The sequence below is a fragment of the Cibotium barometz genome, chromosome 13 (genome assembly GCF_041138505.1).
Source record: "Cibotium barometz isolate CiBa-2024 chromosome 13, ASM4113850v1, whole genome shotgun sequence".
Taxonomy (NCBI): domain Eukaryota; kingdom Viridiplantae; phylum Streptophyta; class Polypodiopsida; order Cyatheales; family Cibotiaceae; genus Cibotium; species Cibotium barometz.
In genome coordinates, this window is record NC_141058.1 from 37,229,032 (window position 1) to 37,351,303 (window position 122,272).

A 122,272-nucleotide genomic window follows, 5' to 3' on the forward strand; every position below is an offset into this window, starting at 1 on the left:
TGATGGAATCCTTGGAATGGATTGGCTCCAAAAGAATCAAGGTGACATTCATTATCACAAAGGAACCATCTCTTGCCTTGACCTTCACAGGAGTAAAGTTCAAGGAATTGGAATTTCCGAATCCCCAGTGCTACAATTAGTCAAGGCTTCCAAATTATTAAAAGGGCTCAGAAAGAGGCAAGCTATGTATGTCGTTAAAATGAATCCAGTAGACATGAAATGCAAGGCTAAAGAACTAGAGTGGTTAAGTGAGTATGCAGATGTGTTTCCTGAAGAGCTCACTGAGATGCCTCCATCTCGTGAAGTAGATCATGAGATCGAATTAACCCCTGGAGCTCAGCCAATAGCCCAGCGTGCATACAAAATGCCAGTCCCTGAAGCCATAGAACTTAAGGAACAGTTAAGACAACTGTTAGAACAAGGATTCGTCAGACCCAGTGTCTCACCTTGGGGTGCGCCCGTTCTCTTTCAAAAGAAGAAAGATGGAACGTTAAGACTCTGTATTGACTACAAAGGACTGAATCAATTAACAATTAAGAATAAGTATCCTATTCCTAGGATTGATGAACTTCTGATGGTTAAGTGGGACCCAAATGTTCACAAAGATAGATCTCGAATCCGAGTACTACCAGATCAGAATCAAGGAGCAGGACATCCCAAAGACAACATTCAATACTCGCTATGGGCATTATGAGTTCACAGTCATGCCGTTTGGATTGACTAATGCCCCGACGACATTCAATCATCTTATGCAAGATATTCTCAGAGAATACTTGGATGATTTTGTTCTTGTCTTCTTTGATGATATCCTAGTATACTCAAAGAATGCTGCAAACCATGAAGATCATGTGCGCAAGGTCCTAGAAATCCTAAGGAAACACCAACTCTTTGCAAAGAAGAGCAAATGTTCTTTCTCTATTGACCAGGTGGAATACTTGGGATTCACGAGTGCCTTTAACATGCTAAAGACAGCCTTAGTAACCAATTCTGTCCTTAAATTGCCAGATTTTACCAAACCCTTTGAGGTAGTTACTGATGCCAGTGGGTTTGCCTTAGGTGGTGCTCTGATGCAGGAAGGTCATGCAGTGGCCTATGAATCCAAAAAACTCAGAACACATGAGAGAAATTATGACGTCCAACATGACTTGGAGTTACTCTCAGTAGTGTATGCTCTGAAGTTGTGGAGACATTATCTTTTGGGACAAAGGTTCACCTTGATGACAGATCATCAAAGTCTAAAGGGAATCTTCACCCAAAGGGATCTCAACATGCGTCAAAAGAGATGGATGCAAACCCTGTAGGAATTTGATTTTGAAATAAAGTATCGGTCGGGGAAAGAAAATGTGGTTGCAGATGCGCTCAGCAGAAAAGCCTTCTTGCTTGCAATAACAGTGGTGTCAAATCCATTGATCAATGAAGCAAAGGAGAAAATCTTGCAGGACAAATTCTTTGCCCCTATTGCTACCCTTCCGATGCAGGAAAACAAGACTCCTCAGGAAATGAGTCGAGTTCTTGGATACAAACTAGATGAAGGATGCATGTATTATAATAATCGGCTATGTATCCCCAATGATGAGGGAATAAAGGGAAGAATTCTGAGAGAAGCCCATGATAGCTTGATAGTTGGACATCCACGGTTTATAAAAACCTATATATCTGTGAAGAAAAGCATCTTCTGGGGCGAGGACTCAAAAAGGATGTACTTGATCATGTGCGGAAATGCTTGACGTGCCAAAGAGTCAAGGCAGAGAGAGTTAAGATGCCAGGGAAACTGCAGCCTCTAGACATTCCACATATGCAGTGGAAATGCATCAGTATGGACTTTGTCACTGGATTACCTTCAGTGCAATCAGGTTACAACTCCATTTTTTGTGGTAGTTGACGGGCTAACCAAAGTTACCCATCTGATTCCAGTGAAAGAAACATACTCTGCAGGGATGTTGCCAGATTTTTCCTTAAGGAGATCTTCAAATTGCATGGTTTACCCAGGAGGATAGTAAGTGGCAGAGATCCCAAATTCACATTGAAATTCTGGACTGCGTTCTTTGAAGCAGTATAAACTTTCTTGGATCTCAGCACAACCTATCACCCCGAAACAGATGGCCAGACGGAAAGGGTGAATCAGGTAATAGAAGATATCCTTCGATCATGCTACGACAGGGAACCCAAGAAGTGGTTAAGTCATCTGCATTTGGTCAAATTTGCTTACAATGCTTCTTATCATTGGAGCATTGGGATGAGTCCTTTCAAAGCTTTGTATGGACAAGATTGCCTTACACCGTTGACTTGGTCTGACCCATTGATCAGAGTAGAAATGTCCAGACAAATGCTTGATGATATGGACCAGCAGATGCAATCAATTTGTAAAGATATAAAGGCAGCCCAAGACAGACAAAAGCATTATGGAGATAAAAAGAGGTCAAAGAGAGAGTTTGAAGAGTCAGATATGTTCTTCATTCGAGTACGACCAAAAAGAAGTTCCTTATCCTTAGGGAAGTACAAGAAGCTCTCTCCCAGATATTGTGGGCCGTATGCTGTCATAAAGAAAGTGGGCGATCTAGCCTACAAAATTCTTCTGCCTCCCCATCTCAAGGTACATGATGTATTCCATGTTAGTTTGCTTAAGAAGTATGTACCTAGCCCGAGTCACATGCTTGATGATGAACAATTGATCTCTTCGATGGTACTTCAACCTGAGGAAATCCTTGACGTTCGGGAGAAGATTCTCAGGAGCAGAGTCCTCAGAGAATTCTTAGTAAAGTGGAATTTCTTCCCTCTAGAAGACACCACCTGGGAGAGAGAGAAGAAGAGTTGGCGAAGGATTACCCCCACTTTGCGAGATGAGGACGTCTCGCATTTTTCAAGTGGGAGAGGATGTAAGATTCCTCCTCAGCCGCCCTAATAACAATTAAGCCTCTACTTCAATCCCTTGTAATCATTCTATGTTTCTGAATGCAAGAAAATATTATTTTTCCTTGTTTGGCCTAGTGAGATAAATTTTTTTAGAATATTACTAAATTTTATGCTTTCAGATTATTGAGAATTATCAGTAATAGCAGCGGAGCTAGGGGGCAGGGACCTCACACAATAGGTGTGGGTATGGAGGCATATGTAGAAAGATTTAGACAATCATAAGCACATAAGGAAGAGCTTAGATATGCCTAAGCAACTCCATATTTGAAGTTTAAAAGCCTATGTTGGGTACTCTACCACCTTGAAAGGTAAAGGTTATAAACTTTTCAAGTGAGTTCAATCCATGTCAAATTTTGCACCACATGTTTATGCTAATCTTTTTCACTATATGCACTTTTTGTTCAAGTGGAGGTCATCATTTGAGGTAGGAAGGTTGATAGTTATCATTTACAAGATATTTGCCTGAACAAAGTGCATGTATCAAGATTTGATTAATAGCTTTTGCAAATGTTTAATGTTTGTGAATGATGAAAGGCATACTTGTAAACCAAGCTTGAATTGTGACATATTTCTAGTTATAATGCTTGAAGTCACCTAGGGAGACAAATAGCACTAAAAGTAAACTTTATATAAGCCATACTAATAAGGTGTCCATAGATCAACACTAAGTCTCACATTGTCATCCTTATGATCCACCTTTAGCTTATCACCAAGTTAAACTAAATTGATATTTTTGTTTCTCTCATGATGAAACCTTGTGCAAATACTCTCTCTCTCTCTCTCTCTCATATATATATATATATATATATATATATATATATATATATATATATGTTGTATCTTTTTAAGGTGTATTTATAGAAATGTATAGAGTTGAAGAAATTACACTTTAGCACAACAACCATTGAATTTTTGTAAAAGATCTTTACAATCATTCCTCTTCCTCCCTCACCTTCATTTATAGGGGCAAAGGCCCTATCATATTCATCCCTCTTTCCCCCATCTTTATTTATAGGGGTAAAGGCCCTATAAATGGTCTTCACAATCATCCCTCTTTCCACCCACCTTTTATTATAGGCGTAAAGGCCTCTATATTCATTGAAATACAAGGTGTACCATTACATAGCATGTAAAATCATCAACCCAACTTGTTTTCTCATCAAGCACCGCGTGCATAATTGTTAGTCAAAGTACTGATGGGTTTCTTTCGTTGAGGTGTTACTTAAGGTAAACACGAAGAAACCTCTTGGATTCAATACAACATGCATTCAATCCTTTGGCATCGTAAATACATAGTAATTACACTCTCTCATCCATAACAATGATTATATTTGATGATCAAGAACGAAGAACCATGCCAAAACATAAAAGTGTCCTACCTGTCAATCAAATCACAATGGTAATTTGGTTGATCCAAACACTAATATCAAGGGAAAGGGTGGCCTACTGCCCTTTATGTTATACAGATAGATGGATAAGTACATGAAGTGACAAATTAGAGGGGCCAAGGCTCAAGCACACTTGCTTTTGCAAATTGTAGTAACATTGCATAGGGTCTTTCTTTTCACTCTTGATAGGCTAAAGTCATTAGCACGCATGGGCAAGTACTGTGGACGTACAAGTCTTGGGTTTGAGCCCGACACTAAGCCATAATAATAATAATCAAACTTTTAATAAAAATATTGTGAGCTTATGGGTGTTACGTGCGTAGTGGTCCATAGAATTGGGCGGGTAGGGGCTGTGTTCTCGATGACTCTAATAGAAAAAAATAAAGTGTCCAAGTAGAATAATGCCATCATAATCATCCATATCATTATATATATTTGGACACACAAGTATACATACATACATATACTTATATATGTGTATACATGTGTGTGTATGTATGTATGTGTATTTGTACTAATTATATTTTTCTTTGGGCAAGATCAGTGCAATGGTTAAAGTGTGTATGAGCAGTGTATATATTATGTGGAGATGTGGACAAACTAAAAAAAAGAAGGCAAAGGTTAAAAGAATTGCATTGGTTATTTATTTAGCTTACTAGTAGAGTCATGCGATCTATAAAGCCTCCTTATTAGGTGGAGAAAGGCAGTGAGGGCAGAAGCCAAAAGCAATGATGTTTGTGCGCAGACCCAACAACACTCCTTCTGTGGGGAAATTCCTCTCCTTTTTTGCTTTTTTTGGTCCATCTTAACTGGGGCATCCCGCATTTTGCAGTTTGTTTTTGTTTTGATTTTGATTTGAGCATGCAGAAGGGCCAGGGCCTGTTGCAGGGGGGAAAAGCAGCAGCAGATGCAGCAGGAGCAGCTATTGGGTCATCCCCATCATTATCCCATAACCACCCTGCCCCAGCTGCACTTTCCCCAACACCAGTCCCCTCCTCAGGGGTAGGAGCTGCCCCCCCTCCATCATCATCAGGCTACAGAAACCCTACCTCTTCCCCTCGTACCTCTTCATCTTCCCCTTCACCTTCCCCCCGAAACCCTAACCCTAACCCTAATTCTTACCCTCATCCTAATCCTAACCTTAAATCTTATCCCAACCCTATCCCTTCCATTACCGCCTCCGCATCGCCCGATTTCCATCAATTCCATCATCATCCGCCCCAACAAAAGCCGCAGCAGCCCTCTCTTGGCCTGCATTTTGCAAACGCTCAGCAGCAGCAGCAATGGCAGCTGCAATTGCAACAGCTACAACAACAGCAGCAAGCGCAGCAGCAGCATCTCCATCAGCAACAGCAGGCGCAGCATCATCATCTCCAACAACAGCAACAACATCAGCAGCAAGGGCAGCAGCAACCCTCTCATCATCCCCAGGTGTCGGCCTTGCCCTTGCCTTTGCCTTTGCTTGGTTTGATCCATTTATTCTTTAATGTCAAAAAATAAAACCACCGCCGATTTTAAGAAAATTTACATTTGTAATTCGATTTTTGACCTTGTGCGACAATATTTCTGTGTGGCAATTAGAGTTTTCTGTGGAAATCTGTAGAAATCAGGGTTTTTAAAGGTGCCGACAGATCTTCAATTTCAAAGATGCACATAATTGCAGATATTTCCCTCTAATTTTCAATCAAAAAGAAATTCCTGACCTCGTTGATTTCATATGTGCAGCAATATCGCAAGGGCATGTTGAGTGAACAATTTCCTGCTTATCAAGGACCTGTCTTTCAAGGTGCTGGAGGTAGTGGCAGTGGCAATGGAACTGCTGCCCCCCCACAATCCCTTTTCCGCCCACCTAGAGTGTATACAGATGCAAGCCAGCAGCAGTTGCCGCCGCAGGTTGTGTCGGAGGCCACCCAGGCTGTGAATCAACAACAAGTCCAAGCCCAGGTCTATGCACAGCAGGCACATTTGGCAGCCCAGAAAAAAGCACAAGCAAATGCACAGCAAAGCAAAGCTGCCATTGTTGCTGATCAAGGAGGGTCTCAGTCAGCGGAGGATGTAAATACTAGCCTCCAGAACCATAGGCAGCTCCAGGCACGGCAAGGGCACGTTCCGATAAGTAAAGCAGCTGGCCAATATTTATCGGCGGATCAGCAGATGGAGCAAGCTCACGAGCTCAAAAATGATGCCACCACTGCACGGGTTCAGCCTGGTTATGCCACATCCATGCCGAATACCATGAGGCCACCAGCAGCAGGGACTCTTCAAAACCAACAGCAATTATTAATGAATGGGCAAACTCATGTGGGGATGCCTCCGATGCCACATCTTCAGTCACACCATCTCGATCCGAATACAGGATCCCTTCTCCCATCGACACAGTTCATGCATCCGCAGCTGCTAGCACAACTCGCAGCAATGCAAAAAAATGCTCCCGACACAGGTACAGGCCTTCAGCATCTACATCATATGGCTTCAAAAAGCCAAGATGTAGGCATAAGAAACTTTGGTCCTCCTAATGCACAGCAACACGGCGGTGTGATCACTGAGGGACATGCCAGTCCGAGCACGATAATTGGAAAAGGCCATCAAAACATGTCAAGTGGGCTTGTGTCCAACCCAAACCTCAGACAGCAGTCGCAACACCAATCGAGCGATTACTCAATTGAAAGGGGTGTTTTAAGCCTGAATAGACCAGCTGGTAATGCGCCCATTCCATCTGTTCCAGTCCTGGTCAATAAGAGTCCAATGGTAGCACCTTTGCCTGCTCGAGCAGATAAGGCCCCTGGAGGTACAACTGTGTCTTCTCCAGATGATACAGAGCTGCAGTATTTGAGGCAAACGCAGCTGCAAGCATCGATGTCTATGAGCCAAGTTCCCAATGCATTGATTCAGCAGGGAAATTTTCATCCTCAGCTGCAACAGCAACAGGATGTGGAGCATCCGCAGGTGATGCCACTTCAGCAGCAGCAGCATCAGCTTTATCAACAAGGTGGTCTTCAGCATTTCCAACAGCAGCAGCTGAAGCAGCCGCAGCTGCAGCCAGAGCCACAGCCAGAGCCAGAGCCACAGCCGCCGCCACAGTCACAGCCACAGCCGCCACAGTCACAGCCACAGCCGCCACCACCACAGCAGACACAGCAGCCGCCACAGCCGCAGCCGCACATGTGCTTCACGAGGCAGCAACTAATGGTTCTTAAGTCTCAGATTCTAGCTTTTCGCCGTCTCAAGGTAAGCCTTTTTGTTCAAGCTGCTGCACCGAGTGTGGAGTGTTATTCATATAGGTAGTTACTGCCTGTGGGTATGCTTGTTATAGTTTACTTGTGTGGAGCTCAATTGTTCAAGTATAATTATCTCCCTTGGAGAGAGTGGTGCTTGTGCGAACGCGATGCCAATACACTCTCCTCTTGTGTGCCAAGCCCGGAGGGTGTATTTGCTGCGGAACTCGAGCCAAGGGCTGAGCACACTTGGCTGTTGTTAGTGCAGATGCTCTCATGTGTACGCGAGGAATGGCAGGTTTTCATTGCATACAGGGTCATCTGGAAGTGTTGCCTTCGTGTCTTGACAGCCCTCAACAAATCGGTTAGAGAAGTGGAAAGGTCGGAGAATTCGCCTATTTGGGATTAATAGGCATGACGAAATACTTTGTCATAAGCGGTGAATGGTATGTCCTGATCGAGTTTGGGATCCAAGCAAATGCCCTAATGAGCTAATTATGTATCCAAGGCAGTGGGTCTTGGTCATAAAGAACTCAGACTGTGTGTCAATGATGTACAACTCATTGTCCTTGAAGAATCGGAGGACCTTTTTGCATATCCCGCTCATGTTACTCCTCCGTAGCTTACAAAACTAGCATGCCATCCAAAAAGATGAATACACACAACTTGATCAATGATTTGAAGGTGCACATCGACACATGCTTAACTGTTGCTTGTGCGTTGGTCAAATTGAAGGACTTGCCCACGAACTCCTAGTGGTCACGTCTTGTCTAGAAGGCAATCTTTGGGATCTCTGCCCCCTCCACAATTGATCCTTGTGGTACCCACTCTTAACATTAAATTTGAAAGATTGGGAAGCTACCTTTGAGCTGGACTATGCACGGTGTGTTCTATGTCAATCGGCTAAAACCATATACAGGTCCGATCCCTTCAGAAGTGAAAGACGAAGCGGTACCAGATATAGTTGATGAAGCTGAAGTGATGGTTCCAGAATAGATCATAGGAAGCATTTGGCCACTCCGGAAACATAGGTTGGTCATTAATGGCAAGAAGAGTGAGTTCTTCTTGGCAGAGATACACTTCTTGGGGCATATCGTGTCTAAAGATGGAGTCCGTATAGATCCTTCGAAAGTGGAAGCAATTCTCAATTGGCTAGATTTGAGGACCGTGCATGATGTACGCAGCTTTTTGAGTTTGTGTTCCTATTATAGGTGGTACATACGGTATTTTGCTGAGATTGCTTCGCCCCTTCATGCTTTAACAAAGAAGGGAACTCCGTTTCGATGGGCTGATCGGGAAATTGTAGCCTTTAAAAAGCTGAAAGAAAAGCTTACTTCGGATCCCGTATTGGTATTACCAGATCTCCGAAAGGCTTTTATTGTCTAGTGTGATGCATGTGGGAACAACATTGGGGCAGTTCTCATGTAGGAAGGACATGTGATAGCCTATGAGAGTTGTATATTACAGAATGCCGAGAAGCATTTATAGGTTTATGAGAAAGAGATGTTGGCTGTAATTCATGCTCTTTCTACATGGAAACACTATTTGCTTGGGGTTGATTTCATTGTGTAGAGAGATTATCAGACCTTGCGTTATTTCCTCACATAAACTAAACTTTTTGAGAAGCATATGAGATGGGCCAACTTTTTGTCTATGTTCCACTTTCAGATTGTACATGTGGAAGGCAAAAAGAATGTTGTGGCAGATACTTTGTCACGCAAGCCACAGGTCTCAACAGTTTCACTTGCTTATCATCATGAGCTTGATGAGATGAAAGAGCAGTATGCCCAGGATGAGGATTTTGGAAGGGTCTATGATCAGATGTCTGAGGGTCAGCGGCATGATCATTATACTCTCAGGGATGGCTTTTTGTTGATGCATGGTAGACCGTGTTACCAGGCAGTTACGACTCAAGGTTATGATTGAAAGTCATGCTCCGCCGTATGCAGGTCATAGAGGTATTGACGCCATGGTAAAGGCAGTTGAGGCTTTCTTTTATTGCCCGACCTTGAGAAGAGATGTTGATGCTTTTGTTAGGCAATGCATCGTATGTTAGAAGGTGAAGACACCAGGGTTACTTCAGCCTTTACCTATTCCAGATAGACCATGGGAGAGCATTGCCATGGATTTTATATTTGATCTTCCGAGGACACAAACGGAGAATGATGGCATTTGGACTATCATATGTAGGTTCAGTAAGCAGGCTCATTTCATTTCCGTGCGTAAGAAGATCAAAGTTGATCACATGGTGAAGTTGTTCGTGGCGAACATCTTCAAGTATCATTGCATGCCTTCGTCTATCATTAGTGACCATGATCCACGGATGACGAGTTTATTTTGGAGAGGTTGTTTGACAACATGGGTACAACTCTCAAGTTTTCATCACCTTTTATCCACAGACAGATGGGCAGTTGGAAGAGGCTAATTCCACAGTGTTAGATCTTCTCAAGTGTTATGTGTCAGAGTACAAGCAACAATGGGAAAAGTATCTTCCTTTGGTGGAGTTTGCTTATAACAACACCATCCATACCTTGACGGGCAAGGCGCCTTTTGAGATTGTGGAAGGAGGGAAGAAGGTACCACCCATTTTGCACACAAAGGATAAGATCTTTGAGGCTGACCAGTATGTGGAGAACATGGATGAAGCTTATAGGGGAGAGTTAAGTTGGCACTCCAAAAGACACAGCAATAGCAAAAGAAGGCAGTAGACCGTCACAGACGTGCATTAGAGTTTGCATTGGGTGATTGGGTTCTTTTGCGATTTGAGAAAGCTAGGCTCAAAAAGATGGAGGGTAAAGAGCGCTTATTCCCTAAGTTGAGCATGCGCTATTATGGACCTTTTCAGGTATTAGAAAAGATTGGTGAGGTGGCCTATCGTTTGAAGCTACCAGATCACTAGAGGATTCACAATGCATTTCATGTGAGTCTACTTAGACCTTTCCGTGGGGATGTGCCTAAGGATGTATCAGATGAGGCTCAGCCGGAAGTTGAGGAACTTGATGAGGTTCTTTTTCTAGAGAAGATACTGGCACATAAGAAAAGAAAGGTACGAGGTAAAGTTTCTCGTCGTTATCTTATGAAGTTCAAGAACTATTCACCGATGGATGCGAAGTGGATGGAGGAGGGTGACTTAGCAGATTCACCTCAGGTATTGCAGCTTTATCTCGATGCCTTGAGTTGGAGCTGACTCTTGCTACGGCTCATTCAAGTTCTCCAGAGCATGGGTCTGAAGCATCGCTTGATGCTCAAGAGGGGGGTAGCACCTCCACTCCCTTGATATAGACAGGCTCAGATGACATCTAGAGGTCGCTTCGTGTAGCTTTTGTCTCACTCAAAGGTACTGAGAACTGATAGTACATCTGCTTATGGGACTTCTATGATATATGTGTACTAGCCACATTGGATGTTGTGGTTGTGTATGGTTCACAGTGGTATACAACTTGGACTATTACTACACCATTGGTTTGCAGTGAATGTTGTTACATATGTCATGTGCATCATAGATGCCATGGACATTCTCAGGGCTAGATCCAGAAAAGGCAACCAGATAAAGAGTATGAAGACCAGGATGATGGAGCACAGAGCACAGAGCACAGAGCACCTTTTGCAGTGTAGACTGAAGCAAGGCTTGGAGAAGAACCAAAAGGATGCTGTCGGCTGCTCACAGAACTAGGCGGCTGAAAACGCATCAGAAGATGGTGAAGGCACCAGTCGGCTGCAGGCGCTAGTGTGTGTGTGGACTGGAGTCCAGTCGGGCAGTAGCATGCGTATCATGAGCTCGGAGTAGATCCAGTCGGATGCGCTAAAAAGAGCATTAAAAGAATTCAGAACTGGCCGACCAGCAGTCGGCCAGCTCCTACATTGTCCAAGGGACCTATAAATAGGCCCAAGTGCTCATCATTGAACTCATTCACTCCCATTAGGGTGTGAGTCATTAGGGGTTCCATAGGGGACAGATTTTGGTGTGTTACGACCTTTTATGTAAGGCAGCCCATGGCTGCAGATTTAGGTACCTTTTTGTACCATAGAATATACTGAATTTCCAGCACTTCTCTCTCTCTCTCTCTCTCTCTCTCTACTCTCTCTCTATATCTGTCAAATCCCCACGGATCTCCTCGTGATCGTTCTTGGTACGAGACTCGAATCTTGCAAACAAACAAGGGGGTGCAGGCCCGACTCACCTCCCAACCATGACAGCCGTGGGCAAGCCCACAGTCTTGGCTGTCCCCACCGAGCCACGAGCTGAGCTAACTAGGTTGACGTACCGACCAATCTCCTCCTCGCGACGTCCCATACCGCCATGAAGCTACCCTCGTGGGCCTCGAGATTGCTGCCGACCTCGGTTGCGTAAAGCAGGTGCACGTCTGCACTAGATCCAGGCTCCAAGACCATAGAGCTCTCACGAACTCGCGAGACTCTCTATATCCCAATAACTAACCTTGGCCATCCTTTTATAGGCTCTTGGCCGGTCATCGGGCGTCCACACTTGGGCGCCCGCCCGTCCATACCTGGGTGCCCGCCCGTTAGTATATCCCTAACTCAGCTCGTCAATCAGCCTGCCTAGTTCCAAGCTTCCCCAAGCCTCGAAACTAGTCTTGCGTGCGTGTAGCACACGGTAGATACATACTGTGCACATGACATACTCCCCTTCCTCTAAGAGCTCACTCCTGAGCTCACTAAAAAGCCAGGGTAATCTCTCTGAAGAGTAGTCAATGTCTCGCATGTAGCGTCCTCCTCAACACGATCCTTCCACTTGATCTTGTATTGTCAGCTTGTAGGATAACGGTTCTTAATGGTCAGCTTGTTCAATCTCTTGTAATCTATACACATTCTCCAGGTTCTGTCCTTCTTTCTCCTAAGCAACACAGGTGCATCCCAAGGTGATTTACTTGGATGGATCTGGCCCATCCTCAAATAATCTTCGAGTTGTTTAGCCAACTCATCTTCCTCAGCTTGGCTTATCCTGTAAGGTGGAATACTGATAGGATGAGCACCAGGGATCAAGTCAATACGATGATCTACTGCCCGTTGAGGTGATAAACCCGATTGCAGTTCCTTAGGAAATACATCTCGAAACGAGTCAAGTATCTTTTGTAATTCTTTGCTTTCAAACACACTTAATTCATTTACATCCAAGGAAGGGATGAGAAAAGAAGAAAGTGGAATCAATACACAATGGAATGCGGTATACAAAGAAGAATCCATTATATTTCCAAAATCAATTGTATTTACAAGAGGTCCCTGAGAGGGATGAATACAATCACCTAAAATACTATACTTGGTGTCCCTATGCTGAAAAGAAAAAATATGACTAGACCAATCTATCTAGACTTCAAGAGTCTTAAACCACTCAATCCCTAATAACAAGTCTACATTTTCTGGATGCATAACATAGCATTCCAGAGTGTCTTTGTAGTCCTGAATCTGGATTGGAAGCATCTCCACCTTGCGATCCCAAACTTGCCTTCTCGCAGGTAGACGTACCTCATAGGTATGGTCGCTGAGTGTCGTATCAAGACGCAATTTCTGCACAAGTTTGTAGTTAACAAAGTTATGTGAACTGCCAGGGTCTAAAAGAATGTGAATCTTATGGCCATTCACTTCTCCATAAACTTGGAGAAGATCATGCAAGCCAAATACCTTAGAATTGAACAGACAATCAGAACAAGTACTAGGGCGAGAAAGTACAGTAATTGACGTACCTGTCAAAGACAACTGGTTAGCTGCCTTTGGCTTGGATCCTGCGTTTGTCTTGGTACCCTTTTGCTTTGGTCACTCGTTACGCATGTGTCCTTTTTCTTCGCAGATAAAACAACGTCCTTCCTTCTTGAGCTTTAAAGCTCTAAGGAGTCGTTTCTTCTTCGCTGGTGTCGAACTTGAATTCTTCGAAGATTGGTCCGAAGACTTTCCTTCTGTCGTGTTAGCCATAGGCGTGGAGAACTTTCGTTTATGCTTGTTCTCCTGCTCGGTAACGGGTTTCGACTTGGAAGAGACCATTGTATCATCATAGATACGAGCTGAATGAATGGCCTCGTCCAATGTTGTGCATTTGTTATTTTTAACCTGTAAACAGTATGAGTCTGGTAAACCAGCTATGAAAAATCCCAAAAGAGTAGTGGGATCCATCTTTGTAGCTTTCATCAGCAAGTCGCGAAACTTCTGGAGGTAGACCTCATAAGTGAGGTGTTGCGAGGTCATGGTCGAAGCTGAAAACCGGGCAACAACATCATAATCATCCTCTTTCTTGAGGAATTCTTTTTTGAAGACGTCTTCAAATTGTGCCCAAGTTGTTGGCTTAGGGTTGAGTTCCTTCCACCAAAGCAAAGCTTTGCCGGACAGGAAACCTGCTGCTAACTGGATCTTCTTCCCATCATCATATGGATGAAACTGAAAGTGAACTTGCCACTTATGTAGCCACGTGTCCACGATCTCCTTGGTGCGCTGCTTCTGCTCGCCCCCGAACGGTTCCGGAGTAATGTTGGGGCCTAAAGGAGAGGCCAAGGTATCCATACTCGAGAAAGTAGAGAGGGTAGTGGTCAAGAGAGCGATGGAGTTCTGCAAAGCTTGCATTTGGGTTGCGATTTGTGCCTGACGTTCCGTTGAAGAAGCTTCGAGAGCTACTTTGAACTCTTGGAAATCAGATTTTGACACAAAATCGTCACTGCCCTCTGTTGACCAGTCGCCTGTTGTAGCAGCTTCTGTTCCTCAGCTCGTCGCCGCCTGCAGCAACAGTGCAACAGTCGTACAGAGGTGTACGGCTGTTGTACAGCCTTCTTCAACACTCAGTTTTCAGAAAAACAGGAGCAAGCACACATGTACAGCAACCGCCTGCCTTCTCTTGAGCTTTTCCACGCTTGTCAACATGCGCATCAAGAACTCCTCCACTTTTACTCCACGACTCCCAAAAAGGGAAGAGAGAGAGAGAGAGGAGAGAGAAACACTCCTCCCCCAAATTAATCCCTAGGGCCCCAAACTTTAATAAGTTCCTAGGGCCACTAAGGCCTAGGGGCAAACTCCAATAAACATTAAAACTTAATGTTTCTAGTTCCCCCCCTCACACCTAGGGATGTCCACACATCTTAAACTCTGTCCGGGCACCCCCCATGTGAATCATAAAATATTCTGACTCTGCAACCACCATGCCCACACTTGTCCTGCTCCATTTTCACAGGGCCATGACATACCCCCCTCTTGAAAAATGGCAAGCGTCCTCGATTGCATTCTGGTGATGCATCAAAATATCCAAAGTGAAATATACAATATGGCAAGATCAGTGTCCCAATCTCTCTGAGCCATACACATGTATCAATATTCACTGCAAACCAATGGCATAGTAATAGTCCAAGTTGTATACCACTGTGAACCATACATATCCACAAAAATCTCCATGTGACTAGTACACATATATCATAGAAGTCCCATAAACAGATGTACTGTCAGCCTCAGTACCTTCGGGTGAGATAAGATCTGCACCAAGCGACCTCTAGATGTCATCTGAGCCTGTCTGTATCAAGGGAGTGGAGGTGCTACCCCCCTCTTGAGCATCAGGTAATGCTCCAGACCCATGCTCTGCTGAACCTGAATGAGCCACAATAAGAGTCGGCTCTAACTCAAAGGCATCGAGATAAAGCTGCAAAACCTGAGGTGAATCTGTTAAGTCACCTTGCTCCATCCACTTCGCATCCATCGGTGAATAGTTCTTGAACTTCACAAGATAGCGACGGGAAACTTTACCTCGTACCTTCCTTTCTTTATGTGCCAGTATCTGCTCTGGAATCAGAACCTCATCAAGTTCCTCAACTTCCGGCTGAGCCTCATCTGATACATCCTCAGGCACATCCCCACGGAAAGGTCTAAGAAGACTCACGTGAAAAGCATTGTGAATCCTCCAGTGATCTGGTAACTTCAAACGATAGGTTACCTCACCAATCTTTTCCAAAACCTGAAAAGGCCCATAATATCGCATGCTCAACTTAGGGAATAAGCGCTCTTTACCCTTCATCTTCTTGAGTCTAGCCTTTTCAAAGCGCAAAAGAACCCAATCACCCAATGCAAACTGTAAATCACGTCTGTGACGGTCTGCGGCTTTCTTTTGCTTCTGCTGAGTTTTCTGGAGGGCCAACTTAACTCTCCGATAAGCTTCATCCAAGCTCTCCACATACTGATCAGCCTCAAAGATCTTATCCTTTGTATGCAAAATGGGTGGAACCTTCTTCCCTCCTTCTACAATCTCAAAAGGTGCCTTGCCTGTCGAGCTATGTACAGTGTTGTTATATGCAAACTCCACCAAAGGAAGATACTTTTCCCATTGTTGCTTGTGCTCTGACACATAACACTTGAGAAGATCCAACACTGTAGAGTTAGCCTCTTCTGACTGACCATCTGTCTGTGGATGAAATGACGATGAAAACTTGAGAGTTGTACCCATGTTGTCAAACAACCCTCTCCAAAACAAACTCGTCATCCGTGGATCACGGTCACTAATGATAGACGTAGGCAAGCCATGATACTTGAAGATGTTCGCCATGAACAACTTCACCATATGATCCACTTTGATTGTCTTCCGCACGGGAATGAAATGAGCCTGCTTACTGAACCTGCATATGATAGTCCAGATGCCATCATTTCCCGTTTGTGTCCGTGGAAGATCAAATACAAAATCCATGGCAATGCTCTCCCAAGGTCTATCCGGAATAGGTAAAGGCTGTAATAACCCTGGTGTCTTCTGACGGTCAAACTTTACCTTCTGACATACGATGACATGCATACGGTGGAGCATGACTTTCAATCATAACCTTGAGTCGCAATGGCCTGGTAACACACAGTCTGCCATGCATCAATAAAAACCCATCTCTGAGAGTGTAATGCTCATGCCGCTGACCCTCAGACATCTGATCATACAACTTTTCAAAATCCTCATCATGGGCATACTGCTCTTTCATTTCATCAAGCTCACGATGATAAGCAAGTGAAACTGCAGAGACCTGTGTGGCTTGCGTGACAAAGCATCTGCCACTACATTCTTTTTGCCTTCCACATGCACAATCTGAAAGTGAAACATTGACAAAAAGTTTGCCCAACGCATATGCTTCTCTGAAAGCTTAGTCTTCGTGAGGAAATATCGCAAGGTCTGATGATCTGTCTGCTCAGTGAAATCAGCCCCAAGCAAGTAGTGTTTCCATGTAGAAAGAGCGTGAATTACAGCCAACATCTCTTTCTCATACACTTGTAAATGCTTCTCGGCATCTTGCAAAACTCTACTCTCATAGGCTATCACATGTCCCTCTTGCATGAGAACTGCACCAATGCTACTTCCACATGCATCACATTGGACAACAAAAGCCTTTCGGAGGTCCGGTAACACCAATACTGGGTCCGAAGTAAGCTTTTCTTTGAGCTTTTTGAATGCTGTAATTTCTCGATCAGCCCATCTAAACGGAGTTGCTTTCTTCGTCAAAGCATGAAGAGGCGAAGCAATTTCAGCAAAGTGCCGTATGTAACGCCTGTAATAGGAACACAATCCTAGAAAACTGCGTACATCATGCACGGTCCTCAAAGCTAGCCAATTAAGTATTGCTTCCACCTTTGCTGGATCCATACGGACTCCATGACCAGACACAATATGCCCCAAGAAATGTATCTCCTGCAAAAAGAACTCACTCTTCTTGCCATTAACCACCAACCTATGGTTTCTGAGTTCTGCAAACACAATGGCCAAATGCCTTCTATGCTCTTCCTCAGTTTGTGAATGCACAATCATATCATCAAAGAATGTGCCCACAAACTCTCTATGAGGCCTGAAAATCCTGTCCATCATTCTGTTAAATGTGGCAGGCGCATTTGTCAAACCAAAGGGCATAACCAAGAACTCATACAATCCAAACGTGGTTCGGAATGCTGTCTTATGCACATCCTCGGGTCTAATGCGTATCTGATGATACCCGCTTTTCAAGTCAATACGACTAAAAACTGTGGAGCCCTGTAAGCGGTCCAAGATGTCATCGATCCTCGGTATGGGGAATCGATTCTTGATGGTATTCTTGTTCAGCGCCCTGTAATCAATACACATGCGCCAAGAACCATCCTTCTTCTGCACTAAGAGTACAGGTGAGCAAAAGGGTGATGAGCTAGGCTGAATCAACCCCTTATTCACTAGCTCCTGCACCTGACTCATAATCTCTTCCTGTTGGGCTGCACTAACACGGTACGGCGGTCTATTCGGTGGAGTACTACCAGGAATCAGATCTATGGCATGATCTTCTGGCCTCTCAGGAGGTAATTCTCCTGGCAATGACTCGGAAAAACAGTCTTGAAACCCACTTAAGAAATCAGCCCTGTCTTTATCTAACATTGACAAATTAGACTTAGACTCATCATCCTGTGCATCCTTTACATAAATCAAGTACGCGGAAAGATGCTTTTTCATTACTGATGAAATCGCCGAAGCGGATACAATAGGAACAGATTCCCCTTTGAGTTTTACATCCAATACACGCTCTTTTCCCTCTATGAGTCAGAGTAATTTTCCTTTTGTAAGTATCCACCACCGCATGTACCCTGTGGCACCATGGCATCCCCAACAAAACATCGCAGCCATCCAAAGGCACGATGAAGAACTCCTCGCTGTCCACATAACCCTGCAAATGAAGCCGAAGCTTCCCAATGATAGGAGTAACGGGTTCTGCATACCCTGGACAAGCCATATTTGCCTCATGTAACGGCCCCATCTCCTCTGCGCGAATCCCCAATCGGCCAGCCAAATCTGGTGAAATGAAGTTGGCTCTAGCACCTGTGTCAAAGAAGATCGATCTCTCACTTTGCCCCATGCCCTGCACAACTCTGTAGCTTCACCACCTAGTTGCTCCCCCACAAGATCAGGAACTAAGCCTGCAGAAGGCTTTGGTTTCTTTGGCTTGGGCTCTCCTTTATTGTCAGGATCCTTTTTGGACGTTCTCTTGGGACAATTGAATGACATATGCCCCTCTTCAGTACAGTAAAAACACTTTTGAGCATCTCTCAAAGCCTGTCTTTCCTCAGAAGTCCTTTTGGGCATTGGCAACTTCTTATACTTTGTCTCTGAAGACCCTTTAGTATCACGAGAAGCATGCCCAAATTTTTCAGCTTTCTTGCCCAATTTCTTACTGCCTTTAAATCCAGATGAACCACCTGTGAGTAACGCATTAGCTGTCATAGCATTTTCAATCATCTGTGACATGTTCGTTACTCTTGTCTTTATACAATAATCTCGTACCTCCTTTGGCAGCCCACAACAATACTTCTCTACCTGCTCAGATAATGGCACGGCACGATAAGAAGTCATTGGGAGTAGAGCTTCCCAAAACTTCTTGTTATAATCCTCCAAACTATCACACTTTGAAGCATCCAGCTTGTGCCATGCGGTCATAACATCCACCTCAAATGTAGATGTGAGCCATACGGAAGAGAAAACCTGTTTGAATTGGACCCATGTGGTGGGTGCTATGCCCTGCAAAAGAAGAGTAGACCACCACTGCAAAGCATTGCCCTTGAGAAAAGTGGCAGCTTTCCTCACCTTTGAGGACTCTGTGTAATTCCCACCAGAAAAAGCAGCATCAAACTGCTGTAAAAAGGTAAGTGCCTTCAATTTATCCTTGGCCCCACTGAAAGTGTCAAACTTCACTGCAGCTCCCCCTTCCTTGTAATCCTTCGTCTTTCCCATAGGCGTTAGATTATCATATGGAAGTGGTTTCGTGAGATTGCTGCCCCCAACATTCATACCCATTATTGGGTCAACATTTCCCATTCCCATGCCAGGCATACCATACATTCCAGCCATGTTTCCATACATTCCACTATGCATACCTGGCTGCATGCCACCAAACATATTGCCTTGCATCCCAGGTTGCATGCCTGCAAACATATTTCCAGCCAAGGCCAGGCCAGCGTCTCATGTGAAGAGGCCAGTATTTTGCTCACATGGACGGGAGCCAGACTGGTGCCACCCGTGTGTTAGCAGGATGGTGTCGTATGGACGGGAGCCAGACCAGTGCCACCCGTGTATGACCTGGACTGTGTTCGACCCATGGGATTGTCACGCCATGGAAGAGCCAGTATTCGTGCCGTGTTTTGCCTATGGGACTGTCACACCATAGGGAAACTCGTGCCTGGAACTGTGTCTTACCTATGGGACTGTCACTCCATAGGAAGACCAGGTTTTTATGTTTTTATGTCGTGCCAGTTTTGTGCCGACAGATATTTTGTACTTGTTCCATGAACGGGAGATATGTCCATGTTACTATTTGCACATGCCCACATATTTTGCATGTTTGAAACTGTTTTCGCATGACATGTATTTGTGTGTTTGCCTGCTTGACGTGTTACTTACTGAGCGGGGACGCCTGCCAGTGAGTCGTGAAGTCTGCTGTGTATTCTGACGAGTTTTGGTGCATGTGAACAGGTGGTAAGTATGTTGCACATGTTGTTTTAATGTTTTATATTTTAACCCTTTATTTTATAAGGTTAGGTGTTCACATTTATTTAAAAGTGGGCAAACCCTTTGGGCACCCACTTTGGGGCCAAGGTGGGGAGCCCCACTTTTAAGTGAGTGTGGGGGTGGGCATGGTCACCTACCCCCACTAGTTCCCCCACATGCATGCGTGGGTATCACCAAAGTAAAACTCCACATTAATTTATTAAAAAGGACTCCCTCCTTCAAGCGTAGAAAATCATCATCGCTTCTATCTGGCGTGTATTCATCAACCGGCGACCATCTCTCCCTGGCGCATGTTCTTCATGAAGGCGACTGCTGCAGTACCCTCTGCTGCTGGCTGCGCCTGCCTCTCTACAGGTGGCTGAATACTGTGGCAGGTGGCTGTTTACTCTACGGCTGTTTACTCCACGCTGCTCTTTCTCCCAGGCGGCTGGCTGTAACTGCATTACAGCGTGCTGTCTCTGCTCCCATAGGCGACTGAACACCAGCAAGAGGCGCTGTCCTTTCCTCTGCGTGAGTTCTCCTGCAGGCTGCACGTTACTTCCACAGGCGGCTGCTCCTACAGGCTGCGCTGCCCTTCTCCACTGCTCTCAGACGTGGGCCACCTCCACAAGGCACTGTTGTGGCTGCTCTCACAGGCGGCTACTGACAGGCTGCCCTTTATACTACCCTCAGGCGACTGCATCTCCTTCCTTCTACGCAGCCCACCAAAGCAACTGGCTGCGTGTGTCCAACACCTGCAGGCTGCGTGTGCATCACCAACCATTGGCATCTTGCTTCCAGGCCATTGTCCACCACCAGTAAGTTGTGCTCCTTCTCTCACAGCAGGCGGCTGTGGTCTTTTGTGGTGATGCTTGTCTTGATAGTTCTACACGAGGCAACTCTTTCTTCAACAAGGGTGGTTTCATCTTCAGCATACCACAAGTATTGGTTTTCTATCAACCATCTACAAGTAAGTGATTTTCAGATTTGAGTAAGGTATTATATGTTTAAATCTGATAAAGGATTCATCCCGCTCGGCCAACACCCGTTCGGTGCCGGGTTGTCCAAGCTATATTGGCAAACCTCGGTCCAAAGGTGCTGAGATCGGGAGAGCCAGGCGTTAGTACGAGAGCGCCTGTTTGTGCGTGGTCTCGGAACACCAGTGAGGCGCTCTCCGCGGAGTCCAGTGAAAGCACAGGACCGTAGCGATTGGACCACACTAGTGGTCATTCTGCTTCGAGCTTCTACATCGAAATTCGAGCCTACTTGTTTAGTACTGTTTTCATATGTACATGGACATTATCTGGTTCTTGGAACCCATGGAGCATTGTATTCATTAAATACTCCCAATAAATATATCATATATTGAGGGGGGGGGTCGGCCCGTTCCGGCCCCAGTGCTGGTGTCCATTTTTTCCATTTCATTTCATTTAATTTCAAGTTGTATTAAGTTGTCCATTTCAAATTTGTGGTTTTAAAGTTGTGCTATTAAGCGTGTGGGTGTCCAACGGAGTCTTTCCCACTTGACGGGATCGGTTTCATTGGTATCAGAGCACGGTTGTTTCCCTCTTCCTAGTGGGGAAACGAACCCGTGTACTGGACATCCCGCTTTTAGCAAACTTAAAACACAATGGACAGCCAAGGCAACCCTTTGGAAGTGCCTAATTCGAGGGGTCCATCTAGTGCTTCTCGTGGGTCTGATGCCCTGCGAGGTAGACACAAGCCCCTTGAAAGGGTTATGGATAGTGAATCCAAGGGTCAACTGTCTCCAGGAAAGACAGTTATGCTTGAACAAGAGCCTGATGCTATGAGGGCTGAAATGGAACATATGAGAAAACTTTTGCAGGCTCAAGAGCAAGAGTTAAAGTTTTTACATGAAGATCCCCATCTACAAAGTGCTATTGAAGCCAGGAAGGCTGATGCTATGGTAGATGTAACTTTTGAATCAATGGCTCGCGAAGTGGGCAAGAAACCAAGGGAGTTGGCACTTGCCTATCTCCTTCGCAAAGGTGATATCAAAGAGGGGGATGACGGAGAGCTGAAATTCAGAAATCCACCTCGTTTGAAGCATGGAGATCCCGCATCCCCAGAGGCTGAAATCTTTTATGCAAAAGGAAGAGGTGACTGTCACCTCTCGACATGCATCCTCTCCCCAAGGCACTAAGCCTGACAGATATATGTATGCCAGTGCTCATGGAGGACATGAAAGTCACATGCATGCAAGACATGTTTCTCATGGTGACAGGTCTACTTCCAGAAAACTTTTGCCTTCTGAGTTGTCTCATGGAGAGACAATGCCATATGCAGGTAAGTCACATGCATCTGAGTTTCGAGTTCGTGGAGCACATGCCACCGTGCCCCATGAAGCTTCTATGACGGCCCATGGAGCCCATGCAGACAGGGCTACCCCGTTGGATAAGGGGAAAAGAAAAAGAGAAGACCATGAGCCTCATGCCAGGAAGCTCAAGGAATTCAAAGCAGGTGACAAATCTGTCAAATTTGATGTCTTTCATGGTGAACATGATGCTTCCAAGGTGTTAGCATTTGTGGCACAGTTCGACATTGCTTTTAGCGATGAGGACTTTACAGAAAAGTCAAAGGTGCGCCATGCTAGCATGTTTTTGAAAGGGACTGCTGCTCATTGGTGGATCACTGAAAAGATCACCAAGGATCCCATTTCTACTTGGAAGGAATTCAAGGATAGATTTTATGCTCAGTTCTTGCCACCCAATGTAGAGCAAACTCTCACTCAAAAGTGGGACAGGTTGGAACAAAAAGATAATGAGAGTGTGCAACAATATGTTAACAAATTCTGGAAAGTGTTGCTGGAAGTGACTCCCTTCATGCAAATCTCAGAGGATGAAAGAAAGAGGAAGTTTCGTTCTGGATTGCAACCAGCTTATAGATCGGGTATTGAATTGCACCCAAAACATACGTTGCAACAGCTCACAGCTTCTGCTCTTGCTACGGAGCAATTGGTGCTCAAGATCAAGCAAGATCAAGGAGGTTCCAAGGGGAAGGACAAGGCTGTCCCAAATCAGCAAAAGGGTGGACAGCCACCTAAAAAGAACTTCCGGGAGTCCTACAAGGGTGGTAAAGCTGAAAATAACACATCCAAAGAACAGGGCCCAAGAAAGAACAAATTTGGATTAACTCCGGAGCAAAGAGAGCAATATGCTAAGGATGGAAAATGCTTTTCTTGTGGTAGCAAAGACCACATGTTTCGACAATGCCCAGATCGCAAACCAAAGCACGAGGACAAGCACACCAAAGCTAATGTACATGCAGCTCCTGATGTGCAAGGTAATACAGGTCATGATGCAAAAGAGCGTTTGGTTTGCAAGGCTTGGGGGCAAATCAAGGATCAGCCCGCAAATCAAGGATCAGCCCGCACTCTTCATGTTTGATGACTGTGCAACTGACAATTTCATCTCTATGCAAATGGCAGCTGCATTGGGAATTGAGGTTGAAAACATGGGACCTCAGATTGAAGCCGAAGCTGCATTTATTGGTAAAGAGGTGCAGGTTACCCCTTTGATAGGGAAGTTGCGTGTCCATATCCAGGGCTACCTTGACAATGAGCATTTCCTAGTTGCTCCACTGAATGGATGTGATGTATTGTTGGGCAAGCCGTGGCACCATAGGCTTGAGCCCCGCAAAGACTACAAGTCTAATATGATTTCTTTTATGCATAAAGGCCGCATGCATTTTATTGATGCTGGCAAAGAAGGGGATTCCATCCCAGTTGTATCACACATCCAAATTAATAAAGCAATGAAAAAGAGTCTTTCAGCGTACTTGGTTTTTGTGCGTGATAGTCTTGTGCCAAATCATCAAAATGTGGATGCTATGTCTAATGATAGGCTGAATTTTCTTAATGCATTCAAAGACTGTTTTGCTGACTCGTTGCCAGGTGAATTACCTCCCCGAAGGCCCGAAGATCATCGCATAGATCTTGTGCCAGGTAGTTCTCCTCCTAACAAACCCGCATACCGAGTGAGTGCTGCACAACAAGAAGAAATCATGAAGCAGGTTAATGAGCTTTTAGAGAAAGGTTTGGTTCAGCCCAGTTCCTCACCTTACTGCTCTCCTGTGCTTCTTGTTCAAAAGAAGGACGGATCATTCCATATGTGTGTAGACTATAGAGCTTTGAACAAGCTTACCATCAAGAACAGATTCCCAATTCCGCGAATTGATGATATCTTGGATAAGCTTGATGGCTCAGCTTGCTTTAGCAGACTTGATTTGAAGAGTGGTTATCACCAGATACGCGTGGTGCCACAAGATGTCCATAAGACTGCATTCAGGACAGCCTTCGGATTATATGAATTCTTGGTAATGCCTTTTGGTCTAACCAATGCTCCTGCTACTTTTAAATCGAATGATGGATAGGATATTCCGACCCCATCACAAGTTTACAGGAGTCTTCTTTGACGATATCTTGGTTTTCTCCAAGAATGAGCAGGAACATAGAACTCATTTGGTCACAGTGTTCGAAGAGTTGCGGAAGCATAAACTTTTCGTCAATGCCAAGAAAGGTGACTTTTTCCTTTCAGAGATTCATTATTTGGGTCATATTGTATCCAAGGATGGAGTTACAATGGATCCTGCAAAGATAGAGACTATTCGGAATTGGCCCGAATTGCAAAACGTACATCAAGTACGTAGTTTTCTGGGATTATGTTCGTATTACAGGCGTTTCATAAGGCATTTTGCTATGATTGCCACTCCTCTACATGATCTCACGAAGAAGAAAATTGCTTTCAAATGGACTTCAAAGGAACAGGATGCTTTCTTGCAGCTCAAGCATGCGATCATATGTGGTCCAGTATTGATTGTTCCTGACTTTTACAAGTCATTCGTGGTTGAATGTGATGCTTGTGGTGATTGCATAGGAGCTGTCCTAAATCAAGAAGGGCATGCAGTTGCATACGAGAGCCGTCGTTTGCATGATGCTGAGCTTCATATGGATATCTATGAGAAAGAGCTCTTGGCTGTAATTCACGCCTTAAAGATTTGGAAACACTACCTTCTTGGGGCTGAATTTGTAGTCAAGACAGATCATCAAAGCTTGAGATACTTTCTATCTCAAACCAAGCTTTCAGAGAAGCAGATGAGAATGGCAAATTTTCTTTCCATGTTTCATTTTCAGATTGTGCATACTCCAGGAAAGAAAAATGTAGTGGCCGATGCACTATCTAGGAGGCCTTATGTTGCTGCAGTCTCAGTGGCCTCTCATGGAGATCTATCTGCTATGAGAGATTTGTATCATTTGGATGCTGATTTTTGCCATATATGGACTGATTTGATGGCTGGTCATACACATGCCTCTTATGTTATCAATGAGGGTTATCTAATGAAGGATAATTGCCTATGTGTGGTGAAGGATTTGCGTCCAAAGGTTATGGACGAATGTCACGCTCCACCTTATGCTGGTCATAGAGGTATTATGCCTACTACTCGCATGATTCAGAGGTATTTCTTTTGGCCAAGCATGCGTAAAGACATTGAGGCTTATGTGCGTGCATGTATTACTTGCCAAAAGGTAAAATTTGACAAGCAAAAGCCTCCAGGTTTGCTTCAGCCATTGCCTATTTCCTCGCAACCTTGGGAAAGTATCACGATGGATTTTATTATGGATTTGCCTAGATCCCAGCATGGGAATGATGCTATTTGGACTATTGTGGACAGGTTTAGCAAGCAAGCTCACTTCTTGCCCGTCAAGAAAACCATCAAAGCTGATCATAGTAAAGCTTTTTCTTGCTAATATTTTCAAGCATCATGGTATGCCTAAATCCATTGTTGGGGATAGAGATCCCAGGACTACAAGCCTATTTTGGAGGGCTTTGTTTGATAATATGGGTACTAAACTTGAGTTTTCATCAGCTGCCAAAGTGAAGCTGCAAATTCAGCCGTGTTGGATTTATTGAAATGTTATGTGACAGATCAAGAGAGTGCATGGGAGAAGCATCTTCCACTTGTTGAGTTTGCCTACAACAATACGATCCATGCTTCCACAGGAAAGGCTCCGTTTGAGATTATTTATGGCAGAGTGGTCTTGCCACCTATCCTTCGAACAAAGGATGAGATTTTTGCAGCTGATGAATATGTTCGTGACTTGGATGTTGCCTTTGGTCAGGTGCGGACAGCCATTGCAAGATCTCAGGATAAGCATAAAATGGCTGCTAACAAGCATAGAAGGGACATGGAAGTCAAAGAAGGTGATTGGGTATTGCTGAAATTTGAGAAGGCTAGGCTTCGGAAGAGGCCAGGACGAGAAGGATCATACCCTAACCTTTCTCCTCGCTATTATGGACCCTTCAAGGCGATTCAGAAGATCAATGAAGTGTCCTACAGGCTTGCTTTACCTAGTCATTGGAAGATTCACAATGCTTTTCATGTGAGTCTATTTCGGAAATATGTGGGGCCAGATCCTGATGAGCCTGTCACAGAAGATCCGCCAGAGATTGAAGAGCTTGAGGAGATCCTCCAGCCAGAACAGATTGTTTTTCACAAGGAGCGAAAGCTACCTGCACGAAAGCTTTCCAGGAGATACCTTGTGAAGTTTAAGAATTATTTGCCTATTGATGCCAAGTGGGTAAATGAGGATTATTTTGCAGATTATCCACAATTGTTGCAGGCATATCTTGAGGCTTTTCAGTTGAGGTCAACTCTTTAGAAGCCCGGGGGGATGTCACCAATTGGCCGACCATTTGGTCCATCTCCAGTTTTTGCGTCTCGTTCACTTGAGGCCAGGCCAGTGTCTCATGTGAAGAGGCCAGTATTTTGCTGACATGGACGGGAGCCAGACTGGTGCCACCCGTGTGTTAGCAGGATGGTGTCGTATGGACGGGAGCCAGACCAGTGCCACCCGTGTATGACCTGGACTGTGTTCGACCCATGGGATTGTCACGCCATGGAAGAGCCAGTATTCGTGCCGTGTTTTGCCTATGGGACTGTCACACCATAGGGAAACTCGTGCCTGGAACTGTGTCTTACCCATGGGACTGTCACTCCATAGGAAGACCAGGCTTTTATGTTTTTATGTCGTGCCAATTTTGTGCTGACAGATATTTTGTACTTGTTCCATGAACGGGAGATATGTCCATGTTACTATTTGCACATGCACACATATTTTGCATGTTTGAAACTGTTTTCGCATGACATGTATTTGTGTGTTTGCCTGCTTGACGTGTTACTTACTGAGCGGGGACGCCTGCCAGTGAGTCGTGAAGTCTGCTGTGTATTCTGACGAGTTTTGGTGCATGTGAACAGGTGGTAAGTATGTTGCACATGTTGTTTTAAAGGTTAGGTGTTCACATTTATTTAAAAGTGGGCACCCCCTTTGGGCACCCACTTTGGGGCCAAGGTGGGGAGCCCCACTTTTAAGTGAGTGTGGGGGTGGGCATGGTCACCTACCCCCACTAGTTCCCCCACATGCATGCGTGGGTATCACCAAAGTAAAACTCCACATTAATTTATTAAAAAGGACTCCCTCCTTCAAGCGTAGAAAATCATCATCGCTTCTATCTGGCGTGTATTCATCAACCGGCGACCATCTCTCCCTGGCGCATGTTCTTCATGAAGGCGACTGCTGCAGTACCCTCTGCTGCTGGCTGCGCCTGCCTCTCTACAGGTGGCTGAATACTGTGGCAGGTGGCTGTTTACTCTACGGCTGTTTACTCCACACTGCTCTTTCTCCCAGGCGGCTGGCTGTAACTGCATTACAGCGTGCTGTCTCTGCTCCCACAGGTGACTGAACACCAGCAAGAGGCGCTGTCCTTTCCTCTGCGTGAGTTCTCCTGCAGGCTGCACGTTACTTCCACAGGCGGCTGCTCCTACAGGCTGCGTTGCCCTTCTCCACTGCTCTCAGACGTGGGCCACCTCCACAAGGCACTGTTGTGGCTGCTCTCACAGGCGGCTACTGACAGGCTGCCCTTTATACTACCCTCAGGCGACTGCATCTCCTTCCTTCTACGCAGCCCACCAAAGCAACTGGCTGCGTGTGTCCAACACCTGCAGGCTGCGTGTGCATCACCAACCATTGGCATCTTGCTTCCAGGCCATTGTCCACCACCAGTAAGTTGTGCTCCTTCTCTCACAGCAGGCGGCTGTGGTCTTTTGTGGTGATGCTTGTCTTGATAGTTCTACACGAGGCAACTCTTTCTTCAACAAGGGTGGTTTCATCTTCAGCATACCACAAGTATTGGTTTTCTATCAACCATCTACAAGTAAGTGATTTTCAGATTTGAGTAAGGTATTATATGTTTAAATCTGATAAAGGATTCATCCCGCTCGGCCAACACCCGTTCGGTGCCGGGTTGTCCAAGCTATATTGGCAAACCTCGGTCCAAAGGTGCTGAGATCGGGAGAGCCAGGCGTTAGTACGAGAGCGCTTGTTTGTGCGTGGTCTCGGAACACCAGTGAGGCGCTCTCCGTGGAGTCCAGTGAAAGCACAGGACCGTAGCGATTGGACCACACTAGTGGTCATTCTGCTTCGAGCTTCTACATCGAAATTCGAGCCTACTTGTTTGGTACTGTTTTCATATGTACATGGACATTATCTGGTTCTTGGAACCCATGGAGCATTGTATTCATTAAATACTCCCAATAAATATATCATATATTGAGGGGGGGGAGGGGGGTCGGCCCGTTCCGGCCCCAGTGCTGGTGTCCATTTTTTCCATTTCATTTCATTTAATTTCAAGTTGTATTAAGTTGTCCATTTCAAATTTGTGGTTTTAAAGTTGTGCTATTAAGCGTGTGGGTGTCCAACGGAGTCTTTCCCACTTGACGGGATCGGTTTCAATGACAGCCGTGGGCAAGCCCACAGTCTTGGCTGTCCCCACCGAGCCACGAGCTGAGCTAACTAGGTTGACGTACCGACCAATCTCCTCCTCGCGACGTCCCAACCGCCACGAAGCTACCCTCACCCTCCTCGAGATTGCTGCCGGCCTCGGTTGTGTAAAGCAGGTGCACGTCTGCACTAGATCCAGGCTCCAAGACCATAGAGCTCTCACGAACTCGCAAGACTCTCTATATCCCAATAACTAACCTTGGCCACCCTTTTATAGGCTCTTGGCCGGTCATCGGGCGTCCACACTTGGGCGCCCGCCGTCCATACTTGGGTGCCCGCCCGTTAGTATATCCCTAACTCAGCTCGTTAATCAGCCTGCCTAGTTCCAAGCTTCCCCAAGCCTCGAAACCAGTCTTGCGTGCGTGTAGCACACGGTAGATACATACTGTGCACATGACAATATCTGCGTTTTGCATCAGATGGTTTCCAAGAGTGTTTAGGGCTGAAAGAAGACTCCTAGAGCTTCCGCGTGTTACATTGGTGTCAGAGCATCAGGCTCAGCCAGGCTAAACGCTGATTCAGTCCCATATGATGGTGTACAGGTGCAAGGTACAGGAAAGTACACGGATTCAAAGCCCAAGGCAAGAACACAAAACGGGAAGAACTCCCAGGAGGTTTGTTGGTGGTGTTCCACAGTGTGTCAAATCCCCACGGATCCCCTCGTGATCGATCTTGGTTCGAAACTCGAATCCTGCAAACAAACAAACAAACAAACAAGCAAGGGGGTGCAGGCCTGACTCACCTCCCAACCATGACAGCCGTGGGCAAGCCCACAGTCTTGGCTGTCCCCACCGAGCCACGAGCTGAGCTAACTAGGTTGACGTACCGACCAATCTCCTCCTCGCGACGTCCCATACCGCCACGAAGCTGCCCTCGCGGGCCTGGAGATTGCTACCGGCCTCGGCTGCATAAAGCAGGTGCACGTCTGCACTAGATCCAGGCTCCAAGACCATAGAGCTCTCACAAACTCGCGAGACTCTCTATATCTCAATAACTAACCTTGGCCACCCTTTTATAGGCTCTTGGCCGGTCATCGGGCGTCCACACTTGGCCGCCCGCCCGCCCGTACTTGGGTGCCCGCCCGTTAGTATTTCCCTAACTCAGCTCGTCAATCAGCCTGCCTAGTTCCAAGCTTCCCCAAGCCTCGAAACTAGTCTTGCGTGCGTATAGCACACGGTAGATACACACTGTGCACATGACATACTCTCCTTCCTCTAAGAGCTCACTCCTGAGCTCACTAAAAAGCCAGGGTAATCTCTCTGAAGAGTAGTCAATGTCTCCCATGTAGTGTCCTCCTCAACACGATCCTTCCACTTGATCTTGTATTCCGTGATAAGCGTGTTACGCAATCTTCGTTCACGAAATCCAAGAATCTTTTCAGGTTCGTGCGGAACAAATGTCATGTCCTCGATATTTATAATTTCTTGAGGAGTAACTAACTGATCTGCTCCACCCAGTACTTCCTTAAGTCTACTGACATGAAATACAGGATGAACTTTCACATGAGAAGGCAAATCCAATTCATATGCAACTGAACCAATGCGTCGTGTAACACGAAATGGTCCACAGTATTTAGGGGATAATTTCGGAGATCTGCCTGTCCGTAAAGTCTCGGAATCTTTCGGAACTCGCAAATACACCATCGTTCCTTCAGAGAACTCTCTAGGTGAACGATGTCTATTAGAATAAAACCTGTCTCGATCTTGAGCACTTCTAATAGATTCCTTTGCAACTTGTAACATTTCCTGCATATCTTGCAAAAAATTACGTGCTGCATCATACTGAAGTCCTGAGAATCCTATTGTAACAGGTGATCTAGGTTGAAAACCATACATAAGCATGAAAGGACTAAACCGTGTACTCGTATGCTTAGTACTGTTATATGCAAATTCTAACATAGGAAGATAATCCTCCCATGAACTCTGTCTTTTGGATACATATGCTCGAAGCATATCCTCCAAAATCTGATTCACTCTTTCAGTCTGGCCATCAGATTGAGGATGATCTGAGGAACTCAAATTCAAAGTTGTTTCCAACTTCTCAAAAACAAGTTTCCAAAAATCACTCGTAAACTTAGAGTCCCTATCACTGACTATGTCCTGCGGTAACCCGTACAGTCTAAACAATTGCTCGATAAACTGCCGAGCTAATTGCGTAGCTGTAATAGTCTTCCGGGCTGGTAAAAATCTAACCATTTTTGTCAAGCGATCTACCACAACCCAAATAGAATCGTGGCCGTGATGTGTTCTTGGCAATCCGGTAATAAAATCCATGGAAATACTTTCCCATTTATTACCTGGGATTTGCAAAGGATGCAACAACCCAGCCTGTCTAAAGCGTTCAGCTTTATTTACCTGACAAATGTGACACTTGAGAACATAATCTTCTACATACCCTTTTATCTTCGGCCAATAAAAAGTGTGTTTCACTAATGATAGTGTCCTGTGTACCCCAGGGTGTCCAGCAGAAGGGGCGTCGTGACACTCCTTCAGAATCTTGGACCTAATGTCCGGCATCTGTGGTACACAAATTTTGCCATTACGGAACAATAAACCATTCCGAATCATCCACTGGCCTCCTGCAGCCTGAATGGTAGACTGCTCAGTCATCGAGTCTTGGTCAATCAATGAGCTCCCGTCTTGGATCTTCTGCCAAAATGGACCAAAATAACTATCAGTCCTGCAAAGCCCTCTCAATGACTGAAATAAGTCAGTAGAAATCTCGGTGAACGACAAAGCATTCACCTCTCTAATCCGACTAAGCGTATCTGCAATATTATCCATGGACCCTTTCCGATAACGGATCTCAAAATCAAAATCTTGCATTAACTTTGCCCAACGAGCTTTCCTGCCTCTCAAATCATCCGCATCACACACATACTTGATTGACTGATGATCAGTCAATACCACAAACTTGGAGCCATATAAATAATGTCTCCAAACCTTGAGAGCATGAATCACAGCATAAAGCTCCTTCTCAAGGGTTGGCCAACGAGATTGAGTATCGTCTAGCTTTTTACTTTCAAAAGCAACCGGTCTACCATCTTGAAATAGAGCAGCCCCGATAGCATAGTCACTGGCATCAGTTTCAAGAACATAAGGCTGACTAGGATCAGGCAATGCTAAGATAGGTGCTTCCTTGACTTTATCTTTCAAAAGTCTGAAGGCCATATCCAAATCGTTATTCCAAGTGATAGGCTGATTTGACTTACGTCCACGACCTTTCAATAAGTCGGTCATCGGTAGTGTGAGCTGAGAGTACTCCCGTACAGATTTCCGAAGAAAAACAACAAAACCGAGAAAAGAACGAAGTTGTTTCACTGTTCGCGGTATAGGCCAGTCCAGAACCTTCTGAACTCGGTCATAGTCAATGCTCAATCCATCTCTAGTGATCTTGTGTCCCAAGTAAATGATGTCAGTCATAAAGAACTCACATTTACTTAACTTAGCATATAGTCGATTCTGTCTTAAAATAGATAAGACAATCGTGAGGTGTCTGACATGATCCTCAAGAGTACGACTATATATCAAAATATCATCCAGGAACACCACCACAAATTTTCCCAAATGTTCACGAAAAAGATCGTTCATCATTTGCTGGAAAGTGGCTGAAGCATTGGTTAACCCAAAAGGTAATACGAGAAACTCGTAATGGCCATACCTAGTCCGAAAGGCGGTTCTTTCGACATGCCTTTCATGAATACGTTTCTGGTGATAGCCAGTACGTAAATCGATCTTCGTGAAATATTTCGCTCCTGCTAACCGGTCAATCAGGTCATCTGATCTAGGGAGAGGATAACGGTTCTTAATGGTCAGCTTGTTCAATCTCTTGTAATCTATACACATTCTCCAAGTATTGTCCTTCTTTCTCCTAAGCAACACAGGTGCACCCCAAGGTGATTTACTTGGACGGATCTGGCCCATCCTCAAATAATCTTCGAGTTGTTTAGCCAACTCATCTTCCTCAGCTTGGCTCATCCTATAAGGTGGAATACTCACAGGATGAGCACAAGGGATCGAGTCAATACGATGATCTACTGCCCGTTCAGGTGGTAAACCCGATGGCAGTTCCTTAGGAAATACATCTTGAAACGAATCAAGTATCTTCTATAATTCTTTGCTTTCAAACACACTTAATTCATTTACATCCATGGAAGGGATGAGAAAAGAAGAAAGTGAAATCAATACACAATGGAAAGCAGTATACAAAGAAGAATTCATTATATTTCCAAAATCAATTGTATTTACAAGAGGTTCCTGAGAGGGATGAATACAATCACCTTAAACCACTCAATCCCTAATAACAAGTCTACATTTTCTAGATGCATAACATAGCATTCCAGAGTGTCTTTGTAGTCCTGAATCTGGATTGGAAGCATCTCCACCTTGCGATCCCAAACTTGCCTTCCCGCAGGTAGACGTACCTCATAGGTATGGTCGCTGAGTGTCGTATCAAGACTCAATTTCTGCACAAGTTTGTAGTTAACAAAGTTATGCGAACTGCCAGGGTCTAAAAGAATGTGAATCTTATGGCCATTCACTTCTCCATAAACTCGGAGAAGATCATGCAAGCCAAATACCTTAGAATTGAACAGACAATCAGAACAAGTACTAGGGCAAGAAAGTACAATAATTGACTTACCTGTCAAAGACAACTGATTAGCTGTCTTTGGCTTGGGTCCTGCGTTTGACTTGGTACCCTTTTGCTTCGGGCACTCATTACGCATGTGTCCTTTTTCTTCGCAGATAAAACAACGTCCTTCCTTCTTGAGCTTCAAAGCCCTAAGGAGTCGTTTCTTCTTCGCTGGTGTCGAACTGGAACTCTTCGAAGGTTGGTCCGAAGACTTTCCTTCTGTCGTATCAGCCATAGGTGCGGAGAACTTTCTTTTATGCTTGTTCCCCGGCTCGGTAACGGGTTTCGACTTGGAAGAGACCATCGTATCAAATGAATGGCCTCGTCCAATGTTTTACATTTGTTATTTTTAACCTGTAATCGATACGAGTCTGGTAAACCAGCTACGAAAAATCCCAAAAGAGTAGTGGGATCCATCTTTGTAGCTTTCATCTGCAAGTCACGAAACTTCTGGAGGTAGACCTCATAAGTGAGGTGCTGCGAGGTCATGGTCAAAGCTGAAAACCGGGCAACAACATCGTAATCATCCTCTTTCTTGAGGAATTCTTTCTTGAAAACGTCTTCAAATTGTGCCCAAGTTGGTTGCTTAGGGTTGAGTTCCCTCCACCAAAGCAAAGCTTTGCCGGACAGGAAACCTGCTGCTAACTGGATCTTCTTTCCATCATCATATGGATGAAACTGAAAGTGAACTTGCCACTTATGTAGCCACGTGTCCACGATCTCCTTGGTTCGCTGCTTTTGCTCGCCCCCGAACGGTTCCGGAGTAATGTTGGGGCCTAAAGCTGAAGCCAGGGTATCCATACCCAAGAAAGTAGAGAGGGTAGTGGTCAATAGAGCGATGGAGTTCTGCAAAGCTTGCATCTGGGCTGCGATTTGTGCCTGACGTTCCGTCGAAGAAGCTTCGGCGAGAGCTACTTTGAACTCTTGGAAATCTGATTTTGACACAAAATCGTCAAAAAGATCGGCATCGGTACCTTCCGTAGCCGGCAAGCCTTCGCATTCCACAAGGGACTCCAACTCTGATTCTTGGGTCGACATCGTGAAGAGGGTACGTGGAGAGAAAATTCGATCTTTGCACACAAAAAGTGCGAGTGAACTTGAGAGCTTGAAAACTTGAGAACTTGAGAGACGTGTGGCAAGAAGCCCACTTGAGGGGGTTTATAAAGGTTTCCCAAAAGCCAAAAAATCTCCAAAAGCTAAGCTTAGCTTTTGCTTTTGCTTTTGTGTTTTTTTCCCCTTGAATATATATATATATATATGGATATATATATTCTATTTAAAAAAAATAAAACACCTTGGAAACGGTGGAGGAGGGGTCTTTTAAAACTTTAAAAAAAATTTTAAACTAAAAAAAAAACGAAAGCTTTGAAAAAACGTAAGCTTTCCTTGCTTTTTTTTTTCTCCTCCTGGATTAGCCCGTTCAACGCCTCCTTCTCACACGTGCTCTCTCGCTTGTTCGTTCAATGAAAAGCAACATGCTTTTTCTTTTTTTCCTGTTTCTCTCCCTGCAGTTTATGCGTATGCACAACAAACATGCCTCTTCTTTGCAAAGCAATCAACCCTACTTAGACTACCACCTCCCATCAACATTGATGAAGAAAAAAAACATACTGAATCTGAAAACTGCAGTATGTGCAGAAAAAACAGCAAGCTTTTTAACACATACCGTTCTTCGAGCTCTTCTTCTCTACCTACCGACTTGCTCGTTCACGAGGTATGCTCTGATACCATTGTCAAATCCCCACGGATCCCCTCGTGATCGATCTTGGTTCGAAACTCGAATCCTGCAAACAAACGAACAAACAAACAGGCAAGGGGGTGCAGGCCTGACTCACCTCCCAACCATGACAGCCGTGGGCAAGCCCACAGTCTTGGCTGTCCCCACCGAGCCACGAGCTGAGCTAACTAGGTTGACGTACCGACCAATCTCCTCCTCGCGACGTCCCATACCGCCACGAAGCTGCCCTCGCGGGCCTCGAGATTGCTGCCGGCCTCGGCTGCAAAAAGCAGGTGCACGTCTGCACTAGATCCAGGCTCCAAGACCATAGAGCTCTCACAAACTCGCGAGACTCTATATATCTCAATAACTAACCTTGGCCACCCTTTTATAGGCTCTTGGCCGGTCATCGGGCGTCCACACTTGGGTGCCCGCCCGTCCATACTTGGGTGCCCGCCCGTTAGTATTTCCGTAACTCAGCTCGTCAATCAGCCTGCCTAGTTCCAAGCTTCTCCAAGCCTCGAAACTAGTCTTGCGTGCGTATAGCACACGGTAGATACACACTGTGCACATGACACAGTGCCAGAGGGGATGGCAGTTCCGTGAGCCAGATAGGTTTTCAGGTAACGGTCCCAAGGGAGGTTGATCCTCCAAGGGTGATGTGAGAGTGCCAGACTCAGTTCCCAGGAAAGAAGACCAAGACGGTGTTCAGAGTTAGGGCAGGAATGGATTGTGGACTAGAGGAAAACTAGATGCATAGATCTTTGTCTGAGACGGAGTGGTTTGGAGAACAGGCCGGGTTTTCAGAGAAAACGGTTGCCAGGGATGGATGATGACAGAGGGACTTCGGGACAGGAGTGGGATGATGACAGTCATCCAAGAGCAGGTTGGATTCCCGTCATCAAGTTTAGCAGAGGGGGATGTCATGTGCATCATAGATGCCATGGACATTCTCAGGGCTAGATCTAGAAAAGGCAACCAGATAAACAGTATGAAGACCAGGATGATGGAGCACAGAGCACAGAGCACCTTTTGCAGTGTAGACTGAAGCAAGGCTTGGAGAAGAACCAAAAGGATGCTGTCGGCTGCTCACAGAACCAGGCGGCTGAAAACGCATCAGAAGATGGTTAAGGCACCAGTCGGCTGCAGGCGCTAGTGTGTGTGTGGACTGGAGTCCAGTCGGGCAGTAGCATGCGTATCATGAGCCAGGAGTAGATCCAGTCGGATGCACTAAAAAGAGCATTAAAAGAATTCAGAACTGGCCGACTAGCAGTCGGCCAGCTCCTACATTGTCCAAGGGACCTATAAATAGGCCCAAGTGCTCATCATTGAACTCATTCACTCCCATTAGGGGTGTGAGTCATTAGGGGTCCCATAGGGGACAGATTTTGGTGTGTTACGACCTTTTATGTAAGGCAGCCCATGGCTGCAGATTTAGGTACCTTTTTGTACCATAGAATATACTGAATTTCCAGCACTTCTCTCTCTCTCTACTCTCTCTCTATATCTGCGTTTTGCATCAGATGGTTTCCAAGAGTGTGTAGGGCTGAAAGAAGACTCCTAGAGCTTCCGCGTGTTACAACATATGCATGGCTTAGAGAGATTGGGGCTGATCTTGCCATATTGTACATTTCACTTTTAGTTGGATCACATGGCTGATATCTTACTGTATTGGGCAGCCTTTGTTATCAGTGTGGTTCCGCTATGGATATCTTGCTGTATCACTAGATTGCAATCGAGGACGCTTGCCATTTTTCAAGAGGGGGTTATGTTATGACCCTGTGAAATTGGTACAGCATAAGTGTGAGCATGGTGGTCCGTGAGCAAGATAAATATTTTCAGATTCATATTTGGGGCTAAGGTTTACTGACCCATGTGTGGACAACCCCAAGTGTGAAGGGGACAAAGATAATTAAAGCTAAAAGGTTTTATAACCTTTGGTGCCAAGGGAATTAAGGTTCATAAGGTTTTATAACCTTGGGTGGCCCCTAGGAAGGTTTTAAAAACCTTAAGTGGCCCCTAGGAAGGCTTTAAAAACCTTAAGTGGCCCCTAGGATATTTATGGGGGGGGAGGGGCTACTCTACTTTTGGAGTACACGCCACCCTCTCTCTATCTATCTCTTGCTTTTTGGAGAAGTGAGGGGCTGAAGGGCAGCGCTTGAAGCTGGCGTGGAAAAACAGCTTGTGAAGAGGAGGAATCGGCTGGTGCTACAGGCAGCGCAGATGAGGAGACTTACTGGCCGCAAAAGGCGGGCCTTCGCAGAGATACAGGAGCTAGAGATCTTTCATTTCTTCATGAGTAGAGATAGCCCTATCTCATGGTGGCACTTCAGAGAGCCCCGGACATCGACACCTATTGCAGACCCACAGACATGGCACACATATGCAGAGGGCCTATACCACGCCCCACAGCAGCCACCTATACCTCAGCCACAGGAGACTTGACCTACCACCACAGCTAGCTTCTTTACCCACTCGATGGTAAAGGAAGCTATCCGCCACCGGGCCGCCGACCATATGGGCCTGCAGGGTGAGCATTTCATATATGCATCTCCAGAGAGCAGAGACACTCAGAGCCCGCAGGAGATAGAGGACACCTGGCTTTCGGACACGCCGCCTATACCAGTGAGAGATGACAGAGATCAGAGCTCAGTTTCACAGAGAGGGTGCGGAGCGACTGGCTCGCTTCAGAGCAGGCCTAGGCATGTTCTTCAGGGAGCTGTGGACACCCCCTTCATTGATGTATACCATTTTACACCCCCAGTATGGTACAGGATGGAGCTAGCTAGGTTGCATATCATGATTGTATACTCCATGCATATAGCTTTGCATTCTCCTAGTAGTAGAGCTCCATCCCCTCCCCCACTTATTGTACTTATTGCACACCCAGATTCAGCTTTTTATTTCAGTACTTTTTCATTTTGTTGGGATGACAGAGGATACCCCATACAGGTACACCGATTTGTCTCATAGGCCGAGTTTGGTCTTTTGGAAGACGTTAATAAAATCTTTCTTTCTTTCTCTCTCTCTCTCTCTGGCGACAGTCTTGCTGCAGGAAAAGCATGTGAGGTTGCTCATGGGCTGGACAGAGGAGCAGGGGTGACAGCATACAGGCGGACTGTTTGCAAGCAACGCATAGGAGTCTCACCAAGTAGGAAAGGTTTGTCTGAATTTCTGTAGCTCTTTTGGAAAAGAATAGGAGGAAAATTTTCTCTGTATTTCTTTTGGAGAAAGGAGAAAACTTTTCTCTGTAATCCGTGGTTTAACAACTCATACATTGGGGGAAGTCGTTGTACAACCAAGATAACTGCCCAGAGTAATCTGTCAATGTTTAGGGTTCCCACAGAGTATCAGAATCAGCAGCACATCACCCGAGCTAATGAACAGCCAGCATGTGCATCAGGTACTGTAACTATTTGGTCCTCCATGCTCTTTTTACATGATAGAACTCATGCCGGACACATGGACGTGATGATGGACACATGGAAACAGGGTTCCTAAAGTTGGAATTGGAAAAAGTACCCGTCTTGGTCAAAAAGCAAAAGTCAAACTTTGTTGACCAAAAAGCCGAGGGCACCGTTGGAAAGAGAACATTGAACTGGATCAAAAAGCTAAAAGCCGCTTTTTCAAAAAGCTGCTCTAGGGCCAAAAAGCAAGGCCTTGAAGATTGTAAAAGCATAAATCAAGAACTTTGACTATTATTAAAACAAAAGCAAGGAGGCAAAGCAAAAGCAAGAAAAATAAAACAAAAGAAAAATGTGGCAAAAGCATGGTCCCCCATCAAGTATATAAGGAGCCATTACCCTCTTGGTGGGGCATAGAAGATTTGTGGAGGATCTTAAGGGAGAACTTGTGAAGAGGTTTTAACTTCACCATATTTCCCCTCTTCTTCCTCATGCCAACCAACTCCTCCACTTCAGCCGGTGGCTCCGTCCCTGTAGCGCCCTCCTCAGCTGGCGCTCCGCCCTTGTAGTGCCCTCCTCAACGGGCGTTCCGCCCCTGCAGCGCCCACATCCGCTGCTCCACCGCCCTGTGCCTCTGCTCTATGAAGTCTGCCGCCGCCCGCCAGTTGCTGCCGCCTCTGTCCAGCAGTGCCGTTGCTGCCCGCAGCAGCACCGCCTCTGCTTGCAGCTGCGCCGCCTATTGCCTGGCTGCGCCTCCTCGCCTGTTTTCTGCCCTGTGCACAGCCTGCAGCACCTGTATCATCTATGAGCATCGCTTGTATGCCTGTTGCCCAGACTGCAAACAGCCACTAGCGCCGCTTCTGTCTGCAGTACTGCCCAGACTGCAAACAACCACTTTGACACCATTGTTTGAGCATCGTCTCCTTCTTGAATACTGTTGTATCGCCTCTTTCCAGTATAGAGCTTTTGTATACTTTTTGCTACCTTCTGAAGCCACAATGATCTTTGGAAGCACAAGATCTCTGATACCATGTGATAATATGTGAATATGAAGCGGAAGCAAATAGAGATCACACGAGAGAGTAGACAACCAAGAGAGATCCAACACGTGAGCGAAGAACTGAAAAATATTGATTGAATGAATTATGATGGCACAATGGCCATGCTTATATACATCTCATGTAGAGCAGCCGGCCAATAGCACTGGAGGACAAATGTCCACAATTGATAAAAATGCCTAAGAAATATGGGAACAATTTCTAAAAATATCTGGATAAAATGGGCATAGAATGGAGTAAAAGAGAGCTAGAGATGGCACGTCCAACACTACCTTGGGGGACTTGAGCAAAAGGCAGGTGGAGTAAGGGAGGCAAAGGGAATCTCCAATCCGCACAGCGAAGGGCGACCACTTGCGCATAGCACGAGGGAGCGGTGATGTGCACAGTGGCGGTAGTGAGAGAGGGGCAACATGCATGCCTGTAGCATGAAAGGATCATGAGTGTGTGTGAGAGAGAGAGAGAAAGAAAGAAAGAAAGAAAGCTTTATTAACGTCTACTAGAGGCCCAAGTCGGCCTATGAGACAAAACAATATACAACTGTCAATGTCCTTTCGGTATCCAGATAATAGAAAAAGGTACAAGGTACAAAGCTGAAAAGCTGAAAACCGAAAAGCTAAAAACTGAAAAGCTAAGGATCGATGGGAGAGTGGACCATCAAAACTGACAAGGGATGGATGGAGCTCTATCACTAGGTGCTCAATGTGCAGTACTGTATGCATCGGGTATACAATCATGCTATGCAAATCTAGCTAGCTCCATCTAGTACCATACTGGGGAATCGGGATGTAGGATGGTGTACATCAGTGGGGGAGGGGCAAAGACCTCCTGTAGGATCCTCCCTAGATCTGATCGATGAGAGAGAGAGAGAGAGAGAGAGAGAGAGAGAGAGAGAGAGAGAGCTATATTAAACATCTTCCAAAGACCTAATGGGTCTATGAGACCAAAAGTGATACAATAGTGTTTGTGTAATCTCATCATGGTACAAAAGAAAACAAAGCTCGATTCTTGTCATCTTGAGACATCTTGATGAATGGGAAGTCTAGGTCATACTAGAGTGGTGGGAGGCGATCCATCTTGAGTCCCTGCCTCGTGAACTAGGTGCATACTCGGCTATACCATGAATCGTGCATCTGCTGCTAGCTGCTGGGAGGGCTGTAGAGCAAGCCTTGGGAGTCTCTAGGGGGGCATGGTGAACAGAGCCTAGGCGAATGATACCATGAAAGAATGTGCACAGCGGAAGCAATGAACATGAGAGAGAGAAAGATTGCAAGCAAGAACCGAGCTTTATTAGCTTGAGGTTACAGAGTACAAGAGCCAGCAAATAGGGCAATGAATGATATGATTGAATGAATAAAGGGAGCAACTCTTATATACTTGTGCATGAAGCAATCGGCTGTAGGAAACAGGCCGACAGCTCCATGACAGCATAAATAGAAAAAGATGCAATATTTTAGCATTTCCGGGCCTGTAGGACTCTCGGCATGCATGTTTTCCTGTGTTCTATCTGCATCCTTGTAAGGTCGTCATCCAAACAGATGGGATCTCACTGTAATCCTCGTAGAATCGTGCATCGGCTATACCATGAATCGTGCATCTGCTGCTAGCTGCTGGGAGGGCTGTAGAGCAAGCCTCGGGAGTCTCTAGGGGGGCATGGTGAACAGAGCCTAGGCGAATGATACCATGAAAGAATGTGCACAGCGGAAGCAATGAACATGAGAGAGAGAAAGATTGCAAGCAAGAACCGAGCTCTATTAGCTTGAGGTTACAGAGTACAAGAGCCAGCAAATAGGGCAATGAATGATATGATTGAATGAATAAAGGGAGCAACTCTTATATACTTGTGCATGAAGCAATCGGCTGTAGGAAACAGGCCGACAGCTCCATGACAGCATAAATAGAAAAAGATGCAATATTTTAGCATTTCCGGGCCTGTAGGACTCTCGGCATGCATGTTTTCCTGTGTTCTATCTGCATCCTTGTAAGGTCGTCATCCAAACAGATGGGATCTCACTGTAATCCTCGTAGAATCACTCTCTTCCTCATGAAGGTGACCCTCTCCGTCTCTCCTGCAAACTAAAGGATGAGGGCTCGCTTGCGTGTTAAGTCTTTCCCGGGTCTCCATGCTTTGGTGAAGGGGAGAGGGTCCTCTTCCCTGTAGCGGAGCTTCGTGCATAGAAGCTTTCCATCTTTCTCGGGAGTGGAGTCGGGTGTCTCGGCTGTACCTGTGACTTGAATGTTGAGGCAGCGGGCCTGCCTCATCTTCTCCTCCTCAATGGTGGTCCCTCTCCTCCCTCACTTCTTTACAGATGTTCTTCTTCACCACTTCAACCCATCGTGACTGCTTGGCTTCGAGGTTTCCCTCCATGTCCTTTGTGATCTCCTTGGAGATCTCTTCTTTGATGGCCGTGAGAGTGTTGTCATTGATCTCCCCTTATTCCTTCTCGGTGTTCTTGACGGCTACCAGTTCCACTTTCAATGCACTCACCTCCTCCTTGAGTGCCGTGTTCTCTTGTTCAAGGTTCGTGACCCGTGCTTCGAGGGCCATGATGTGCCGGTGTAATTTGTTCTCCACCTCATTGACGTTGGAGTCGGATGTCTTCTTGTTCTCCTTGATTAGTGCCTTCAACGTCGTCTCGAGGGCCTCGAGCTTCTCTTGGAGACTCGGAGCCATTCCTTGAGATCTCTGCAGCGCTTCCCACAGGTAGGGAGGAGAGAGAGAGAGAGAGAGAGAGAGAGAGAGAGATGTTGGGCTAAAGGCATTATGCCCACCCTTATAGTGTGTACTAGCCCATAAGTTTTTTATAGTACATAGTACACTTAGTACTTTTAATGTACTAAGTGCACTATGTGTACTAGTGCAAATATACATGTGTGATAGGGGAGTCACACACTCCAACTTGATGAGTTGACTTATCCCCACATATGTCTCTCTCTCTCTCTCTCCCTTCTCTCTGTGTATGTCTCCCACATGAAACCCTAACTCTCATCTCCCTTCAACTGGTATCAGAGCTCTGGTTTTAGGGTTTTGTTCTCAAGGGTGCAGAGCTTGGAAATCACTGTTCACTGAGACTAGTGCTACTGCTGATTCAGCACGCCTGTGACTACTTCTGATTTGATGACGTGCTGCTACGCTTCCTTGCGCACTGTCTCAACGAATCGATTGCAGATGCTGCTACTCTGCCATGAGGGTAGCAAGCCTTCGCCTACGTGCTTAAGGCCAATCTCCGTCTCCTTCTGCAACAGCAGCCGACTATCCAACGAATTGATTGCTCACCCACGTGCACCTGATTACAGCCCGTAGTATAGATGACCGTGACGACGGAAAGACTGTGCTTCAAAGCTTAGCCTTCGCACTCTCTTTTGCCACCTCAAACTCTGTAGTCGACAATATTGCTCAGCTGTCGGCTTTGCTCCCGAGACTTTACAAAGGCATCCAAATCTGCCCGTCAACACCTAGTCGACCTGCTGACCTCGCCTTTGACTAGTTGCATCGATCTCTTTTACCGCTATGCTGCGCCCTCCTTTGCATCTCATCTCAGCAGCGTTCATCAGCTGTCGGCCATAGCCATCTGCTAGTCGCTTGTCACAATCACTCCCTCCAACAGAGAGATACAAGGCTTCAGACTAACGAGTTTCCCTGAGTGCTGCCCAACAGAAATCAGAAATTTGTACGAGGTATTTGCTTCAATTTTTTTTGGGATTTGCATGTCAATTATCATCAATTGAGCAGGTACAGGTCCAAATTGCTCAGATTTGAGCACAATTGGCAACAATTGGGTGACATTGGTCACATTCCGGGTCAATTTGCAGGAAATTGGATGTCAAAATTTGGGGCTTTTGATGTAATTGTGCCATTGGGCATTCATACATGCTGTATGATGTGAGCAATCTCACATTTGGGGCAAAATTGCAGGAAATTGGAGTGCAGATCAAAGGGCTTTTGTGCCGATTGGGTTGATTTGCATGCAGGCACTGGCATTTGATGCTTTGGGCAATGTGTTGATGCCTGTCAAGCACTCAAATGTGCCTGTAAATCAAGGGGCTTTTATGTATTGGATGTATATGTGGCCAGGGGGAAGCATTGTGAAGACTCTGGATGCCTTCATGTGCATTAATGTACCATTCAGATCAGAAATTGATCTTGAATCAAGGGGCTTTTCAAGATTTTGTGCTTGTTGAGCTTGGCAAAGCAGCAGGGAAGACTTTTATGCCTTAAACCCTCAGTAATCCACTTGCAGTCAAGGGGCTTTTGCTCAATTTCTGTCCGGGACTGTTGTATGCAGTGGTGAGGACTGTCAAGGTCTGATTTTCACTCATTTGGGCAGCCAGGAGAGCATTTATTGTTGCTGTACTTGCTGGTACAGATTTGGTATAACTTTGTACAAGTTTTGGCATGGCTGTACATTGATTTGAGTGAGGAAAAGACTCATTTACAGCTGCTGTACTTGCCGGTACAGATTTGGTACATCATTGGTGAACACTTAGTACTGTTGTACAGTACTTTGGAAGAGGAACATAGCACATCTAAGGTGCTGTCCTAAATCTGCAGCAACCAGATTTTGGTGATTTCATCACATACAGTGGGAGTAGAGTTGCATTCGTGCTTCTGCAGTGGGAGATAAACTTTGGGAGAACAACTGTGAGCACTTTGTGTGCTTTTGGTGCAGTGTTTGCACATCTTGTAGGGAGACAGGCATTGACAAAGGTTGCATATTGCTATGGCAACCACAGGTGAGAGCTCTTCATTGCTTCACATCAAGAAGCTTGAAGGCTCACATAATTATGACATTTGGCAAACCCAGTGCTATAATGTGTTGCTCCAGAAGAAGCAGCACAAGCCCATCAAAGAAAGGGGTGTAATGCCCGCTTCTCTTACTGCTGAAGAATGGGAAGATATGGATGAGCTAGCAAGATCCACTATCATGTTGTCTGTGTCAGACACTTTACTTTTCAGCATACGTGAAGAGAAGACAGCTTGGGGAATGTGGCAAAGATTGCAGGACTTGTATGCCCAACAAAGTGCCTCAAGCAAAGTGTATTGGTTGAAGAAACTCATAGGTCTTCAAATGAAGGAAGGGGCGTCTATGACAGCCCATCTAAATGAGTTTAATGGTGTTGTCAGCCAGGTCATCAATCAAAAGTTGGCAATGGATGATGAGTTCAAAGCCACCTTTCTCTTATGCACTTTGCCAGAGAGTTGGGACACATTCAGGACCGCCACTAGCAATTCAAATGCTATGCTGTCATATGCAGATGTGGAGAGTGCTCTTCTTCAAGAGGAGATGAACAGGAAGAACAACTCTGTTGGAAAGTCCAATGCAATGAATGCACGTGGGAGATCCCAGCAAAGGGGTAAAAGCCAAGAACGGGGAAGGAGCAAGTCCCGCTCCAAAAAGGACTAGGAATGCCATTATTGTGGCAAGAAGGGACACTTCAAAAAGCAATGCTACAATGGAAGAATGATCAAAAGGAAAAGGGCAAAGGAAAAGACAAAGACAAAGATGCAAAGCCAAAGGGCAAAAGTGGAGTCAAGATTGAAGAAGTCAATGTGTCACATGCAGGTGACAGTGAGGATGAAGTCCTATTCACGTCTTCACTTGATGCCCATTCACTTCTTGCAGGAGATGGTCATGGTATGCACTCATGGATCATTGATTCAGGTGCCTTCTTTCATGTCACAGGTTGCAGAGACTTGTTTGTCAGGTATTCTGGCAATGAAGGAGTAGTTTATTTGGGTGACAACCATGCATGCCAGATTCTTGGCAGAGGTGATGTGAGGCTTGTGTTTTCAGATGGCTCACAGCTTATGCTCCATGATGTCAGGCATGTGCCTGAGATCAAGAAGAACCTGCTTTCTACTGGACAGCTTGATGATGCTGATTATGTTATCACATTTGGTCGTGGAAAGTGGAAGATTAGTAAGGGCTCACTGGTTGTTGCCAGAGGCTCTAAGGTGGACACTCTTTACTTCATGCATGCAGGTGTTTGTCACCATGCTAATGTAAATGCAACCGAGCTGCTGGAAATATCTATGTGGCATAGCCGGTTGGGACACATGAGTGTCAAAGGAATGGAGCAATTGTCTCGTTTTGGCTACTTGCCTTCTCTAAAGTTCTCAAGTTTTCAGTTTTGTGAGCATTGTATATATGGCAGGCAACTCCAGTGCCCCCACAAGAAAGCTCTTGGACAGAAAGATACTCAGTTAGAGCTTGTGCATACAGTTGTATGTGAGATGCCTCAGCTTTCTTGGGGTGGGGCAAAATATTTTGTGTCTTTTATTGATGATGCCACACGCAAGGTGTGGGTTTATCCTCTTCGTTTGAAGAGTGATACATTCTCAGTGTTTGAGAAGTTTGTTGCTCATGTTGAGAATCAAACTGGCAAAACACTGAAGACTTTGCGTTCCGACAATGGTGGAGAGTATACGTCCAAACAGTTTTAGGATTTTTGTGATGCTAAAGGCATCAAGAGGCAGCTCTCTACTCCTTATGATCCTCCACAAAACGGGGCAGCAGAGAGGATGAACAGGACCATTCAGGAGAAGGTCCGTTCTATGTTGTCACATGCTGCGTTACCTCATGGTTTTTGGGCTGAAGCTGTTATGACAGCCGTTCATCTTATAAACAGGTCACCTAACACGAGCCTTGGTGGGAAAGTGCCAGAGGAAGTATGGACAGGGAAGCCTCCGTCCTACAAGCACTTGAGAGTGTTTGGTTGTGTTGCGTACGTGCACATACGCGCAGGGAAATACGCACCAAACTTGATCCTAAGTCTCACAAATGCATATTCCTAGGATATGGTGACAGAGGTGAAATGGGGTATAGACTTTGGGATCCAGTGAATAGAAAGATTATACGCAGCAATGATGTCATTTTTGATGAAACATGCATGTATAAGGAGCCTGCAAGGCAACAGGAGCCTGGCAGAGTCATCTTTGATGATGATGGACATCATGGACAACAATAAAGGGCTGTAAATCAGCCATTACAGCATCAAAACCAGCCCTTAAATGGTGCTGAAAATGGTCCAAATGGACAACCAGAGATGGCAGAAGATATCCCTATGGATATCCCACAGTTAGAGGAGATACCGGGCATGATCTTTCAACCTTATGGCATGGAACAGGAGCCACCAATAGGTGATATGCAGGCTGGACAGCAGCCTGCAAATGATGGTCATTGGGTACGGAGGTCCACAAGACACTCCAGACCCCTTGACAGGTTTGTTCCAGGGGTTGACTACTTGATGCTCACTGACTGTGGGGAGCCCTCATGTTATAAGGAGGCTTTACAGAGGGCAGACAAGGCTCTTTGGGAGCGTGCTATGAAGTCAGAGATGGATTCTCTGCACAAAAATGGAACATGGAAGTTGGTGCATTTGCCTACAGGCAAGAAGGTTTTGCCATGCAAGTGGGTTTACAGGCTCAAAGTTGCACCTGATGCAAAGCCAAGATACAAAGCCAGGTTAGTGGCTAAGGGCTTCAAGCAGGAATATGGTGTGGACTTTGATGAGATCTTCTCTCCAGTGGTCAAAATGGCCACACTCAGAGTTGTATTAGCTTTGGTTGCTCATGATGATCTGGATTTGATTCAGATGGATGTGAAGACTGCTTTTCTTCACGGTGATCTCCATGAGGAGATATATATGCAACAGCTAGAGGGTTATGCAGTGAATGGAAAGGAGAAGCTTGCATGCAAGCTGAAAAAGAGTCTTTATGGGCTCAAACAGGCACCAAGGGAATGGTATCATAAATTTGATACATTCATGAAATCCCATGATTTCAAGAGAAGTGACATAGATCACTGCTTATACACCAAGAAAGCTTTGGATGGCAGTCTATTAATCCTCATCTTGTATGTTGATGATATGTTGATTGCCGGGAAATCTCGTAAAGAGATGGATGCCTTGAAGAAGAGGTTGCATCAGACCTTTGACATGAAGGATTTGGGTGATGCAAATCACATTTTGGGTATGCGGATACTTCGGGACAGAAATCAGCATGTATTGTATTTGTTTCAGAAGGAATACATTGGCAAAGTTTTGCAGAGGTTCAATATGGATGGGGGGAAGAAGACTAGTACTCCTTTGCCTCCATATGATTCGGATTATGCCGGTCACCGAGATAACCGGAAGTCTACTACCGGTTATGTGTTTACATTCACAGGAGGTGCTGTGTCATGGATATCCAGGATACAGAAGTGCACTGCCTTATCTACTACAGAGGCCGAGTATATTGCAGCCACAGAGGCTTGCAAGGAGGCATTATGGCTATCTCGGTTAGTGGTTGATTTGGGTTATACAGGGGATATTCCATTGTTGCATTGTGACAGTCAGAGTGCCATCCAGTTGGCAAAGAACCCTGTCTTTCATGCAAAGACGAAGCATGTGGATGTGAAGTATCACTTCATCAGAGAGGTGATAGAGAACAAGCAAATTCAGCTTGTTAAGATTCATACGGATGACAACCCGGCTGATCTGTTGACAAAGAGTTTGCCTCCAGAGCGGTTTGCTCATTGCAGACACTTGATGGGCATTGGATGAGGCCAGTTTCAGCCTTGATATGGCCTTGTATATTATCATGTACATGCTGATTTTTTCTTTTCCTTTACTTAAGGGCACTTTGCCTTTAAGTGGGAGGTGGTTGGGGTAAAGGCATTATGCCCACCCTTATAGTGTGTGCTAGTCCATAAGTTTTTTATAGTACATAGTACACTTAGTACTTTTAATGTACTAAGTGCACTATGTGTACTAGTGCAAATATACACGTGTGATAGGGGAGTCACACACTCACACTTGATGAGTTGACTTATCCCCACATATGTCTCTCTCTCTCTCTCCCTTCTCTCTGTGTATGTCTCCCACATGAAACCCTAACTCTCTTCTCCCTTCAAGAGAGAGAGAGAGAGAGAGAGAGAGAGAGAGAGAGAGAGAGAGAGAGAGTTATGTTGCTGCCTTGGGGGCCTGAGGAAGGGTGGGTGGCAAAAGGACCGCGGAGGGAATAGGGGGCGGGAGGAAGGGTGGGTGGGAAAAGGGCGGCGGAGGGACTAGCGGGTGGGTGGACAGGGAGACCGGCAGTGAGCGGCGTGAGCAAGGGTGCGAAGCGAACAGGTTCACGCCATTAGGGAGGCGAGGCGAAAAGGGAGGCACTAAATGTGTTGTTGCAGAGCGAGGTGAACACATTTCTCCCTAGGATCGCTCGCATCACGGATTGAGCAACGGCGGTGCGGCGCGGCGTGCGAGCAGAGGCTAGGGGCAGAGGGAGAAAGTGCTGAATAGGGTAACGAAGAGGGAGAAGATGGCGAAGAGGAGCCACCTGCGGGAAGCGCGATTAGCAGTGGGGATGAGGGTCACGCCATGGCGCGGTGAGAGAGAGAGAGAGAGAAAGAAAGAAAGAAAGTTATATTAATGTCTACAAAAGGCGAAAATGACCTATGAGACCAAAAGATTACATCATGTCCATGGAATACATCATCATGGGTTCTAAAAATAAAAGAAAGGAACAAGAGCTGAAATGCCAAAGCTGATCCCAATACAAAGAGTGTCAAACACTCACATCACCCTAAAATATCCCGCATAGGGCGTTGCATCAAGGTGTCCAATGTAGTAAAGCTGAGAGTATCTCATCATGGAATGGAAAATAAAACAGAATGAAAACATAAATATAGCTCTCTCACTGGGATGATACAAAACTATCCATGGAAACTCGTCATGGAATACTAAGAACATAAAAACATGGGAGCAACATTAGCTCCGAGTAGATGGTATACCACTCTCCAAAATGTCAAGCATGGGGTTGACGAGTATGGCAAAGGTAGCTCGATGGCGGTGGAGCATGTCCTGGATCTGGAGCTAATGAGGTGATCGTGGCCGATGGGGGGGTCGAGGGCGTCGGGCATGCTGGAGTGCAGAGGCTCGGTCTGAGGTAACTCCTCTCGGGCGAGGTATAGGTCTAGAGCAACTCGTGGAGGGTCCACAAGATCCACTATGTCGGTGTCCTCCACCTCCTGGGTCCGGAAGAAACTGGTGATGGTTGGCTGCCGAGGGAGGGGGTGGGGTGGCTGGGGCCTGTGTCCTTGTGTTTGCGGAGCTCAAGCAGGAAGGGGCCCAGGCAACGCTGGTCCTGGAAGTCAATGATCCTGGAGAATGGACCGAATCCCTCATGAAATAAACAGTGAAACCTCCCGTGGATCTCATAGTATACTGGGCAGCGGCATATGTAATGCTCCTCCGTCTCAACCTCTGTGTGGCATAGTCCACAGATCCTCTCCTCTCTGGGTGTCCGTACGAGCTTCTCGGCTCTGAAGATGCGCTCAGCTTTACCTGTCTCCACTCTGAGGCGGTGGGAAGAAACCTGTATCTGGCCAATCGCAATCCGCATGGCATGGGACATGTGAACACTCAAGTAGCCCGGCTGTTGGATGAATCCATCCTCAGTGAGTGTCAGGAAGTGGTCTTTGTAAAAGTGCATCTTCGTGGGGAGCTCCGGGGGTGTGATCCATGTGCAATGTGTATAGAGGCTAAGAAGATCTGACCGGATAACCCGGTTGGTATCCTCGTGAGATAGCCGGAAAAAAGGGGAGTCCAAACTGGACTGAAGGGGGGGTACATGAGCAGAGAGCTCTCATATCACCCTAATACATCCCTCATGGGCCGCTGTGACATGGTGCTCAAGGTGGTAAAACTGAGCCGGTGCGAGAAGGTCCTGCGATGATGGGAGATGATGGCCCGGATCCTCCTGTGGTGGCGTGGCCGTGGGCGAGGGCCATTGGGTTTGGGGCATCGAGCTCTGCATAACTCAATGGCTATATGAGAGAGAGAGAGAGAGAGAGAGAGAGAGAGAGAGAGAGTTATATTAAACGTCTTCAAAAGACCCAGTGGGTCTATGAGACCAAAAGTGATACAATAGTGTCCATGTAATCTCATCATGGTACAAAAGAAAACAAAGACTAGAACTATGAGCTGACAATGTCAAATCCGAGCCGTATGATACAAAGTGGGACTGGGACCATCATCATACAACCTATGGAGCTAACCCCTCGGTAGGGGGAGGGGGCCTTCAAGGATATCGAGCATGGGGTTAGCCTCTGCAGATCCGCCGGGCGTGGGAAGGTGGCTCTATGCCTCTCCAAGATCTCCTCAAGCTGGGGCTGATGTTTGTGTTGCTGGTGAGGTCTAGGGAGTCGGGGGCGTCGGGCTCGCTGTAATGCTGTGGTGCTCTCTCTCCATGAGAGTGAGAGAAGCATACCCTCGCATCAATCTAGCCTTTGCAGCATGGCTCATTGAGAAGACCAGTCCGGTAAGAGAGAGAGAGAGAGAAATGAAATGTTATATTAACGTCTTCAAAAGGCCAAAGTGACCTATGAGACCAAAGTTACAACCATGTGACATCTGATACATTGTTTTGAAAAGAAAAGAAAGAACTGAAGGTAAGTATCTAGCCCTACAATACATCAGTAGGGAGCATCCGGAAGCAGCACATGAATACATGAATATGGGGGAGTACAAAAGTGACAGTGAGTACAACAGTATATGGCTGGAGTGGTAATCATCCTAGGAGCTCTAGCATGGGTCTCTGCCGGATGGCCTGGATATTTGCCATAGTGAGATGCCTGGTTGGATGAGCCCGATGCCTTGCAATGATGCTCTGAATCCTCCGGTGTAGGCACCATCTCCGATGTGAGGATCCGCGAACCCTCGGGCGTCTGGATCTGCCCAACTGGATAGCTCTCTCAACTAGAGTCCCACGGGGTGCCCACTGCTGGGCTGTCGGCTGTGTGTCCTCCCGGGTAGTCCCTCTAAAGAAGTCAGTAATCTGTCTCTATGTGGACTCCCTGCCAGTCGGGCGTTTGCTCCTGATAATGGACTCTCTAAGCTTGCGGATCTCCAGGAGATAAAGACCCAAGCATTGCTGATCACAATAGTCCATGACTCTAGCCAGTGGTCCAAATCCCTCTCTGAAAAGGCAATGGTAGCGCCCTCGAATCTCATAATATGCTGTGCAGCGACAGATGTAGTGCTCCTCCGTCTCTGGCTCTATCCAACAAATCTGACAAATCCTGTCCCCTGGAGGTATGCCTCTAAATCTGCCTGTCTCTATCTCTAACTGATGTGAAGAGGTGCGGATCTGCCCATGGCGCACCTCAATCCATGAGACAGATGGGTAGAGAGAGAGAGAGAGAGAGAGAGAGAGAGAGAGAGAGAGAGAGATTAAGCGTCTACTAAAGACCCAATGGGCCTATGAGACCAAAGTGATACAATAATGCCCTTGGCATATCTCATCATGGAATGGAAAATAAAACAGAAACAAAACATAAACATATCTATCTCACTTGGGTGATACAAAACTGTCCATGGAAGCTCATCATGGAATGCTAGGAACATAGAAACATGAGAGCAGCATCAGCCCCCAGTAAAAGAGAGAGAGAGAGAGAGAGAGAGAGAGAGAGAGAGAGAGAGAGAGAGAGCACTAAATGTGTTGTTGCAGCGAGGTGAACGCATTCCTCCCGAGGTTCTGAGGTCCATAGCTCCACCACCTCTACCATCACAACAAAGCATTCTAGGAATGACTGCAGCTGAAAGGCCCCCTTTCCCATCAGCCATTGAAGCTTCACCTGCTGCGGGAAAAGATGATACGGAAAAGCACAATGTGGGGCTTGTTCCTAGTAGCGCTGCATCAAAGCCAGAGGGGAAAGCTCAGAAAGCTTCCTTGCAGGTTGAGAGGTCAGGTGTTTCGAATTCTCAGCCATCTCAGGTCAGTAGTACGATGGATCAGTGCAGTCCAGCTATGAAGCAGGAAGATGCTCCAATTGCACCCAGGCCTATTGGTGAATCTACTGGTGGTGGCCAATGCAGTTCCAGTGAGCAGGCTATCAAAGAAGATTCTAGCCTTGTTAGTAATGCCAATATGGCTAGCAGGCCTTGTTCACCAAGTAACGCACCCTCAGGGTCATTAACCAAAAAACCCATGCCAGCTGCTCCCAATCAACAAAAACCCTTGCAACTTTTGAGGCGGTATCGCGGCCCATTGTTTGATTTCCCTCCTATCGGCAGGAAGATTGACAGCCTTTTTCAGAGCAATAACCCTTGGGGGGCCCCAATTGCACTTGGATATGATGTGAGGCAACTCCTGTCGAAAGAGGGCGCCCGAGTGATTGACAGGAAAAAGTCAGAAAAGCTGAAGTTTATAGATGCCTTGCTAGCATCTGGGCTGGACAAAAAATGCATCCCTGCAGAGCTCATTACGAAGCTTAGAATTGAGCAAAAGAAGCTCCGCTTGATGTCTTTGCAGTCAAGAGTACGAGAAGAGGTTGAAGAGCAGCAGCAAGACATAATGACCATGGGTGAGAGGGGCTACCGTAAATTTGTACGATTTTGCGACCGGCAAAGGGCAGACTTAGCCAGACAGGTTGTACAGTTACAGAAGAGCACAAGAGAGAAGCAGCTTAAGAGTCTCTTCTCATGGAGGAAGCGCCTTTTAGAGGCCCATTGGGGTGTACGTGATGCCCGGACCACTCGGAACAGAGGGGTGGCCAAGTATCATGAGAGAATGCTCAGAGAGTTCTCCAAAAGAAGGGATGAAGACCGAAACAAGAGGATGGAAGCTTTGAAGAACAATGATGTGGATACGTATCGGGAAATGCTGAAACAACAGCAGACTAAGCTGCCGGGAGATGCAGGAGAGCGCTTCCAAGTGCTATCTTCTTTTCTCTCTCAGACAGAAGACTATCTTCACAAGCTTGGAGGAAAGATTTCTGCAGTCAAGTATCAGCAAGAAAGAGAGGAAGCAGCCGTGGCAGCAACATTAGCAGCCAAAGCTCAGGTTAATGCTGCATCATCAGATTTTTTTCTGGATTTTTAGCTTTATTAGTGCATCATTCTGATACCTTAGTTGCGGTGGGGGGCGATCTTTCTCTGTGTTTTTCAGGGACTTTCAGAAGAAGAAGTGGAAGCAGCCGCAATACAAGCTCGTGAGGAGGTTGATGCACGTCTTCAATCACCAGACAGGGCCTCTGACTCTGTTAGCAAGTGAGCATTTTGGACCTTTTTTGTATGCCTTTTTTTGACTTATGAGAGTCAAATTTCTCTTAATTGTTTCCTTAAGAGTATTTTATGTTCTTGTGCAGGTACTATAGCCTGGCACACGCAGTCAATGAGCGGATCGTACGGCAGCCCTCAATGCTTCGTGCTGGCATTCTGCGGGACTATCAGCTTGTAGGTCTTATTTTGTCTTTGAATACAGATCACCTCATTGTCTGCAGTTGATTTGCCTAGGGTTCTCAGATACAGAACCCTGCTCATTGGACGTGGGAGATCTTTGGTCTACGAGGCTGGGTTCTGTCTGTAAGGACCCTTAGTGTAGGTAATATGATTTGATAATGTTTGTTGATTCCTTGATATGCAGGTAGGGTTACAGTGGATGCTGTCCCTGTATAACAACCGATTAAATGGAATTTTAGCAGACGAGATGGGTCTGGGCAAGACTGTACAGGTCAGCTCTTTGCTTTACTTCATTAGCCCTTTGGATGAGTTTCTAAAGGTGTTTTTGAAGAAGAATGTTCAGCTTGCAGTATTAAGGGTGCATGCAAGCACCAAATGGAAAAAGTGGAAGCGTCTCTGCATGTTTTTGCTGCACATATCTTGTTGTCTGTTGGGTCTTCACACCTGCCCGCATATTTTTTTGTGGCTGCATCTGCAGAGCCGTGAATAATTCTACTTTTGTGTGACTCCCATGATCCATCATCACAAGGGCCCCAGTTAAAGCATACAGCTTGTAAGGCAGTGGTAGCAAGCGCTGCTGGGCCCTCAAATTAGATGGTTGCTATTGACCTGCTGGCCTGCCGGCATTGTGTAAAAAGCGTCCATGACCTGGCAAACAGTGTGGACCCGCAACGTTCCTCAGACTGGGGGTAAGTTGCCGCCGGACAGTGGAGGTATCTTTTGGACCAATGAGTGCATGCCAAGCCCGTTTTCAGTGGTGTCCTTTGGATGGGTGTGAAGTTCCAGAAAGAGTCTGACGTGCAGGCGCATTGGTTTATAGGGATGGCTTCACAAATGACCACTTTGTTGGGATCCACCTGGAGATTGGGTGGATCTTCCTCATTTCAAGTGGGTAGTGGGTCAGGTGCCATATGATTTGGCACCTTTTTGTGGTCAAAGGGTGGGCAGGCAGCGGCCTCTGTGAAGTGGCCTTAAGTGGCTTCTAGCCTGAATTTTTATCATTTTTAAAGAGAGTATGTGCCAATATTGTGATAAAATGATGCAGGTGATGGCTTTGATTGCATATTTGATGGAGTTCAAGGGCAACTACGGTCCTCACCTCATAATTGTTCCCAATGCAGTTATTGTAAACTGGAAGGTTATTACTACTATGCCGCCCTCGTTTGAAAACCACGTCATTAAACTATGTAAAGTTTATAAACAATGTATAGTATATTTCTTCTAAGCAAACCTCTTTCTTCCCATGTATTTTGACTTTGTTTTGATTATCTTATGCACTGTGTTTGCACAGAGCGAGTTACTGCGATGGATACCCTCTGTTTCATGTATATTTTATGTTGGAAGCAAAGAACAACGCTCAAAGCTGTATTCCCAGGTTTGGATTTAAAAAGACATTTTTGTTGAGGGTTATTGGTAATTAACAGGATGCATATGTATGTGTGTGTGTGTGTGTGCATGCGCACGTGCGTTCATACACATATTTATGCATACATATGCCTTGTGTGTATATGGACCTTGATCCTCTCTCTCTCTCTCTCTCTCTCTCTCTCTACATTGATTTGTCTCATAGGTCGAGTTCGGCCTCTAGTAGACGTTAATACAGCTTTCTTTCTCTCTCTCTCTCTCTCTCTCTCTCTCTCTCCATGTATGTGTGTGTATGTATTTATGTATGCATGCATAAATGAATGTATGTATGTGTGCATGTATGTATGTATGAATGTGGAGGCCTCTTGTGTAGACTTTCTTGAAGGAAAAAGCTCCGAGAGTAACTTAATCTCTGATTGCTACTTTATTACAGGAAGTTTGTGCAATGAAGTTCAATGTGCTGGTTACCACCTATGAATTCATCATGCGCGACCGGTCGAAGCTATCAAAGGTTGAGTGGAAGTATTTGATTATTGATGAGGCGCAGCGCATGAAGGACCGAGAATCCCGGCTTTCACGTGACTTGGACCGTTTCCGCTGTCAGCGACGGCTGCTTTTAACAGGGACTCCTCTGCAGGTAACAGTCTAGTATATTTGGCTTTTATGTCTGAGGGTCTTTACAGACATCACTACTTGAATAAATAATCTAATATCCATTTTATATACTTTATCAAGAATATTAAAAGCATGCACACACACACGACACGCACGCACGCACGTACGTAAAAATATAAATACACGCGTGCGACACACGCACGCACGCACGTGCGTGTAAAAATATAAATATAGATATAACTTCCAGGCAATTTTATTAGACTGTTTACTTGAATGGATTTATTACTGCAGAATGATCTTCGGGAGCTTTGGTCCCTTTTGAATCTGCTTCTACCAGAGGTTTTTGATAACTCAAAATCCTTCCAAGATTGGTTTTCAATGCCATTCCAGAAGGACGGCAGTTCTCTGAGTTTAGAGGACGACTGGTTAGAGACTGAGAAAAAGGTTATTGTTATCCACCGTCTACATCAGATTTTGGAGCCTTTTATGCTTCGACGCCGTGTGGAGGATGTTGAAGGCTCACTTCCAGCAAAGGTGAACACATATTTGTATATATGTGATTCGGTTTTCTTTCGTAGAAGAACATTGTGGGTGGCCAGCAGCCATCGGGCTGATGGTCGGGTGGCTAACGTGTTACTCATGCTACATTGCTACAGGTTCCTATTGTTTTGAGGTCTAAAATGTCTGCCCTGCAAGCTGCAATATATGACTGGATCAAAGCCACAGGAACCATAAGGCTTGATCCTCAAGATGAAGAGGTGAGAGTTGCAGCCAGGAATGGTAAAAGACAGAAGCGAGCTTACGCTCCCCTTCAAAACAAATGCATGGAGCTACGGAAAGTGTGCAACCACCCGCTTCTTAATTATCCCTTCTACAGTGATCGTATGAACGAGTTTTCTGTCCGTTCATGTGGGAAGCTCTGGATATTAGATAGAATATTGATTAAGCTGCAGTATACTGGCCATCGGGTCTTGCTCTTCAGCACCATGACCAAATTGCTGGACATCTTGGAGGAGTATCTTCAATGGCGTGGCCTGATCTACAGAAGAATCGATGGGACTACTCCCCTAGAATCTCGGGAATCTGCCATTGTAGAGTTCAACAGAGTCGGGTCTGATTGCTTCATCTTTCTTTTAAGTATTCGTGCAGCCGGTAGAGGCTTGAACCTTCAAACCGCAGATACAGTCATTATCTATGATCCAGATCCAAACCCAAAAAATGAAGAGCAGGCGGTGGCACGTGCCCACCGAATCGGACAAAAGAGGGAAGTGAGAGTTATCTACATGGAAGCCGTTGTGGAGACCGTCTCCAGCTTTGAAAAAGAAGACGAGATCCGAAGTGGAGGAAGGATTGACATGGAAGACGATGATATGGCAGGAAAGGATCGATACGTGGGCTCAGTGGAGAGCTTGGTGCGCAACACTATTCAACAGCACAAGATTGAGATGGCTGATGAGGTGATCAATGCTGGGCGGTTTGATCAAAGGACAACACAAGAGGAGCGCAGGTTGACGCTTGAAGCACTGCTGCATGATGAAGACAGGTATCAGGAACGCGTCCATGACGTGCCAAGCTTGCAAGAGGTCAATCGGATGATTGCAAGAAGTGATGAGGAGGTGGAGTTCTTTGATCAAATGGATGAAGAGTATGATTGGCCAGGGGAGATGCTGCAGCACCATCAGATCCCCAAATGGCTTTGTGTAGGCTCCCGGGAAGTGAATGCTGCTGTAGGGGCAATGTCGAAACAGGCTTCCAAGAAGGGCACTGTGGAAGGCTTTGGAACAGCTGAGGCAGAAGAGAAGCTACTTTCAGAACCGTTTGACAAGGTATCTAATAAGAAATGGGATAGCATGTTGGAGAAGAAGTACAGTTCACAAAACAGTAGCAGCAAACGAAGAGGATCGACAGTGGCTGGAAAACTTGAGACTGCCATGGAAACAACTAAAGAGGTGCGAAAGGATGTCTTTGATGATGAAGAGGAAGGTGAGATAAGAAAAGAATTTGATGAAGACGAGACAGACGCACAGATGAATACAGAGCCAGAGGAAGGTGAGGTTTCAGAAGAGGAGTTAGACGGTGTAAGACAAGCCAATACTGAATCTTTAGACATGAATCCTGTTGGAAAGGGACCGACTGAAATAGTTGATCGTGCTTCAGAGTCTTCTCAGGATGAGGAAGAAGAAGAGATGTGTAGAAACGAAGGTGGGATTGGCCTAACTCCACCACTGTCTCAGCAAAAGTTTGGATCACTAGCTGCGCTTGATAGCAGACCGACCACCCAAGTCACGGTATACAATTTACTTTTGTAGTCTTTATTAGAAGCTGTTTTTCTGGTTGTCAGCCATGCTTGTTGGGGGTTCTCAAAGCCTGTGCGTTACCAGGATCTCTTTATAGTACTCAATTGTATTAATACTTTGGCAGGTAGAAGAACTTGAAGAAGGGGAGATAGCAGCTTCAGGTGACTCACATTTTGAGGCACAACCTTCAGGAAGCTCGGCACAAGAACAAGAGGATGGGGAAGAGGAGCAAGCTTTGCAACCCCGGACAAAGCGTAAACGAAGTGCCCGTCAACCTCGCAGGCGGCCTCTAGAGAAAGTTGGCACAAGCGGTGGGGGTGGAAAGTTTCCGGAGAGAAAGCCTCTACCTGCATACCCCTTCCCACAGCTTCCTTTCGAGAGGCCACCTCATGAAATTGACAGGCAGTTCTATCCGCCTGTGGAACGACAGATAGACCGACAACTACAAAGGTTTCGTGAGGAGAATGAGGGGGTAATGGAAACCATGTCAAGGAGACCAGATGAGTTGGTGCCTCCTGCCAAAAGGAGACATTTATTTGAGCCAGGGAAAAAGCCAGTAGAAAGCTTCTCCTCACAGCAGCCTCGAATCATACCAAGGCAGAGTAGGGTGCCAGGATTCACTGAGCAATATAATGATGTAGTTGAACCTCTCAAAGAGAGCGCCAAATTGATGGGTCGTCTCAGTAGCCCTCCTAGTGTGGTGGTGGCAGGACGTATGCCTGAGAGCACACAGAAAAAGGTATAAAGTTTTCCCTATTGAGGTGTCAGCTTTCTCTTCTTTTGTTTGCAAGGCTTTCAAAGGGAGATCATGTTTTAGAAGAAGCTAGAGCTCCATGTCATGCTCTGTAGTTGCTACCTGTCACCTGACTACTACTTGAATCCGAGTTTTGCAGTGCAAGGCTGTGCTTCAGAAGCTCAAGGGTGCTGTGGAGAAGGATGGACACCAAGCTACTGTTATCTTTGAGCTACCAAAGCGCATTGAAAGCCCTGGATACTACAAAGTCATTGCCAATCCGGTTGATGCATGGACAATTGAGCAACGTCTTGAGAGATTTGAATATGGAAGTGTAATTGATTTTGCTGCCGATGTTCTATTGATGCTTGATAATGCCGCTCGATTTTGTAAATCACCCGAGGTAAGTTTTTATTAAGAGACATTGCATGTGCTAGTTTTCACATACTAGAATTTGTTCTATGTTTCACATGTCACCCAAGTCTATCTTCACTGGTTATCATGAAAGATCAAGTGGTTCCACCAAGTGGCCCAGCCTCCTTCATTCCTGTCAAATGACCCAACCTTCCCAGCTTGACTGCTGCCCACCTGGTTACGCTTCCATACCTTTGTTGGTTCCCATCTGGGGTTGCTTTTTCTTGTATGCTCTCAGCTCAGCTAGGAGGCCTATCACACCTCACACCCTCCTCTTTGCCAGATAAAATGATAGAATGTTAGATGTATGTGCATGACTTAAAAACATGTGTATGCATGGAAATATTATTGGTGCAGATCATCTGTTTACATTGCCTTATGATCATGCATTTTAAATCTGGGCTCGAAGGAGAACAGTAACAGGCTTGAAAGGTTTCAAAATGGGCAATCTATCCACTGTAACAGGGGGAATGTTTTTTTAATCCTTCTTGGCTTGATTCAAAGGGGACTGGAAAAATTTGTAGACAGTAGCAGCCCATGTAGAACCTGCCTTCATCCAAACTTTGATCATCTTCAAGTTGTCGTCGATATTGATGAAGAACTGATCCTTCCTACCATTCACAACTTTTCTGGTTCATGACACAAACTTTCAGGAGATTGTACTTTTAGAGGTAAGCCTTTACAGGCTTAAACTCATGTGAACAATCACAATGCAAACCCAAGAGCTTGATTGCACCTCTGGGTCAGAATGTATTTCCAATGACTGGTGGATCTAATGGAAGCAATTGAATGGCTTCGCAGTTCGCATCAATAACAAAACTGGGCGATGCTTGAAAAAAGGTCCATCTAGCCATAGATGATACCGCCATAATTAGGCCTTTATGCATAAGGTTTGTGAGTTATTGTCTGGTTAGCTGGCTGGCCTTTAGAAGTGGCTAACTGGTATGGACATGTCCATGTCACACCACTGGAAGGTGTTCACGTGATAGGTTGAGTGCGGCACCAAAAATCAACATAGAAGGCACAATACCCAAGTCACGTAGTAGGGCTCCATTAGGCTTGTAGTGGGTAGGGAGTAAGTGAGATTCAGCTAAAAAGGAAAGCTGAAATAAACAGGTGGATGGCTGCTCTAGATAGCTCATGAGTTGTGGTTGAGAAGAACCTTAAGAATGGGCTTCAAACCATTCTATATTCAAGTGATAACTCTTGCTTTGTAATGATTGTCTTGTCAGGAAACCCTAGCCCAAGGAGTGATTGTTATAAGTGTTAGAACAGGATTAGAAAGAGTGCTGGTAGTTGGTGGGGATATAAGACCAGCTGTAGCTGAAAACGAGAGCTGAAATAAAGAGCTGGAAGGCCCTTAAGAATGGAGCTTCAAACTATTTTGTATTCAAGTGATAACTCTTGCTTTGTAATGATTGGCTTGTGAGGAAACCCTAGCCCAATGATTGGGCTGCAAACAATGAAATGCTATTAACCTCTGATTACTCTTTTTACATTTTAAAGTAAGTTGGTGTAACATGCAGCCGAATTATGCGTAGATGTAGAATCCTGTCACACAGTCGCACACCGCCTTCTTTATCCTGAGTTTGGTGAGGCTTTAGCAATCCACTTTATCACTTCACACTTAGAGATGAGAGAGAGAGATGGAGATTTGTACACCTTATTGGGTCCCAAATTACTCACTGAAGGGCCCCCTCCTATTGCTAGGAGTATTTGCTTTTATTACTTTGAAGAGAATGTAGAAGCACCAATGATGTCCAATCTCAAGGCCAATGCACTCTTCCAAGGGGCTGTAGTAAGGTTGCAAAGTGTGGCCGAGAGATGGGCTGTTTTGGGACTGTTCTAGGCTGTGATTATGCAATATGAATGAATGAACATGATGCGTTTACCGTCACCTTGATGGCTGGAGCAAACGATGAAGTGGATGTATGCTGAAATCTGCTGTAGGGTGAAAAGTTAAAACACAAGGGACTGAAGTGCTTTCTCCTTGGCTGAATGCTGATGATGCGTTTTGCGATGATGAATGCTTATATGCTCCAAGCGATGATGCTCCCAAAGGCTGAGGGCTGAATCGCTTTTGCTTGAATCATGATATGATATGGTATGAAGAAATCGATGCTATTTATATGAGCATGAGGTTGGTCCGCTGGCTATAGAGCTGGCCGATTGCATCAATAAAGCTACATGACTTGAATAATGTGATAAATGCTGAAATAATGTGATAATTGATAAAATAATACTAATAAATATGATAAAAATGTGGAATAATGCTGAATAATATTCTAAGGCTTCTGCAATGGTCTATATGCATATGGGATGAAGGATTCAGCATCCCTGAACATTCAAAAAAGCGGTTTATGGATTTATGGATATCTAGGACACAGTAGGCTCTTGTGCATGTGTCTGCCTATTTATCAGATGTTGTTGACTCTAGATACGGTTGGCTCTTGTGCTTGTATTTGACTTCGGATCGTGGAGCTGGAATTATGGCTTTAATGCTCGACTTATGTAATACTATTGATGGGCAATGGATTTGCTATACTTGAAGGATATTTCAGCGGTATCATGCTTATATAGTTGCGGACAACTGTCTTATACGACAGAGGGGATGTCACCAATTTGGTCCCCTCACCAGTCTTAAACAGTGTTTCAGACACTGTCGGGAACCAAGGTGTGAACGGGGATTTTCCACAAAAGAGAGAATGAGCGGCATGGGATTTATTCACCAAAGTGACTTTTAATATTTATAAGTCGGTGTGTTCACATATCATTAATGATGGGTTGGACATATTATTATTTTTGGGCTTGGACAGGTGGACAAAAGGAGGCGCCTAGATGAAACTTGGGCATCAAGCCAAGAAAAGCATAAAGTTGATATTTTTGGGCCAAAGCTTGGAGTACAAGCCAAGGGAAGCATAAAGTGGATATTTTGGGTTGGTTCGGCCACTTTTAGCCAAAAAGAGGAAAAACACTTCAAAAATAGAGCTAGTCGACTCTATTAAAGCAAGTTTGGGCTGTTTTATCATCATGCGCATCCCTCTTCAGCACATTGGGCGCTTTCTCTCTCTACAGGCCGACCTACTCTATTTCTCCCTCCTGAGTGACTGGCCGTACAATAGCGCAGATCCTCTTCTATATTCTGGCCGTACAGCAGGTACAGTTGCGGGCAGCTCCTTCCTCCTCTTGCGTTGGTCATACTGTGGACAGCAGGCTAGCCAACTCACTCTTGTGCTGGTCGTACTGGCTCACCCTCTCTCTCTTGTGCTGGTACATGCCGTACAACAGCGTGGTACAGCATGGACAACCACCTTCTCCCTCTTCTGGGCGACTAGCGGGCTGCAGTTTGATATTCTCTCTCTCTCTCTCTCTCTCTCTCTCTCTCTCTCTCTCTTGTTTCTGAAGTGCAGACTGTACAGTGGTACATTGGTTGGGCGGATTCTTCTCTCTCTTTTTCTCAGGTTGTACAATGGTACAGCACCTGGGTCATTTCTTCTCCTCTATTCACCACTCCCTCCTGGGCATTGGTTCAGGGGCCGTGTTTGGAGGTATCAGGTAGTGTTTTTGAGAGCTTTTCCGGGATTGTTTTGAGAACCTTTTCAGGGTTTTTTGGCACAGAGTTTGGCGTTGGGTTTGACACCGCATGGGGCTGTTGATTCGTATCGGTTCTTGGAGAGGTTTGCGCTTTGATTCCTATGCAAGTGTTTGCTGAGGAAGCTTTGTGGAAAATCAGGTGCAGTATTGCACCCGCACCTTGGTTTGATTGTAACCCGTTTACTGGAATAAAGCAGTTCCTACGGGGGGCCGGCCGTTCTGGCTCAGTGTTGTGTTTCCTTTAGCATTGTTTATGGTTATTTCCGTTGTGTTTTCATATCTTTGCTTGGCCAATGGCATCTGAAGTGTCTGCATATTGTTGTTCCGGGTTTCCGCTCGGTTTCACCCATGAATCATGACAGGCTCAAGTAAACCTTTATAGAGAATAATAGTGTCTTGCCTCCAATTGGGAATGGGTTCATATTAACCATTGGATTCCTAAGATCATGTCACACCCCAAAAGAGGCGAGCAGAGGAAATCTCGCTGGAATGAGGCCTTTTGAACCTGAAAAGGAAACTGCTGTACCTTGTGAGATACGTGGGTGCAGAGACTAGGTGTAAACTCGTCTACCTCCAAATGATAGGGCACTAAGGTATAGCTCATGTTGGTAGCCAACTTGGGAGAGATGGCGTCCTTAGAACTGCCCATGTGAAACAGGACTACAAACTGGCGGCCCTTGGTAGAGCCATAAGCTCGGATCAAGCTTTTCTGTGTGGCTGCAGCCTCAAGGCTCACCCTCTTGCTTAGTATCAACCACCACATATGGCATGGGATGCATAGAAGGTAAGAGCTGAACCGCATTGGCGATAGCAGGCAGTTCTGGAGGAACGGGAGATACTGTGGGAACTGTGGCAGAAGGCTCTTTGGAGGCTTGCTTCGCTTGCTATTTTCAATAATCCTTCTTACCATGCCCAATGGTATGACAGTTGAAACATCGGTTTTCTGACTGATGCTTCCTTTGCTCCTTTGGAGGAAGATAGCCTCTAGTGATGCTTGCTTTAGTCTTTTCCTCAAGGGTTTTCTTAGGCTTGGATTCCTTACCCCTTGAACTAGAGCTAGAACTGTTGTTTGTTTTAGCGTCTTTAAAAGACGCAGTATCCTTCCCTGGTTGGGTTTTGGTACTAGACTGCGGTTGTTTTGGCTTGCCTCCATTCATCCTCATTTCTTCATTTTGAGCGAGAGTCAAAGCCCGGTCATATGTGTTAGGTTCAAAGTTACGAACTATGAACCGAATGTTAGGATCCAATCCACAAATGAATTGATCCATCTTGGCTCGCCCAGATAATCCTAACTATTGTGCTAAAGTGACAATCTTATTGGAAATTGAAGCATGGGTGACCCGTTCTATTTGAGTCCATAGAACTCATATGCCAGGTTGGTCAAATACTGGGGAGGTAGAAATCTAGTATTTAGGTCATGGACAAAGGTATCCCAATGAAAAGCTGTGACACTTGTGGTCTGGTCTGTGTATAAACTAGACCAATGCTGCCACCAAGTGAATGCCTCACCCGTGAGGTGGGGAGACGCTACGTGGACTTTATCTTGAGGATCTGTTAGCTTTGCCAAAGGAAAATATGCATTAAACTAATGAATAAATTGATTGATAGCTAAATGATCACACTTACTAAAATTTGATTGAGTTCGGATCATAGTCACCAGAAACGTTTCGGGGTTTTTGGGTTTTCGAGGCAAAACGTTTCGATTGTTTTTCTATATAATTTTGCATTGCTAAAGTTCCAAACATTAGGAACTTTTAACATTTTGAGAAACATTTTTTTTTTGAGAAACCAAAAGAATTAGGAGTTTCTGAAACGTTTCGAAATGTTTCTTGTGTTTCGGGGTTTCTCACTCCAGAAACGCGTTTTCATGTGACTATGGTTCGGATGACGGTTGTTGATGTCGCGGGAGTTTAGTTGGTGGCACCTATGGGTGGGGAAATTGAAGAGAGGGTGTGCTGAAATTGCAGATGCATGGCCTCCTGTTCCCTCTTGTGTAACATGTTCGAGTATCATTCGCTCTTGATCGAGCTCTCGTTGGTGCTCCCGAGTGTGAGTTCAGCGTGACGCTAGTCTTCTTCAAGCTTGTGTTGGGCTTTCTCATAGTTCCGTCTGTCGATTTTTTCTTGTTATTTTCTTGCTTCATCTTCAGCTTTTTCTTCCCGCCGTCTGGCCTCATCCTCTCGTCTTTGTTGTTCCATATGAAAGAAGAGGGTGATGAAGTCGGGGGTGGTTGGAGGAGTGGGTTTTCTATGGTTGCCTGCAATAGTTGGAGACGCTCCATGAGATGTTGCTCGGAGTAGAGCTATGGTATCTGTTTTGGGTGGAAGAGCGTGGTCTCCTTTGAGGGAGACGTCTTCCTGTTGATGTGTACTCTCCTCTGTAGGCATTCTACTGAAGTCGGTGGGCGTGCCGGATCGAAGTATGACCATCTAAGGATGCTCTCATGCTAGGACGCGGCGTGTGTGGACAAGATGAATTTGATACCAATGTAACGTGTAGCGGAATCATGCGTAGATGTAGAATCCTGTCACACAAAGTCTCACACCGCCTTCTTTATCCTGAGTTTAGCGAGTCTTTAGCAATCCACTTTATCACTTCACACTTTGGGAGAGAGAGAGAGAGAGAGAGAGAGAGAGAGAGAGAGAGAGATCTGTACACCTTATTGGGTCCCAAACTACCCACTGAAGGGCCCCTCCTATTGCTAGGAGTATTTGCTTTTATTGCTTTGAAGAGAATGACCGTATGACTGACTTGGGACTCTAGATAAGCCAAACACAAGACCTTCGGAAGACCATGAGTCGGGCTGAATTGTACACGGCTATAGAATCACCAATGATGTCCAATCTCAAGGCCAATGCACTCTTCCACGGGGCTATAGGAAGGCTGCAAACTGTGGCTCAAAGATGGGCTGTTTATGTAGCTCGTGCCTGACATATCCTAGACTCTGGATTACAACGGGGCCACGGCATACGACATTTTCATATCCTAAAGGGTTGTATTGCTGTACAATGATGCACTGATGATGAGCCATCTTGTCACCATGCACCACAGTGCAGAGTGCATGTGATAGTTGGGGTCTTGACTTAAAATAAATCCTCAATCTTCATTAGTCGCATAATAAAATTCCCGGGGGTAGTTTTCATCAACCAATTGCTCTCGAGGGACATGACTCATACTCCCTAGCAACCCTTGCATGCTCTCTTATGACTTGCAAGTGGTGTATTAGGCTAATGTACTTAGATGCACACTTGAAGTTGGGCATAATTCAATATCCTTTGGATGACTGGATTTTGGAAACTTTTGTATTGCCATGGCGATGGGGCTTCAATATTCAAGTGCATCAAATTTTGAGTTGCTTTTCTCTGTTTTGTGAGAGCTCAAAAACCAGAAATTTTCATACATTCATATGCATCCAAATTGCTCCAAAATCACAGTAGGGCTTGTACATGGGTTCCCAATACATTCCTCCTTGTCAGATACATGTGTCTTTGCCATATTTACATGTATTTCCACCATACATCAGTGCTTCCAAGCTTTAATGGAAAGCTTTCAAAAAACCAGAATTTTTCTTTGCTTTGAGTTGCTCTAATTTGCTTTGTTTTTGCTTGAATCACTTGCAATACGCTCAAGGATGTTTAGAATACCTTACCCGGTAGGCCAAGCTCTCAGATCTGATAGTAATCGGTGTGCTCCAAGCTTCACAGCATCAATGGCAAGCTTCACAGCTTTTCTTCACAGCTTGATAACTCTTGCTTTGCAATGATTGGCTTGTGAGGAAACCCTAGCCCAATGATTGGACTGCAAACAATGTTTCACACACCGAGTGGAATCAAGGTGTGAACGAGGATTTTTCCATAGAAGAAAGCTGGAGCATTTATTGGCAAAGTTTGGCCTGAAAGATGGGTACAATACATGAGTAACATGGGATTTTATTTGTCAAAGTGACTTATAATGTTTATAAGTGAGTGTGTTCACACATCATTAATGATGGGCTAGACATATTATTATTTTGGGCATGGATAGGTGGACAAAAGGAGGCGCCTACATGAAACTTGGGTTGTAAGTCTGGGAAAAGCATAAAGTTGATATTTTTTGGGCAGAAATGAAAAGCACAGCTATTATAGAGCTGGTTTACTCTATTAAAGCAAGGCATGGAGTGTTTTTATCATCATGCGCTTGCAGCTCATCTGGCCGATTGTAGCTCTTCTCCCTCTCTTTCAGTGCTGGCCGTACAACATCTCTCCATCTCCCCTATACATTGGCTGTACGGCTGGTACAGCAGCCGACAATTTTCTCTCCAGGAGCTGGCCGTATAGTTCTCTCTCTACTTTGTGCGCTGGCCATACAACAGTTAGTGCTAGCCGTACACAGCAGCCACACGTGTGGTTGACATCTGGTCACTCACAGTTGTGGCTTTGTTATGGGAAGATTTGGGGCTGTTTTGGAGGAATCCGGGACAGTTTTTGAGAGCTCTACTGGGGCTGATTTTGATGCAAAGTTCGGGGTTGTATTTGGCTTTGGGGCTGTTTTGATGCAAAGTTCGGGGTTGTATTTGGCTCTGTACCGGGCTGTTTCATTGACTGTTTCTGAGCTAATTCATGGGACTGTTTTGAGATAGTTTTCGGATGGCTTTTGGTGTTGTGCTTTATCTTGGCATTGGATAGTGATCTGGTCAAGAGATTTGCTAATGCTTTGTGGAAAATCCGGTGCTTGGTACACCCGCACCTTGGTTTATCGTAAAAGCTTCTCTCTCAATAAAGAAGTTCCTAGGGGGGCCGGCCGATTTGGCTCATTGCGGTGTTATTATATTGTTTATGGTTCTTCTGCTGTGTTTTCATTCTCTGTGTCTAGTATTTGAAGTGTTGGTATATTGTTCTGGGTCCTCTTTTAGTTACACCATGCATAAACCGCTTTTAGATTCATATTGAAGGATCCAAGACTTGAGAGCCAATCACAACCAAGAATCATGTCGATGGGTCCCATGTCAAGAACAAGCAAATCAGCTTTGCATGTGTATTCTTTTGATAGCTCCAAACTCACATCTTGACTTATTATCCTACAATCCATTGTAGTCCCATTTGCCACTTGAGCTTTATGCAAAGTTGCCAAAGGTATGGACTATAATTTGAGACTGCACAATGACTTCTTATTCACAAAAACTATGCGTACTTCCGTTATCCACCAAAACATGAGCCACTCTACCTTTGACATGGACCTTAAACCTCAACATGTTTGCACCCTTGCATCCCACATAAGAATCATGAGATAAGGTGCACAATGTAGGCTTCATGCTTGCTCGATCAAAAGTACACATAGGTATCCCATCATCATACTCTTGCAAAGTCTCTTGCAATGTACCACCGTAGTCAAAAGGAGACTCCTTGTCTAGTGTATGATCATTATCACCCTCGATGAACTCATGGAAATCACCAAAGGTCTCATGTCTTCCTCATGTTTATCTTCAATGACTTCGGATAAGATCATATTAATAGTGACATTTCTGAATTTGCATGTCTTATTATGCATAATGCTCCTTATGCCACGGCCCACTTCTAACCACATTTATAGCAAAGACCCTTGTTTCTCAACTCATTGATTCGATCTTCCTTCATGACCATTGGGTGGCTTTCCATCCCCACTCGAAGCTTTAGGAGTCGTCGAATGAAATCTGAAATTTGGCTTGGAACCGCCACCATAGACGGTAGGATACCTAGGAATGGTGGGAGTTGATGAGGCATCCCTTGCAAACTTTCCAAGCGTTGAGGCATTTGAATCAACCCTACCTCCACTCTTTGCTTGCCCTCTATATACGTATTTGATCTCGGCATACATAATTGGCTCGTGGAGAGTAGAAGGCCTTTGTGCTCTTACATCCGCCCCAATGTTTGCTTTGAGACCCTTGCTGTACTTTAGCATCTTGAACTTTTCACTAAACCCATCCACATGGAGAATGAGCTTCGAGAACTTTTGTGTGTAGCCCTTGACCTTACTAAAGCCTTGTTCCAAGTCATCCCATTCACCAATCAACTTGCCATTTCTCAACTTGGAAGTAAAGGCATTTTGCATTTCACCCTTAAAAGCATCCCACGTGGTGATCTCATATCCGTTGTCATGTAAGTGTCACCACTAAGTGCTTGCATACCCCTCCATGATGACTCCTTGGGTTCATCTTGAAGTACTCATCATATTCTTCATTGCTTGAACCCTTCCCTTTCAACTTTGAGAAGACCACCTTGTCCTTGATACCCTTGAACTCATCATCATTCTCTTTGGCATTACCATGTGTGGCGTCACGGGTGGAATATCATGATCCCACGACCCATCCACATGTGTAAAATCATTCATCGCTTACACAACAACAGTATTTTATCTATTGAAACCTTACATTGTTTAATTGTTACACTGAGGACATGTAAACCCTTAATTGATTTAGGGAACTTGGGTGGGTTTCTTTGACTATCTCATTCTTGAATCTTGATTTATTCGCAGACGGGATGCCATTATAGCCATTGTTGACTATAGATGGACATATATGAGTCATCCCATCCATGGGATGGCTACATTGCTCCATCCTTTATACAAGACACCTGAGCTATTTTGACAGGCTATCTTGTTGACTATGCGAGATGCATACGTCGACATGATATATTTAGAAGACGAGCAGATGCAGATCGATCAGGAGATGATCAGCTATATGAATAGCTTGGGACTGTCTTTTTCGAGGAAGATTGCTTTGAGAAAGGAGACTTGCAAGTCTCCTCTGACATGGTGATAGAATTATGATTACCATGGACTTCCAAAATTGTGCCACTTAGCTCTTCGTATTGTAATCTTACTAATTTTAGATTTTCGGCTGTGGGTCCCTTTGTAAGTTTGTCCCAAAACGTTAAGTACAATCTAACTTTTATGGTATAAACATTATGCTTGTGCATGTAGGATTGCCCTGCTGGTGCATATGAGTGTAATTGGAGTTCATGCGTGCTCATACACACCAAGATTCGGAATCGTTTGAGTACTTCTCAGCTAGAAAAGTTTGTGTATTGCAGGGCAAACTTAAAGATCGTGCGGAGTCTCCACACGTTGGGGACACCGAAGCAAGTGAGGATACATGGCACATGCACTTTCTTGTTTAACTTATGTGTGTGTTTTATCACACGATACGCACATACTTTTGGTACTAACAACTCAGTATTCAATTATCCATGGGTGGCCCCTAGGCCTAAGTGGCCCGTAGGAAACTTTAATAAACATTAAAGTTTGGGCCCTAGGATATTTTTGGAGAGAGAGAACTCCACTTTTGGAGTTACACGTCTCTCTCTCTCTCTCTCTCTCTCTCTCTCTCTCTCTCGCTTTTGGGGAAGCGTGGAAGCTACAGGCGTGGAGAAGAAAGACTGTCGACTGGTTGCTGCTGTGTGTGTGAGAAGAGCAGGCCGTACAGACAGGCCGTACATCGCTGTGGAGGCTGCCCGTACAGAGCTGTACGACAGCAGGTACAGTGTACGGCTGCTGCAGATTTAGGCGGCGTTGACAGAAACTGAAGGCGGGTACTGTACGTGCTGTAGGTTTTTGCGACGGCTGTGCTGCTGGTACAGGCGCAGTTGACAGGACAGCGCAGACACCTGTACGGACAAGTACAGGCTGACACAGACAACGCAGACCTGTACGGACAGGTGCAGGTTGTCAAGTACTGTTCTGTCCAGCAGGTATAGGTGGCAGCAGTTGCTGCAGGCGCAGAGATTGTACGGACAGGTACAGTAGGGTTTCACTGACCTGTACGGACAGGTACAGCCGGTTTCAGTTCTGTTCAGTCCTGAACAATAGTGGACGGTGCATTTCCAGCTGCAGGCGGTGCTTTATCAGAGTATATTTGGTGCAACAGTCAGGTGGTTGCAGGGGGGAAGAGTATAGACAGTCTTTGTTAAGTACAAACTGGTACGAACTGTCCCACGGGTGCAGAACCACGCATTGAATTGGTAAGCTCTGAACTTGTCCATCTTTCTTTCTTTCCATTGGCTTATGTCTGCTACAGAGTTGTGTTATCTGGCCCCTTGTGAGAGGAGGGGTATGGCAGATTGAAAGGGTGGAAACAGAGATTGGACAGTGGATGTATATGTGTGAACTGAGTTGTGGAACCATGTACATGAGATATGCCAGATGTGTGCTCAAGGCTGCCCTGCTGAATTGTCTTGGTTGATCAGAGGGAAGCACAGAGTGTTGCTTTTGTGGGACATAGATCTGTGTGTGAATCCTCTGTGCTAAGAGGTCTTGTGGGCTGCCAGATTGGACATACAGGTTTATTCTCCTGGCTGGTTTTGTTGTACTCAGGTTTACATCTCATTGAATTTGAATAAAGAAATACCGAAAGGGGCGCCAAGCTTTGGGGCCAACAGGTGTCGATTTCATTTCAGTTTGGGGCATTCTAGCTCCAGCTAAATTTGTTATTTTATTTGGACTACAAGTGGAAGGGTGACTGCTAGTCTACCGCACTTTGGTTTCTACCAGAGGCCGGTTTCAAGGTTCCGTTGCCGGGACCCATCATCATTTTTCTTAAGGGGGTGAGCTCGTGGTTGACTCGAGGAAATTCATCGCTGAAAAATTCAGCAACATGTCTGATACAGAAGACGAATATTTTTATCATGAAGAGGAAGAACAAGAGACCTCTCCTGAGAGAAATGAATCTGAGGATATTCTTGCAGGAGAACAGGCTGCAGATGATGAGCAATATGAGGATGTAACACAGCCAGAAGATATGCCTAGTAAAGAGGAAGATGATGCTCAGTTTAAAAATCGTTTGGCAGGTGTAATGGATGTGTTTATGCAGCTCACACAAAGTGAGAAGTTTGCTGAATTTATGAGATCCTGTTCTGAGCCTGAAAAGAAGAGGAAGAAGGTGCGTTCTAAGAACCTTCCTCAGGGTCATAGTGGTGCCTTCCCACAGGATCCATCTTTTGGACAGTTTCCGAACATGCAACATGCTTTTGGTGCTAACTCACAGAGTTCCTTCTTTGGACAGCCATCTATTCCTCAGCAGACTATGCATCCAGGTTATTGTGGTGGTGGCTCTGTGTTCCAATCCATGACTGGGGGTTATCCTCAGGGAGGCATGGGTATGCCAGGGACTTTTGGAGCTAATTTTCAGCCTGGTATGCAAGGGAATATGTATGGTGGTATGCAGTCCGGAATGCAAGGAAACATGTTTGGGGGCATGCAACCTGGAATGCAAGCAAATATGTATGGGGGCATGCAGCCCGGTATGCATAATGGTATGTTTGGAAACATGGCTGGAATGTATGGCATGCCAGGTGTGGGAATTGGTAATGTTGACCCTATGATGGGCATGAATGCTGGGGGTAGCAATCTTGTGAAGCCACTTCCTTACGATAATCTAACGCCTATGGGAAAGGCGAAGGATTATAAGGAAGGGGGAGCTGCTGTGAAATTTGATACATTCAGTGGGGCCAAAGATAAGTTAAAAGCACTTACCTTTTTACAGCAGTTTGATGCTGCTTTTTCTGGTGGTAATTACACGGAGTCCTCTAAGGTGAGAAAAGCTGCCACTTTTCTCAAGGGCAATGCATTGCAGTGGTGGTCTACTCTTCTTTTGCAGGGCATAGCACCATCTACTTGGGTACAATTTAAACAGGTGTTCTCTTCCGTATGGCTCACATCTACTTTTGAGGTGGATGTAATGACTGCATGGCACAAGTTGGATGCATCAAAGTGTGAAAATCTGGAAGATTATAATAAGAAGTTTTGGGAAGCTTTACTCCCAGTTATTTCTTATCGTGCAGTGCCTTTGTTTGAGCAGGTGGAGAAATATTGTTGTGGGCTGCCCAAGGAAGTGCGTGATTATTGTATAAAGACTGGAGTAACAAATATGTCACAGATGATAGAGAATGCTATGACAGCAAATGCGTTACTCACTGGAGTCTCATCTGGATTTAAAGGCAGTAAGAATTCGAGCAAGAAATCTGAAAAGTCAAGGCATGCTTCGCGTGATGCAAAAGGGTCTACAGAGAAGCGGTATAAGAAGTTGCCAATGCCCAAGAGAACTCCTGAGGAGAGACAGGCTTTGATGGATGCTCGGAAATGTTTTTACTTTACAGAGGAGGGATATATGTCTTTTAATTGTCCCAAGAGAAAGTCCCAAAAGGACTCTGACACCAAAGGAGAGCCCAAGTCAAAGAAACCAAAACCTTCTGGAGGGTTAGTTTCTGATCTTGTTGGGGAACAGCCAGGTGGTGAAGACACTGAGTTGTGCAGGGCATGGGGCAAAGTGAGAGATCAAAATGCCTTGATATTCTTTGACATAGGTGCTAGAGCCAACTTTATTTCACCGGATTTGGCTGGCCGATTGGGGATCCGTGCAGAGGAGATGGGGCCGTTATATGAGGCTAACATGGCTTGTCCTGGGTATGCAGAACCCGTCACTCCTATTATTGGGAAGCTCAGGCTTCATTTGCAGGGTTATGTGGATAGCGAAGAGTTTTTCATCATGCCACTTGATGGATGTGATGTTTTGTTGGGAATGCCATGGTGCCACAGAGTACATGCAGTGGTGGATACATACAATAGGAAGATCACTTTGACTCATAGAGGGAAAGATCATGTTTTGGATGTAAAGTTAAAAGGGGAATCTGTTCCTATTGTATCAGCTTCGGCAATTTCATCAGTAATGAAAAAGCAGCTTTCCGTGTACTTGATTTATGTAAAGGATGCAAAAGATGATGAGTCTAAGTCTAATTTGTCTATGTTAGATAAGGACAGGACTGATTTCTTATGTGGGTTCCAAGATTGTTTTTCCGAGTCATTGCCAGGAGAACTTCCTCCGGAAAGGCCAGAAGATCATGCCATTGATCTAATTCCTGGCAGTACTCCACCAAATAGACCGCCGTACCGTGTTAGTGCAGCCCAACAAGAAGAAATTATGAGTCAGGTATAGGAGCTTTTAAATAAAGGGTTGATACAGCCTAGCTCATCACCCTTTTGCTCACTTGTACTCTTAGTGCAAAAGAAGGATGGTTCTTGGCGCATGTGTATTGGTTACAGAGCGCTGAACAAGAATACCATCAAGAATCGATTCCCCATACCGAGGATCGATGACATTTTGGACCGCTTAATACAGGGCTCCACAGTCTTTAGTCGGATTGACTTGAAAAGCGGGTATCATCAGATACGTATTAGACCCGAGGATGTGCATAAGACAGCATTTCGAACCACTTTTGGGTTGTATGAGTTCTTGGTTATGCCCTTTGGTTTGACAAATGCACCTGCCACATTTAACAGAATGATGGACAGGATTTTCCGGCCTCATAGAGCGTTTGTGGGCACATTCTTTGATGATATGATTGTGCATTCACAAACTGAGGAGGAGCATAGAAGGCATTTGGCCATTGTGTTTGCAGAACTCCGGAACCATAGGCTGGTTATTAATGGCAAGAAGAGTGAGTTTTTCTTGTAAGAGATACATTTCTTGGGGCATATTGTGTCTAAGGATGGAGTCAGTATGGATCCATCGAAGGTGGAAGCAATTCTTAATTGGCCAGATTTGAGGACCGTGCATGATGTACGCAGCTTTTTGGGATTGTGTTCCTATTACAGGCGGTACATACGGTATTTTGCTGAAATTGCTTCCCCCCTTCATGCCTTAACAAAGAAGGCAACTCCGTTTAGATAGGCTGATCAAGAAATTACAGCCTTCAAAAAGCTTAAAGAAAAGCTTACTTCGGATCCAGTATTGGTATTACCGGACCTCCGAAAGGCTTTTGTTGTCCAGTGTGATGCATGTGGAAACAGCCTTGGGGCAGTTCTCATGCAGGAAGGACATGTGATAGCCTATGAGAGTAGAATATTGCAGGATGCCGAGAAGCATTTACAGGTTTATGAGAAAGAGATGTTGGCTGTAATTCATGCTCTTTCTACATGGAAACATTATTTGCTTGGGGCTGATTTCACTGTGCAGACAGATCATCAGACCTTGCGTTATTTCCTCACGCAAACTAAGCTTTCAGAGAAGCATATGCGATGGGCCAACTTTTTGTCTATGTTCCACTTCCAGATTGTGCATGTGGAAGGCAAAAAGAATGTTGTGGCAGATGCTTTGTCACGCAAGCCACAGGTTTCAGCAGTTTCACTTGCTTATCATCATGAGCTTGATGAAATGAAAGAGCATGCCCATGATGATGACTTTGGCAGGTTGTATGATCAGATGTCTGAGGGTCAGCGGCATGACCATTATACTCTCAGAGATGGGTTTTTGTTGATGCATGGTAGACTGTGTGTTACCAGGCAATTGTGCCTCAAGGTTATGATTGAAAGTCATGCTCCACCGTATGTAGGTCATAGAGGTATTGACGCCACGGTAAAAGCAGTGGAGACTTTCTTTTATTGGCCAACCTTGAGAAGAGATGTTGATGCTTTTGTTAGGCAATGCATCGTTTGTCAGAAGGTAAAGTTTGACTGTCAAAAGACACCAGGGTTACTACAGCCTTTACCTATTCCAGATAGACCTTGGGAGAGCATTGCCATGGATTTTATATTTGATCTTCCACGGACACAAACGGGCAATGATGGCATTTGGACTATCATATGCAGGTTCAGTAAGCAGGCTCATTTCATTCCCGTGCGTAAGACGATCAAAGTTGATCATATGGTGAAGTTGTTCATGGCGAACATCTTCAAGTATCATGGCTTGCCTACGTCTATCATTAGTGACCGTGATCCACGGATGACAAGTTTATTCTGGAGAGGGTTGTTTGACAACATGGGTACAACTCTCAAGTTTTCATCTTCATTTCATCCACAAACAGATGGTCAATCGGAAGAGGCTAACTCTACAGTGTTAGATCTTCTTAAATGTTATGTGTCAGAGCACAAGCAACAATGGGAAAAGTATCTTCCTTTGGTGGAGTTTGCATATAACAACACTGTCCATACCTCGACGGGCAAGGCGCCTTTTGAGATTGTGGAAGGAGGGAAGAAGGTACCACCCATTTTGCACACAAAGGATAAGATCTTTGAGACTGATCAGTATGTGGAGAGTATGGATGAAGCTTATCGGAGAGTTAAGTTGGCACTCCAGAAAACTCAGCAGAAGCAAAAGAAAGCAGCAGACCATCACAGACGTGCATTAGAGTTTGCATTGGGTGATTGGGTTCTTTTGCGATTTGAAAAGGCTAGGCTCAAGAAGATGAAGGGTAAAGAGCGCTTATTTCCTAAGTTGAGCATGCGCTATTATGGGCCTTTTCAGGTATTGGAAAAGATTGGTGAGGTGGCCTATCGTTTGAAGCTACCAGATCACTGGAGGATTCACAATGCATTTCACGTGAGTCTCCTTAGATCTTCCGTGGGGATGTGCCTGAGGATGTATCAGATGAGGCTCAGCCGAAAGTTGAGGAACTTGATGAGGTTCTTATTCCAGAGCAGATACTGGCACATAAGGAAAGAAAGGTACAAGGTAAAGTTTCCTGTCGCTATCTTGTGAAGTTCAAGAACTATTCACCGATGGATGCGAAGTGGATGGAGGAAGGTGACTTAACAGATTCACCTCAGGTTTTGCAGCTTTATCTCGATGCCTTTGAGTTGGAGCCGACTCTTGTTATGGCTCATTCAGGTTCAGCAGAGCATGGGTCTGGAGCATTGCCTGATGCTCAAGAGGGGGGTAGCACCTCCACTCCCTTGATATAGACAGGCTCAGATGACATCTAGAGGTCGCTTGGTGCAGTTTTTGTCTCACCCGAAGGTACTGATGGTTGACAGTACATCTGTTTATGGGACTTCTATGATGTATGTGTACTAGTCACATTGGATGTTGTGGTTGTGTATGGTTCACAGTGGTATACAACTTGAACTACTACTACGCCATTGGTTTGCAGTGAATGTTGTTACATATGCATGGCTTAAAGAGATTGGGACGCTGATCTTGCCATACTGTATATATTTCACTTTGGATATTTTGCTATATCACCAGATTGCAATCGAGGACGCTTGCCATTTTTCAAGAGGGGGGTATGTCATGACCCTGTGAAAATGGAACAACACAAGTGTGGGCATGGTGGTTGCTGAGCAAAATAAATATTAAATGATTCATATTTGGGGTGCCCAGACAAATGAGATGAGGTGTGGACATCTTCAAATGTGAAGGGGGACGAGAACATTAATATTTTTAACGTTTTATCCATGGGTGGCCCCTAGGAAACTTTAATAAACATTAAAGTTTGGGCCCTAGGATATTTTTGGAGAGAGAGAACTCCACTTTTGGAGTTACACGTTTCTCTCTCTTTCTCTCTCTCTTGCTTTTGGGGAAGCATGGAAGCTACAGGCGTGGAGAAGAAAGACTGTCGACTGGTTGCTGCTGTGTGTGTGAGAAGAGTAGGCCGTACAGACAGGCCGTACATCGCTGTGGAGGCTGCTCGTACAGAGCTGTACGACAGCAGGTACAGTGTACGGTTGCTGCAGATTCAGGCAGCGTTGACAGAAATTGAAGGCGGGTACTGTACGTGCTGCAGGTTTTGGCGACGGCTGTGCTGCTGGTACAGGCGCAGCTGACAGGACAGCGCAGACACCTGTACGGACAGGTAAAGGCTGACACAGACAGCGCAGACCTGTACGGACAGGTGCAGGCTATCAAGTACTGTTTTGTCCAGCAGGTACAGGTGGCAGCAGCTGCAGGCGCATAAATTGTACGGACAGGTACAATAGGGTTTCACTGACCTGTACGGACAGGTGCAGCCGGTTTCAGTTCTGTTCAGTCCTGAACAATAGTGGACGGTGCATTTCCAGCTGCAGGCGGTGCTTTATCAGAGTATATTTGGTGCAACAGTCAAGTGGTTGCAGGGGGAAGAGTATAGACAGTCTTTGTTAAGTACAAACTGGTACAAACTGTCCCACGGGTGCAGAACCACGCACTGAATTGGTAAGCTCTGAACTTGTCCATCTTTCTTTCTTTCCATTGGCTTATGTCTGCTGCAGAGTTGTGTTATCTGGCTCCTTGTGAGAGGAGGGGTATGGCAGATTGAAAGGGTGGAAACAGAGATTGGACAGTGGATGTATATGTGTGAACTGAGTTGTGGAACCATGTACATGAGATTACCTTCTCGTGTGAATATGGGGAAACTAGGTGCATGTGTTGCACAACCATGGCTACATCTCATAATGTGGGCCGTACAAACATGAGCTAGCTAGTGCTTTAGCAATACAATATGAGTGGAGCATTATCCCTGCTATGTTTCTTTGTGAAGATGTCTCCACAATTCTATGTCGTTGGACAGTATACCAACTCAACCTCCCAAACATGATGAGCTCACGCACAAAGTGATAATGAATCTGTGTTTCATGTGAATAGGAAACACAGGATTCTTTTGAGCAATGGCCATGCAACTTTGGTTGTCACATTGAAGCATTGTAGGCTGCTTTGGCGCCACTTCCATAACGTGTAGAATCGTCATCAGCCACAATGCCTCATATTATGCAAAGCATGCATCTTTGTACTCAGCCTGTGTCGATGACAGTGCAACAATTGGTTGTTTTCTTATTAATCCAAGAAATGCATCTTGAACCAAGAGAAAAACAATACCCTGTTATCGAGCGCCTGATGTCTGAATCACCTGCCGAATCTGAGTCACACAGGCCACTAAGGGTCTTCCATGTAGCGTCGGTGATGCCGTACTCCAGAGTACCTTAGATGTATCGCAACATCCGCAATCTTGCTTTCCAATGATTCTCCCGGGGCTTGTTGGAAAACACCAACAAAAAAACTGATGTCTGGTCTAGTATTACACAAGAAGATAAGACTACCAACTAGCTTTCTGTGTAAGGTCTCATCCACAAGGTCTGAAGTGTCTTCGACGGACAGCTTTAGATTAACTCTATTGGGGTACCAACTGCCTTGCATTCAGAGATGCCAAATGCCTTGAGTATCTCACCTCCTTTGGCTTTTGCCAGACCTTAATTCCCAAACAAGAATGCATGAGCCCAAGGTCTGTCATCTCAAACTTTGCACTAAGCATCTGCTATGTTTGTGAGATCTTTCTCTGGTGATCCTCTATCAAGACGAGGTCATCTACATAGAGAACAATGACCATATACTTTCCTTGCTCACAAAAGGCATACACATTTGCATCTGAAGGGTTGAGTAAAAGACCAATACTCACAAAGTTAGCATCAATCTTGGTGGTACCATGCTTGTGGGGCCTGTTTCATCATGTAGACTGCCTTTCGTAACTTGCAAACTTTGCTTTTGGAATCAGGAACCACGAACCGAGGTGGCTGTTCCACATATGTAAGGTCTTCACTTGGTCGTCCCAAGGATAATCTGACATAGATGATAGAACCATTGTGGATCAGGATGAGGACGTACCTGAGAAACCCTAGCGAGGTTTCCATTGACCCGACGTTGTACACATCGCATGACTGCGATGGATAATGGCTAGCAACTCACCATGCACTGTAGAGTCCTTCGGACTCACCCCCGAGGTTGAGGTCCGGTTGCCGCGAGCCTACCACACACCCATGGCCCCAACCTCGCGTCCCATACCACCAAACCGAATCACCCATGGCCATGAGATCCTGCACGCTCCTTGGTAACCCTAGGCAACTGCGTGGCAACTTGATCTCGTGTCTAATAAGTGACCCCAAGTCAGTGTAGAGTCCTTCGGACTCACCCTCCAGGTTGAGGTCCAGTTACCGCGAGCCTACCACACACCCATGGCCCCAACGTGGCGTCCCATACCACTAAACCGAATCACCCATGGCCATGAGATCCCGCACGCTCCTTGGTAACCCCAGGCAACCGCGTGGCAACTTGATCTCAGGTCTAATAAGTGACCCCAAGTCACTTATATAGTAATAACCTTGCTATAAGTGGCCTGCTTTTATTTATAAAGCTTTCCTGTTTTATTTATAAGCTTTCTTGCTTTATTTATAAGCTTGTAGCCAATATTAGCCCTAGGCTATTATTTATAAGCTCTTAGCCAATCTAGACCTCTTCTTGCTAGCGCTCTTAGCCCACTTATGAACCCTCTAGGTCCCCATGCTCTTGGCAAAGCCGTAACCCTAATCCTAATCTTGGGTTAGTCCACATGTTAATTCCACATGTTCTCTACCCTAGCCCTAGGCCAGTTGGGACGTAACATACTTCCCCCCTTAATTTAATTCGCATCCTCGCGAATGCATAAGGAGAACAAGCTTTTGTAATCAAATCCTTGGATCCGAACATCCATCCATGGTGCCTATGGCTCTGGGAGAGCCGACCCCAGACTCGCGTCCAGGGGGGTTGAGGCGAGTGGGAGCATGGTTGTTAGAGGCGTTTGGTACGAGGCGGGTATGGTACGTGCCTCGAAAGACTCGTATTTTTTAGAGACGTTAGAGGCGTGTTATATATATATATATATAAAGTTGAGAGAGAGAGAGAGAGAGAGAGAGAGAGAGAGAGAGTAGAGTGTGTATGTATGAGCCTTGAGGGAGGGAGAGAGAGGGTGTGTACGAGAAAGGAGAGAGGAGTGTGTGTGAAAGAAAGAAAGCTGTATTAAACATCTGCAAAAGGCCAAAATGACCTATGAGACCAAAATAGTCCATCCTCATCATCTGGATACATCATCAAGATTCAAGGGTACAAAATAAAATGAAATGAACTGGTAGAGTATAGAGATAGCTCCAAAAGTGGGTATAAAAAACATCTTTATCCTAGTGGGTATGAAGAACTTTGAACTTTGGGTCTTGAGAAAGGCTTAAGGGAGGGAGGGAGAGAATGAGAGGGAGAGAGTGTGTGTGAGAGGGGCTGCCTTGGGCCCTTAAAGCCCCCCGTCTAAAGACTCAAACCAGCACTTTTTTTTTTTTGGGTGGATGCCTCGATCAGGCAGTCGAATGCCTCGTACGCCTCGAACTGTTAGAGGCGCGCCTCGTAACAACTATGAGTGGGAGGGGCAGGACCCCTTCAGCCCGGAGAGCCTGACCACCCCCTTTTTCATTACTCAGCGAGGATGGGTCGCAGGATCCAGATTCATGAGATAGCTTCAGGCTGGTTCGGATCGCATGCGTACAACACGAGAGGCCTTCTTGCACACATGTCCCTTTCTCACTGATTGGGCTGGTGAAATTACTTGGCATTACAAGCTGCCGGTTCGGCCTCCTTTCTCCTCCTTTGTATGAGGTAGTTTCCCTCCAAGAGCAGCCCGCCATGGAGGGAACATCCCTCCCCAGTTTGTTTTTTTCCTCCTTTGAGGGCTCTGAGAATGTACATCTAGACCTCGGGCTGCTATTTTTTAAACTTATAGAAGGATCTTATCTTTCCCGGAAAAAAAAAGATGGACATTTTGATAATGCTCCTTAATTTATGAACCAGTGTGGCAATGGAATACTTGTCAGAAGGCTATGGAACATGGAATACCTGAAACTCCTGTGAAGGGTTTCAACCAAAACATTAGTGGGCATTTGGCTAGCCATCTGGCAGGCTGGCATCTTTGTTGGCCTCCCTTGGGTGCCTCAGTGCCATTGCCTCTGTTTGCCTGGCTGGTCTGTTCGACAGAGGATCCTAGGCCTGCGCATTCTAGATCACCATGACAACCACATAATCACTTTAGGTATGGTGTCGTGAGCAATGAAGGCTGGCCCAGCTATCCTGGCACGGATTTGGCTCTTCATCGCTTGCATCAACAAACGACCACCATGGTGGCGGCTCATCAGGTATCGCTCGCCCCTGGCTTTTGACAACTCCCCTGATTCTTGCTGGGAGTTGGCCAGCAGCAGTGTATGGCAGACTTACAGAGCATGATGTCATGAGACCATTGAGGGCTTCACAGCCCCTCCAATAAACTATCTGGATCAATCTCATCCATTGTTTATGCGGCCACTGGAGCCCGGGCTCCTTATCATCCAGTGGTGAGGGTGGCATCTTCCTTCTACCGTCCTTTCTTGTGGTTATAACCTTTTTGAGAGGGTTGTAATCTGATCTTTCAGATTAATTTTCTTCACTAAGATCTCGTTCTCAGGCAAAAGAAGGCATGTCAGCTAAAAATGTCTTGACATTCCTTTTGTTAGTGTTGTGGCCCCATTTGCTTCTTTTCTTATACTTGTTGAGCTCTCAATCAAAATTTAAGCTACTTGATTTTGATGCTCTGAGCTTTGACTCTCTTTATATGGCCTTGTGCAAGCATTTGGTGCCCTTGAAAGATGAAATATTCAGTATGAGATTTTTTTAATTGGATAAATCAATATTGGCAGTTAGTTTTATGTTTTGAAGTTGATTTTAAAATTCAGTAATATAGATGAGTCTACGAGTTACATCAATTTTGATATGTGAAGCTTCTCTTAACAATAGAACTTATGACCTACTTCTCATGTGCAGGTGAAAGTATACATTCGGAGGCTGCAAGCTATATACTTCCAGCGCATGGAGCACAACTTTCCTGACATTGATTTCAGCTCCCTAAAGACAAGGACTCTGGCTACCCTTAGCCAAGCCAGCATCAGTTCTGGGCCTTCTCCCCGACAGCAACTTACTCAAATTGGGACTGGGAGATCCCAAACAGAGCCTTCTGTCTCATTAACAGCTCGGCCGGCCACAAAAACAAATGAGATAAATGAAGAGAGGCCACCTAGCAAAAGCAACCATATTGAGAACAGAAAGTCCCATAAGAAAGGCAAGGTTACTCCGATAGTGCAGAAAACCTCAGAGAGAATAAAGATGAAATTAGAGCATGGAAAAGGTGGTGGTGATTCTGAAGAACCTCGACACCCAGTGGACCTTGTGTTCTGCAGGAAGAAACGAAAAGACAGAGGAAAAGTTTTAAATAAAATAAGAACCATCAATGTGGCAGTACCGGCTGATACCAATCTAGGGAAAAATACAGGTAGTAGTAAGACAGCTATGGATTCTGACAGCCGAATAGGTGTAAAGCTGGTAGGAAAAAAAGTAAGGACAGTAGGGGTTATTACTGGCAGTGACAGCAACAAGCATGCTGGAGTTTTGAAAGTCGGGGCTAGCCCAGTGGGAACACTGCTGCCTGCTGCCCCTGGACAGAGGGCCATCGAGAAGGTTCAAGTTCAGGGATTGAATAGAGGAGCGGTAAGTTTGGGGTCTGATCAGTGGTTGACTCCCGTGAAGAAAATGAGGACAGATGGAGGAAAAAGAAGGCCCAGTTGTGTGTAAGTAATTGTATTTGTGTATCTTCTAATCCATTCATTTTTTCAGGTTACGTCATGCACAAGCTGACCTGCCCCCTCCACATCCTTCTGTATTAAGTCAACAAATTGGTTAACAGGCACAAAAAGGTAATTTATAATTTTTGGAAAATAGCATTTTATGTATAAGGAGTATTAAGTCTTCTGGTTTTCTTCTCTACTAGAGAAGGCTCGCTCTTTCAAGCATCTTCAAGGTTGGTTGATGAATTTTTGCTCCCTTTGGTGGTGGAGGAGTTTTCGGAAGGGGGTGGGGGTTGGGGTTTGTGGGGGTGTGGAGTTATTTTTATATGACTCTGCTCCATTTAAGAAGCCCAAATGAAGTGCTTTCTTTGACCAGGTCATGCACACAACTTTGCTGCTCTCTTTGGGTACTTGGAATGGTTCATACATTGCACATGGGGCACGTGGTTGTTGAATGAGAGGTTCTATAATGAGACCATCTGCCACATCATGGTAGTTGAGAGGGTTGGCATCATTGGCCTGCCGCCTGCGTTGGCAGAATGATTTCAAGACCTCTTTCAGTAGGTTCAAACTTCAAACTGATGCACTTCTTTTTGATTCAGTTGTTTGACCAGCAACGGTGTACGGCGTGCTGTGGACATCTTTCAACTAGAGTGGAGTCATGCATTATTTGCAATAAGCACTCTTTATCTCACATCATAGCTTAAGAGCATATCATCTTAGGAGAGTCTACAGCACTTGTAGGTTCATCATTTCATTGGAAGGACTAAAGAGGGTGCAAAAAGATAACCATGTTTGGCAGTGTCTTCCTCTATCCAATTAGTTGCTCAGTGGTATTGTGTTGGTATTTCGGTATTTCGGTATTTATGGACCACACGTTGGACGGCATCACACGGGCTTTCTGGATATGCACTACCGCCTTTCCAATATGAACAAATCAATCACAAGCTGCCATATTAACCAAACAAGAGCAAAACAGAGTTTTTAGGGTTGAGCTCTGGCACCTTTACATGGGCTCAACGTGTAAATTGAGTCTATATAGAGACCAATTTGTCAAAGAAGAGCATTTATGGACCCAGATTCTTGGGCATTCACCTATCACAGGCACTATGTATTTCTATGGGTGAGCTGTGTGTTTCATAGCATAGGTTCCGTGGGCCAAGAGGTGGAGACGGGAATTTACTTTACTTCATTGTTTGGCATATTATGAGATGCTTAAGCACAACATATTGGCTAGGGCACTTAAATTATTTATTCATCGATCCTGTACGGCATGGAGGAACATCATTTCACTCCCAAAGTAACTTCATTTTATTTGCCAAGTAAGGTATCTTTGAAGAATGTTTGTGAAAGGTTTCAAGGTATCTTTGAAGCGAAATTCAATTTAGTAACACAAATAGCAAAGCATAGGATACACTTTGTCCTCATCCAATGCATGACACAAAGTACTCCCATGGACATCTTATTCATGCTCTGAAAGGCACCGGTCACTCCACGTCATGCACACAAACTTTATGGCATTGTAATAGTAGAACCTCAGCCAACTGTAGAGCCAACGTCGAATAAGTTACACAAGTAGCAAATCATAGGATGTCTTGTATTCATCAAATCTAAGACAAAGCACAAATAGCAAACACAAAAGAACACCCTCATACTACCAAAACAGCTCCTACATACAAGAAGGTACTAACCATTCACAGGCTGATGCACTCACTCTGTTGCATTGTGATACTACTAGAAGGTGCTAACCATTCGTAGGCTGATGCACTCACTCTATTGCATTGTGATACCACTACAAGGTACTAACCATTCATAGGTTGATGCACTCACTCTATTGCATTGTGATACTACATTGGGTATGTTTGCGGTGCTATTGCAATTTTATTTTGGGTTGAAAAGTGGACATGGTTTTTGGGTAATAGCCCATGACCATCAAGAACGCACAGCGCAGGTGCTTTGAAGCCAAGTAAGGGTTTTTCTTCTTCACATAGATAAAATTTGGGACGTTGCAAAATGGCTTTGGTCGTTGCATGATGACTTGTACTCCCCTCCACTTGATACTATGTTCAAGGTCTCTAGGAAGTATAACACATTGACAATGGGAGTGATTTTTCTTCTCTTAATGGCTTTGGCCATTTCTATTATGCATTCCTTTGTAACTTTAAAAGCATTTCTTGTACTTCATTCATTGGTCTTCAAGTTTCATTGGCTTTGTTTTGGCTTCATGTTGTGTCCTGTCTTGCACTCACCAATGACCTCATTAATAAATACAGTTCACCTGTTTCAAGACAAGAAGTGGCAATGAGAAATGCTTGTGTCACTTTTGTACCCTTGCCAAATTGCACGTTAGGAGGAATTGGGTTGATGGTTCCATTTGGTTTGTACTCATACTCTTAACATCTTTGCTGAAGATCTATATGATTTGTTGTTGCAATTATTGTGTTTAAGAAAGAAGACGGCATCAAAGCTCCTCTACTTGAACTCTTGATCAAGCAATTACACTTTCTTTCTTTCATGTGTCATGCCATGCACTTTACTCAACCCTTCTCATCTGTTTTATTCTTAGCTCCAAAAGTTTTGTGCACATCCCTCTCCACAATGATATACCCAGTTGAGAAAGGCACAATATGTGGATGTAAATTGCTCTAGTGCTATCACTTGTAGCAACAAAGTTGATCCTCCTTGCCTGTCGTGTGGCCTTTGTTTTTGTTTTTTTTTTGTGTGCAAGTTTGTGGTTGCCATCTTCTTCCATATCCATTGTGGTGGTGATTTACTTTTGATGTGCTCTCTTTGTCTTTTGCTAAGACCTTTAGTGCATTGAACTTTGAGTACGACCTATAGTATCCTATAGTGTTCTTATTTTGTGTTGATTGAGGAGATTGGGTATGCGTTGTAGTGTCCTATATATTTTGATTGAGGACATTGCTTAGTGGTGGCTCTTCTAACTAGCACCTTAAGATTGGGGCAAACTCTATTATACTTTGCCCGGGAATATCCACGTTGTTTAGTGCTTTGCAATAGTGCATTTGCCAACTTTGTACCCACAAATCGTTGTGTGAGAATCTTTGCATAAATGCCTTGCCTACTACAAGGTAGCTTTTGTTTTTCATATTTGACAATTTGTGGAAGGGCTGTAGGGAAAATCCTCATTCACACAAATCAAGGTTAAATATTACTCATCATCAAATTATTGAACATCATTCTATCAGACATACGACATTGCTATAATCAAGACATTCCATTTCACATTGCTATCAACATGTTGATCCAATGGGCAATCCTTCTCACCACCTAGGACATAAATCCATACATAATAGGTCACATTAGCTTTCATAAATGACTTATCACTCACATAGGGATTGGGGTTTTAAATGCTCATTCTTCACATACACTTTGTTGACCACTCCATAGTATAACAACGTTACACTTGTCCGACCTACTGTAAGGCATTTAGCCATCTTACCGGCTTGAACGAGCACTTATCTTTTAGAAGATGGCGCTAGAACACTTGTGCTTAATGTCGAATAGGGAACGTCTATGAAGAGGTATACCAAACAACGAGCGAGTGGGAACGAGCCAATTAAAGAATGAGCGAATCTCGTCAATACAATTCAAAAAAGGAAAGGTAATGCCATCTACAATGTCTGTTGGAACGAGTAATTCATGGAAGTAGTATAGAGAGGCCTTGGTATATTGGTAGCATGGGAAATATTTTTTAATTGGTGAAGTTAGATTCGGAGAGAATCTAGACAAAAAATAGCAAGAAGAAATTTTAGGCGAAGTCATCATCTATGCAAAAAGAAAAAAAAGAAAAAATATTAGGCCAAGCAAATAAAAAATGCCATCTCCCTTCAAAGCATCTTTCAATCAACCACCAAGCAAATAATGTTGATATATGAATCAGTGGTGGAAAAACAAAAAGCGCTCAAAGGTGTACACAATAAATTAGTACCACTGAACCTAAGACATCCAATATTCCCATGACATTCACGAATCCATACCATGATAATAACTTGATGCCAAATCTCAAGATTAGATGCACGTTAATACCACTCAATCCACCCTAAGACATGCTCTAAAAGAAAAGCACCTAAATTATAATTTGATTCTTTGCACCAAGGTTTCCCATGCAGCAATAAAGAAAAAGATCAATCATACGTTCGTTGGATTCCATAATAAGTAGCCATCCATGATCAGAAAGCGAAGAGGCTACCACTAATATCCCATATTGCACGTGCTCCTCTGTGAAACATCCCATGCAAGTTGAGGTGAAGAACCATAAAGAAATCCACCAAGGGGAAATCAAGAAAAATAAAATATGCTGCCTACCCGATAGGCTGTCCCTTCCTCACACACTCCCTACCTTGAGGCTGATGTCGTGCTCATGAATCTCTGTGTACATGGGATTCTTCTTGTTGTTGCCTAAGAAATCTGCCCCTCTGGCGGCAAAGAAATCACCAACAATGGCTATACACTTATGCTCCATCCCAACAGACAATAAATCCATGCTATGCTTAGGAACATAGACAAAAGTGCTTCTTTTCTTAGAAAGCACTAAACGAGTATTGTCCGCACTCCCTTCCAAACACAAACAACCAAAGAGTCACCTCATTTGAACCAACTACAACAAACCTATATAATAAATAAGATGCTGAAGTAGTAAAAAGAGCAGGGCATAATGTTGAAAGACACGATATATCCAAGTTGTTCATAGAAAGTTGCCTTTCCAATTTTGTCTCGCTGTACTTTCTAGTCAATTCATCCATTTCCTTATTCTCTACCTTTCTCAAGTCTTCCTTAGATAAAGAAAACCTCATTGGTTCCAGCTTCTTATGTAAATCTTTGAAGAACTAAACCTATGGAAACCACATTATACTCTCACCAACATAAAATATCCAATCCAATTCATAGACACTTGATGCTTGTTGCTTGTGCCCTTGTCTTATTGTATATTACAACGTCTTTAAATGATAAAGTTACACATGTTAAAATGTCCTATTAAACATTAAATAACTCACATTATATACCAATCTACCCAAATATCTCTGTGTGAGTGGAAACCAAGGCTCAGCTCCCTTGGTGTACTTCTTCCAAATTTTTACAATGAGCTTGACATCCTCATAGAGCAGGCAACTCGTTCAAATAATCTTCTAGATTTGCCGAACAAATGTTGGATGTGTTCACTAATTCATCCCTCAAAGAGGTGGTGACTAATGCATGCATGTTAAGGCTATATCAATCCAGAAACACCAACACTTTAAAAGTTTTTCATCAACACTTCAATCAAAACATAAAAAAGTACTTCATCAATACTTTAATCAACATAAAAAGAGTAAGCACTCTCAAGTTTAAACAATAAAGAAAGAGGTAAGGAATTGTAAGTTCATTCTTTGTAAGCATAAGAGAAGCACATCTTGCTAACTCGTGAAGGATCAATAATGGTGGATAACACTCGGACATGCTTGTCTCTTTTGTTAGGAAATCTTTCCCGTATTGCCTTCATCAAAGCCACTATTCTATGGTTGCCCTCCCATACATAAAACATACGCCGCCTTGCAAGCATTTAAAGATTAGGTCGGGTTTCTATCTCTTCCTCAAAATCCTATTCATGTCATGCCATATCAGATCCTAACTTGCCATAATCTCCTCACTAACTAAAGCTTTACCTCTGTTACATGTCAACACTGAAACAATGAAGAGATCTTTCTCTGGCACATAACCCTCTCTCCCAAAAGCAATCTTCAAACTAGAAATGTCATCTCTCAAACCTTTGACTTTAGCATATGGAATCATTTGACAAAGCAGAATTGGAGGACATTCGAAGAAACTCACTATTCTAACCTTCTTGAGGATGTCTTCACCTTGGAACATGGAAATGCTACTCTCATCCTTGATTGTATCTTGTTTCAACACCTCCGGACGCAAGATATAGGGCATGATTCGCAATCATTCCTCTTGCTCATTCAAATGCTCCTCGTCTTCGTTGTTCTCTATAGCCTCATCTTCTCCCATGCCCACATCAACTGTTTCATTATTTACAGAGCCTTCCGTGTTATTCTCCTGAGACTTTGAAATCAAATCTACCTTGCTTGGTCTTGGCCCTCTTCTACCCCTCTTTGAAAACTCGGCAGCACGTTTGCTGCAAAAAAAACATCATGGTAATCTAATCAATTAGCAAAACAGAGAGAGTTTAGTGTCATCAAAATGCAAAAGGAGAGGGTTTGCATGGTATGTTAATTTTATTCATTTTCAGCAAAACATAGTGCTATTTCATCAAAATGTAAAAAAGAAATAGTTTAATTCTATCAAAAAGGAAAAAAAGTCTCTTTCATAGCCCGTGCCGGCACTGTCGATATTGGCAATTTTTTAATTTCACCAAACACACACAATAAAATTCAATCAAAATGCCAAACAAAGAGGGTTTAATTCCAAAAAATGTCAAAATATGGTCCCTTTGAAAGCCCATGCCGGCACGGTTTATACTGGCCAAATTAAATTTCAGCAAAACACACAACATAACTTCACCAAAAAGACCAAAAAGAGAGTTTTATTCTATTTTAAAGCAAAAACAAAGTGCCTTTAATAGCCCGTGCCGATACGGTCCATATTGGTAATGATAGTTCTCTTTCATTTCACCAAAATTTCAAAAAAAAAGAAGCCAGAATGGGATGGTTTAATTCCATCAAAATGCGAAAACAAGGTCTCTATTGTAGTCCGTGTCGACGCGGTCTACTTTGGCAGACTTAACACAAACACCCCATCAATGACTAGTAAGTTAGGCCAAATCACCATAATTCCATTAAACTACAAAAAGAGAGGGTTTATTCAATCAAAAAAGAAAAACAAAGTCCTTTGAGAGCCCATGTTGGCATGGTCCATATTGGCCATATTAAATTTCACCAAAACACACAGCAAAATTTCATCAAAAAGACAAAAAAAGAGAGAGTTTAATTCAATTATAAAGAAAAAACAAAGTGCCTTTGATAGCCCATGTTGGCAAGGTTAATTATCTTTCGTTTCACCAAAATTTCATAAAAATGCCAGAATGGGATGGTTTAATTCCATCAAAATGTAAAAACAAAGTCTCTATTGTAGCTGTGCCGATGCGGTCTACTTAAGGAGATATACACAAATACACACACACACACACACACCCTTCAATGACTAAGCAAATGAGGTCAAATCACCGTAATTTCATTAAAATGAAAAAAAAGGGAGGGTTTTATTCAATCAAAAAAGAAAAACAAAGCATTGTCCATATAGGCGAAAAGTAGCCATGATGAGGGGATTGTTTTCAAAGAAGCATACAATTGCCTCTCCTATCTCCACTAGCAAAAAGTAAAATCCAAGAGGTATTTCTATTCCTCTAGCATGTTTCTTGTGTTATTTTCCTAGCATGTTTCTTCTTCTATCCACCCTTGATCTCCCTCAATCTTACTTCATTCAATTCTCTAGATTTCTTACATATTTTATATCAAGCTATTAATCTATGTATAAGACATAGGAGGATATATGCTTAATGATGTATTATGCACAGCTATGCTTAACCATTTGTATGCATGGCTATGCTTAATCATTTGTATTATGTGTAAGTTGTGCTTTTTCTTATGCATATGCCATGGGCATATGCATAAGCTAGGATTTTGGTTATGCTTTTCTAAACATATTGCTATGCATAAGATATGTTTTTGTGCATGCATAAGCTATAGCTTTGCCTATGATTTTTCTATGCATAAGGTAGCTATTCTTTTGCCATACATATTTCTATGCATAAGATATGTTTTTGTGCATGCATAAGCTCTAGCTTTGCCTATGATTTTTCTATGCATAAGGTAGCTATTCTTTTCCTATACATATTTCTATGCATAAGATATGTTTTTGTGCATGCATAAGCTATAGCTTTGCCTATGATTTTTCTATAAGGTAGCTATTCTTTTGCTATACATATTTCTATGCATAAGATATGTTTTTGTGTATGCTTAAGCTATAGTTTTTGCCTATGGGATAACTATTGATATATTGCTACCGCCACTTCCGCCACTCGATCTTCTCTCTCGTCTGTGCAGTGAAGCAATGGAATGCTAGGGTTCGTTGAAAGATATTTTTGAAGGGTTGAAACCATGCAGGTAAAGGGTTTGGGTGCTTGCAAAGTGCTGGGGGCGGACAACCAAAAAATTTAGACTCGGCTCCCAAACTTATTATTTAGATTACCACTACTAAAAAAATTAAAGTGTAAACTTTAGTTTGATTAGATTACCACTACTCAAAAATTTAATATGTATCTCTCTCTCTCTCTCTCTCTCTCTCTCTCTCTCTCTCTCTCTCTCTCTCTCTCTCTCTCTCTCTCTCTCTCTTATGTATCTCTCTCCGTCTCTGTCTCTGTCTATGTGTCTCTCTCACTTTCTATTACTTTACCTCTCTCTGTCTCCTCCTCTTCACTTGGTTCATCACTCACTCTCCCCTCTTCTTCAAAGAATAAATTTCTGGGCCATAAGCCTTTCAAATTTTGTGGTGATAAGCCTTTCAAATTTCTTAAATTTTATTTATTTTGTTACTTTTGTGGTGAGAAGCATTTCAAATTTCTTAAATTTATTTATTTATCAACATCTACATGGTAATCACTCTAACAATAAATTGGGCGTTTGTGATGATTAAAAAAATAGTACTCAAATGCCATCACTCAAAGAATAAATTAGATCATCTAAACAAATTGGACCATACAAGAGTTGCTTTTCTTAAATACAAACCCAACTGCACTTATCTTTTAAAATGTTTTGTGTTGCTCGTCTAGCAAGTTCTTTTGTTTGTGCTTATTTCCTCAATATCGCAATGTTGATGTTGGCATTTTAGGAGTAGAATGGTTCATGCTTGAGATTTGTTTGGATCTTTTGCTTTTCTATGTGTGTCCATATCCAAAAAAGTCAGTAAAACCTTGTTGTGTCACAATATATGTGCCTACCAGAGGAACAAAACTTGTCTTTTGTTCTGATCATCAATATTGCGAGGTATCCCTTTTGGACCTATAAGAGAATTTTGAATTGGGAGAAATCCAAACATTCTCAGTACATCAATTGAAACAAGGTGGTGAGAAAGTAAAGATTGAGGTGCAAACACTCAAATCCTCAGAAGAAGGATATGTTCTAGATGTAGATATGCATTCTTTTTATAAACTCCTCCTTGCATCAAGTCATGTTGTCTCTCCGATAGTTATGGATGATGATGTGGCTATGGAGAACAAAAACCAATGATAAATGAGGAAAAGAGAAAAATTACAAGTGTGTTTAACATGATTAAAGTTCTCCCACTTAATAGTAGCCTACATGTTGCATTTGCTAATGTGCAAGATAGACATGTAGTGTAAGAGCTATCGTCTACATATGATGGTTATATTGCCTTTGAGCTTCCACCGTGCTTGGGGGAATCCTCTCAATGATGGGGATGGAACACAAAAATGATGGCCATGTTTGGGCGGATTATGTAACATGTAGCTTTGATTGCTTTCCAGGTGTTGTGCGATTGAGTAGATGCAGATGTCATTTATTTACGGTGCTACAATTTGGTTTCCCTAACTTGTCATGATGTTCTATTGTGAAGGAAACAAACTGGTTGGGTAAGGCAAGAAAGGTGGGTGAGGTGAAGTATGAATTTGGATCTTTGGTGTGTTCCCATTTGTCGTGTGCAACCAAAATGTGTGAAACAATACCCTACAGTTATGTATTTCTGCATACCTAGAGATCATGTGAATTGCAGTAGATGTGCTGTTCACTTCGGTCACCCATAACCATCCATTTGTTACAGATGGTTCATCTAGAGTACAAAAAGGGTTGTTGAAGAAAAGGTAATGTTCCATACAAGAGGCACTCCTTATGTGACACCGAAGACATGGTTTTGGATTTGTTACTTACAGAATCACAGAATGCATGTGGTGAGTTCAATGATGAGACGGAGATGACTGAACTATTGAAAGTGGTTACTCTTTTGTTTGACAAAGAAGAGGCAAGAAAAGGCTCCACTTATGGGGCCAAGGGACTGGAGGTCTCAAGAACAGAATCAGGTACCAATTCATTCACGACATTCTGTTCTCGGGTTAGTAGGATATAAAACTTCAACCTTATGTTTTCAAGATGTCAACACTTGAATTAGGAAGTGGCTTGGATTTGGTGAATAGGATGAGACCTAGAGGAAATTTGCAAGAAATGTGGGTACACTTTGACCATGTGCATAGAGTACAAGGTGGTCCTATACCTCTATGAGTTGTTGACCTATACCTCTATGAATTGTTGACAATTGCTACTTGTGGGTTTAAAGTTGAGGATAGGTATGCCCAGATAGAATTTTGAAAGATGTTGAATGCTATTGTGAAGACGTGTTGATATGAATTCCTTTAATTTAGAGTATTTATGGTAGATGAGGTGAATGCAAATTGGATTACAGTACGTAAAGTAAACCTCAAAGGGAAAGAAATGCCTGACAAGGAGCGGTCATGTTCATTTCATTGGGTAGAGTATGACACAACACATGAAAAAATGTATTGGGTCTTTTTCTCTCATGAAGAACACAAGGTGCTTTGTAGAAAATGGAAAAACACAACCACGCAGATAACTGCGAAGAATTTCAAACAAGACTTCCAGCATTGGTGAAGACAAGGAAATGCCTTTAAGAGTGAGTTGCCATCCTTTGCAAACATGGATTTCATGGTGGAAAGTGCGTGTGTTCCATTGGAGTGCCTAGTTTTTGAAGTAAGAAGATGATGGGCCTTTTGTCCCTACCACAAATTTAGCAAAGAGAAAACACTCTAGTATGAGAGCAGCTATTGGGTAAAAGAAGCAACTGACATTATTTGAGGCCACATCCATTGACGTCTCGATTGGCAGTCCTTTAAAGTGCACACTACAATTCCTATCTCATTGGTGGGTTTACAAGAATAGGCCCAGGGTTGAAAGAAATCATGGAACGCTTTTACTTTGAAGGGTGGTTTCTCCTCTAGTAAGAAACTGGCAAACTTGACACACTCAACCATGGAGGAGGTTGGTTTTAATAGTCCATAAATGTAGCGTGTTCACTATGAACAAAGAAGTGGTCGACGAAAGCGAAATATATGGGCTAACCCAAGTGCTATAATAGAAAATGATAGTCATAGACCAGAATATGTGATAGTGATTGTGAACTAGACCAAGGCAACACATGCCTAGAGAGGACTCTCAATCACTGGCCAGAGAAAGACGATTGAATTGAAGCTTCTGGGCCATTCATTGGATTTTTCCATGGAGCAAAGCTACATGTTTTGGGCTTTTGGAAGAGATTGATGGGAGATGTGGTGCTTTTATTAACCCCATGGGTGGGTCTGACCAAGAGGGAGTGCCAACCCCTTGTTTTTGGGGATGTATCACTTATTGTGATGGTATCAAGGAGGGATTTTTTTTAAGTTTTGTAGTTCCAACAACACACACTCTTGGAAATTAGACACTACAAATGTCATTGGGCCACTAGGGTCTGGTCCTAGGGTTTGGCATGTGGCCTAGGGAACTAACCTATGATGAAATAGAAAGTTTGCAGTTTGCAAGATTTATATTAGAGGTAGGTGTAGTTTTCCCAATGGCTCCGATAGCTAGGGTGGCCACTACTATGGCACCAAGAGTCTCGGTCTCTTTTTGAGCAAAGTATAGCGATGGCAAGCTAGTATGCAGAAGAAAGCTAACTAAAGAGTTGTATGAGAACATCGAGAAAGGTCGGTTGCAGCTGAGATCCTAAGGGAGGTGATTATCCTTTGTAATGAGACATACATTTTCTATGTCAACACATGGGGTTCAAAGGCGAACGGTGTGAATTACTCAGTCACAATTTCTGAGTTCCGAAGGTGTACATGTGCAAACTTCTAGAAGAGAGAAGATAAGCACTCGATTTACTTGCCTTGCAAGCACCTCTACTATGTATTCTTATAAGTGCTGAACTTGGATGCTATGGCTCATGATTTCATGCATCAACAAGCACTCACAAAAGTTGAATTGTTCCAGGCTTTGTCAGGGCGTCCTTATCCCACAGCTATTGAAGCTGCCTAGCTACTTCCTTGTCAATGCTACATGCCTTTAACTTTTTGGTAGGAGTATCTCCAGATGATAACTTTGGCCATCTCAATTCTGCCTATTTGGCAAACATCTTTTGATGTTTTTATGTAGCTATTTCTAATATTTTGGTGTGGATTTGATATTATCGTGGATTGATGTAGCTACTTCGGATATTGTGTGTCTATAGTTTTCCTCAAATAGGTTGTGCTTATCTTTTTAATAGTCTACTTATATTGCGAGATGAATAGTGTTATATTGATCAAAATTTTTGCAATTTCTTGGTTTTAGTGTCTCGCTCGCTCGTGAAATGACTATCCCGTCTACAAACATTATGTATGTACTTTACTAAGACTAGTAATAAAGGTGGACCATTTTTAAGTTTGGCTAGCTTAGTTTGAAATTCTATTATGACAACGAAGTGAGGATGCGATAGATGAGCTAGTGCACCCACATATTTCACTTGCAGCTCTAAGTCAAGGCTCAGTGATACATGCTTCGGCAAGGCTAAGGTAAGCTCTTGACTTGAATATATATGTTGCCACTATCGGGGACTAGTCTAGGGCTTAGCTCCATCTATCCATCCATTCCAAGTTTTTTGGGATCACCCAATATTGCTTGGTGTTGATTAGGAGGCCATACTCCGAAAAATATCCGGTTTTGGAGTCACTAGATGTGTTTAGTTGTTTTTATTTTGATTTAAAGTTTATTTAGATTAGGGCATTCTATTTTCATATCTTAGAAGGGAAAAACCATGGTTTCTTGGTGTTCTACATGATTTGAAGCCCAAGAGGTTTAGGTTTCATTACATTGAACTAAGGAATAGCTTAGTAATTGTGATAAAGAGTGGAATCCACTCTAAAAACATAAGCATTAAGCTCTATTAGGTGTAGATCAGAGTGGGTAGATAATTTGTGTTTATGCATTTCATATTTTTTCATACATTGTTTGAATTGGTAGGTTAGAAGCATGCAAATCTAATAAATAATAATTAAAAATACTTAATTACTTACATAACATCTATAACTAGGATTAGGACTCTTAATCACCTCTCATCTATTACTAGGATTAGGACTCTTAGTTTGTGAAAGATCCCCGCTCCCTCCGTGCAACAAATTCGCGGGTGCTAGCAGCGAAAGTAGCGCTTCCTGCGTGGGGCAGGGTCCCTCACTCGGAACCTCGCCCACCACCACGGATATCGGGACAAGAGACTAATCCCTCGGTTCTTCCAAAATCGAACTGGGAAAAACTTCCCCCGCCCAAAAAGCATGGGAGATTCCTCCAGGATATTTTTACTCTAACGTAGTCAAGGTCATCACTGACCAAACTAATCCGACCGAACCTGTAAGTCACTTGGTTAGATCAAGGAAGAAACTTGCACTTGGATCATAGAGACCAATGCTTTTTTCCTCATTGAGAGGCACAACCATTGATTCTTTTCCATACAACAATTAATATCCAGGATTTACGTCATCTATCGCACCATAACAGAATTGAGTCTCATTTTAGGGATCCATCAGTCCAGCCTAACCCCATCCAAAAATCCCGTGGGTTAGCCAACCGCCCAACCACTGTAGTGGTGGGATCCATTTAGGATTTTGGTTAGGTTTTGTCCTAGGTATCAGGGAAAAGAGTTCCTAGGCCCCCTAGCTGGTGCTTCATGCAAACTTCAAGATAGTCACACCATTTACACACCCAATATGAAATTGCATGTTTCACAGATTCAGCTGTCTTAAACAATCTTTTAATGAAACCATAGTATCACCGATCATATTCCTCCAAAATATCCAATTGAATTCTCATTTCCAACCATTCCTTCATCGGTGTATCTATGGCATCACTGGTAACCACAACGCTCACCACTTGTCCACTCAGGGGCCTTTTCGATAGTTCCTAGCTCATAGTACCCGACAATATATTCACTTATAAAAATCAAAATGGAATCTCCGTTTGAAGATCAGCAAGACCAACCAACAACAGATCCATATAAAAGAGCCATGGACTCATCCGTTGAGGACCAGCAAGGTCAATCAACCAGATCCATGCCCGGTTTCAGAAAACAACTCTCACTCCTTGTTCCAATATCTTCATCGATGCACGTGTGGGTATCCGAGCACCGTATGGTCAGCACCCTCTAGGATCCTTCGCGGTCACCTAGCGCTTCACTCATAGGCTGCTTCCTTGGTCCCTCATCCACCGTACGGAAAGCTCATCCATCGAACCGAGGCTGGTTAAGATCTCGACCGACCTTGCTATGCGAGACGTCCTCCGTTGACTCTCTGTCAGCTGTTGCAACTTTATCAGTTAGGTCTCCAACGACCTCATTCACAAGATGGTCAAAATGCTTCCCCAGCATTCTTTCCATAAAACAGTCATTTAAAAACAGGTCATAAATACAATTTCTATAACGAACTCTCGTCTTTCCCATATCAATCCACATTACTTAATCCACATCCAATTCATACGTATTCCCATTCTCATCCAATCACATCATTTTCCATCTCATCACATCTTTCCTCGTTTATCCTCATCACATCTCATCCACTCGCATCTACCCATATCCACATCTCATCACATCACATTCATTTATATCTCATCCATTCATATCTACCCTGATCCACATCACATCACATCACATCACATCCATTTCACCTCACATCTCATTCATTCACATCTATCCCGATTCACATCCCATCACATCTCATCCATTCACATCACATCTCATTCATTCACATCTATCCCGTTTCACATCACATCACATTCATTCATATCACATATCATCCATTCACATCTATCCCAATTTACATCACATCTCATCACATCCATTTCACATCACATTTCATTCATTCACATCCCGATTAACATCACATCACATCTCATCCATTCACATCCTATATCATTCATTCACATCCCGATTCACATGACATCACATCTCATTCATTCACATCCTGATTCACATCACATTACATCTCATCCATTCACATCCCATATCACTCATTCACATCCCGATTCACATGACATGACATGACATATCATTCATTGACATCTATCTGATTCACATCACATCCATTCACGTCCATCACATTCATTTACATCACATGCATTTACATCCATCACATCACATTCATTCATATCCATCACATTCATTCTCATCATCATCCCATCACATACATTCTATCCACATTACATCACATCACATCTATCCACATCATATCTCATTCATCCCATCCACATTACATCACATCCACATCATGTCTCATTCATACACATCTCATCCCATTCATCCACATCCATCCAATCGTTCACATGTACGATTACCCACATCTATCCATACATTCATATCTATCACTTCACATCCACATATATTCATGTCACATCACATCTCTTTACATCGCATCACATTCTTTCACACACATCCACATCCATTCTTTCACATATACATCCACATCCATTCTTTCACATACACATCCACATCCATTTTCATCACATTCTTTCACATACACATACACATCCACATCCATTCTTTCACATACACATCCACATATATATCCACATCCATTCTTTCACATACATCCACATCCATTCTTTCACACACATACACATCCATTCTTTCACACACATACACATCCATATCCATTTTTATCACATTCTTTCACATACACATCCACATCCATTTACTTTCCATCTCACCCTTTCACATATCCTCTCATCTCATTCTCATCTCATCATTCACATCCACATCCATTTACTTCACATCTCATCCACATTCATTTTCATTACACCACATCCTATCACATCCCATTTACATCTTATCACATCCATTCACATCCTATCACATCCTATTGCATCCCATTTACATCTTATCACATCCATTCACATCCTATCCCCATTTAGTAGCTTTTTTTACTTCAATACCGATAATGAAACTTTTTCTAAATTTTTGACAATTGCTTGGCTTAGATAAAGGTTCTTTTTCTCGACGACTATTTCCATATTCCTTCTGAATTTCTCAATTGAATTATATTCAATATTCCTCTTTTGAATAAAAAAATTCATGGGATTTACAAAAATCAATTCTACCCATATTTTCACTTTTGATAAATAATCATAAATTGAATTATACTAAAAATTCATCTTCTTCCCATTTAATTTCTTGTATCTCAAATACCATGGGAATTTCTCTTTTTGCATTTAATTATTTGCATTCCAATATCATGGGAATCCCTCTTTTATCATCAAATATTTTTCATAAAATAAATTCATCTAAAATAAAATATCCACTAATTCAATATGCTAGGCATTTCACTTTTCCCATTTAAATAATTGAATTCCAAATGTCATAGAAATTTCTCTTTTATCATTTAAATATTTCTCATAGATAAAATAAATTTATCTAAAATTTATCTTTGAATTTAAATAAAATATCCATTAATTTCAATATGCTAGGAATTTCTCTTTTTCCATTTAAATGATTGAATTTCGAATGTCATAGGAACTCCTCTTTTATCATTTAAATATTTCTCATAGATAAAATAAATTTATCTAAAATTTATCTTTGAATTTAAATAAAATATCCATTAATTCCAATATGCTAGGAATTTCTCTTTTTCCATTGAAATGATTGAATTCCAAATGTCATAGGAATTCCTCTTTTATCATGTAAATATTTCTCATAGATAAAAGAAATTTATCTTTTAATTTAAATAAAATACCCATTAATTTCAATATGCTAGGAATTTCTCTTTTCCCATCTAAATGATTGAATTCCAAATGTTATAGGAATTCCTCTTTCATCATTTAAATAATTCTCATAATTTTCTCTTTTCTTAAAATTTTTAATTACACATAAACCTAAAAATTAGTTTTCCATTGAATGTGACAAAAAACCATTCTTTTAGCCTAGGATATTCAATCCTAGAATATGGTAGGAAGTCCTCTTTTCATATTATGCATGAAATTGATTTATGTGTTAATTTTTTAAAAATTTTACCATAGCTCCGCCTGCTATTACTGATAATGTTCAATTATTTTGAAAGCATAAAGTTTTAGTAATACAATATCATTTGGATCAATATCCAATTATGGACTTGATTCCTAAGTTTTTCATAATTTAAATAGCATAAAAGCATTAAAAGCCACTTCTTTGGCCTCTAATTTGACAAGCATAGAATTTACTTTTTGATTTAAGAATCGCTTCATGAGAAGCATCATTTGAATATAGAATAGGTCATAGGAATGACCATTCTTTGGGGGAGAGAGAGATATGCTTAAAAAAAATTTTAAATTAAGCATAAATGTAAACTTTATGTGTTTAATTACTAAAATGTATTAGAGAGCTTCAATTGCATTAAAGAGCCATTCAATTGAATACTTCTCAAGCTTGAGAGGGTGTTGAGAAGTAAGAAACATTTAGAGATTAAGAAAAAAGACCATAAAATCACACTTTACCTCTTGTTTTTCTTGATTCTTTAGTCATTGGAGAGGCCCCCAACCAATCAATTGGTTTAGTATGTTGATGAAGACTCCAAAGAAGGTTGAAGAGAGAGAGAAGCTCCAATCTCTCCAAATTGTAGAGGATAATAGAAAATATCATTATTTCAGTATAATACTGGCATGGTATAGTTCACATATATTTTTACAAAGGGCTAAGGATTTATTTATAGGTGAGGGAGGCCTCTAACCAAGTCCAACTAGGTTCTATAATTTTCCAGGTTCAGTTTGATTGAATTTGGACAAGATTTGGACCTAGTTTGGCTCCCTTTTGATTTGGTTTGATCCAGGAGAGAGGAGAGATAAAAATATCTTATTATTTTTGAGTTTAAAACTCCTCCACACATGTGAAATAGGCGCCTCCTTGAAGTGCCCCCTTCTCCTTACCAAGGTGTGAAAAATGTATCATTATACCCAAAATTTTTTATTTTTTTAAAAGTAATATTCATAGTTTTTTACTAATAAACCTTGTACTCAATCAACTCTTCATCTTATATGGGAATTTACTCATTTTTGGGTATTTTTCTTTTATAAATTGGATTTATCTCCTCCCTACACTTGGATTGATCCTATTGGCCCATAGGAACCTTAATTGGACCATAATCCAAAAATTTCTGAAAATCTAGACCTAGGCTAAGGTCCTTTATACCTATTTTCAATTAATTCCAATTGCACATTGGAAAGTTCTTTTTGAATTTTTGTTTCAAGGGAAACCATTTTAGACACTAGGAGGATTTTTATATCCAAAAATATCTCAATTTTAGATTACCTCTCTCTAGACATTTTCTCTCTCTAGGCCAAAACAAGGTCAAACAAGATCTTTCTTTTATTTCAGATCCCATTTAAATGATTGAATTCCAAATGTCATAGGAATTCTTCTTTTATCATTTAAATATTTCTCATAGATAAAATAAATTTATCTAAAATTCATCTTTGAATTTAATTAAAATATCCATTAATTCCAATATGCTAGGAATTTCTCTTTTCCCATTTAAATGATTGAATTCCAAATGTCATAGGAATTCCTCTTTGATCATTTAAATATTTCTCATAGATAAATTAAATTTATCTAAAATTTATCTTTTAATTTAAATAAAATACCCATTAATTCCAATATGCTAGGAATTTCTCTTTTCCCATCTAAATGATTGAATTCCAAATGTCATAGGAATTCCTCTTTTATCATTTAAATAATTCTCATAATTTTCTCTTTTCTTAAACTTTTTAATTACACAAACTTAAAAATTAGTTTTCCATTGAATGTGACAAAAAACCATTCTTTTAGCCTAGGATATTCAATCCTAGAATATGGTAGGAAGTCCTCTTTTCATATTATGCATGAAATTGATTTATGTGTTAATTTTTTAGAAATTTTACCATAGTTCCACTGCTATTACTGATAATTTTTAATTATTTTGAAAGCATAAAGTTTTAGTAATACAATATGATAGAATAACTATCATTTGGATTAATATCCAATTATGAACTTGATTCTTAAGTTTTTCATAATTTAAATAGCATAAAAGCATTAAAAAGCCACTTCTTTGGCCTCTAATTTGACAAGCATAGAATTTACTTTTTGATTTAAGAATTGCTTCATGAGAAGCATCATTTGAATATAGAATAGGTCTCAGGAATGACCTTTCTTGGGGGAGAGAGAGATATGCTTAAATTAAGCATAAATGTAAACTTTATGTGTTTAATTACTAAAATTCATTAGAGAGCTTCAATTGCATTAAAAAGCCATTCAATTGAATTAAAGAGCCATTCAATTGAATACTTCCCAAGCTTGAGAGGGGTTGAGAAGTAAGAAACATTTAGAGATTAAGAAAAAGACCATAAAATCACACTTTATCTCTTGTTTTGCTTGATTCTTTAGTCATTGGAGAGGCCCCCAACCAATCAATTGGTTTATTATATTGATGAAGACTCCAAAGAAGGTTGAAGAGAGAGAGAGGCTCCAATCTCTCCAAATCTCCAAATTATAGAGGATTTTTAGAGGATAATAGAAAATATCATTATTTCAGTATAATACTGGCATGGTATATTTCACATATATTTTTACAAAGGGCTAAGGATCTATTTATAGGTGAGGGAGGCCTCTAACCAAGTCCAACTAGGTTCTATAATTTTCCAGGTTCAGTTTGGTTGAATTTGGACAAGACTTGGCTCCCTTTTGATTTGGTTTGATCCAGGAGAGAGGAGAGATAAAAATATCTTATTATTTTTGAGTTTAAAACTCCTCCACATAGTAATATACATAGTTTTTTACTAATAAACCTTGTACTCAGTGAACTCTTCATCTTATGTGGACATTTACTCATTTTTAGGTATTTTTCTTTTATAAATTGGATTTATCTCCTCCCCACACTTGGATTGATCCTATTGGCCCCCCATAGGAACCTTAATTGGACCATAATCTAAAAATTTCTGAAAATCTAGACCCTTAGGCTAAGGTCCTTTATAAATATTTTTAATTAATTCCAATTACACATTGGAAAGTTTATTTTGAATTTCTGTTTGAGGGGAAACCATTTTAGACACTAGGAGAATTTTTATATCCAAAAATATCTCAATTTTGGATTATCTCCCTCTAGACATTTTCTCTCTCCACGCCAAAACAAGGTAAAACAAGATCTTTCTTTTATTTCAGAGAGGGGAATAATTATAAGATGAGAAGGGGAGGTTCTTACACCTATACACCTCAAAAGCTGGAGGGACGAATCTTACAGTTTGGACACATGACCCATGAGCCTAGACATGTGACCCGTGAGCCTTGAGCTGCGAGTCTGGACATGTGACCCGTGAGTTTGGAGATGTGAGTCAACCAGTTATACCTAATATTGTACCAACTAATTATTACTACCTTCTTAAAGACTTGTAAGGACATATCTACTCATATCCTTTAAGGATTTTCTTATCATACAATTTGTGCTAGCGATAATTTTTAAGGAAAATTCTTATCCTTTGTAATTATTGAGACATTAAAGTATAATTATTACTAAGTAATTACACATCAATCATGTTATAGGCCTAGTATATAAAATTGTGTATATCCCAGGTAGGCCTTGTTGAGAAATGTGGTGCCAAAGAGCACAAGGAAAATATGGAGTGAGTGTGAGAAGCCACATCACCAAGTGACAAATATCCCACATGCAAGAGAAAGGCCATGTTGTACTCTCCTCATATAAAAGGAGGACATTTAAAGCATTGGAATACAAGCACAACATCTCAAGTCTTTTTATGAGTACATGTTTTCATCATGTAACCTAATTGAATTTGAGTCTAAACTTAAATAGCACACACCCATCACAATGAGTCTTGTTCATTTTTATCCACCTTAGATTAGTGTTGTTCATTAGTGTAAGATTAGTTTATCATTAGGTAGATGTCTTGTCATTAGGAGAGCTCGATCCATAATTTCAACATGGTATCAGAGCTTAGGTCTATCTCTCCTAGGCTAGGTTCAATTTATTAGAAAGAGATCAGGGAATCCATTAGCATGTGATTAGGACAAAGGATTTCACGTATTTTTTCATTAGGATTAATGTTTTTCTTTCTCCTTGTGGACGTTAGGGCTTCATTACTAAGAGGGGTTTACATTCTGTGTTTTAGTCCTTTAGAGCGAGAGAAAAGGGCAGAGCTTGAGTAGTACAACATATGTGTCACCCCACTACAATAAGCAGTGAAGCCAGGTAGCACGTAACTACTCTACGGCAAGCACCTACAGCACGAGTAGCCTTCAAAGAGCAAGCTCGACAGTAGCACAGAAAGAGACCAAAAGGCAACTAGTGAAATAGCAATACAGCACATCCACGCTAGTAACCGGCCGGCCCTGCACCACGGGCTGCACACCAAAAAATGATATATTATCTTTTTTTTTAACAACAAATCGAATGGTAAAGGTTTCAAGCCTTATCCCTTATTAAAGGTGTGTTCATACTAAAGGTGATTTTCAAGCATAGTTGGCCTATTAACATGGGCATTAGCACCATCAACATGTGTGCCAGCATAAAGGTCACCAATGCAATCTTCATTGATAAAAATTGTTCTCATCAAAATTTTCTAACTCTTGTAAAGGCGGCCAAATGAGCATGCTAGTGCGTGTTAAAAGAAAAAGTAGAATCTTTGTAAAAATGCCATAACCACATGAGTATGCGAGCATGTGTGTGAAAACCATAAATGGGAAATTGCATCTAGTCCACACACATCAAAGAAGCTACCCACCTCACTACCAAAAAATTAGAAATCCTACTTCTTACAAAAAGTGCTTGTAACTAGCCTCTGGGACCGATAATGTACCCAAGCTAGAAATTCATCTCTCACCTAGAGCCAAGAGTAGCATTAAGGGGGAGAAATGCCAAACTAGCACATGGGCCAAAGTTGCTCATAGCACATAGGGGAATGTAGAAAGGAAAATTTCAAACAACATTATGTAATTAACATCCAACCACCTTGAGTAGCCCAAAGATTTGGCACACCAAGGGGGGGTGTTGAGAAATGTGGTGCCAAAGAGCACAAGGAAAATATGGAGTGAGTATGAGAAGACACATCACCAAGTGAGAATCATCCCACATGCAAGAGAAAGGCCATGTTGTACTCTCCTCATATAAAAGGAGGACATTTCAAGCATTGGAATACAAGGACAACATCTCAAGTCTTTTTATGAGTACATGTTTCCATCATGTAACCTAACTGAACTTGAGTCTAAACTTAATTAGCACACACTCATCACAATGAGTCTTGTTCATTTTTAGCCACCTTATATTAGTGTAGGATTAATTTATCATTAGGTAGATGTCTTGTCATTAGGAGAGCTCGATCCATAATTTCAACAGGCCTTTCCTATTTCATAAAATTAAAGTACATGAGCCTATTTCATAAAAATAAAGTACATGAGTCTAGTTCATATAAAAAAATTGGAGCCTCTAGGCTCATCCTAGAGACATGAACCTGAACATGTGAGCTTATAGTAGAGACATGACTATGGAGGCATGAGTTAATAGATGTGAGTCAAGACGTGAATCTAGAAAAAAAAATCAAAAACTAAAAAATTCTTTAAAATCAAAAAGAAAAAAAAAGTATTTTTATAGCATAGGTGGAAGAGGGATCTGAAATTTGTTTCAGACCTACTTCAGGAAAGCACTATCGACGATTGTTCACTAGATTGAAACCCTTGATGCAGACCCGATTTGAACTAATTATTGGAAATGATAATACAACCGACTATAGTGCATCACACTTCCTCAAACTCACCAGCCTTTAGTCCCAACAAAGTGCTCCACTGTTAACAAGCCTAGACTCCTTTGGATCCACTTCAAGTGAGGAGCGTTGGGAAGAAATGAGCCAATGAAACATAGACATGAGTGGAAAAATATCGGCGGAACACCTGGAAATAGGAACCACCATGGTCCTTCAAGCTTTGGATTTACCAACTGGATGTGTATAAATAGTATCATAAATTTTATGAAAAAGACATTGAACCACCCTATCTTTAAGCAAATCTCCAATAAAGACACAAAAGCAGGACGAGAAACCTCAAGGTTCACTCCTCCCAGGATGTGGTCAAACAATAATGGATGCTACAATGTTTCTAACATTTGGTGTCGATCCTGAGCAGGGTTTATCCCAAGTTGTCTACAAATAACTAGTATCCCAAAATTCCAATTATATGAAAATCAAAACATATCTCCTTTGTTGTACCATTAGGAAAAAGCGTTCCTCAAAAACACAACAATAAGCACACAGTGCAAGTAGGAGTCCCACTTTCCACACGAGCTCATGATGATAGAAGCATCTTCACCACAGAACCAAGTTCGATTTCTTCTCCATTTGGATGAGGAAAAATTCGCTCTCCAAGCATTGTCCCAGTCCAGCATAAACTGGATAAAACTGGACATCCTGATCTTGCAATTACCCAAGCGCCATTGGAAAAACCACATAGCTCAACCCCATGGGGTAAGAAATTGGGGTAAGAAATCCCTTACCCTGAAATAGAGGATTTTGGGCAACCACTCCCTTGTTTCACTGCCATGTAAATATGTTGAAGACATGCTTAGGTGCGTTTGAGCCTACAAACATGATACCTAGAGGCTCAAGGCTGGGAAAAACAAGGCCAATCCATATCTCAAGGATGATGAAAAAAAGTAAAGGAACTAGAGATCCCATTCAATACCTAGAGAAGCTTAATCAAATTTGCAAGGTTATGAAACAGATTGGTGATCCCACCAAGATTTGTTTATTCAGAATTTTTCCTTACAGGCAAAGTAGGCTAGTGGTTTAGATCCCTAAATCCCATGAGGTCTTGAGACACTCATTCATTATGGGATTCTTGCCCAGTGGAGCTAGATTGGGACCCATTTAACAAATCTATAACCTCAAGCAAGAGGAGGGAGAAACAATGTGGGATTACATTGCTAGAATTAAGTATCTCAACATGAGATGCAGCCCCCGATGAGAGAATAGATGACTTATCAATCATTGATCTTTTTATGATTGGTCTTAAGAGAAAGAGGATTCATGACTATCTCTATAGGTCTAGACACTACATTTGTGTACGAGGAAATAGATTTATGATTGGTCTCATCATGACCATCTCTACAGGTCTAGACACTACATCTTCAATACGTATTCTTTGCGAGGAAATATACATAGTAGATAATCTCCAAGATAAGGATGTAGAAGTTATCCACCCAAACCAAGAGATAGGAGACATGTCATCCAAAGACTTAATAGCTAAGGGTGTCAAGGAAATGAGCATGGATGAGTTGGTAGAAAATCAGTTTAACCGTTTAGGGGAGTAGTGGCATGGCTAGTCCCAAGGGCAACCTCAAGGCCAGTCGAGCTAGTTCCTCAAGCAAGACTCCCACATTTATTTCCATGGAAATATATGGTTTGGCTCGGAATCTTTTACTCTAAAACCAAACCACACATCATTTCCACACTACTAAGGCCTATACAATAACATTATTGTGCTCATTGCTAGTGCCGTTGGAACCATGATATAACCCATTTTTAGTACTAGGGAAACCCGACACCACAACCTATTCTCCTAGCACCAAAGCAACCACTAATCCTACAACCCATAATAAATGTTTCTCAAGTCACTATGGTGCATAATCTAGTGCCCATTTATCATAACTCTATATGGAGAGGTATGTACAGATTGCTACCAAAGCCATACCCACCTCTGGTATTACCACCACAACCGATTTCATTTGGAACTGCACCAGTACAACAATACTCAATTACTTTGCCAGCAAACCCAATAGGAGAGCTATGAGTCATATTAGCAATATAATTCATATGGATATCTAGAACAACCCCCATCCATTGACTATGCCTACATGTTATGCATGCCACCTCTTTAATGTTTCCATTATAAGGGCCTACACCATGTTGCTGAGTATCCTCATAGAGCTATCACACACACCAAGTACCCCAACTGTATCAGTACCAAATCCCAATGTCATTCCACATGAAGAAACATGTTACAAGTGTGGATTCTCAAACATGTTATGATTTTCCCAACAGAGTGATAATCACCCTAGTGGATAGGAGATTTAGCCACTTCAACAAGCCTTAACTTGTTATTAGTGCATAAGGAGAAATTATTCATATAGTCCCCCTTAATGCTATCAAAAGACTCCAATCCAAGTTGAGGGTGGTTGCAAAGGAAACATAAGAAACATCCAAGGTAGCGAAGAAGAAGAAAGCTCACGCTTCAATATATCTAGCAACCAAGGATCCTAAGGCACACGCCCCAAAGGCTACAATAGCACTTGAAAAGGCTAAAGGACGAGAACCATAGGTCCAAAAGAAGAAAACCTTAAAGAAGACACGAAAATGCAATGCATGATCAATTGTCAAGGGCAATGATGTCATGACCATTGAAAGTGGTTCAGACGATAGCTCCAAAATCTACCTCCCTCGTGGAGACAAGGGGCGAACCAACTCTTTCTTCCAAAGAGAAGAAACCCATTGAATACACAAACCTTCCAAAAGAAACTCAAGAAGTACCCCAACCTTATGATTGAATGAAACAATCCCAAGCATTGGTACAGGTTGAACTAGAGTTAATATAGTATGAACCACTGACCCTACCTGAGAGTATCCTAGATCCTATTCTAGAGTCAATCATGTCATAGAACCAATAAGTAAACTTCAGAGTGTGCCAAATTCTATAGCCGAATCCATGATCATTCTTATGAAGCTGCAAAAGAGCCAATTGTAGAACCTCTTCCCTCTAGAACTAATCTAACTAGATTTTGTGATGCAATGTACTCAATGTGGGAGGTGAAAGTTGGTGGGCCTTTTATCAGTCATTATAGTCACCACAATATTTCCTTTGATGTGATGGGTGACGACTTCATTTTGACCCCATCATAGACACTGCCTCCTAGGGAAGGATGAGTGCACATCCCCTACACATTGGTGGGGTCCAAGCCCACCTCTAATAAGTATGAGCTAAGTGAGCATGAATATCGCACGAGGGACATAGCATGCCTTGCAAAATTCTTATCCTCAAAATTTTGAGTCTCGATAAGTTCTCTTTTATAAGGAGATTCTCAATTTGGAGAGACTTATCTGACTGGATGATGACTGGCTTAAGAGCCCACACTATTGAACCTGAAGAGGAGGATGATAACTGGCGGCTTAAGATCCCACACGCTTGGAGGATGAGACATTTTGACATAGTAAGTGCTCTCATCCCATACCCAAGACTAAAGGACACACAAAATTTTGACACAGTAAGTGCTCTCCTCCCATACCCAAGACTAAAGGACACCCAAAATTTTGACACAGTAAGTGCTCTCCTCCCATACCCAAGACTAAAGGACATTTTGACATAGTAAGTGCTCTCCTCCCATACCCAAGACTAAAGGACATTTTTACATAGTAAGTGCTCTCCTCCCATACCCAAGACTAAAGGACAACCAAAATTTCTCATGAACAAGTTGGGACACTACTTTGAAAGTGATGAAATGAACACGGCATTACCTTGTGCTTAATGTTTAATGGAAAAGTCTAAGGGAATTATGTATATACTTTCTTAAGACTAGAAGCCAGTCCATTTTTAAGTTTGACTGACCTAATGTGAAAACCAACCACTTGTATATGTCGCGTTATGTATGCAAGCGTGACTATAATTTGAAAGGTGGCAAGTCTTAAATGTTTTTAAGAGATCTTCAAATGGAAAATTTCAAAACCCCATGCCTTTTATTGATTCTTATCTCCTTCCATAATCTTCCATATTACTTTTTATTCTAGGATAGCTAGAGTACTTATATACAATTGGCCCTTATTCACACTTGGGCACCCAAAACTTAAAAAGTTACTAAAAATCCTGGACAATATACAATTGTTCTCATAATATTACATTGATTTATAGTGCCATTTTATGACACTTATTGTGCTACTCTCTAATGAGGTGAAGAGTGCCTAGCTAACATCCCCCCTACTTAATGGAGATTTCGTCTTTGGAATCTTTCTAAGGCTTGAAAGTCTTGTCTCTCACTGTATGGCGAGAATGATTGCGGCATCCTTGTGGTCTTCTAGAGTACGCATGAAGTATGGGTATGGCATCTAGAACCCTGTACCCACCATGTCTGTAAAGTTGTATGCATATAAGTGGGAAGACATCGTAGCCTATGGTAGTAATATACCATTATTGCATATAAGAGGGAAGACATCATAGCTTGTGGTAGTAATACATCATTATTTGATCTATGGGGACTTTGTTTATGTCAAAAGTGAGGATATTTGCATCAAAGTTTTTATAATATTCTTTCTTTTGATTTATCAGTACCACGATCAGCTTCAAAAACTTGCAAGTGGCCATCACTACTGGATCTGGATTTCTCCTCCAAGCTTTAATCCACACCAACATTTGTCATTTTTGCTCTTTAATGGTATCAAAATTTCAGGCTGGAAGAATGGAAAGTTGTAACATACAGGAGACTCTTTCCATAGCTGCAGGTTGGTGAGCTTTGTCTCTTTGGCCACATTTTCCCACATGGTGCCTTCTCCTGTCATTGGCATAAGCTCTTGTTAAGATTCTAGAAATGGGATTGATCATGGTGAAGGACAATGATTAAGCAATATAATTAAGGTGGATTAAACCACACTAAAAACTCCATGACTAAAGAGAGAGGGAGATTGCACACTCAACACTATTCCCTTGTATTGCATATCACAATGAACCATACAATGATATAGGCTCTCTAGCCTTATCCCACTTTACACATCATCATCCATGTGGCAACACCTTTTCCACTCTTTTGGTCAACTCTCACACACCATTCAATATTACATGTGGCATTCCTATCTCACCACAATATCTTGCACCTCTAGGGTGCTTTCCCACATACACACATCACCGCGATTACATCTTCCAACACCCCCTCTTAATCGAGGTGTTCCACAACTCACCCATCATCCATCACCCATATCAATGTAGCATTGCACAACCGCAACCGCTACCTTTCAACACTCCCCCTCAATGATACATTGGAGTGTCCATCATCCAAACATGTGTGCGCGTGTCTACCATCTTAGACACCTAGTCCATTTTGAGCCGACTCGCTCAAAATCACAGCAGAACCACTGAGTCTGATTTGAACATGGAAGTTCGGGTGGGAACCAACCCATGCGCATGCACCTCACACGTGCATCGCTCTTGCACATAACATCACAACAACCATTTTGAGCTTCTCGGTGAGCTCAGGCATGGTTACCCTCATACCATGGATGATTACAAAATTTTTTGTTTTGAGCACGCATGCTCCTGGATGTTTGTCCATCATCATGTTTGGGTGAAAAATACAAAATTACAAAGCCTTTTTGGCCAAAGCCGGGCAACGAACCCAAGTGTGTGTGAACTTCTTCTAATTTGGGGTAAGTGTGTGAATACATCCTTATAGCTAGCAAGGGGATAGACCTTATCTTTACAAAAAAACAAACAACTGAATTCTGCCATCAGTTTAAGGTGCACCAAATTTGCATTTATTTTTTATTTTTAATTGAGCGCCAGATATACTGACGGACCCACTGACACCTCTGGTCGTCTTCTTCCTCACACGGCTCTTTCTGACTTTTCCTCGCCAAGCTATGGCGACTTGTTTCTGCTGTAGTTGCAGCTATCATTCCCCAGCAGCTATCATTCCCCAGCGTTGTTGCAGCCGTTGCTCCTTTTGCCGCACGCCACACGCTGTTCTGTTACGCAGTGTCTCCCTTGCTATGGCTCTCTTGCTACTACGCAGTGTCTCTTACTACTACGCAGTGAAGTGTCTTCCTGCTTCTTCATGCTACTCGACTATGGCTCTCTTGTTGCTACGCAGTCTCCCTCTGACTGTGATGGGTACCAGCCACCACTGTCTTCTTTGCCACTGTGACTTGCGCTTTGCTGGCTGCCTGCAAGATGCACTTGCCTGGCTGTTTCTCTGTTGGAGCTCATATTAGCTCCCATGGTGATCGACCTCCTCATGAACTGTTGCTGTTTCTTCTTCAGGACCTGCCCAGTGCGGCTTTGTCTACAGTGTGGTCTCATTGGCGGCGGCTACCTGCTACTTTTAGTAACTAGCATGAGGTACCTCTTGAAAGCGTCCATGCATGCTACCAACGAATTTTCCTTGCATCGGTTATCTCCAAATGGGTTGCCCACAATCTTCTTGCTTAAGTCCAATGCTTGTTTTTGTTCATTTTCTTGATGCTATCCTAAGCAATGGTCTTTTTCCACCTCTATAAGAAGATTGTTTGCCTTCTCTGCGCAGTCCTTTCTTTGACTCATCCTTTGTGATGTGTGCTTTCTTCTTGTTGCAATTAAGTTTGCCTCCTTAACCTCCAAGTTGAGGTTTTCCACATAGCCATTGACATGGCCTCTATGAGCTCCAAAATTGAGCTCTAACATGCATGCTTGTCCTCTACATGCAAATCTTCAAGGGTACTTTTTTGCAAGTTTCTCCCATTTGAGAAACCACTAGGTGCATGACAACAAAGCAAGCCTTCAATGGCTTCCACAACAGTTTGCTTCCCTCCTTGAGCAAACCAATGAGCACCACCCCATTCCAATGTGCTCAACCATGGACTTCTTCCAAGCCCATAACTTCTTGTCCCTTCTTAGACAAGCATTGCACCTCTTACACTCTTTGCCCAAATGCAAAGAACCATGGGATCCACAAATCCCACACATAGCAACCCTTCTCAAATATGAACATTCTTCCATGCTCAAATACCAAATTAGAGGCAAAAACACCAAAATACCTTCACAAATCTCCTTGGCAGCTTCTCCTTGATGAAACCGAAGACTCCATAGTCTTCACACTTGCTGAAATCTCCGTTTTCAGCTTCCTTGATGATGAGAGCTCTCCATGTTGCAAAACTCCATTTGCAACTCTCTTGGGAAGCTCCTATGCAACCTCCTTGTTGCAAATCTCCTCTCAAATCCTCACAAATGCAAATGCAAATGATAATATGAGTGTGCATAATTTTTTTTTCTCATAATAACTAAAAATAATGCTTAATCAAACAAACACACAAACAAGCTAATATACATAATAATCACCATGACCAAGAGCCCACCCAAGCTCTAATACCATGTTAAGATTCTAGAAATGGGATTGATCATGGTGAAGGACAATGATTAAGCAATATAATTAAGGTGGATTAAACCACACTAAAAACTCCATGACTAGAGAGAGAGGGAGATTTCACACTCAACACTATTCCCTTGTATTGCATATCACAATGAACCATACAATGATATAGGCTCTCTAGCCTTATCCCACTTTACATATCATCATCCATGTGGCAACACCTTTTCCACTCTTTTGGTCAACTCTCACACACCATTCAATATTACATGTGGCATTCCTATCTCACCACAATATCTTGCACCTCTAGGGTGCTTTCCCACATACACACATCACTGTGATTACATCTTCCAGCAGCTCTTCCCTTGCTCGCATCTGTGCTTTGATAGGGTACGACATCGAAGGCTACTATGTTGCTACCAATGTGTAAGCCTCTAGGTAAATCCTTGTTGTTGGATTGAATGGCATGATATGCAGTAATGACTTTGTCATCAACTTTAGCTTTAGCACCAGCGCTTTGATCATCTCATCATAATCATGTACAATTCGTTTTTGCAGAAAAGGATTAGTAATTACAAAAATGTGAAGGTGGACCAGTAGGATTTACTTCAATTGATGTCATATATAGTATGGTACAATTTTAAAATGCCATGGGGATGGTAGAGTGTAGCTTCATGCAATTGCAGATGGCAATATGTATCATAGACTTCTAGCCATCCCTAATGCTACCCACCATGAGCTCTGCCATTGTTTTCTCATGTGCTTCCTTGGTTGCATTAAATTTCAATAAATGGAACTTGCGACTGTGTCCTGATTGGGGAGCTTGCTTGTGATGCTTGCAGGAGGGCTGCTCCTGTTTCCAAGGTAGGTAGGTTCTACAATCTCAGTTTCCAATTGGGCTATGTTTGCAGGTTGGTGAGGTGGACTTACTACTATGGATGGATCAGGTAGAGGAAACATGGGAGGATTAACCTTAACAAATTAGGCTGGTAGGGGCTAAATCTCACATGTTCTTGGTGTGAGTGCTTGATGTGTACCACATGTGTGCATGCAATGTGTGAAATGAGTTAGATAGATGCAAGGTGTTGGCAATGTGTGAAATGAGTTAGGTAGATGCAAGGTGTTGGCAAGGTCAGAGATGGTGAGAACAAAATGAGAATGGTATAAAGAAAGATTAGATGAGTTTTAGTGATGCTATGTATGCAGACAATGTGCAAGTACAAGAATCTGTGTAAAGTGATGAAATTTTGCTGCTTGATTTTGGGGGTGAATGTAATATTTCTATTCAAAAGTCTTATTTTGGGAGTTTGCACCTTTTGAATTTTTGGGTAAGAAAATGCAAATAAGTGTTCTTGACTCTGAGAGTATGACAATGAGAGTTTCAAGAAAGGCTAATGTTGCCTATGCCTTTTAGGATAAGTAGTCCCTTTTGAGCATGAATCTAAGTAAGGAGAACTTTTTTGTAAACTCACCACCACAACCACTAGTCTAAATAGCAGTCAAGAAAGGCTAATGTTGCCTTTTAGGATAAGTAGTCCCTCTTGAGCATGCATCTAAGAAAGGAGAACTTTTTTGTAAACTAGTCTAAATAGTAGTCAAGAAAGGCTAATGTTGCGTATGCCTTTTAGGATAAGTATCCCCTCTTGAGCATACATCTAACCAAGGAGAACTTTTTTTGTAAACTCACCATCACAACCACTAGTCTAAATAGCAGTCAAGAAAGCAAAAATGAGGTAAAATGAGAATGCAAGAAAAATACAACCCAAAAATAGTATCATGATGACAATGTATGGCTGACCATTTTTTATTTTTTTTCATTCTCAAGTTACTTAGAAATTATCCCAAATGGTTTAAAGCATTCTAAACTAATCAAATTTCACTTTTTAAAGAGAAACAATATGAAAAGTTTAATTCTAAGAATTTGATTACATATCTAGGATAAAGAAAGGCCAAATTCAAGAATGAAGAGAGGGGGAAAGCCTTTTCAACAAGGCATAACATCATTTTTCATTTTAAAGAAAACAAAAATTAGAAAACCATTAAATGGAATAAAGAAAAAGTAGGATTTCTAGCTTACATGAATTTTTGTGAGCTTTCCTTTGGCTTGATGGTTTGAGGGATCTACTCTTGTTTGCAACAAGAGTGGCCACCAATTCTTTTGAAGAGGAAATGGTCAAAAACTAATGAATTATCAATAAATTCACTGTTTTTGGCTTTGGGGGGAGGAGTAGAGTAACAGTGCATAAAACACTATTAAGCTTCTACAAAGGGGGAGGCTGCTATTTATAGGAAAAAGTGAGCTTCTAACCAAGCAAACTGATTCTAGAACTTCCCAGATCAGTTTGGTCAATTTTTGACCATTTTTGGGTCAGTTTAGTTCACTTTTTGGATCCAGTTTTGAATTAGGAGAGAGGAGAGATGAAATATCTAATTTTATTGATTTGAAATTCAAAAGCAATGATGGGAAAAAGGCGCCTACTTCATGAGGGGGAATCCCCACTCTGAGGTGTCAAAAATTTATTTTTTTAGTATTTCCTTTGGTCCTTAGTCCACTCTTCATCTTATGTGAGTATTTACTCATTTTTGGGGAGATTTTCTTTATTTCTTCAATTTGCCTCCTCCCTACATTTGGATTAATCTTATTGGTCCATAGGAACCTTAATTTAAAATTTTGAGAAAATCTGGACCCTTAAGATAAGGCTTTTTGAACAAATTATAATTTATTTCTAATGCACCCTTCTGAAATTCTTTTTGAGCTTCTGTTTTGGGGGAATTTATTTTAATAAGATGAGATATTTTTCCATCCAAAAATATTTAAAAATTGAATCATCTCTCTCTGAAAGATTTTCTCTCTCTAGGCCAAAACAAGTAGAAACAAGATCTTTTATATTTGTAAAGAGGGATTTGATTACAGGGGAAGATACTGGACTTCTTGAGAGGATGGGGAGGAATCTCACATTCTCTCCCACTCGAAAAATGCGAGATGTCCTCATCTCGCAAACTGAGGGTAATCCCGTAACAGTTCGGCTTCTTTCTCCCAGGTGGCATCTTCAAAAGGATAGAACTTCCATTTAACCAATAATTCTCTCAGAATTCTATTCCTGAGAACCTTCTCTCGAACATCAAGGATTTCTTCAGGTTGTAGTTCCATCTGCCCTTGGGTTGTTGAAGAAGTTAAGATTTCATCATCAAGCACATGATTCGGGCTTGGTACATACTTTTTAAGTAGGCTGAGATGAAATACATTATGTACTTTGAGATGAGGAGGCAAAAGAAGTTCATAGGCTAAGTCACCTACTTTCTTTGTAATCAGATATGGCCCACAATATCTGGGGGATAACTTCTTGTACTTCCCAAGAGATAGAGAACTTCTTTTGGGGCGTACTCGAATGAAGACCATATCTGCTTCTTCGAATTTTATGTCTGTCCTCTTCTTATCTGCATACTGTTTCTGTCTATCCTGGGCAGTTTTTATATCTTTGCGAATTGACTGCATCTGCTACTCCATGTCGTCAAGCATCTGTCTAGACATCTCGACCCTAATCAATGGGTCGGACCAAGTTAATGGAGTTAAGCAATCTTGTCCATACAGAGCTTTGAAATTGCTCATCCCAATACTTCGGTGATAAGAAGCATTGTAGGCAAACTCGACTAGGTGTAGATAACTTAGCCACTTCTTGGGTTCCCTGCCACCACAGCATGACCAAAGTATATCTTCGATTACTTGGTTGTCTGAGTTTAGTCACTATCAAGATAGAGATCTAGTCAGCAGCACCCTCTCTACCTCTTGTTCTAACAGTTGTCTAAGTTGTTCCTTGAGTTTGATGGCTTCAAGAACTAGCATTTTATACGTACGCAAGGCTACTGGCTGAGCTCCGAGGGTCAATTCTATCACATGATCTACTTCTCGAATTGGAGGCATCTCTATTAATTCTACTGGGAATAAATCATCATAATCACTTAACCATTCAGGTTCTTTAGCTTTTAACTTTGAGTCTACTGGATTCATTTTGACAACATAAATAAGCTGCTTCTTTCTAAGTCCTTTTAGTAACTTAGAAGCTTTTACTAATTGTAGACTTGGGGATCCTGAAATTCCGGTTCCTTGAACTTTATTTCCGTGAAGGTCATGGAAGGAAATGGTTCCATTATGACAGTGAATGTCAGCTTGATTCTTGTGGAGCCAATCCATTCTAAGGATCCGGTCGAAAACTCCCAAAGGTATAACTCTGAAACTGACAGTCAATTAAATTCCCATCTAGATTGAACTGAATACGATCTATCTCAAGGTGAGTGAAAAGAATCTTCCCACTCGCCAATTCAACTTGCATAGGTTTCCCTGATTTCTGTTCTAAGACTAGCTTATGCAAGCATCCTAGGGAAATGAAAGAATGAGTACTTCGTGAATCAATCAAAAGCTTAAAAGGCTTACCCTGATACTCAGCTGGAGTATGGATGACTGAGAATTGGCGATTTAGCCCTTGGTTTTCAATTGCAACATAAATCTGTCCTCTTTCCTCTTCCACTACCTCAGCTATAGTGACTGCTCTGGTTGCTGCAGTCTGAGAGGCAGAACTCTTTCTCTTTGGTTGCCCCAGTTCTGGGAAGGAGTTATGAAGCTACTCTGGATAGAGGCAGATGGTTGAGCTGGAGTTCTCCTAGGATTTTTCTGATTTGGGAGAGACGGACCCTGATTTGACTGATACTACGAAGGGATTGGTCTGAGCACTCTGGGTCCTTAACTTCCCGGTCCCCTTGACACGGCAGGAGTCGGGCAGTCTTTCAGTTGGTGACCAAAACCCTGGCATCCAAAACACTGGTTCTCACTTCTGATCTCATTCCTCTGAATCCTTGAAAGAGGTGGGGCTCCTGAGAAAGTGTTTTGGGGGAAGGGTCTTCCTTCACTTCTAAATCTTCCCGCATCCTGATTCTGAATTGGGCCTTGCTGCCTCTTTGGTGGGTGCGAAAAGTTTGAAGTACTTCCCGATGTTTGGAATCTTTTAAAATTAGAGGGTGCAGGCTTCGGCGGGACCTTAACTACAAAGGCTTTGGCAAAGTTCTTTGCCATTCTTACTGCTTCGGCCATTGAGACAGGTTTGGCATTCTTTTACTAAGGTGTCTAATGGCTCATTCATTCCTCGAATGAACCTGGCCATCAACTGCTCTTCATCCAATTGTGGAGAATATTTGAGGAGAAGGGCAAGAGCTTGATGGTACTCTTATCCTGCTTTAGTTCCAAGAACTCATTCATTTTAGTTTCAAGGAAGCCCGGAGGACAAAACCTCTTTCTGAGGTAAGCTTTAAGATCGGTCTAGGTCTGGGTATTCCGGTCGAGACGGTTGGTCTTGCAATGATTCCTCCAAGCGACCCTGGCCGTTTCCACAATCTTTAACCTGGCGAGAGCCATCTTGCTTCTCTCATTGTAGCCAGTTACATCAAAGTATTCTTCCATAGCCTCAATCCACTTTTCCATTGCTTCACCTAACCGCTCCCCTTCACCCTTGAAGGGACCAGGTTGGGATTTGTGCAGTGCTTTTCGAACATCCGGATCTAACTCTTTGTCTCATCGATAGAGGATCCGGATCTAACTCTTCGTCAATCGATAGAGGATCCGGTTGCCTTGCACGGGCCGCACGCCTCATGACTCTGACAAAACGAGATTTTTGTTAGCTTAACTTTGACAATAGATTTATGATTATTTAATTTTTGAGATTTATCTTTAAACAGATAATTATTTCATCATACTTCTTGAACAAGATTAACCATATTCACAATCATGAAAGCAATTTGGATTTTTTTTTTTGCAAAACCTCATTTATTATCAAAAGTTTTTGATATATACATAGAGCATCACGGCTCCAAAGTCACTGCCTCAATCGCGTACGCATAAAGAAGCGAAACTGCGAAGGAGACATGCCATGGTACACACGATTCATTACAGGAAGAGGTACTGTAATTCTACTTCTAGGGATAAAGTGGCTAAGAAGCCTAAAAACTCGGCATGAAATTTTGAAGTTCCTAGGTGAATGATTAAAGAGTTGTACATGTTGAATAAACCCTAGCCTTATCAGAATCATGGCTAAGGAAATATTTTGCCTCAGCCTCTGACGCTGATTGGTACTGATATTAATACATCGTCCTCCAAAGAACCACATATACCGACGTCGCTCTACAGAATCAAGAAAGTAAAGACTCTCAAAATGGCGTGCGAGTCTCACTCTGCTTACTCGGGTCGTAGCAAAGTTGATGAGGTGCTCGAATGCAAAGGCTATCATATCCTGACTCTGGGAGAGTTCAAGAATGCCAGATAGATTCGGGATATCCATCTATAAATTTCCAATTCAATTTATGAGTTTTCAATTTTTGAAGTTCATTCAACATAATATTAACAAGAGAAAACATTATTTCCCAGATTTACTTTAAAATTTTAAGCAATTTCTGTTGCTGTTACGTAAATTTACAACAGCGCTCTGATACCAATTGTGAGATCCCACTACCTCCTCCGGGATTCCCGGTGGGCTGGCAGAGCGGAAGCAGCTCCCTCGTGTGTGGGACAGGGTTTCCCACTTGGGGTCTCGCCCTCGAATGTCTGGGCACGAGACTAAGCTGGTGATCATTCCGAAAACCGAAACCACGAAAATTTTCCATGCCCGGAAAATGGGGATGATTCCACCATTTTTACTTTCTTAACGAATTTTTCTAACAAAGTCAAGATACTGAACTAACCTTCATCTAAATAAACCAGATAGAAGGGAAACTATTACAGACTTAACTTGAAGGGATCAACGCTTTTTTCCTAATTGAATCAGGCACAGTCATTGATCTATTCATTAGAGAAGTCTTCAGGCTTTTATTTAACTACTCGAGTTCTAAGCGTATTCTTATTAATCAATTTTATTATTAAAACTCTACTGATTCCAGCCTAATCCCATCCGGCCCATGGGTTAGCCACCGCCCAACCACTGGAATTGGTAGAACCAGACAAGTACTCACCCACCCATAATTGAATGCCGTTCTTACTCCTCTTTAAACTTTAACTTATAAAACAATCCATTGACAAACAATTATTGGTTTTACAGATATCATAACTCAAAATTTCCATCTAGTTCCTTGTTTCTCAAAAACAGGTATTACTCTGGACTCTCTGTCAGACCAGCTGGTCAGCAATGAGATCCAGAACAGAGTACAATAATTTTTCGTCATCATACATATATATCTTCCACGACATATGCATGGGTGTCCTAAGCACCGCGAGCCCATGTGTAAGATTCCTCCCCCAGCCTTCGAGGTATACAGGAGTAAGAATCTTCCTTTCCGATCTTATAATTATTCCCTCTCTAAAATAAAAGAAAGATTTTGTTATATATATATATATATATAAAAGAAGACCTTTTCCCAGAATACTTTCTCAGGAGTCCCACCTGTTTTAAGGATTCTGAATGATGAGTTCAGAAGTGAGAATCGGTGTTTTGGATACCAAGGTTTTGGTCTTCATTCGAGTACGGCCCAAAAGAAGTTCTTTATCTCTTGGGAAGTATAAGAAGTTATCCCTAGATATTGTGGGCCTTATCTGAATTCAAAGAAAGAAGGTGACTTAGCCTACGAGCTTCTTTTATCTCCTCATCTCAAAGTTCATAATGTATCTCATGTGAGCTTTTATAGAAATATGTGCCAAACCCAAATCATGGAAAGACGGTAAAACTTCAGTGGCAAGATAATCGTTGGCTTCTAGGTTACGCTAGCTCCTTCCTTTAAATAAGTCGTAATTCTTACTTGTCACTCACAGTAATCTTACTTCCATCGATCTCCTTCTTTCTTAATCTCCTTCATGGCTTGGCAGCAGGAATTGGTTTTATCCATGATGATTTCTCACCTTCAAGACGCAAGTGAGTCTCTGAAGAAGGATTTTATAGAACTGTATGAGCGCTCACTTTTCCCTCACTTGGGAACTTCTGTAGCTCAGACCAAATGGCAGACCTATCAAGACATAACTAGGGTAACACCGTGGGGTCAGCAGCACTTTCGTAACAATGTCCGCTTGGCTATGGTTATTGAAGCTTTGGGTTTGGGTCCCCGATACTATTGCATGATGAGATCAAGGCATGTTGGGTTTTCTGAGCGGGTCTTCTTACTGGCATGTTTTCTTCCTCATCAGAAGATATGCCTTTATCCCGTTTTTGGCTTGCCTCTCAGAGGTCCTTTTAATAGGTCACCTCATACCAGTGAGATAGGTGCTGCAATAACCGGCCGAATTATTCCCATAGATGAATTACCTTATACGTGTGCAGCTTGTGAGTGCTGCTTTTGTGACCATATGATGGACGGGCTTATGGAAGTGTAAAAAGTTCTTCTATCTTTACTGTATATGTTCCAAGAATGAATAAAGTTGAAATCTTTGTTCTTGTCTTGAGTCTTGCTCTCTTTGAGACTTTTCTTGGTGGTTAATCTTAATTAAAAATTTTCTCTCAGTCTCATATTCGTGCATCTTACAAAATTACCCCCAGTTTGCGAGATGAGGGCATCTCGCGTTTTTCAAGTGGGAGAGAATGTAAGATTCCTTCCCAGCCTCTCAAGATGTCTAGCATCTTCCCCTGTAGTAGGAATCTTACATTCTCTCCCACTTGAAAAACGCGAGATGCCCTCATCTCGCAAACTGGGGGTAATTTTACAAGATGCACGAATATGAGACTGAGAGAAAATTTTTAATTAAGATTAACCACCAAGAAAAGTCTCAAAGAGAGCAAGACTCAAGACAAGAACAAAGATTTCAACTTTATTCATTCTTGGAACATATACATTAAAGATAGAAGAACTTTTTACACTTCCATAAGCCCGTCCATCATATGGTCACAAAAGCAGCACTCACAAGCTGCACACGTATAAGGTAATTCATCTATGGGAATAATTCGGCCGGTTATTGCAACACCTATCTCACTGGTATGAGGTGACCTATTAAAAGGACCTCTGAGAGGCAAGCCAAAAACGGGATAAAGGCATATCTTCTGATGAGGAAGAAAACATGCCAGTAAGAAGACCCGCTCAGAAAACCCAACATGCCTTGATCTCATCACGCAATAGTATCGGGGACCCAAACCCAAAGCTTCAATAACCATAGCCAAGC

The 122,272-nt window shown here is 43.1% G+C and overlaps 1 protein-coding gene across 4 annotated transcripts; it reads left to right on the plus strand.

The window, feature by feature from the left end:
* Positions 1-5,006: 5,006 nt before the first annotated feature.
* On the plus strand, positions 5,007-84,361 carry LOC147632644 (chromatin remodeling ATPase BRAHMA-like). 4 transcript variants are annotated; one of them, XR_015267216.1, is made up of 16 exons: positions 5,007-5,732; positions 6,027-7,529; positions 52,120-53,454; positions 53,560-53,660; positions 53,759-53,846; positions 54,037-54,123; positions 54,898-54,990; positions 55,144-55,227; positions 55,651-55,854; positions 56,124-56,366; positions 56,489-58,120; positions 58,254-58,868; positions 59,023-59,265; positions 82,213-82,932; positions 83,059-83,138; positions 83,386-84,361. XR_015267216.1 is itself a non-coding variant. In XM_086807456.1 (15 exons), exons 1-15 carry the CDS (start codon positions 5,163-5,165, stop codon positions 83,077-83,079), a joined length of 7,539 nt encoding a protein of 2,512 aa, XP_086663582.1. In that variant the 5' UTR covers positions 5,007-5,162; the 3' UTR covers positions 83,080-83,174. The 4 variants fall into 4 exon arrangements, 2 of the variants coding, with proteins under 2 accessions (XP_086663582.1, XP_086663581.1); XR_015267217.1 differs by having other exon boundaries at positions 83,612-84,361; XM_086807456.1 differs by lacking the exon at positions 83,386-84,361 and having other exon boundaries at positions 83,059-83,174.
* The last annotated feature ends 37,911 nt before the right edge of the window (positions 84,362-122,272 follow it).

Coding starts and splice junctions, on each gene's coding strand:
- LOC147632644 (XM_086807455.1), top strand. CDS start 5,163: ATGCAGAAGGGCCAGGGCCTGTTGCAGGGGGGAAAAGCAGCAGCAGAT. Junction 53,847..54,036: donor TTCTGCGGGACTATCAGCTT/GTAGGTCTTATT, acceptor CTTGATATGCAG/GTAGGGTTACAGTGGATGCT. Junction 54,124..54,897: donor GTCTGGGCAAGACTGTACAG/GTCAGCTCTTTG, acceptor AAAATGATGCAG/GTGATGGCTTTGATTGCATA.